Below are 144,179 nucleotides of genomic sequence, written 5' to 3'. Positions count from 1 at the left end.
AAAAATATAAATGAAACTCTTTATTAACTTGATTCATATTAATATCACGTCCTACACTCACATCAGCTATAGCACTCTTGTTATGAGAAAAAAATTCCCCATTATTATAAAAGCAAATCATGTAGCTCACAAGTGTATGAATATCTTATTATGAAGTCCATCACCGAAAAAGCACAGATACTACTGATTCAGAAGGAAAACATTTCAAATAAAGGATTTGGACTCCTCACCTTGTAAGATAAACAAATAAGGCACTGAAAGTGTTAACTCTCTATATGCAAATAAGGAAACTGACAGTTCAGTTAGTTGCCTAAGATCACACAGATGTTAAGATCCAAACAGAGATCTTTAATCCAATTGCGAGTAGCTACATGGCTTGGACCATCACATCACAAAAGCTCCAGTGTGAATGTATAATGATTCAAATCAATCAATGATCAAATATGACTATTTTCACTGAGTTCTCAAGTGTCAAAAGCACACTACAGATGAATCAAACCAAATAGAAGTTTTGACAGGAAGGAATATGGTTCATTCACTGATTCAAGAGTGATTAAGCTCCTAGACTATGTCTGACAAGTTGGCAGAAAGGAAGTTGAAGATAATTATGTGTCTTGCAAATAATTGCTCAATCCTGGCATTAGGAAAAAATATCTGGGTAAATCGTTCAATCGACATTTCCCTCTGGTCAATATTCCTCCCATATTATAGCTCAGTCTTAACTCTACCACTTAATAGCCACATAAAACTGGGTAATTTAGTTAATCCTCCTGATCACCAGTTGAAAGTGAAAATGAAGTTGCTCAGTCGTGTCTGACTCTTTGCGACTGTGGACTGTAGCCCACCAAGCTCCTCTGTCCATGGGATTCTCCAGGCAAGAATACTGGAGTGGGTTGCCATTTCCTTCTCCAGGGGATCTTCTTGACCCAGGGATCGAACCCAGGTCTCCCACATTGGAGGCAGACGCTTTAACCTCTGTACCACCAGGGAAGATCACCAGTTAGTCCTCTGTAAAAGGGAGATGATAGTAGTCCCAACCTCAAGGTGTAAAGCTTTAATGCATATAAAGTGAATATCATAGAAACTAGCCTATAGAAATGATCAATAAGAGTTGGTTATCATCACCCTCTACTACATCATCATTCATACCAAGTTAGTTTATCATCATCTTCTTTAATAACCATTATATCTGACTTGTTTTCCTTTTAAGTAAATGTTATTAACTCTAATATCTTCCCACACTCAGGCATTGTAGTTTCCTGCTCCTGTATTTGGTTAGTTTACATGTCTAAATGAACTCTGTCCTTGTATTCATTTACCCACCTCTATTACCTTTTGCTGTCTCGCCATTTGGCTTCTGATCAAGTTGATCTTTCATACTCTTGTGGTCATCAACAGTCATTTTCAAATGTATTCCAAGAATCAGAGAGTGAAGCTGTGGAGGACTTCTACAAAGTAAAAGTTGGTGAGTTCCTGCTGGAGTGTTTAAATAGCTACTGATATCTGGTGGAATGACTCAATCATTGGTAGGAGGAAGGAGCAGCTTTGCTTCATATTGGGAAGTTGGCTGACGCAAATTCTTGAGATATGTTTATTGCAGGAGGGGAAAGTGGTGAATCTGATAGTGTTTCAGGATATTTCACCAAGTAATTTATGAAAGGGAAAATTGTATTTTCCATGAGCCTTAAGAGGAGTGGATGTTTACTCATGCTTCAGATAAGAAAACTGAAATTTAAAAGAGTAAGTCCCACAAAATTTGTAGAAGAGTGTGGATTTAGACTAGATTTTTATTCCAATATCCATAAATGTTTATTTCACTATAACAGACTATCTTTACACTGGGGTCTTTCATAAGTCTCACATTTTCTTTTTTAATTTTGATGTTTTTTTTGTCAGCAATAAGCTTAGGAAATTGGCAGTTAATCACATGACTCATCTCTCTAGCCATGACAACCTTGGTAATTTTAGAACTTAGGAATACTAACAGTGGCAGTATAGAGAAATTTGCAGCAGATGGAGCTAGTTTGTGTTTTTTTTCCTTTACTATTCCCTTGGTCTATAATCTAGGGGAATGTCTTTAGCTATAAATTGGGACACTACAATGTCTACTTGATAATGTAGATAAAGCTGTTGTAGGGATTCAAATAAGATACTGAGTGAAAGTGCTAAGCTTTGTATTTCAAACACAGTAACAACTCAATAAATGATACCTATTATTATTAGCAGTAGTAACACAGTTCAGTTCAGTCGCTCAGCCCTGTCCAGCTCTTTGTGACCCCATGAATCGCAGCACACCAGACCTCCCTGTCCATCACCAACTCCTGGAGTTTTTCCAAACCCATGTCCATTGAATCAGTGATGCCATCCAACCATCTCATTCTCTGTCATCCCCTTCTCCTCCTGCCTTCAATCTTTCCCAGCATCAGGGTCTTTTCAAATGAGTCAGCTCTTCGCATCAGGTGGCCAAAGTACTGGAGTTTCAGCTTCAACACCAGTCCTTCCAGTGAACACCCAGGACTGATTTCCTTTAGGTTGGACTGGCTGGATCTCTTTGCAGTCCAAGGGACTCTCAAGAGTCTTCTCCAACACCACAGTTCAAAAGCATCAGTTCTTTGGCACTCAGCTTTCTTTATAGTCCAACTCTCACATCCATACATGACCACTGGAAAAACCATAGCCTTGACTAGATGGACCTTTGTTGGCTAAGTAATGTCTCTGCTTTTTAATATGCTGTTTAGGTTGGTCATAACTTTCCTTCCAAGGAGTAAGTGTCTTTTAATTTTATGGCTGCAATCACCGTTATTTTGGAACCCCCCAAATAAAGTCAGCCACTGTTTCCCCATCTATTTCCCATTAAGGGATGGGACTGGATGCCAGATCTTAGTGTTCTGAATGTTGAGCTTTAAGTCAACTTTTTCACTCTCCTCTTTCACTTTCATCAAGAGGCTGTTTAGTTCTTCTTCACTTTCTGCCATAAGGGTGATGTCATCTGCCTATCTGAGGTTATTGATACTTCTCCCGGCAATCTTGATTCCAGCTTGTGCTTCCTCCAGCCCAGTGTTTCTCATGATGTACTCTGCATATAAGTTAAATAAGCAGGGTGACAATATATAGCCTTGACATACTCCTTTTCCTCTTTGGAACCAGTCTGTTGTTCCATGTCCAGTTCTAACTGTTGCTTCCTGACCTGCATACAGGTTTACATTCAACACAGTTGAATTTTTCATCAAAGAATACATTTTATATGTGTTTGCCTTAAGTCACAAAGATACTATATGTGCTGCTGCTGCTGAGTCACTTCAGTCGTGTCCAACCCTGTGCAACCCCATAGACAGCAGCCCACCAGGCTCCTCTGTCCCTGGGATTCTCCAGGCAAGAATATATTCTCTAGTGAAGTTGCTCAGTCATGTCTGACTCTTTGCAACCCCATATAGCCTACCAGGCTCCTCTGTCCATGGGTTGCCATTTATTCACTGATAAAATTCCCACCTATCCCCCCTCCACCCCCAACAACTTCCTAACCAGAAAAGAAATGTCTCCTTGCAGTTATCCTTGCTTTAAAAAAAAAAAAAATCCTTATCTACGAGAGATATTTTTTGAATTATTTATGGGCAAAAATGGTGTGATAGCTAATATATGCTTTAAATGATACCAGAAAAAAATATATATATAAAGAAGGGACTATATAGGAAGTCTTCCTTGGTGGTCCAGTGGCTAAGACTCCATGCTGCTAAGGCAGGGGCCCTGAGTTCAATCCCTGGTCAGGGAACTAGATCCCACATGCTGCAACTAAGAGTTCTCATGCTGCAACTCAGACCTGGTGTAGCCAAATAAATATATATATATATTTTTTAATCAGGGACTACATAAAAGAAGATTGGAGAAAAGTAAATAAATAAAATATCTAGGAAACCATTAGGAAAACTCACAAATATGATAGTTTAATTAGGATTTCATTTCTGTCCCTAAGTTTTTTGCCCTCCCTTTTTCTGTACAGGGTACCTGGACCAAATTGAAAATAGTTTGCCTATCACTTAAAGGGCTATTCTGTGAGACAGTTCAGGAAGGAAAACTCAGCATGTAGCCAATATGTCCTCCTCCAATCAGCTTGTAACAAACCAGTGTTACTTTCCTTTTAACTAAAGACCCATTCCACCTCCCTTGATTGTGAATGCCAGGAAGCAAGATTAAATACATTACTGCATTTGCCACAGTGACTGTTCACATAAACAGAATCTCAGGAAATTATTTTAATGGTGATTAATAAATACTGAAACAACACCACAATGAAATGGAAACTATTTCATTTCTCACAGTGACAGCTATTTTGGAGGCCATCAATATCCTAGTGGAGTAATATGAGCCATTATGGGCTTCCCCCATGGCTCAGCAGTAAAGAATCTGCCTGTAATGCAGGAGACACAGGAGATATGGGTTCAATCCCTGGGCTGGGAAGATCCAGGGGATTTCCTGGAGGAGGAAATGGCAACCCACTCTGGTATTCTTTCTGGGAATATCCCATGGACAGAGGAACCCAGCAAGCTACCCTCCATAGAGTCCCAAAGATTCAGACACGACTGAGCACAAATACACTAGAAGGTGAGACATGCAGGTAACTTTGTTGAGGGAAGGGATATGACACGTGTTTCTTAGTGCATATCCTATCCTCCTAGCCTTTACGGGATGTCCTGGGAAGTAATGTATCAGAAGGATGCATGTGAGTACATAGTTAAAATACCCAAAGAAACACACAAGTCCAGAAAGAACTACAGAAGGCCTAAGATTGAGCCAGATCTCTCAGAGTTCTGATATCCACCTCCACACTTCACTTATGAGACCCAGAAAAGCATAATCATCCATTGTCCTTTGGGCCAACACTCACAGGAATCTCCCTAAGCAGTCCTGGGACTTGGTGCCAAGCTCTACAAATCCTGTACTTCCTCCAAAAGCAATTCTTTTATGTTTTAATAAATCCTCTCAACTTTTAGAGGTTGGATTGTCATCGTCAATTTCCTTTTCCACCTTCATTTTCTATAGTCTAACATGCACTGTCAGTTCAGTTCAGTTCAGTCGCTCAGTCATGTCCGACTCTTTGAGACCCCATGAACTGCAGCATGCCAGGCCTCCCTGTCCATCACCAACTCCTGGAGTTTACTCAAACTCATGTTTGCTGAGTTGGTGATGCCATCCAACCACCTCATCCTCTGTTGTCCCCTTCTCCTCCCGCCTTCAGTCTTTCCCAGCATCAGGGTCTTTTCAAATGAATCAGTTCTTCGCATCAGGTGGCCAAAGTATTGGAGTTTCAACTTCAACATCAGTCCTTCCAATGAATATTCAGGACTGGTTTCCTTTAGGATGGACTGGTTGGATCTCCTTGCAGTCCAAGGGACTCTCAAGAGTCTTCTCCAACACCACAGTTCAGAAGCATCAATGGTTCGGCACTCAGCTCTCTTTATAGGACAACTCTCACATCCACACATAACTACTGGAAAAACCATAGCTTTGACTACATGGACTTTTGTTGGCAAAGTAATGTCTCTGCTTTTAATATGCTGTCTAGGTTAGTCTTAACTTTTATTCCAAGGAGCAAACATCTTTAGCGTTATGGCTGAAGTCACCATCTGCAGTGATTTTAGAGCCCCCCAAAATACAGTGTCAGTGTTTCCCCATCTATTTCCCATGAAGTGATGGGACCAGATGCCATGATCTTAGTTTTCCAAATGTTGAGTTTTTGACTTTCCTCCTTCACTTTCATCAAGAGGCTCTTTAGTTCTTCTTCACCTTCTGCCATAAGGGTTGTGTCATCTGCATATCTGAGGTTATTGGTATTTCTCCCGGCAATCTTGATTCCAGCTTCTGCTTCATCTAGTCCAGCGTTTCTCATGATATACTCTGCATATAAGTTATATAAACAGGGTGACAATATACAGCCTTGATGTACACCCTTCCCGATTTGGAACCAGTCTATCGTTCCATGTCCAGGTCTAACAGGCACTGTGTTGATTTTCAATTCCATTGGTGTTATTCCATCTCTCCATTTAAACTATAAACTCTTGAAAAGTAAGGATTGATTGCCTTCTGTTAAGGAAATCTCATTCTTTTCTATACCAGGCATACTATGTAAATTGTGTTATATTCTACAAACAGTTAACAGTCAGCACATGAGGTTCTCAACTACCAAGACATAACCAGCATGAACTAGATTTTTAAACTACAAAGAAATTTAAGGAAAATCTATCTCAACTGTATTATTTTGAGAAAGTAGAACTAAAGCCATCCCCCCAAACCGCAACTCTATTAAGTGGTTTGCTGACTATCGTTTTTCTGTTTGATGCTACGCAAAAACTCAGTTCACTGTTCTTTCAGTTATATCAGATTATAAAAGACATAGGTGATTTCTTCTGAGTGGCATTATAAATGCAGTATGCTGCTGCTGCTAAGTCGCTTCAGTCATGTCCGACTCTGTGCGACCCCAGAGACAGCAGCCCACCAGGCTCCCCCGTCCCTGGGATTCTCCAGGCAAGAACATTGGAGTGGGTTGCCATTTACTTCTCCAATGCATGAAAGTGAAAAGTGAAAGTGTAGTTGCTCAGTTGTGTCTGATTCTTCAAGACCTCATGGACCACAGCCTACCAGGCTCCTCCATCTGTGGGATTTTCCAAGCAAGAGTACTGGAGTGAGTTACAATTGCCTTCTCCTAATATAGTATTAAACTCTCTCAAAGGGTTCAGTGAAAGAGTTTTCAGATCACCAAGACAGAGAATATCAGTTTCACACAAGACTTTAAGCATGTTGTCTGGTAGAGGATACCTGCATTCACTTTCAAACCTTTTCTTTTCATTTGTTTTTATTTTTGGGCATACCTACCCCTTGCAGGATCTCAGTGTCCCCAAACAGGTGCCTGGAGTCTTAACCACAGGACTGCCAGAGAAGTCCTTCAGACTTTTTCTTGATGTCTCTTGAAGAAGGGACACAGAGCTCACATAGAAGTGCCATCATGTGGACAGTGTGAAAAACTAGAGCAGTCACTGTCTTCCACGTGATCTAGCTCCTCAGCACGGCCATGTTGAGAGCCATGTTTTGCCTTCTGCTATTCAAGCCCATTAGAAATAAGTGGGTTTTTTTTTTTATTGTGATAAATGTTACATAATATAACATTTTTACCTGTTTAACTGTTTTTAGGTGTACAGTTTCATGGCATTAAACACATTCACATTGCTGCTTAACCTTTCACACTATCCGTCTCCATAACATTCTCATCTTCTCTAACTGAAACTGTATCCTTTAAACAATAACTCCTGTGACGGTTGATTTTATGCGTCAACGTGACTGGGTCACAGCCTGCCCAGATATTTGGTCCAACATTCTTCTGAGTGTTTCTGCATGGGTGTTTTTGGATGAGATTACCATTTCAATATAGGCTTCCCTGGTGGCTCAGATAGTAAAAAAAAAAAAAATCTGCCTGCCATGCAGGAAACCCAGGTTCGACCCCTGGCTTGGTAAGATCTGGAGAAGGGCACGGCAACCCACACCAGTATTCTTGCCTGGAAAATCCCATGGACAGAGAAGTCTGGTGGGCTACTGTCCGTGAGATAGCAATGAGTAAGACACGACTAAGCAGCTAACACTTACTATTTACCATCTCAATCAGTAGAGTAAAGCAGATTTCTCTCCATGTGAGTGGGTTTCATCCAATCAGTTGAAAGCCTAAACAGAACAAAGGACTAGCCTTCCTCCAAAAAAGGAAAAAAAAAAAAATTCTCCAAGAGATAGCCTTTGGACTTGGACAGGAACTCACCACTGACTGTCCTAAGTCTGGACCCCACCAGCTCACACTACAAATTTAGACTTGTCAGCCTCCATAATTGAATGAGTCAATTTCTTATAATAAATCTCTTTAGGTATATATACAAATTCTATTGGTTTCATTTCCCTGGAAAACCCTGACTCATACAACACCCCACTTCTTCTTCCTCCCAGTTCCTGAAACCACCATCCTATTTTTTGCCTTTATGAATCTGACTACTCTAGGAACCTCACACAAGTGGAAGTTTACGATACTTGTCCTTTTATATCTGTCTTATTTCACTTAGCATAATGTCTTTAAGATTAATCCAATGTTTTAGTACATGGGCTTTTCAGGTGACTCAGTGGTAAAGATCTCACCTGCAGAGTAGGAAATGCAAAAGATATGGGTTCAATCCCTGAGTCAGGAAGATCCCCTGGAGAAGGAAATGGCAACCCACTCCAATATTCTTGCCTGGATGATTCCATGGTCAGAGGAACCTGGCAGGTTACAGTCCATGCAGTTATAGAGTCAGCCATGACTAGAGCATGGACACAGCAGCAGTAACACTGTAGTAACTGTCAGAATTTCCTTCCTTTTTAAGGCTGAATAATATTCCACTGCATAAGTACGTCACGTCTTGTTTATCCATTGATTCACTGAGGAATTTTTGGCTTTTTCCTGTTTTGGAAAGATCCTTGGGGATAATTTCTACAATCTTTATGTGGCAGATAGGTGGACAGACTTGATAGACTGTAAGTGGTTCTCATTATTCCTGTGTAATCTCTTCCTCTTAAATGTGGGTGGAATTTGTGGCTTGGGATGAAGTAAAGGTGATGTAATGTATGTGATCATGTATATGTGGTTACATAAGGTATTGTACCTATCTCAAGAAACAAACGTGCATGAATTCTGCCTAGGGGAGCTCAGAAATGAATCCTTTCCCAGTTAAGCCTTTCAGTGAGAATGCAAGCCAGCAAGGACCTTGAGCACAGCCTCAGGAGACCCTAAGGAGAGGCTGTAACTAAACTGTGCCCACCTTTCTGAGCCACAGATATTGTGAGATAATAAATGTATATCATTTTACATTGCTGCTTACATAATTTGTAGTAACGTGTTACATGGCATATAAAACCAGTAATTCTATGATAATCTTAATCCTCCTATTTTGTTAAACTTCCTTGAGTCTAGTCCTATTGCTGACTTTCAGTGCCTCTGAAGTCACCACTCAATACTTAAACTGCATATTGGTTTGTAAAATACAGACGCTATATTTTGTCTGCAAGGAGATCCAACCAGTCCATTCTGAAGGAGATCAACCTTGGGACTTCTTTGGAAGGAATGATGCTAAAGCTGAAGCTCCAGTACTTTGGACACCTCATGCGAAGAGTTGACTCATTGGAAAAGACTCTGATGCTGGGAGGGATTCGGGGGCAGGAGGAGAAGGGGACGACCGAGGATGAGATGGCTGGATGGCATCACCGACTCGATGGACGTGAGTCTGAGTGAACTCCGGGAGTTGGTGATGGACAGGGAGGCCTGGCGTGCTGCGATTCATGGGGTCGCAGAGTCAGACACGACTGAGAGACTGAACTGAACTGAACTGAATATTTTGTCTTCCTGGTGAAGCTTCCAGTAGTTGTAAGATAGAACTGGTTTCTCCTGTTATAGTATCTATTTTTGAAGATCTGCTGTTCAGCTCTTCATAGCTCACCCTAGATGCCTCAGAGTAGTAATAGTCCTGGCCTCTGTTTCGCTGAATGCTTCCCTAGTGGTTCAGCAGTAAAGAATCCACCTGCCAATGCAGGAGATGAGGGTTCAATCTCTGTGTGGGGAAGATCCCCTGGAGGAGGAAATGGCAACCCGCTCAAGTATTCTTGCCTGAGAAATTACATGGACAGAAGAACCTGGCAGGCTACAGCCCCTGGGGTTGCAACTTAGCGACTAAACAACAACAACAGCAACACTGACCTGACCTAGGCAAGGTTCAAAGGAGAATAATCAGAGGAACCAGACATAAAAAATTCCTTAGCCCCACTTATTATAGATATTGTATTAACAATTCCCTGAAGCATAGGTGAAAAGACCTGTGTACAGTCCTCTCCATTGGTTCCACACCACGTCCTTAACAACCTGGGTACAAGCTAATGATTCACGAGCGTAATGGAACCACAAAATTGTGTAGGGTTGTAATGAGATCATTCCCTTCTGGCTCAGCCACCTGCCCTTCCAATGCAGACTGTCTTCAGTCTTCTCACTTGCATTCTCTTTCCTCTCTCATCAGTCCCTACATGGATGCTTTGACAGAGACTGAGTTCAGAGTTAAAACTGCCACAAGGCACAATCACTTCCATTTGAATAAACAAGAAGTTCTCTTTCACTAACCCAGTGGTGGGGGGAGGGGTGGGGGAGGGGAAGCGGCAGCAGTAATTCTAAAAAAAATAACAAGAAGGTCATTAACAGAATTCCATTTGTTCTAAATTGTTAGGAAGCTGGAAGGCAAAGAGATGATGGCAATCACAAGGCAGGAAAGTGCAATTGGGGTGAAAAATGTCATGTTAATGGGAAAACCTGTTCATGCAGGTGACGGCTGGCATGATTGGGAGAGAGAGGGCCAGGGTAGCAAGGGGAAATATTCAAGAACAGGAATCCCAGGAAAGCTAAAACAAGGTCATGGTGACAATACATGAAGCAGGAGGACATGTTTTACAGTCTACTGAGGATAAAAGTCATTGCTAAAACTGAGTGGAAATCAAAATAATCTTGGCTAACACAAAATATTTTTTTCATATCAAGGTTGTATATGTATCCTGGTGGAATACAGTCCATGGGGTCGCAAAGAGTCAGACATGACTGAGCAATTTTCACTACATTCATGGTATACGCATTTCATACACATTAACACATTTAATCTCTTTAAGTGTATAAAAGTTAGTCACTCAGTCATGTCTGACTTTTGCAAACCCATGGACTGTAGCCCACCAGGTTCCTCTGTCCTTGGGATTCTTCATGCAAGAATACTGGAGTAGGTAGCCATTCCCTTCCCCAGGGGATCTTCCCAACCCAGAGATTGAATCCATGTCTCCTGCATTGCAGGCAGATTCTTTACCATCTGAGCCACCATAAGTGTATGAAGTAACCTGATGCTTTCAAATTATGCTTCTGGAGAAGACTCTTGAGAATCCCTTGGACTTCAAGGAGATCAAACCCATCAATACAAAAGGAAATTAGCCCTGCATATTCACTGAAAGGACTGATGCTGGAGCTGAAGCTCCAGTACTTTGGCCACCTGATCCAAAAAGCTGACTCATTGGCAAAGATCCTGATGCTGAGAAAGATTGAGGGCAGGAAGAGAAGAGGGCAGCAGAGAATGAGATGGTTGGATGGCATCACCAAGTCAGTGGGCATGAGTTTGAGCAACTCCGAGAGATAGTAAAGGGTAGGGAAGCCTAGTGTGCTGCAGTTCATGGGGTCACAAAGAGTTAGACATGACTTAGTGACTGAACAATGAACAACAACACGATTATTATTATTATTATTACTATTATCCATTTTATATAGGATGAAACTGAGCCAACAGAGAGATGTAATGTCTTGCTCAAGATCCCACAGCTAATAAGTGACCAAGTATTTCACCCCACAGACAATGTAGCTGGAGTCTTAGCCATGATGCCCCACTGTCTCTTTGACAAGAGTAAGAGAAGAGCAAGTTTAATGATGCTACATCACTCTGAATAGAAATACTCTAATCAAAATGCCTTCATGTCTCTGATTGTATTTTCTGTATGAAACAACATCGCGGGCAGGTCTCATGGGCATTCCATTCCTAGTTCATGAATCGGAAAATTGAGGACTGAGAAATTATTTGATAATTTAGTGAAGGGCCAAGATTCTGCCACCTTTGTCCTGTAAAATGCCTCCTACCTGGCCCCTCTTCTGCTGAAATTTGGAACATACTGTTATATATATTTTTAAATAACATAGTGCTCATTTATTTCTGAAAATGAATGATTTTGGATCATCAGTATTGTACCAACTTTTTCTCTATTTGAATTCCTTGGCTAAGAAAAAGAAAATTGAGTTTATATTCTCCATTCTCATATCACATTGTTACGCTGTTTGAGGGCTTTTAGAACCAACTGCCCCCAATGGTCTTCTCTCAATAACTCAATAAAATCAGATTTTCAGAATTAGAAAGGATACAAAAGTTGTTTTTTTTTTTCTCTCTCAATTTTTATGAGATAGATCCCTGTAAACAAATGTCCAATTTTCCTATTAAATAATTTCTTTTTAAAAAAATTCTGAATATTTTGTATTAAAAGATTACTGGCTTAAGCACACATCATTTATACAGCATTCATTTGTCCCTAGAGAGGTGTATCTCTATAAATATTCTATGTCCTTTCCATGGGTACTTATTTTGGCTCTGACTTTAGATTATATGAGAGAGAGAGAGAGAGAGAGAGATCTTAAGTCTTGTTTTAGAAATGTCTGTTTGATTTTTCACTAGTTCAATGAGAATTGAGGTCAGTGTGGAGGGCAACTTCAAGGACAGCATCCAGAAATTCTAATTTCCAAACTTGCTTTTCCAAAGATGCTATAGCTTTCCAGTTCATTTGGCAACCTCTCAGCCCTACTCCAGTGTCTAGGAATAAATGACCCAGAACCAGGAGAGTTGATTATCAACATAGTGAAGGGCGGTGGTTTCCAAGAGCAAGAGAGGAGGGCTAATCACATTGAGAGCCGGTGTGAATGGAGGTTGGCAAAGTGACTTTCAACCAGCAACAGTCATCCTAGAGTGCTTGGGTGAAGGGCCAAGAATATTACTCCTTTTCTGATGGAAAAGAGATTTTATCTGGTCTCTCTTTGATCCTCCTTCAAGCCCAATATCTCACCACTGCCTAGAAAAATACCTAATTCACAGGACTTACATGTCCTTCCTGAGAGTTGTCCTTTCGGAGGCAGTGTGGAAAAAACTTCAAGGCATCTAGAAAGGACTAAAAGTAGAATGGAAGAAAAGGAGGGGCAGGGAAGGAAATGCAGAGACCTTAAACCCAGGGACAGAAGTAGAGAAAGAAGCTAGGATGAAAGGGGAGAGAAAAATTATAGAAAATAACAACTACAGAGAGTGAGAGGAGAGAAAGAGACAGAGGAGGAAAAACCAGCTTATTGCTGAGAGAAGTTCTCTCCTTTAAGTCCTCTAGGTCAAAAAGTCAGACATGGCCCGGAGCACAGAAGGGAGAAGCCGGATGCCCAGTGCTTGATCTGGAGAAGTAAGAGTCCAGCCAGATGAGACTGCAGTTCCCAGCCCTGATGGCCTCTGCCCTGGTGTATTTCATCCAGGTGAGTCGTGAAAATGCAGGAATGAGACTTTTGTTTGTTTCTCAGATAAAGCCAACTTTCAGAAAACCTAGGGGGGAAATGAATGAGGAGGAAAGACATATACTTTGGAACCAAAGGGGTGGTAGGGAAAAAGAATTAACTGGAATGTTCCCTTAGTGACCTGTGACGAATGACATTAATGAAAAGAAGGACATATATACAAGTAGGATATCGAAGGCAATTTAGAAGTGTCTGTTATGTATATTTCTCTCTTTTAGCATCTTACTAGCCCTCAAAATCTCAAGTAGATTATTGAGACTTTCCTGGTGGTCCAGGGGTTAGGACACCATGTTTCCACTGCAGGGGGCAAGGTTCAATCCCTAGTGGGGGAATTAAGGTCCAACAAGTAAGCCACTCATGTGGCCAAAAAAAGAAAAAATGTTCTCAAGTAAATTATTAAAACTAAGGACATAATTCTCCTAAATGGTATGTCCCACATCAGCCTTAATACCACTCTAGCAGTTTAGGTGCCTCCCGGTCAGAGATAAGAGAAAGAAAACTCTTTGAAAGTAATTTGGACCTTTTATTTCTCTCCATTGAGAAGCAGGAGATTCTAAGTAACTCAGTTGAGAAAGGGTCATTGGACTGAGGGATTCCAGACCATTGTCAGAGAGAAGTTTATTCAGTTATGAAATCTACTAAGAAGAAAAGCAAATGATGAAATGGGTTGGTTTCCAATTTCTGTATAGCTCCTAACAGGAAGGTTGCTGTCTATTTGCTTCCTCTATACCAGTTAATTGAGTGCCTGAAACCATATCTTTTTCTTGTATTTTCTTTTTGCTTCCTCTTCTCTTCTGTCCTTCCCTTCCAAATTTCTTTTCTCATTTCTTCTTTTTTTGCAACACGCTTGAAAAGGGATGTTTTATCTACTAACCACCTTAGGCTTTTTTATTTTTATTTTCCTTTAGTAAAGAAAGCAAAACAAAGTCCCGTGGATGGGTGGAGGAAACCCATACTTTGTCATCTTTAGTGAAACCAGGGGTTTCTCAAGTGTTTTTTGCAAAAGTCAGCTGTTAGTCCTTTTACAAGTCCTTTTGACCCGATGTCATGAGTCTGCTTGTCCCTTGCTCCCAATTCTCAATAAGTACAAATTTCCATCTCCTTAGAGAAATTTTGTGGCATTTATTGTTGATTTCCTGTAATATCAAATCATCCAAGTTACTGGAAGAGTGAAACAGTTTTTAGAACAAAAATTTACCTAGAGAGTCTTAGAAGGAGAAAGTGAACTGAAACATACCTAGAAGAGGCAGTGGAAGATTTCTTTCCTGGGAGGAGGAGGGATCTGGCAGCAATGTCAAGGAGTTAGGGCAGATCTGTCTCTGGTTCTAGTAATTCATTCAACATGAACATATGATAGAATCTGGTTTGGAATTCTGGCCAAATCTATAGGTATGTGCAGTTGTCATGTCACTTAAATTTCTATGCCTTAGACCCTTAACATTTCAAAGTAAAGTACCCACTGGCATGGTTATTGTGCTGAAATGTTATGAAATCTTAAAAATTCTTAGCAATCTGGCTGGCACAGAGCAGCTGTTCAATAAATAGTTCTTCCACTCCGTTCCCTCCTCTTTCTCTTGTATGGTGAGTTTTTGCTTTTGTTTTAATATTTGCCCTCTGAACAAGCAGAATGACATATCTAGCTTAATCTTAAGTCATGTTTTCAAAATGCTTTACTCAGATTGTAAATAGTACTGCACAGAATTAAATACAGAATCACCAACACTAAGGCACTGAGTTGCTTTTTTTTTAACTTTTAATTTTAGATTGAAGTATTGCCAGTGAGTTACTGATGTACAGAGGAAATTAAAAAAGAGCACTGGGGTTGAATTCAACTTGTAAATGAGAGAGAATTTGAAGGATCTGTCTGGGGGACAGATGAGAAAGTTTCTAAGATGAACAAATTGGTGTAAACACTGCATCTCATTCACAAAGTCAGGGATGCTCCCTCACCACCACAAAAAAAAAGAAGAACCAGATCAGAGTAGACATTTGCTCTTGCAGGTTTTCCCACTTTGAATTTAATAAAGATCAGGCATAGGAGAGATGAAAACAGTCCTAACCACGATTGACCCTATGACCTTTTCCTTGTATTTGCTTCACTCTCACCCACTAACCTGATGGCAGAGTCATAAGGGTGACACATAGGCTGCTGAGCAGAGCAAATGAGACCATTTCCCTGTCTGAGATTATTTCCCTTCCTACAGCTTCCTCGGGCAAGATGTGAGGAGAACTGTGTCAGTCCTGAACAGTAAGTATCTGACAATGCTCAGTGGAAGGAAGGCGAGACAGACAAAAACATCAGCACCCCAAACAGGGTCAAATGTCATGAGATAGCTGTGATTTCCCTAATTCTACTTAAATGGGCCTCCACCCACTAATCTCACAGACGGGTTCTCCAAAAACAAACAAGCATTCCTGTCATCCTAAACACTCAAAATAATACTGCTGACAGCACTTTTTTCCAAGGCCAATCTTCCTATCAAAACTTAATCTCAGTTTATACAGTCACGGAGATTTGTGAAAGATTTTCTTTCCCATGCTTCTCAGTGACTCACTGGGACAGACAGAATTCACTAGACTCAGACAGATAAACTTGGGTCATTGCCAGAGTAGAACCACTATTTCAGATATGCAGAACATTTCCTATTTTTTAGGGCACATTAATATTTATTGGACTTTCCTGGTGGCTCAGCAGTGAAGAATCCGCCTGCCAACACAGAAGATGCAAGAGACGTGCAAGTTCAACCCCTGAGCCAGGAAGATCCCCTGGAGAAGGAAATGGCAGCCCACTCCAGTATTCTTGCCTGGGAAATCCCACAGACAGAGGAGCCTGGTGGGCTACAGTCCATGCGGTGTCAACAGAGTCAGACAAAACTTAGAGACTAAACAACAACCACAGTGACAACAACATTTATTGCAGGTGTCACTTAGCTCTCACTTTGAGGTGGTTATCCCTCCATCTAAATCTGTTACAATTAATGGTCTCATGTAGACACAGGACACCAAGATAAAAAAGGGAAGAGATTCACTCCTCTTGGAGGTAAACTGTTTTAAGGAAGCAGGGACAATTTGAATAAAAGACTTACTTAGGGTGAAGAAAAATACATATTTAGCCATGGAAAGAGTTTCCCAACAGCCAAGTCTGTTAAACCCAGGAGGAATGGCAATGGCCTTCATTACTTGTCACATGCTCTTTGAGGTTTTACACACCTACCGCTGCAGGAGGGCTACTTTTAATAGAATCAGAATCATAACACTGTAGAAGTGGAAGGGGCTTTGAATGAATGAGAAATATGAGGACACTTAGAGACACTGTTCATTGATGAAACAAACTGCATGGTCTACAACTGTGCAGAGAGGATAGAGAAGCAGATTGCAATAGATTTCAACAGATCACTGTATCAGAAAGGATTATTAAATGCATTAATAATTATCTTCAGTAACAAATGTTTTCCTTCCGACCCTCCTCTTCCCACTTACAAACTTATCCCACTTCTTGTCCCACGCAATCCATATTTTCTTCATCCTGTAGAGAAAATTGATAATTACTATAGTTCATTCAGAGTATTTAATTAGCTTTCATCATGATGGAATTGGTTTTTACATTTTTCCCCCCCCTTTCTTATTTGGCCTCAGTGGATATGCTTATCAGTTTTGATCCTGGATGTGAAAATTTAAAGCCCTTTTTATAGTGGGCGTTTTTATGGTTTTATTGTGACCCTCCTTTTTATTTTTTTCCCCTTTGTTTCTGCTTTTTATTTTTTATCAAAATATAGTTGATATATAATATTGTGTTAGTTTCTATGGTACAGCAAAAGGGTTAAGTTTTATATATATATATTCTTTTTCATATTCTTTTCCATTATAGATTATTACAGGTCATTGAATATAGTTCCCTGTACTATATAGTAGGACTCTATTATTTATCTATATGGTCCCCCATTTGCAACTGCTTGTAAAACAAATTATAAATGTTCATGCTTATAATTGAAATATTCTTTATGTTCAAGCTATTGACTTCAAATATATACAAACCTTAACTGTCACATTCATTTTTACTCTTTGTAAGCTTACTCTGCAAATTCTTGATAATCGTCATCAAAACTGTTTACAATGATTGTGGTTACATGTTCCATTAACATTACTTTAATGATAACTAGTTTAGTCTGTCTTATAGTGATTTACATGATGGTATAAACCACTTCTGGGCTTCCCAGGTGGCACTAGTGGTAAAGAACCTGCCTGCCAAAGCAGGAGATGTAAGAGACTCAGGTTCGATCCCTGGTTCAGGAAGATCCCCTGGGGGAGGGCATGGCAACCCACTTCAGTGTTCTTGCTTGCAGAATCCCATGGACAGAGGAGCCTGGCAGGCTACAGTCCATAGGGTTGCAAAAAAGTCAGACACAACTGAAGCAATAGCATGCGCGCGTGAATAAACCACTACTAAAGGCATCCCATTTCATGATTGATTTAGCTGGTTACATTGAAGTTAACATAACCTGTAATGCTTTGATTATAAAGGTATCATACATTTTTGTAACTCATATTTCTGATTCTGAAAGTATAACAGGTATTGATTATATTTTTATTGCAAAATAAAATTATTATTCTTTCTCCATAGCTGCCTGACCACAGACTGGGTACATCTCTGGTATATATGGTAAGTTTCAGCTATGTTACCCAAAAAGACATTTAAAAGGAAGCTTTTCTCAGGGGTATTACTTTTTAAGGTTTTTTTTTTTTTTTTCATTTTTAAATATATTGACAACAGAATGGAAAAAATCTGAGATATCGAGCCGACTTACCTAACATCTCACAGAGTAAAGCCTCTTTTCCTCATCACTAACCTATGTGACAATATAGCAGGATTTCCTATTTCAATACCATCTCCTGGGCCAACATCAACAGATTGTTGTGTATTTTCTCAGGGTCAACTCTAGAAATAGCCACAGAAAGGAGACTGCTTCAGTAAAAATCTGCGCCTCCAAAACGCATTTAAATGTCTCATGAACTGTTCAAGTGAACTGACAGTCTTGCTGACAAAATAAGGAAGTGTATATATGACAGGAAAGCCTGGGAACTGAAATCTTAAAAGCATTCTAAAAAATACTCAAGCAAGAATTAAAATGCAGACGTTGAAGGCTGACTATGCAAACTGGTTTAAAAAACAAAGCAAAACAAGGAGCACAGAGCTCTCACTACTCCGTGGGGCCCTTGCAGGTTGCTGGTGGGCATCGGGGCACTGCTTCTCCTGTGCGGCCTGACTTCTGTGTGCTTCCGCTGCTGTCTGGGTCGCCAGCAAAATGGGGGAGAGGAGGGCCGGGCACCCTATGAAGTGACGGTCATCGCTTTTGACCATGACAGCACTCTCCAGAGCACGGTCACTTGTGAGTATACGGACGTGTAACACGGGAAGTGAAGCCAGGTTTAAAAGAACACCTAGTGCGAAGGTGTAAAAACATTGATCAAAGTGTTAGATTTATTTACTTACTCACGTATTATTTTTGCTTGCGCTGGGTCTTCGTTGCTGCCTACGGGCTTTCTCTAGTTGCCCCGGGGAAGGGGCTGCTTTCTGGTTTCGGTGGGAGGGCTTCGCACCGGGATGGCTTCTCTGGTTGGGGAGCACGGGCTCTAGAGCAAGTAGGATTCAGCAGTTGTGATACAGGGCTTTAGTTGCCCCGTGACATGTGAAATCTTCGGGGACCAGGAATGGAACCCTTGTTCCCTGCATTGTCAGGTTGATTCTTTTCCATTGTACCAAGAAATAAAAAGTCACTCAATTGTATCTGACTCTTTGTGATCCCATGGACTATACAGTCCATGGAATTCTCCAGGCAAGAATACTGGCGTGGGTAACCTTTCCCTTCTCCAGGGGATCTTCCCAACCCAGGGATCAAACCCAAGTCTTCCGCATTGCAGGTGGATTCTTTACCAGCTGAGCCACCAGGAAAGCCCACTGTACCAAGAGGGAATAGTATTAAAGAGTCTAAATCTTGGGGCAGCTTTAATTTCCAGATGCCTGATGGTGTGGTGACCTTGCCTCTCACGGATGCTGTACTTTTGGTCTGATGATGGAATGAAGGAAGAAATGAAATGTTAGAGATGATATTGGAAATGTCTTATAGGAAAAATTTCCAAGTTTATAAACAATTACTTTGATAAAACCATTTTAAGCACTGCACATATCCCTGTTTTGAAAACATCTTAGATTTTGTGAAAACCAAACTTCTATTTTCTCTTAACTATACTATATTTTTTATCTTTAGAAAAATTAGTCATGACATGCTTTCAATTCTTTATTCACCAGGTCTTACTCTGTTAAATATTAGGCCCAACACTTGATAGTTATAAGACACTTTCCTTTATTTCCCTCTGTTCTCTTCTTTGGATTATATTCTTTACTAATATTGGAGAGTGACCTACTGGGCAGAACAGCAGGTGGCAATATTCTGTGATATTTATTTTGAAAAAAAGAGAGCTCTATAGCATATTGTTTGCCTTTTCCTGCTTCTTTTCTCGCTGTCAGTCCACAGGGAAACATGAATAGGCAAAAACAATTACTTCTAAGGGATCTGCAACTTCAGTGGGTTGGCATAAAGGGTTTTAAACTCGTAAAGGGGAAAGAAAGGGGTTATGAGATGTGAGGACACATTTTAGATTATTTGAGAAAGCAAAGAGGGAAGTTGGTTTCTACACAAGCTTCACAGGACTTTTATAACATCTGTTGCCAAGAGTGACGATGAGTTTTGACACTTGTTTAAAATGAAGGGGGATTGGGCTTCCCTGGGGATTCAGTGGTAAAGAATCTGCCTGCCAATGCAGGAGGCACGGCTTCAGTTCCTGGTCCAGGAAGATCCTACATGCTGTGGGACGACTAATCCCGTCCTCCTCAGCTACTGAGCCTGTGCTCTGAAATAAGCGAATCCACCGCAATGAGAAACCCACGCACCAACTAGAGAGTAGCCCTTCTTCACCACAGCTGGAGAAAACCTGTGGGCAACAATAAAGACCCAGTGCAGCCAATGAGTAAATGAAGAAAAGGGACAGAGGCTAGACACCGTTTTCATAAAATAATAGAAATCAAGGGGAACTGCATGTGCTGTAAGTCTCTGGTTTCTGAAGATGCTACATGCACCTGAACTCCGGTTCTTTCCTGCCTAGCCCTGCAGTCAGTGTTTGGCCCTGCGGCTCGAAGGATCCTGGCTGTGGCTCACTCCCCCAGCTCCCTGGGCCAGCTGCCCTCCTCCCTGGACACCCTCCCAGGGTATGAGGAAGCACTTCGCATGACTCGCTTCACTGTTTCAAGGTGCGGGCAGAAGGCACCTGATCTACCATCAGTGCCAGAAGAAAAGCAGCTGCCCCCGATGGAGAAAAAGTCTCCTGGAGTACAACACTCTTCTAATTGATAGAGACCTTTTTTTTTTTTTTTTTACCATTATATTTTATTTAGCTGTAACAAATCAAATTACTAAAACTTTTGTTTATGTTAAATTTGAGATAAGCCTATAGACCCAGCAAGAGAAATGTAATTATAAACAGACATGGCCACTAGTTGTTAGTAGTAACAGTTACTATATTACACATATTTTTTTTCTTGTAATATGTTAAACATTCCTTCTTTGGTTCCTGCTTGCAACACAATTTAAAATTAGCACACTAAAATAATTTACATTTATAAGTGATTCACATTACATTTATAAGTGATTTATAGGGAAAACATTACATTTATAAGTGGTTTAAATTCTCTGTAATTTAATGTCTCATCTGCTGAAGTATAGTAGTCATAGCTTAGAAGTTCCTTTTTATTTTGAATTGTAGGATAATTGCTTTATAATGTTGTGTTGGTTTCTGCTGTACAACTACATGAATCAGCCATATATATATATATATATTTATCCCCTACTTCTTGAACATCTCTCCCACCCCCCAAAATCTGGTTTTATTAATGGAGTGGAGGTGTCCTCAGGGTTGGTAGATATTCACAGACAAATGGAAAATTTTTTCCTAACTTTCAGAAGGGTTAGGATGGCATCTAAACATCATTCTGTGGGAAAGATAGATTCTAACTCTTCATTTCCAGATGCATCTATTTTCTGCTATGGGATGCTCTTGTTGAGAACTCTTCTTTATCCAGTAGTAAAAAAATTTGCAATTAACCTGAAGTGATGCTGACTACTGCTGAATAGGAAAGCACCAGAGACACCTTGGATTCCTTCACCTATCCAGTTCCTTTCCCCAGAGGACGCTGCAAGTTTCCCTAGCAGCAAAAAGGTGTGTACACTTGTGGAGAAAGACACTCGTATAGGCACAGCCAGAGCTGTTAATGCACTGAATTCACACACCCTTCCTCTCATGAGAACATTCACTTTTATGCTAAATGACAGTGATAATTTGAGACATCATGTAATACCTCACTGGACATTCAAAATCCAAGGGTGGGATTGCAGGCATGGGCTAAGAAGGCACAGTAAAGTACTGAAGTGCAAATATCAAGGTCCTTCTTTCATTCTTCTACCCATGAACAGTATGGGAAACTGAATAGAATGCAGTAACAGTTCCATTCATTTTTTAGTTCCTCTGCCCTGCCAATACATGCATGCACATGGAGGCATGCACACATATGCACATGCATGCTTTTGTAACTCTAACAGAATAGCATTGTTTTGCCTCTTTCCTCGTTCCTGCTTTGACTGCTTGCAAGTCCTATCTCTATAGTGACAACACTTGCTTCTAGTGGTGACCTTCACTGCCACCTGGTGGAGCCATGGTAGAAATGCATTCTCCTATTGGCACCTAAAGCTTGTCTGGTGGCTCAGTGGTAAAGAATCCCCCTGCCAATCCAAGAGACGTGGGTTTGATCCCTAGGTCAGGAAGATCTCCTGGAGGAGGAAATGGCAACCCACTCCAGTGTTCTAGCTTGGCAAATGTGTACCTCTCCAATCTTTGGAGCACTAACTGCTTGGAGTCCTTTCCAGGGCACCATCCTGCTGTTGCATTGCTAACCTGTCCACATAACACACTACCTCCAAAATGTCCTGTTATTGGAAAATTTAGGAAATGAAGTAGATTTGGGGAAAAACTACTTGCCAATGACTTTAGGAAAGTTACCAAACTCTTTCAAGCACAGTTTCTCATTTATAAAATAAGGGATAATAACACCACTGATGATAGTTGTGAAAATCAAATAAACCATTTAGAAATGACAAGATTTGTAAATTATTATACACATGCATTTGTTACTCTTACTTTTGACAATTTATTTTCACTTGCCTCCTATGATGCTGCTGAGAATTATATTCTGATTTGTGCTTTTGCCAGTCAGCCTGCTGTGTTATTGCTAAGTCACCCCTCATGTAGCTTTATTTCATCAATAAATATTCTTTGGTTGAGGTAAACAGCTGGAGACATGTGATCCATCTTAATATATCCTGTATAAAGATAAGGAATATTTTAGAAAATTTGTTTCTTAGTCAATTAGCTCCATTTCAGGGAGCAATACAGACCCAGGGGTGGCTGATTAATGTACCACCTCATTAAGCCCTTTCTTGGAACGCTCACTGAGCCAGGAGGGAAAATGTTCTAAGTAAGTATAATCTGCTGGTGATCTACTTTATTCTGAGTCATTTAAGACACTGCATCTGGAAATTGTTAAATGCATGAATTGTTAATAACACCCAAGGCGGCCTTGTTTTGCACTGCCAAATGAATCTCTTCAGTGTCACATATTCCATAAAGTACTCTAGATCCTTTCAACCTTCAGGATGCTACAGCCTTAAAGAAGTTAAAATGTCCTTAGGTACAAGGAGATCTTGAAAGAAACCATACCTGTAAGGATCTTGTTCTAAAGAGATCTATCTGCCTCACTTTCCCTCCCCCCTTGCCCTGTCCTTAGCCACATGGACTCTCCCATCCCTGTCCTCCTCCCATTTTGTCACAAGCCATTAGCAGCTATTTGGCTTCACTTCTTTACTCAGTCTAAGACATCTGCTCATCAGCTCAATCACTTTCACCACTGGTCTCAATTTTGTTTCACTCCTTTTAATTATCCTCCCAGGTTTCTCTGCTGGCATAGATGGTAAAGAATCTGCCTGCAATGCAGGAGACCCTGGTTCAATTCCGGGTCAGGAAGATCACCTGGAGAAAGATCCACTTTCAGAATTCTTGCCTTTCAAACTTCAATACCCATCTTTCAAACTTTAAATGTGGGTTCGATGAAGCTAACTGATCTCTCCCCAAAGTCTACATGCCTGAGCAGTGCTGCAGTCAAAAAGATATTCTGGGGACAGGACTTGCTGATGGATTGGGTAGGGAAACTTTGTAAGGGAAAATTAAATTCTGCATCAGTGACCTAAGCCAATGTGTGGAAGGTGTACCCGTCTTTGAGGATGTGGAAGACTAGTGGAGACCTCATTTAGGGGGAAATTAAATTCAGGGATTTCTAAGATGGGGGAAAGGCAGCTGATGGTAAATATAAACCAAGTTAATCTGAGATAAGGTCTAATACAAGAAAGCAACAAGGAAGATTCAGATGTGCCAATGAGAAAAATCATTTTCCTCGTGAGTGAGGGAATCCTCAATTTGTAAAAAAAAAAAAAAAAAAATTCCATATTGGACCTTTACACTTTGCAGTGTTTATAAAATAAGCCACTGGAAATGGCCAGAGATTGTTGAATTTGCTTATCTGGGTATTCAGGGTCTGGGCAGGAGGATGTAAGTCTGGAAGTTCTCGAGTTAAAATGTATATATATATATATGTAAGTAAGTTAACCAGTTCTCCCTTCTCCTTGTTCCTCTTGCTTATTTTTCAATTGTTCACTTCCTATCATTTCTTCCTTTTACTGCACATTAGCTTAGTATGAATTATGTATTATAAAAAGAAGGGTGAGCATAAGCTGAAGAAGAAAAACATTACATTGCTAAGCCTGGTACTCAGTAAGCCCTACACTGAACTTGAAGACAGTCATGAAAGTCTTTTAGGAGAAGAATTCCATGTGCTCAATATTTAGAAAGACACTGATAAAAGTCTAAGGTCTTAGCTAAAGTGTGAAAAAGCAGGTCTTCAATCCAGACAGGAGCATACATTGTAAAAATCCTAGTTAAAAGTGATGAAAACCTGAAAAGGGATGGGGGACTGGATGTGGAATGGTGGTGATGAAATGAATGATAATCACTTCATCTCTTCAGGAGAACTCTAAGCTGTACTTAGATTGAAAACAATGAATAATAGAGTAGTTAGGAAATACGACTTTTACATTATTGTTCTCTAGGTCTTTCCTGTCATTTTAAGCAGTGAAGAATCTCTGCCACCCATTTCTCAGTCTAAATGGCATAAATATGAAGCCTGCCTATGAAGCTTCATTATCCAAACTCTATAGCTCAATTTATATATATAGATATATAGATATATATATAGCTTAATTTGGGTTTTCTAGGGTGTTTACCAGTCAAACCAGTCAATCCTAAAGGAAATCAGTCTTGAATATTCATTGGAAGGAGTGATACTGAAGCTGAAACTCCAATACTACAGCCACCTGATGCAAAGAACTGACTCACTTGAAAAGACCCTGATGCTAGGAAAGATTGAAGGCAGGAGGAGAAGAGGGTGACAGAGGATGAGATGGTTGGAAGGCATCACTGACTCGATGGACATGAGTTTGAGTAAGCTCTGGGAGTTGGTGATGGACAGGGAAGCCTGGCGTGCCGCAGTCCATGGGGTTGCAAAGATTCGGACATGACTGAGCGACTGAACTGAACTGAACTGAACTGGGGGTGATTACACTAAGTGGGGGAAAAATACCCACACTTAAAAAAATCATTTTTTATTTGCCAAAACTGAAATATGTCCAGTGGGACATGAATATCTGAAAGGAAGTGTCAGTATCTATATGAATGGAGAGAGTAGCATGGAAGCATATACACTGCTGCTGCTGCTGCTAAGTCACTTCAGTTGTGTCCGACTCTGTGTGACCCCACAGACGGCAGCCCACCAGGCTCTGCCGTCCCTGGGATTCTCCCGGCAAGAACACTGGAGTGGGTTGCCATTTCCTTCTCCAATGCATGAAACTGAAAATTGAAAGGGAAGTCACTTAGTCGTGTCTGACTCTTCGCGACCCCATGCACCCATATATAAAACAGATAGCCCATGGACATTTGCTGTATGCGTCAGGAAACCCAAACTGAGGTTCTATCACAACCTAGAGGGGTAGGAAGGGGTGGCAGGTGGGAGTAAGATTCAAGAGGGAGGAGACATATGTATCAGTTCAATTGCTCAGTCGTGTCCAACTCTTTGCGACCCCATGAATTGCAGCACGCCAGGCCTCCCTGTCCATCACCAACTCCTGGAGTTCACTCAGACTCACATCCATCGAATCCGTGATGCCATCCAGCCATCTCATCCTCTGTCGTCCCCTTCTCCTCCTGCCCCCAATCCCTCCCAGCATCAGAGTCTTTTCCAATGAGTCAACTTTTCGCATGGGGTGGCCAAAGTACTAGAATTTCAGCTTTAGCATCATTTCTTCCAAAGAACATCCAGGGCTGATCTCCTTCAGAATGGACTGGTTGGATCTCCTTGCAGTCCAACGGACTCTCAAGAGTCTTCTCCAACACCACAGTTCAAAAGCATCAATTCTTCAGTGCTCAGCTTTCTTCACAGTCCAACTCTCACATCCATACATGACCACTGGAAAAACCATAGCCTTGACTAGACAGACCTTTGTTGGCAATGTAATGTCTCTGCGTTTCAACATGCTATCTAGGTTGGTCATAACTTTTCTTCTAAGGAGTAAACGTCTTTTAATTTCATGGCTGCAGTCACCATCTGCAGTAATTTTGGAGCCCCCCAAAATAAAGTCTGACACTGTTTCCACTGTTTCCCCATCTATTTCCCATGAAGTGATGGGATCAGATGCCATGATCTTTGTTTTCTGAATGTTGAACTTTAAGCCAACTTTTTCACTCTCCTCTTTCACTTTCATCAAGAGGCTTTTGAGTTCCTCTTCACTTTCTGCCATAAGGATGGTGTCATCTGCATATCTGAGGTTATACCCATGGCTAATTCATGTTGATGCATGGCATAAACCAATGCAGTAAAGCAATTGTCCTTCAGTTAAAAATAGGAACGGAACGCTGCTCAGTCATGTCCGACTCTTTGCAACCCCATGGACTGTAGCCTACCAGGCTCCTCTGTCCATGGAATTTTCCAGGCAATAGTACTGGAGTGGATTGCCATTTCCTTCTCCAGTGGATCTTCCCGACCCAGGGATCGAACCCGGGTCTCCTGCATTGTAGACAGACGCTTTACCGTCTGAGCCACCAGGGAAGTCCAGTTGTTAAAAATAAGTACATTAAAAAAAATTAGTCAACAATTAAAAAACGAGATTCATTATATATAAAAAAATATATATCTACAGAGCAGAAGGAGAAGACTCCGCGAGCGTGAAGCTCCCAGTCTGAGAGAGATGGACCAGATGTGGACTAGTTTACAAAAGGATGATACAGGAGCTCCTTTCTGTAGGAAGATGAGTCTGAGAGAAGATTGACTGGGCTGTGATGACTGCTCTCCTCTGTGGTTTCGAGGCAAACAGAACAGCACAAGAAACCTTGTAGTGGTTTGTTTCTGGTCCAAGTCTAGGTCGGGATTTATAGTGTCCAATCTTGTTGAGTTGGCCTTATAGGTCTGGCTGGGAAGACTATAAAAGAGTCTGATTAGTTAACACATTAGGAGTTACATGTATATGAGAGCATGGAATTAAAGCAAAAATGAAATTTATGCAACAAATTTAATAGGCAGGGGAGAAAAACTGCAAGGTCTGGGAACAGCCCAGTTTTGTTTTCTTTTCATCGGCTGAACAGATTGGCTGGAAGGTAATAAAGAAGCCAGGATGGAAAGTCCGCCCTTGAACAGACTGACAGGGAAAACAATTTCAGTGATTTATGGATTGTCCAAGATACATTTGTGGAAGATAATTTACAAGCTGTGTCTGAATAATGTTGGCCAATACCCATCTGTTGGCACCTTCACTTCTGTTAAGCCAGAATTCCACTATTTCCCACCTCAGAATTGCTCAGAACTTTAGAGTTTGGAAAGGGTGTCATGAAGCAGTCGTGTCTGAGTTGAAACCTGAAGGATTATAGAATGTAAACATCAAATATGCATGATAAGTCCATTTTCTGTCTATGACCAAAGATGGGAAAGATGGGAATGCAAATCATGGAGAGTGTTAAAAATCCCAAGAGTAACAGAAAAAGAAAGGTTCTGAAAAGATAGGCTGGGATCTTTTGATGGCAATTAAGTATTACATAGTATGAGGCTTCCCCAATGATTCAGTTGTAAAGAATCCGCCTGCAATGCAGGAGATGCAGGTTCAATCCCTGGGTTGGGAAGATCCCCTGGAGGAAGAAATGGCAACCCACTCCAGTATTCTTGCGTGGGAAACCCCACAAACAGAGGAACCTAGTGGGCTATAGTCCAAGGGGTCGCAAAGAGTCAGACACAACCGAACGACTAAACAAACAACAAATTACATATTATAACTGTGTGCAAGCTTGGCCGCTTGCTGCTCAACAGCTAATAAATCGAAGGGCAAGCTTTGATAAAGAAGAAAAGTCAGCAGTCTGAGGAGATGGTGAACTTATGTCCAGAGACCAACTCTGATGATCCTGCTCAGTCATGACAATTTTTAAATGGAACAAGGAGAAACAGTCTTAGTTAATCATTAAGGCAGGAGCTCAGATTCTTCATCATCTTTCCACTGCATGCAAACCTGCTGATGTCTCTTCCTTGGAACATTGTCTTGCTCCCGTGGTCCACCTGTGGTTGGGTGGTCTCTTGCCTGTGTGATCCACTTGCGCTTGAAAGATCCACCTGCAAATTTACTAAAGAGGAAGCTAGGGAGAGAAGGTCAGTCATTTGTTAACAACTCAATTCTTCATTCTTACTCCTCCAAAAAAGCAATCGATAGATTCAGTAAGGTGTTACATATATTTAGTAAAGCAGAAATCAGGAGCTAAATTATTAATGAGCTAAGTTATTAATGTCTAATGGTCTCATCTTTATGATCAAGGTCTAAAGGAAACAGGGATCGACAAACAGAAAGGAGAGGCAAAGGAGATACCATATGAGTTTAAGCAGTTTGGTTTTTATCCTGCATTGTATGAAAAGCTATTGAAAGTTTTTGAAGAGGGGAAAAAAGATCATGTAACCTGTAAGATTACAGGTCACTAGAGGATGAATGGGAGAAGTGAGATGTAGAATACAGGGAGACCACTATGGCTATTCAGCTACCACAAAGACAACACTCCAATATCTTTCATAAGAGCTTGGTTACAGACGAAGTTATGAAATAAGGCAGACTAAATTTAATGCCTCTTCATTGTGTTTCAGTTTCCAGGCAGAACACAGACTAACTGTTTATGCTACCCTTTGGTTCTTACTGTGAAGTGTAGTTGCTCAGTTGTGTCCGACTCTTTGCGACCCCACAAACTGTAGCCTACCAGGCTTCTCTGTCCATGGGATTTTCCAGGCAATAGTACTGGAGTGGATTGCCATTTCCTTCTCCAGGGGATCTTCCCAACCCAGGGCTCGAACCCGGGTCTCCTGCATTGTAGACAGACGCTTTACCATCTGAGCCACCAGGAAAGTCAATGATATCAGTGTTCTGAGTGCATGGACCTTTCTTGGTCCCAGTTTATATATCAAACTTGCCTATACAGGATTTGTGTGGTACATCCTCCTGAACTAGACTTAGGACTTGATTTTCCTTCCAATGTTGATCTGATTACTATGGCGGGTGGAATTAGGTCCTATCTTCTCTCTCTCCCCAAAAAGGGTGTAAATTCAAACTCAGTGAACACCAAAGTAGATAAATGCAAATCCAATTCAAAGTGGACAAAAGTTCATGAGGGGTCAAATAATTAGTAAGTAACCATAACCTTCTGAATGCCTACAGGGCCCTTTTAATTTTCCAAACAATGTGCTCCTTTTGGTCAGCTTTTGAGACTAAGTTACAGAGAAGTGATATGACTGGCAGAAAACTGAGTTCCTGAGCTGGCTTTGCACTCAATTTCCTCAGACTTTAAACACCAAACCGAAAAACCTTTTGCTGTTAGTTCTTTAGTTTAATTTTTATTCCTTTTACTCCTTCAGATAGATTGCAAAGTCAAATAGCTCTACAAGGCTTGTGAAGAGAAGCACCTTTCTACCACACACATGTAAAATCCCTACATTTTAGCTGACTTTTAAAATCTACTTTACTTCAAATACTATGCATAAGTTTATATTCCTTTTTTTTTTTTTTGAAGTATAGTTGATACACAAAGTTGTGTTAGTTTCAGGTGTACAGCAAAGGTTCGTGTAGTCAAAGCAATGATCTTTCCAGTAGTCACGTACAGTTTGGGAAGTTGGACCATAAAAAATGGCTTCGGGCTGAAGAATTAATGCTTTCGAACCATAGTGTTGCAGAAGACTTTTGAGAGTCCTTTGGACAGCAAGGAGATCAAACCAGTTCATCCTAAAGGAAATTAATTCTGAATATTCATCGGAAAGACTGATTGAGCTGAAGCCCCAGTACTTTGGCCACCTGATGCGAAGAGTTGACTCAATGGAAAAGATCCTGATGCTGGGAAAGATTGAGGGCAGGAGGAGATGGGGGTGACAGAGGATAAGATGGTTGGATGGCATCATCGACTCAGTGGACATGAGTTTGAGCAAACACTGTGAGACAGTGAAGAACAGGGAAGCCTGGGGTGAACAACAAAAATGAAGTATGAAGTTAGTTGCTCAGTTGTATCTGACTCTTTGAGACCCCATGGACTGTAGCCTACCAGGTTCCTCTGTCCTTGGAATTCTCCAGGCAAGAGTACTGGAAAGGGTTGTCTAGGTTTGTCATAGCTTTTCTTCCCAGGAGCAAATGTCTTTTAATTTCGTGGCTGCAGTCACTGTCTGCAGTGATTTTGGAGACCAAGAAAATAAAACCTGTCACTGTTTCTAGTTTTTCCCCTTCTATTTGCCATGAAGTGATGGGACCAGATGCCATGATCTTGGTTTTTTGAATGTTGAGTTTTAAGCTAGCTTTTCCACTCTCCTCTTTCACCCTCATCAAGAGGCTTCTTGAGGCTTCCTCTTCGCTTTTGGCCAAGTCAAGCAGGGGTATGTAATAAGGATCAATGCAAGGAAGTCTTGAGTTCTTCTTTTTTCTGCAAAGTTTCAAAAGGATGGGCTTGCTGACAAGATTAGGGTGTGTGCAGGGTCTTAGGTAGTCCAGTCTCTTAATCTTAATGAGCCTCTCTGGTCCCTTTAATCTTGTGGTTTTGTGACTGTTCCTCATTTGAAAATCTGCCTTTTGTGCAGGAGACCTGGGTTTGATCCCTGGGTGGGGGAAGACATCCTGGAGAAAGGAAGATACAACCTGGAGAAGGGAATGGCTACCCACTTCAGTATTCTTGCCTAAAGATTTCCATGGACAGAGGAACTTGGCAGGTCACTGTCCAAAGTGTCATAAAAGAGTCTGACTTGACAGAGACTCAACAACAATAATAGAGTAACTAAGAAGTAATATATTGGAATAAACAGAAAAAGATTACTTGTTATGACACGTGTGTGCACCAGTGCCAAGTTGCTGCAGTCATGTCTGACTCCTTGTGACCCCATGGACTATAACCCACCAGGCTCCTCTGTCCATGGGATTCTCCAAGCAAGAATACTAAAGAGGGTTGCCATGCTCTCCTCCAGGGGATCTTCCTGACCCAGGGTTTGAACCCATGTCACTTACATCTTCTGCATTGGCAGGTGGGTTCTTTACTGCTAGAGCCATCTGGGAAGCCCTGTCACGACACATGTGAACTAAATTTTGCTGTATTGTATTGTTAAAGTATGTGTGCTGCTGCTAAGTCACTTCAGTCGTGTCCGACTCTATGTGACCCCATAGATGGCAGCCTACCAGGCTCCCCTGTCCCTGGGATTCTCCAGGCAAGAACACTGTCTGGTTTCCCACAAAACCACCAATTGACTTTGAAAGTTGTCGTTATTTAGTTGCTCAGTCATGTCTGACTCTTTGTGACCCATATGGATTGCAGCCTGCAAGACTTCTCTATCCCTGACATTTTCCAGGCAAGAATACTGGAGTGGGTTGCCATTTTCTTCTCCAGGAGATCCTCCCAACCCAGGGATGGAACCCAGGTCTCCTGCATTGCAGGCAGATTGTTCACTGTCGAGCTACCAGGGAAGCCCTTACAAAATTACCTTCTGTATAATATTTTAAGTGTTCTGCTACAAGTATATGTAGCAAGCTGTAAAGGGTTGACAGAGTGGCTAGTCTGTGAAAAAGTATTTACATTAAGAAAGGCCTTAAGGCATAAAAGTTAATGAAATTTCATCTCCTGAGTATCTTTGTTATGTAATCTTCTACTGTGAATAGGTATTTTAAAAATAAAAGTTAAAATCATTTTTAAACTAGCTGTGATTGTTTCCAGTAGATTTGATGGGAAAACAACACTCTTCTCCACTGATTTTAAAGTATTCCTTTGAGAGATTTGGCTATATTTGGGTCCAAGCTCAAACATCTAAAATAACCAATTTGAGAATAAGGACTAAACATTACAAAAATATAATGTGATACAAGAATTCCTGGATTTTCATACATAATAAGGATTGAAAAATGCCACGGAGAAAAATGATTAGCATTAAAAACAAAGGCTAGGGACTTCCCTGGTGGTCCAATGGTGAAGACCACCTTGCAGTACAGGGGTGCAAATTCAGTCCCTCGTTGGGGAGCTTAGATCCCACATGACTTGTGAACAAAAAACCAAAATCATAAATGGGAAGCAGTGTTGGAACAAATTGAATTAAGATTTTTTAAATGGCCCACATAAAAAAAAATCCTAGAAATAAAGAAATGCAGGGCTATGCAATTCATTTTCCTTGTTTCTTTTCATTTGTTGTTGTTTTTTTTTTAATCAGAGATCCTGAGACCTTGATGAAAGATGACAAGTGACCCAGGCCACTGTTGTCATTTTTCAGAACTTCCTGGACTGGCACAGCAGCCCCTTATTCTGTATCTTCATTCTTTTTTAATATTACACAACAACCTCTTATTCTATATCTTCACTCTTTTTTAATATTACAGTTTCTGCTGCTCTTCCCTTACAGGTCCCTGTAATCACTTGCTAGTAGTGGTTGGAAAGGCCTTATTCCTCTGTCTTAGCAGGAAAGTGGAGGGCCAAAGGGAGGTGACACTGTTACCTTCAGTCTTCCACCAGCCCTTCAGGTGGCACTCTGTATTCATGTCTGGAAAGGAGTACTCTCCTCCGGTGAATTTTTGCATCAGGGGAAAAATTGAGGACTACCGAGGTAATCGCCTGAATCGCCTGATGTTTTCTTTTCCGAAGGCAGACCTAACTTCTGAGATCTGTCATTCATTTCCATAGCTCAACCTATGCAAAGTTCTTAGTAGTAACGACTGACGTCACTTCCCTGGACCTTGATCATACCTCATGCCCTTCACCTGCTACATCTCTTCAGTTCCCTGAGTCATGCTCTGTTTATGTTGCTGCTCTAGGAGCAGATTTGCTGCAAAAACCCAAACATGACACCAACGTGGTGAACGAGAGGTCAAGGGGCGGAGGCAGCCAGCCCAGCATCCGAGGCACCAGTGTAATCAATGAACGAGCAAAGGGCGAAATACAAGCCCGGGGCACCTCTGAATGGGCCAAAGGAGTTCGAGGACCCCCATCCCACCTCTTTCCAGACTCCAGATTCCAACAGGCTGAGAAAAAGCTGGATTTTTACCATCTGTATTTGTTTCGGGGCCCAACCAAGAAATGGCGGAGAGGGTAGAAGACATCTTTAGAACATTATTTTTTGTTGTTATTTTATAAACACCTCTAATGTCACTGTCACAATAAAATAAAATGTGAAAATTTCTCGTGTTCTAATTGGACTGTATTCGGGGAAACTGTAACTAGAATGAGAAAACACTGAAATGGACTGCGCCTGCCCACCCCCATCCCGCGGTCCAAGGTTCGCGGGGGCGGGGCTTCCTGACGTCACAGGATCAGCCGGCAGTCGTGTTGTTTTTGTGCTGGCGGCTCTCGGGAAAAGCGACCGGGAATTCTTTACCTGGCCCTATCCTGTCTTGGAACCCAGGCCCCGAGACCACCCTTTCTGAAAGCTCTGCCGAGCGGCGCTGCGACGTGGGCTGGCCTCTCGGAAGCGAATCTGAGACTCATTGCGAATTGCCCAAAGGGATCATCAAAAGACGGGAGAGACGCCTTAGTCCGCGAGGGAGGCAGGCCCCGTCCGGGGATTTTAGAAATCCTGCGGTTCATCATGAAGTTCCAGTATAAGGAGGACCATCCCTTTGAGTATCGGAAAAAGGAAGGAGAAAAGATCCGGAAGAAATATCCGGACCGGGTCCCTGTGAGTGTCCTAGGGCGGATGGGGATGGGGACGGGGGAGTCGTGATGGCTGCCCAAAGGCACAGAAGGGTGGCCCCTAAAATTACTCAACCTGCACGCCTTTCACCACGGGGAGAGCCAGTGGAATGGACGTTCGGACTGCGGACCTTTTAAAACTCTTATCCCTAGAGCCGGTCCCCATCTTTTAGAGCTGACCGCAGTTTTAGAACGGATCCTACGATTGAGTGACTCAGCAGTGTTCAGTGAATGTGTTGGCTGGGGTGTACTCAAAATGTAGCTTTTTGGCGCGAGAATGATGAGGTCAGGACCACCCATATGCTGCCTTAAGATGGCATGGAAGTGTTCAGGAATGACAGATCCAGGGGATTTGCTCCCATCAATTTCCGCCCTTAGGTGGTTCTCCGTTAATCGGAAGGACTTTGGCCCTTTGTAGCCTTGGGTTTGGGAGGGGAATGTTCGCAAGCCATTGGATCTTTTATTTTATTCTGTGAGGATTAGGAAGGGAAGGGGACGCCACAAGAGAGGCCTGGCCCAGAAAACAAGGTCACGTTCTCTCTGCGCAGCAACCCGGTTGCCTCATCATTCTTGGCTCCAGGGTGTGTGGGCCGGTGTTTATTCTGAACACATTCAGGAAGGACTGAGACCTTCTTCTCGGGTTTTTGGACTCAGGTTTATGTTCTTAAACCTAGTGCAGGCGGAGAGAAGGAACAGGGAAGAAATACCAAGGTGTCTTTTTGCATCCGGGCGTTTTTCCTGTCACCCTTCCCCCCCACCTCTTGCCTGGTTTTCGCTAATGTGGGCTGCGTAGCTGGATTTGAGGGCAGAAGGCTTTTGAAGTGTGATAGAGGGAACAGCAATCCTTGAGTTTTGGAGATAGGAGGATTAGAGACCCTAAGACTGTGTTGTTTATCTTAGGGCAGGGACTTTAGGATAAATATTACAGGTAATTTACGTGTAAAGGAATTTCAGTTATCTGATGGTGAATTCCTTTCCAGTCTTCATCTAACTTTTCATGTTCTTACAGCTGCCAGAAGCGACGTGGGCCGTATAAACCTCTTGCAGTACTTTTTCTGTAAACTAAGGGAGACATGAAGGCTGTTTACATTAGAGGAATTATGTACAAAGGTGTTTTCAGCTAAAAAGGAGAACTAGCCCTATTACCTACTAAAGGTTGCTTCGCAAATTTCTTTCCTGGTCTCTGGATCTTGGATGACTGTTTTAAAAGTTTCCCACCAAGTCTTGGTGACGCCCATCCTAACCCTCTTATAATATTTTCAAGTGACAACTAACTTTGATTGATAGCTTACCACGTCCCTGGGAATATCTTCAGTGCCCTGTCTGTAGTCATTCACTTAGTCCTCACACCATTATAATCCTTTTCTACAGATGAAGGATCTGAAGAAATGGAGTAACTTCCTGAAAGTGGCTGATGTGTGCCTGAGCTGGGATTCTGATCCTGGCTGTTGGATCCTCCAGGCCATAGTGTTTCTCAAGGTCCAAGGCAGTTCATGATTTAAGAATGATTTAAGCGTGCCTTGTGCTGTCAGGTATTGGAAATAGAGAAGTCAACTGTTGCTGCCCTCAGCAGTTAAGATGGCAGTATAATGCCAGAAAAACATTCCAGTAAGCAAAATGACGACCGTTTTTTTTTCAGAACTCCAAGATTAAAGCTCTGTTCCAATAGTTCTGTATAAGCTACAAGCTCAGAATTGTACCTGTTCCAAAATCTAGTTAAAATTCTCCTATATTTCCTCGAAACAGCCCTTCCCGTTTCAGTTATTTCCATGCATTCACCCAGACTTTCAGCTAATCCCTGTATTTTTTTCTCATTGTTTGCTGTTAAATATTTTACTTATTTGATAATTTGTAAGCTCTTATGACTCACTCAGATCTCATGATTTCTTCAGTTGGATTTTAACCAGTGGCCAAACTCCTTCCAGCTGCTCAGTGTGTGGCTTTCTTTCTGATGACCAAAATATATATATATATATATATATATATATATATATATATATATATATATATATATATATATAATAAAAGGAGCTTTGCTCTTTGAATCCTGAGATTTGGTGTTAGTTCTGGGCAGAACTCTGCATCTCACTGTGCTGAAGTGTCATGTTGACAGAAAAGAGGGTTAAATGATTTCCAAAGCCCTTTCACACTGGACTGTTTTGTTATTAAAGCAGTCACGTACCCTGATTCAATTGCACTTGTCTTTGTTGCTCTCTTTTCCTGCTCCCTTCTTGTGGTTTCCATCTCGTATTAATTGGGGCTGGAGCTGCCAGGTCTCAGTTCCTGCGTAGCACAATGCTATACTCCTTCCTTCCCTTTTAATTTTATTTACCTGCTGCCTCACTGATGGATCTTCAGTGGTCTGTTCCTATGCTCTTCCCACTTTCATTTCTGATTCATATATCTGTACTCCAGGTTTAAGTTTTATTTTTTTTATTTTTTCTTCTGGTTTTATAGAAATATGATTGACATATGGCACTGTATACCTATAAAGTGTAGAGCATCATGATTTGACTTACATACCTTATAGAATGATGGTCACAATAAATTTAGTGACTATTCATCATCTCATACAGATACAGAATTAAAGAAATAGAAAAAAAAATGTGTGTGATAAGAACTCTTAGGATTTACTCTCAAAGTATAATTGACCTACACCACTGTTAATTCCTGTTACACAACATAGTTTTTTTATGTACATTTCAAGACACCATGATAAGTCTAGTTATGACAATATCACTGTGTTGGTTACTACTCTGTTCCTCATTTTGTGCCTGTGACTTAACTTAAGTGTGATAATGTCCTTCTGGTCTTCCTGGTGCAGAATTCTCTTTCTCTGCAAAAATAAGTAGGTTTTTCACTATGTTAACCTATCCCCTTAAATTTAAAAGCTTCAGATTTCTCCAAATCTTTATTTTTAGATCTTTACAGTTTACAAAGCCTTTTCACATAAAAGTTTTATGGATTTATGGATTATTTGAGTTTGTTGGATCCATTCCATGTGTCTGTAAAAGGTGTGTTTGAAGGTTACCGTGTTCCTTTTTATTGGGCTTCCCTGGTGGTTCAAATGGTAAAGGATTTGCTTGAAATGTGGGAGACCCAGGTTTGATCTCTGGGTTGGGAATATCCCCTGGAGGAGTGCATAGCAACCCACTCCAATATTCTTGCCTGGAGAATGCCATGGACAGAGGAGCCTGGTGGTCTACAGTCCATGGGGGTCACAAAGGCTCGGACACAACTGAGCGTCTAAACATACATACATATTTTACTCCTTGGAGTGCTGAAGTTAAGAGAATTTATGTGACCTGTGCCCAGTGTTTGATTATACTTTAACTTTTCTGTGCTTTCCTTATCTTCTACCTAAAATGATTATATTTTCTAGACTAAAAATCTAAAACTGATTTTTTATAATCAATTCAAAGTATTTATAATTTAAATCAAATTACATATCACTTATATAGTATATAAATACTGAATGTGTTTTTGTAATATTTAAGTACATTATTTAACGTATTGCTTGAAATTTTATTTATAAAATATTTCCTGTTTTATACATCTACATGTATAACTTACGTATCTTTTTTCCTTTTTTTAATTATTATTTTTATTGAAGGATAATTGGTTTACAGAATTTTGTTTTCTGTCAAACACAGGTATACATATATCTCCTCCCTTTTGATCTTTTTTTCCTTTTCATTACAAAAATAAATGACCCTTCTAAACTTGGAGGTATTGTAGAAATATTTAATGTAGACACTGAAAATCTCTTAAAATTCTAACAGATAATCAATATGGGTTATTATGGGTTATTGTACCGACATTCTATTAATATAAGGACTATTTTAACACTTTTTTCACTTAATAGTGCCTTGAATGCACTTTTTTTTTTACAGTCACTCTCAAAAAAACTTTGATGAAGTACAAAATTTAAACCACATTATCTGTACCTTTACAGATAAATATCATTTATGAGAAAGAATAAACCTAGTAGGTACTCAGGACCACTTGAGAAAATCCAGACAATTTTCTTGGTGCTTCAACTAAATGCCAGAAAGTATATATCCTATAACAAAGTACCTGCCTACCAATGCAGGAGCCATAAGAGGCTCTAGTTTCATCCCTGGGTCAGGAAGATCCCCTGGAGGAGGACATGCCAACCCACTCCAGTATTCTTGCCTGGAGACCTAAGGAGAGAGGAGCCTGGTGGCCTATAGTCCATAGGGTTGCAAAGAGTTGGAAACGACTGAAGCGACTTAGCATGCACACACGCACATCTTATAGGTAACTTGTAATTAAAATCAAGGTCCTCTTTGCTTTTCGTAATATCCCTTCCCTATCCTCTTGTTGTTTCAGTAATAAAATTATAACCTTCTTAAGAAAGTTTGTTTCCCCTTTGTCTGTCCTCCCAGGTGATTGTGGAGAAGGCTCCCAAGGCCAGGGTGCCTGACCTGGACAAGAGGAAGTACCTCGTGCCCTCTGACCTCACTGGTAATGCTCTGTCCCCCCCGACCCTTCCTCCCACAGCAGAGCCTTCCCAGTCCTTCCTGTGTGCATGTGATTGTGGGCTTGAGGGGAGGTAGAACTGAGGGAAGTGAGTGGGATGCCCCAGAGAGTTGGGTGATTCAGCGATGGTGATGTAATTGTTCTTTCCCATCACCGATTTCCTTAAGCTTTTCCCATTGTTGTAGGGCCTTGTTTGATTTAGAGGCAGCAGAGTGTGAGAGCTTGAAAGAAAAGAGCAGATGCGTATTATATAAGCTGCTTAAAATTCAGATTTGTTATTGTGATACCAATTTACACCATAAGGAAAACCAGACTAATTTGTTGGGAAGATCACATTATAGAGATTCTCAGCTGAATACCTTGACCTCTTCAAGTTATGGGTTTTTTGTTCATACATCTTGTAGATACTGTTTGGATTTGTAAAAGATAGGTTAATTGTTCATGTTGATTTTTAATGGAATAACTTCCCTGGTGGCTCAGAGGTTAAAGCATCTGCCTCCAATGCGGGAGACCCGGGTTCGATCCCTGGGTCAGGAAGATCCCCTGGAGAAGGAAATGGCAACCCACTCCAGTATTCTTGCCTGGAGAATCCCATAGACTGAGGAGCCTGGTGGGCTGCAGTCCACGGGGTCACAAAGAATCGGACACGACTGAGTGACTTTACTTACTTAACCACTGCATCCAGGAGACACTTGGAAAGATATTGGTAGATGTGTTTGCTCCAGAGTGGTTAGGTTTGAATATCAGCCTTCTAGAAACCATGGGCGGAGGAGCCTGTTAGGATGCAGTCCATGGGGTCGCAAAGAGTCAGACACGACTGAAGCAACTTAGCAGCAGCGGCAGAAACCTTTCAGTGTGCTCAGTGAAAAATAAAGCACTGAACGCCACTCACTGCCCCGACATTGGGATGAGGGATTGTACTAAGATTACTGGAGTCCAGCAGATCTCTTCCATCACAAGTTTGTCTTAGGCGGAAATGGACATGAAAGTATCTGGTTTTTTTTTTTTTTTTTCTCATATTATGTGGCTTTGGGATCTTAGTTCCCCCTACCAGGGATAGAACCTGGGCCCTGGCATTGAAAGCACCAGAGTCCTAACCACTGGACCCCAAATAATTCTGAGAAGTGTGTTTCAAATCAGATTTAGACCATGGGAATGTTAGCATTAGGTCTGAAATTGAGTAAAGTGGAGACGGATTGAGGAATTAAACTCCATAGCATATCAAGGAACACACAGGCTTCTTGCCATGTCACTTTTTGTTTCTGAAGCTGCAGGACAGTGTTTGGCTCTGCTCAGTTGATAATGGCAGTCTGGTGCTTTGGGAAACAGGTGCAGTAGAATTGTCTTCTGGATCTTACTACCCTCCTGCTAACCTCTCGTCTTCTTCCGCTTTGTCTTCATTTCCTAACCACCCTCCCTGCCCCCCACCGCCTCCATCCAGTTGGCCAGTTCTACTTCTTAATCCGGAAGAGAATCCACCTGAGACCTGAGGACGCCTTATTCTTCTTTGTCAACAACACCATACCTCCCACTAGTGCGACCATGGGCCAGCTGTATGAGGTAATTGTCCTGGCAACAAGGCCGTACCGTCTGGCCTTCTCTAGCCTCTGTCCCAGGTGTTATCATCCACACACTCGGGAAGTGGGGCAGGTGGTAGAGGTATCATTTATCAGGATGCTCTCACATGGCCGTGTCAGGCTCTGGGAGATCACGTGTCTCTTGTCCCTCAGCAATTGAGCGGCCCACTGGATTCAGTCCCTTTGAATTATTTTCTCAGTCTTGCCCTGCCGTAGTGTTTTAACACTGGAGTGTCCTTATTGAAACAGCAGGAAGTGCTTTCTGACCACAGATATACCAAATCAAACGAAATTTAAAGACCAGGCAGTCTTGCAGTGGATTCATTTGTCTTCACAAATCAACTCAGTTGGAGGGATAGTAACTTGAATGATTTTATTTGGTTTAATTTTTGGTAAACTGTAAAAATATGATGATAAACTATAGTAGAGGACTTGATCATGATTTATCACCTTAGACTGTAACTGCATCATTATTCTTCAAAGGGTTTCACACAATACTGCCTTATAGTTGTATCCTATTAGTGAACTTTTCTAATAATTTCTAGTTTTTATTCCACAGCATATATTCTCTGGTTTATATTCATATATATATATATCCCAATATATATAATTTTATATCCCAATATATATAATTATCCCTTCAATTCCTGGGTTGGAAAGATTTGCTGTAGAAGGGATAGGCTACCCACTCCATTATTCTGGCCTACCTAGAGAATTCCATGGACTGTATAGTCGATGGGGTCATAAAGAGTCTGACATGCTGAGTGACTTTCACTTTCAAATTTATATGGTTAATGGGTTTCCCTGGTGGCTCAGTGGTAAAGAACCTGCCTGCCAGTGCAGGAGACACGTGTTTAATCCTTGGGTCAGGAAGATCTCCTGGAGGAAGAAATGGCAACCCACCTACTTTCTTGTTGGGAAATCCCATGGACAAGGGAGCCTAGTGGGCTGTAGTCCATGGGGTCACAGAAGAGTTGGACTCGACTTAGTGACTGAGCAGCAGTTAACAGCAATCTATCATGTTGTGTCATTGCTCTTCTCGCCAGAATGAGCTTCATATCTCTGATGTGTATGATGTTCTCCATGAAGGTTTTCGTGAACTTAGAGTTCAAAGTGGAATCCCAGCCACTTCTGCTGCTTCTTTGATCCCTGTTTTTTTGGCCCTGCCCAGTGGCGTGCAGGAGCCAAGTTCCCTGACCAGGGATCAAACTGGTACCCCCTGCATTGAAAGCTCAGAGTCTTCAGCACTGGACCAGCAGGGGAGTCACGCTATCCTCTTTTGAACGGGGATGAAGGGTACCTCCTGTGCCTACCCTGCAAGGTTGTGTGAGACTCCAGACCCTAGGGATGATGAACTTGATTATGTTTCTAAACCATTCTCTCCCCTCTTTGCCTAGGACAACCATGAGGAAGACTACTTTCTGTATGTGGCCTACAGTGACGAGAGTGTCTACGGGAAGTGAGTGGCGGAAACCGGCCGATGGGAGCGACTGGACTCGGGGCAGGGGGAGGGGCAAGTGTGGGGCTTGGGGAGAGAGATTCAGAGGGAGGGCTCCCCCCGTGAAGGAGACAGAGGTGGAACACCTGGAAACACGACACCACACACACCATCACCATATTTTCACATGCTCGATTGACATTTTTTGCTGCTTTCTCAGCCCTGGGAGAAAGCACGTCAGGACAGAGCTGTTGAGTTGGCTTTGATAGGGGGAAAAAAAAAGTGGGGATACTCCAGTCTCACAACAAACACTGCTGCGAAATCTGATTTCCATGGAAGAATTGGGGGGTGGGCAAGTTGGGGCCAGAGACCGTGGACCATGGTAACTTCCTGCTCTCCTTTGCTTTGGGCAGAGATTCTGTTTTTGACATTTGCACAAGACAGGTGGGGAAAGGGGTTGAGAATGTTGCAGGGCTACTGGCTGGTAGTGGACCATTCCTGGGGACCAAGAGACCCACTGTAATTGAAGTGTTGTGGCCCCTGACCTCTCCTATCTCCCACATCCCTCCCACATCGCAGTGGTCATCTCGCAAGCATCACAGTACCCAGCCCTCCACCCTGTGGTGGCTGTAGACCTCAGACCCAGACACTTAGATGGAGCTCCCCTTCTGCTGGAGAGTAGAGGCCAGGGGTGAGGGATGTCAGGATTGCGAAGATAGTCTCCATAGCATAGAACTGGAACTGAATGAGTACTGAGCATCTCTGTCTAACCTGCTTTGCTCTTTGGTGCCCGTTTTCCCCACACCTACCTTGGACTTGAATGAGTGTCACGCATTTCAGTAATAGGCTAAAACCACTCGTCCTGACATTCCCCAGACTTCACTCCCTGAGTTAACGGAGTTACGTATAGAAGGGGCAGGTATGGGGTAAGATGGCTTGTCTGCACCTCCCGCTTATCCAGAACTCTTGCTCCCGGCTCACCATCCTCCACTTGCTCAATGCACAGAGATGCATGGTGAGGGCCAGTGGTACCCCCTCCTTGGGTCTTAATTTCCCACAGCTGCTAGTTAGAAAAATTTGAGAAGGGTGACTTTTCATACTTCTTGGGAATTCCATTTGACTCTGATTATTTTCACGTTAGGGTTATGATCTGGGTGGGAAGCAGGAATTTGCACCCAGATGGGACATTTCAATTCATCTCAAGACACTTCAGTTCATCTCCGTGAATGAAAAGGGTCCTTCCCGTGGGGGAAGTCTGAGGGTCAGCTCTGTCAAGATGCAGGCTCTTGTATAATGAAGTTTCTGCTGTCAGGCCAAGGAAATAAAATAATTGCATACCTTAAAATGAGTTAGAAATGTTGCCTTTATTTAGTAGGTATTAGAGTAGATGGCGTGTGGACTCCGAGCGGGAAACTGGGAGAAAGTGGCCTTTTGAGGGGTCGCCCAGAGTGGTCAGTCGTGTACTCCGCCCCTCACCATCCAGGAGTCACTGTCCAAAGGCCAAAGGCCAAAGGCGAAGGGAGCTGGGGGCGGGGTGCCCAGGTTGTCTGTTGGCAGAATGTGCGTGGTTTTTTCCTCCACAGATAAAGGCCTTATCACTGCTTTATGTGCTCCTCAGAGCTGAAGGTGGAAGACTGCCTACATGAGAAGATAGCGGAGTGGAGGTGGGGGGTGCTTGTTAAAATGTCTACGTCTTGTCCCGGGTTTAGCTGACTCAGAATCTCAGCGTAGGCAGCTGCATTAACTGGCTCCTTGTGACTCTGCTGCACACCGAAGCTGCAGAGGCTCTGCTCTGTTAACCTGGCTTCCCTGTAAGTCCCAAGCCAGCCTGTTCTTGCTATCACGTCCTGGTCTGTAAGAAGCCACTGTCTTCCAAAGCAGCAAGAGGCACCTCAATGGCTTTGGGGCTTGGCACAAGCTTGGTGCCCCTTCCAACCTTAGGTTAGAACCTTCAGTCAGGAACCCATATGTAGGTGGGCAGTTGGGGTACAAGTTAAGAGACAGCAAAAAACAGATGAGTGGAATTTCCTTTCTGAAAGAAATCAGGTGGTTCTGCTTTATTCCACTTTTTTCCCAACGCAATTTTTTTTTTTTCTCTAGAAAGCCTGGTGCACTTAAGAAAGTTTGTAGGACTATATTGTGAAATCAGGTTAAAAATGCGAAAGAACAACAAATGGTTAAAACGTGAATAGTGGTGACTAGGCAGACAAGTGCACTGCCATGCTCAGACTCCGGGGGGCGCTCTGCCCTGGTGGTGTGTATGGCATTCTCCAGACCTGGGTAGGGCCCAGGGCTCTGCCTTGTTGCATTCACCCTTTGAACATAGTATTGTCAGTTATTCCAAGTTGCTGTGAAAATGTTCCATATATTAACCACATAATTCTTTATGGTGACTCTGTCGGTAACCACCCAGTATAATAGGTATGGTGTCATTTGAGGTCTTGTGTGTGAGTTGGGGGTGCTCTTGCCCATGAATACAGCCTCAAGTCAGCTGTAATAACACACCAGTCATTTCCAGAAAAATAAACTAGTTGATAAACTGATTGTGTCCAGTTTTTAACTCAATACAAAACTTGTATTCAACTATTTCTAGCTGTGTTTTCTTACTCTTATTTGAGTAAGCTCCAAGCATTCATCCTCATTTTGTTTTTACTGCATGAAACCACCAATTATTTTGAGAAACTGGTCTACTTTGTCCTTGAGTGGCTGAGTCCGGCTGGTCACTCTACTGCAGCCCCAAGTAACTGTTTCCTTCCTGGCCCTGCCTCCTGTCCAGCTCCTCACTCGCCCCTTTGTTTACCTGGATATTACAGAGCTAGGCCTGCAATCTGGTCAACTCCAGCCTGTGGCATGCTCTCCCATGGGTAATCAGGGCTACAGAGCTTGTTTTTCTTGTTTTTCTTTTAACCTTCCCCATCCCCCAAACAGAAAACAGTCCTTGTTCCCAAAGCTGTAAGATGTTCTCAGCCTGTGATCTCAGTCTGTTTACCATATATTTTCTTTTTACTTTTATTCTTGTGGTTAAGGACACTTTAATAGTTTGTAAATACAGGCAAACAGATTGTTTTCATTTTAAAGTAACAGGAAGCGATCACTCCAGAAGGAGTCAAATGACATTTCCATGTGCCACCGTGCAGGCCTGCACATATTTCAACAGTGACTAAGAGACAACCCTCGTCACTCTTCGTGTATATTTTGCAGTGCGGACCATCAGTTCTGACAGTTCTGTTTTCAACACAGCAGTGTATTTAAGATCCTCAAGACTTCCATTTAGATGTGTTTAGCGCCTGAAACTTAAAAAGTGATCCTGAGCTCTTGGGTTGGAGGTATGAAACACAACTGTTTGTACTCATCTCTTGGGGCCTATGTTGCCTTACATCACTCAATCAAAGCTTGGTTTTGCATTGCTTGCCATTCAAAGAAAAAGAAAAACTGTTTTAGGTGCTCTAATTCCCTTCCCTACCTCCTTCAAGTCTTGGCTCATCTATCACTTTAGGCTACACAGAGCACCTTTTTAAAATATTTCAGCAACCTTCACCCACTTGCAGCTCTAATTCCCACGTTGATCTACTTTAGTCCTGTTTGCTGAACACAGATCCTAACATTTTCTCAAGTTCATGGTCCACTCTTAATAGATTGTAAGCTCCACAAAGGCAGAAGTTTTATTTTGTTCAGTGGTTCGTACACTCTGGTCAGAACAGTGCCTGGCTTAGAGCTGATGCTCAAAATATAGTGAAAGAGTGATAGCTTCTGATAGGCTTGAAGGTTTCAGTTCAGGGGTTAGGTCATGAAGAACCAAATTATCCATAAAAGCACAAGTTTCAAATGGGCCATTCAAGAACCGTTGGCAACACCTTGGATCTTACTAGAAAGATTTGGAGGCTGGGCGTAGGGCTCAAATCCCAGGTTTGCCACTAAACTAGCTCTGTGACATGGGTGGGCCAATTTATTTTTTATATAAATTAAGTGGTGAATTTCCTTCCTGTTAGATACATCAGAGGTTGTGACTATGAAATCCTTCGCAAATTAAATGACATTGTTGTATATTAGGAGTAAGTTTTATTTAAGACTAAAATGGCAGTGACTTAGGCTAACTAGCCAGAATAATCTAGGTTTTTGTTTTTTTTATTCACTGGTGATATTCATTAGAAGGACTGATGCAAAAGCTGAAACTCCAGTACTTTGGCCACTTGATGCAAAGAACTGACTCATTGGAAAAGACCCTAATGCTGGGATATATCAAAGGCAGGAGGAGAAGGGGACAACAGAGGATGAGATAGTTGGATGGCATCACTGACTCGATGGACATGAGTTTGAGTAAGCTCTGGGAGTTGGTGATGGACAGGGAAGCCTGGAGTGCTATAGTCCATGGGGTCACAAAGAGTCGGGCATGACTGAGTGACTGAACTGACTGAATATTGCAGGACATTTATTATAATAAATCCTGCACTTATTTGGAAAATGCAGGATATGGCATGAGTCAGGGAAAGTGTAGCACATGTTGAGCTGGGTGTCTCTAAAAACAGTTTTCAGACTTGATGGGAAATACAGCTGAGAAGGCTCTCCTTCCTTTGGTTAGTAAACTCCTTGAGGATTGATTTTCTTGATGGAAGTAGCTGATCATCATCTTTGAAGATGATCTTGCCCAGTCTCCTTTTCTTTGGGTGCAGGTAAAACCTAGATGTGGGACAGAGTAGCTAGAACATTTCAGAGGCTTATCAGGCTAGAACCAGCATGAATATGTGAAAATATTTGAAATATATAAGTATTTTTAAAATATCTAAAACATATATTTAAAATGCACAAATATTTGTATATTAAATTTTAAATACACAAGTATTTGTATATTTAAAATACATGCACAAGACATCGACTGCATTCTTGTGTAAAAATGTCCAGGTTTGGCATAGTGACTTTGCCTCCTGTTGTTCAGTCACCAAGTTGTGTTGGACACTTTGTGACCCCATGGACCGCAGCATGCCGGGCTTCCCTGGCCTTCGCTATCTCCCGGAGTTTGCTCAGACTGATGTCCATTGAGTCCGTGGTGTGCTCCAACCATCTCACTCTCTGTCGCCGCCTTCTCTTGCTCTCAGTCTTTCCTGCATCAGGGTCTTTTGCCAGTGAGTCGGCTCTTCGCATCATGAAAAAATACACAGAATGCACACAATAAAGGTCTTAATGACCAGGATAACCACGATGGTGTGGTCACTCACCTTGAGCCAGACATCCTGGATTGTGAAATCAAGTGGGCCTTAGAAGCATTACTTCTAACAAAGCTAGTGGGGGTGATGGAATTCTGGCTAAGCTGTTTAAATCCTAAAAGATGTTGCTTTTAAAGTGCTGCATTCAATATGACAGCAAATTTGGAAAACTCAGCAGTGGCCACAGGACTGGAAAAGATCAGTTTTCATTCCAATCCCAAAGAAAGGCAATTCCAAAGAATGTTCAGAGTACCTCACAATTGGGCTCATTTCACATGCTGACAAGGTAATGCTCAAAATCCTTCAAGCTAGGCTTCAACAGTATGTGAACCGAGAACTTCCAGATGCTACAGATGGATTTAGAAAAGGCAGGGGAACCAGAAATCAAATTGCCAACGGCTGTTGGATCATAGAAAAAGCAAAGGAATTCCGAAAAAGCAGTGACTTCTGTTTCGTTGACTATGCTAAAGCCTTTGACTGTGTGGATCACAACAAACTGCCTCTTGAGGCCCAGGCTATTTCTGCCCTCTATTCCACATCAGTAGGGTGTAATCCTCATGCTGAAAGTCAGACACAAGATCTACTCCTTGTTATCAGATGGAGGAAGAGACCCAGAAGAGGACAGCAGGACAGCATACTGGCCAGCTCTCTGAAGGAGAGCTCCCTGAAGGTACTAAAGACAGCACCACTGACCTCTACTGGCTAGAGTTGAGTAACACAGCCACTCCTACTTGCAAATGGAATTGGGAAAATTTAGTCTATCCTAGGTGGCCATTATCCTGGTTCAAAACTTTATTACTGATAAGAACATATAGTACAATTGATCATATACACTACCGTGTGTAAAATAGATAGCTAGTGGGAAACTGCTGTGTAGCATAGGAAGCTCAGCCTGATGCTCTGTGATGACCTAGAGGGGTGGGATGGAGGTAGGGTGGGGAGAAGGAGGCTCAAGAGTGAGTGGATATATGTATACTTACGTTTGATTCATGTACTGCAGAAACACAACATTGTAAAGCACTTATTACAATGATTAAAAAATTAAAATCGGATTTAAATGTATTACTATGGAAAAAGAACATAAAGGAAATCACTAGCATCTGACTTGCCTTCATTGGTGGCTAACTGTAGGAGATTTCTACTCACCCCTTCAAAGTTAGTCATGTGAACTTCTGAGGGGTAAATAAAAAGAAACTGAATTTTAAGCAAGACTTTACCTAAACAGATGGAATCTTGAGACTTACTAGGTAGAGTGTTGACACTTGCCAAACAGTGACAGAAACTCACAACATAGGAATGGCCACACTAAAATGCATCTGGACTTAAAAAGGAATGGAAACCAGACTACCATTTGGGATATATGAACTTTATTGGGCCCATTCTAGAAAGATTTGGGGTTTCTTTTCATATAATCATTCTAAAGATTCGGATAATATTGCTGTGTTATCATCAGCACATGACTCGCTGTAATGTAGGGAGTTTTGTTTGTTCTTGAACAGAATAACCTGTATTTTATAACCACATTCAATTAAAATTTCCAACCATCTGAGACTTCCCTGGTGATCTAGTGGTTAAGAGTCCACTTGCCAATGCAGGGGTCATGGGTTTGATCCCGGGTTGGGGAAGATTTCACATGCCTCAGAGCAGCTAATCCCTTGTGCCCCGACTACTGAGCCTGTGCTCTAGAGCCCAGGAGCTGCAGCTACTGAAGCCTTCACGCCCGAGTCCATGTTCTGTAACAAGAGAAGCCACCACAATGAGAAGCCAGTGCACCACAGCTGGAGAAACCCAGGGACAGGGATGAGAAACCCAGGGACAGGGATGAGGACCTGATGCAGCCAAAAATAGATGTAAATAAAATGAAAAACAACAACAACAACTACCAACCATCCCACTGAATGGGTTTAAGGTACGTATTTCCAGGTCCAGCTGCCTGGCATCAGTTGTACATATTTAAAAACCACTGACACCAACCAGGACCCCACTTTAGCATCGGGACATAGCAGGATCCTGGCATCTTTACGTTTTTACAAACCTCTCAAGGAATCTCTGCAGCCAGGGTTCTGAACAACTCAACTGGATGCTTTTTGTCTAACAAACTCATTGGTACCAGTTCTGAAAATGGCTTTTCTTCTGAGTTTACTTCATTTTCCTTCAGCTCAGTTTAGTTGCTCAGTTGTGTCCGACTCTTTACAATCCCATGGAGTGCAGCACGCCAGGCTTCCCTGTCCATCACCAACTCCCAGAAGTGCTCAAACTTGTATCCATTGAGTCTGTGATGCCATCCAACCATCTAATCCTCTGTTATCCCCTTCTCCTCCTGCCTTCAATATTTCCCAGCATCAGGGTCTTTTCCAATGAATCAGTTCTTTTCATCAGGTGGCCAAAGTACTGGAGCTTAAGCTTCAGCATCAGTCCTTCCGATGAATATTCAAGACTGATTTCCTTTAAGATTGACTGGTTTGATCTCCTTGCAGTCCAAGTGACTCTCAAGAGTCTTCACCAACACCACAGTTCAAGCATCATTTTCCTAATCCTAGAATAATTCTTGCCACATCTGTATTTCCCTCTCCATTAATCCTTGCAGGGTTGCAGAATCTAAGACAATACCATGAACTAAATTCCTACTACATATAAGTAGGCGTTACAAGGCTTCTTGGGGAGGGAGGTGGGAGGGGGTTTCAGGATGGGGAACACGTGTATACCTGTGTCGGATTCATGTTGATGTATGGCAAAACCAATACAATATTGTAGAGTAACCTCCAATTAAAATAAATTTATATTAAAAGAGGAAAAGAAAACAAGCCACCTGTCTTTCCACAGTGACCCTGTTGCTGTTTTGATCGGACTGAAAGACTTTGATGAGCAAGACACCCCCCAAGCCCTGACTCTTTCCTACGCAGTCACAACTAGGTTTTGGAAAAAAAAAAAAAAAAAAAAAAAAAGAAATGTTATTTCACTTAATGGCCACAAGGCGGCGGGCCAGACAATTTCATTAGCTTCAGTTGCCCGGCAGCAATGATCTTTTTCCCATTTGTTATTAATAAGAATGTATCATACTTCTACAAATGAAGAGTACAGAATCTTAGGACTAGACAGAAATATGAGATGATCCTGATCATTGATTATCTTTTTATATCTTCCAAAGTAGGGAGGTTGCTTACACATTTTATATTGTTATTCTGATCTTCTAGTGTCCCTGCCAGAATCTAAGAAAAACACCAACACTCTTATTTCAGATACATGGAAATGTCTCTGTTCAAAGAGTTAACAGTGATGGAAATCTAGGAATGCAATTACAGGCATACTTGTAATTTTATTGTGGCTTATTGTGGGTTTGGTTCTAGACGACAGCAATAAAGTGAGTCACAAGTTTCTTTTGGTTTCTGAGGGCATACAAAAGCTATGTTTGTATTATACTGCAGCCTGCTGAGTAGAATGACATTTTGTTTAAATGTGCATACTTTAATTAAAAATATTATGTTAGTAAAAAATGCTAACCATCACCTGAGCCTGCAGTGAGCTGTAATCTTTGCAATAGTAGCATCAAAGATCACTAATCAGAGGTCACTATGATAAACAGAATAATAATGTGCAAGTTTGAATACTGTGAGAATTACCACATGTGACACAGATATGAAGTGAGCAGATGGTCTTGGAAAAAGTAATGCCAGCAGACTTGGTGAAGGTTGGCCACAGATCTTCATTTTGTAAAGAATGCAACATTTGTAATACAGCTAGAGACCTGATCGCCCCATTTGTTTTGTCTGAGTTACCTAAAAAGTTGAAAAAAAGAGCGAAGCCCAAGTAAAGATTTGGGGGGGGGGGGTGGCGGGAGGCGGGGGTGCAGGGAAGCAAAATGCTGAATGCTTTGTCTTTGTTTTTCCACCTCTGAGAGTATTTGCCTCTGGAAAAGGTAAAGTTTTGTTAACAGACCATCATTACAATCCAAAAGGTAGGTATCAGTGATAAATTCCTTTAAATGTCTCTCAAAACTGACTTCCGTCTCATTGCCTCAGTGTTACCAATTAATGAAGAACTTCCTCCTGTGGTAGGTGATAGAGGAAGATGAGGCAGGAAATGAACCCTTTTGAGCATCTTCTTCCAAATGTGCTCTACTCCTAATGTTTAGGAGACTGACCTTTCACTGGGGGCTTGCCAGGTGGCACTAGTGGTGAAGAACCCTCCTGCCAATGCTGGAAGCATGAGAGACTCGGGTTTGATCCCTGTGTCAGGAAGCTCCCCTGGAGGAGCGCGGGGCAACCCACTCCAATATTCTTGCCTGGAGAATCACATGAACAGAGGAGCCCGGTGGGCTACAGTCCATGGGGTCGCAAAGACTTGGACACGACTGAGGTGACTTAGCATGCATGCATGCAAGCTTTCAAGAATAAAAGACTAGAGCTACATTTTGGTACTTCCTTAAAAAAGAAAAAAGGCAAACAGAAAAATAAAAAGAACCTCTGCAACTAGGAAAATACACTCCTGAGTTTGTTTATAATGTTCAGATCTAAAGAAATTTTATATATATATACACACACATATACAGTAGTCCTCGGCTTATCTCTGCAGGCTTAACCACTGCTTGTCAATTGCCCTCTCACTAATTAATCTTGAACCGCACGGGTCGTTTATCTCTTTTGGGAACTACACTAAGCAGTTTCCTCTTTGAGGGCTGTGTGCATGCTCGCAGGTTCTGTTGAATTGCTCCTTCCTTCACTCTGTATGTCCAGCTCATTCTTATACATAGTTTTCACTTAAATTTTATAATCTCTGATCACCACGTTAGAGATTATAGGCCCCCTTCACTATTGCTCTGAATCTCAAACCTTTTTTTGTTTCATTTGTAACACAAATTGGAACTTGTATTTGTTATTTTATTTTTGGCTTCATAGCTTTGTGTGGTCTTCCCCTAATTGCAGCGATCCGCACCTCCTCGTTGTTGTGGTTCTTGGGCTTCTCTTGTTGCAGAGCACGGACTCTAGGAGCCTGGGCTGAGTAGTTGTGATGCACCCATTTGGTTGTGCTGTGGCGTGTGGGATCTTCCTGGACCAGGGATTGAACCCATGTCCCCTGCACTGGCAGGCAGATTTTTATCTGCTGCACCACCAGGGAAGTCTGGAACTTGCATTTTTTTAATTTGCCTTTTTACTTAGATTTTAAAATTTCTCTTATTAGGAAGAGTATAATCTCCATGAGTCCAGAGACCATGGAGATCATGAGACCAACAGAGACCATGTCTGTTTTTTAATTATTCCATAATTTTGTCACTTAAATATTTAATGTGTGTGTGTATGTGTAAGTCTCTAAGTCATGTCTGACTCTTGGTGATCCCATGGACTGTAACCTGCCAGGCTCCCCTGTCCATAGAATTATCCAGGCAAGAGTACTGGAGTGGGTTGCCATGCCCTCCTCCAGGGGATCTTCCCAACCCAAGGATGGAACCTAGGTCTCCCTCATTGCAGGCAGATTAAGCCACCAGGGAAGCCCACTGTGTGTCTACTCTTTATCAGGTAGTATACCATTAGGCACTCAATAACTGTTAAATGAATAACAATATCTCTTTAGAGGGAACCCTCTCTGCTTTAAAGTTTCTATATATAAATAAAGAGAAGCAAGTAGTAAAAGTTCAAACTCTTGAACTTTTCAGAAGTTCAGAACTTGAAATAAGCACATGATCCTATTTCCATATCAGTAAGGAAGTAATGTGATATATACAACTATTAACATATATAAGAAAAAAGTGCATCACTAACCTAAAAATTTATATGTGTGGAACAAATATCACAGAACCAGAACCATGTAACCTAAATAATTGAACATACAATATTAGTTTAACAAAATATTGAATTGAAATTTGGTGAAATGAGACAAAGCCAGCCCATTTAGGGTCTAAATTAGCATGATGTTTCAACTTTAACCTATGCTTGCTGGTGACCTTCCTTTCATTAGGATTGTGTGACTCTGATCTGAAGAAGGATAACAATGTGAGTTGAAGGTGGTGTTTGCGGTCTCTGACCTGTGATTTTTCCAGTTCATCCATCTACTCAGTCAGTTTTTCAAAGCTTTTTAAAAAATTGCAATTATTTTAATTTTTTTTGTTAGAGGATAATTGCTTCACAATGCTATGTTAGTTTCTGCTGTACAATAAAGTGAATCAGCTATCAGTTCATTTCAGTTCACTTGCTCAGTCGTGTCTGACTATTTGCAAGCCCATGGACTGCAGCACTCCAGGCTTCCCTGTCCATCACCAACTCCCAGACCTTTCTCAAACTCATGTCCATCGAGTCAGTGATGCCATCCAACCAGCTCATCCTCTGTGGTCCCCTTCTCCTCCTGCCTTCAATCTTTCCCAGCATCAGGGTCTTTTCCAATGAGTCAGTTCTTCACATCAGGTGGCCAAAGTATTGGAGTTTCAGCTTCAGCATCCAGTCCTTCCAATGAATATTTAAGACTGATTTCCTTTAGGATTGACTGGTTGGATCTCCTTGCAGTTCAAGGGACTCTCAAGTGTCTTCTCCAACACCACAGTTCAAAAGGATCAATTCTTTGGCTATATGCACATACATATGCGCTCCTTCTTGGATTTCCTTTCCGCCGCACCCCTACGCCCCACTTTTCTTGGGCAGTCACTTCAGTTCAGTTCAGTTCAGTCGCTCAGTCGTGTCCGACTCTTTGCGACCCCATGAACTGCAGCACGCCAGGCCTCCCTGTCCATCACCACCTCCCGGAGTTCACTCAGACTCACATCCATTGAGTCAGTGATGCCATCCAGCCATCTCATCCTCTGTTGTCTCCTTCTCCTCCTGCCCCCAATCCCTCCCAGAATCAGAGTCTTTTCCAATGAGTCAACTCTTTGCATGAGGTGGCCAAAGTACTGGAGTTTCAGCTTTAGCATCATTAATTATTACTAAATTGTTCTAGAAGCTCAGGAATTCTGCAAGTCTTGACTGGAAAGCCTGATGTTCACCAAAGTCTTTCCTGTTGCCTTATGCTGGTTTTTGTTGTGGCTAGTTACTCAACTGATTTATTAATTGTTTAATAAGAAAGACCCCAAAGAACTAAAGATATTTCTTCAGTATCCGCAGATTAGATATTGAATCCTGGGCCAATGGCCGAGCATGGGGAAAAAGACTGGTAACAGGGCTTCCCTGATGGTCCATTGGTTAAGAATCCGTCTGACAATTCAGGGGACATGGTCTGGGATGATCCCACACGCATGGGAGCAACTAAGCCCATGGGCCCCAACTACTAAGCCTGCGCCCTAGAGCCCACGAGCCACAGCTAGTGAAGCCCGGTTACCTGAGAGCTGTGCTCAGCAACGAGAAGCCACTGCAATAAGAGGCCTGAGCACCACAAGAAGAGTAGCCCCCGCCCACCACAACTAGAGAAAGCCTGTGTGCAGCAACAAAGATCCAGTGCAGCCAAAAATAAATAAGTCAATAAAATTTTAAAAAAGAACTAATAGCCTGAAAAAGGCTTGTCTCACTTTAGAGAGATAAGCATACAGAAAGTATTTTTTTACGTAATTTACCCTAGTCATTTTGTAGCTCTCTGGTTAAATTTAGCTTTGTAAACAGGCATGCACGTATTACATGCGCATTGATTATTTAATCATTAATGGCTGTATACAGCACTTGACTGCATACTATCTACCCATCTTCATTGAACCAAAACATAAATTTGGGGGTCTGTTGTCGATTTTGGCATAAGCAGAGTAGTTTAAGGAATTTTGCCATGCTTCCATGACGTGCCTTATTTCCTAGTGTTTTTCTTTCCCTGTGTTCTGTCCGTTAAGGGGCACGGTGGTGGTGGTGGTTTAGTCCCTAGGTCGTGGTCTGACTCTATGTGAGTTCATGGACTGTAGCCTGCCAGGCTCCTCTGTCCATGGGATTCTTCAGGCAAGAATCCTAGAGCATATATTGACTTAAAAAATAGCTCACTCTCCCTTTGTTTATTTTAGGATTTTGTGATACTTTCTGATATAATAAACTTCATTTTATTATCATATTGTCATTGAGAGAGCCAATACTGTGATTTCCTTGAGATTTATTTAAAGGTAATTTTTCCCCCGAACTTGCACATTGTTCCAACCTTTTTAAATTTCTGTCTGTGTGTGAATGTGTGAAGAGAAATTTCTAACGGGAAAGATGTCAGTGCAAAGTCGTCTAAGTAGCTTGAATGAAGAAATTGCAAGGAATTTCTTTATCCACTATAGATGAATTTTATGTCTACTATGTTCTCATAAACATAAAATTACCTACAGGTAAAATTATCAAAATATATGGTCTCTCTCAGGACTTTAGTCCAGTGGAATGACTGATACACAAACATCAATTATAATGCAGAGTAGTAAATAATATAGAGGAGCGAAGTTTTCTTTTCAGTTCACAAACATTATTATTTAGTATGGCTGAGAATAAAATGCATGTAATATTTTCTTGTAACTTTGGCCTAAGTTACAAGAGATAAGATTATATCAGCAATATTGTGGCTGCTAAGGACAAATGCAGAAAAAAAAAAAAAAAAAGAATAAGGCTTCCTGTTGGTTAATTCTGAAACCTTGCATAACAAGTAATTTTTCTACTGAGGCCCAGTTTCTGATTCTGTGCCAACTTACCAGGTCCTGCTTCCTCAGACTTACACAAACTAATTCGTAGCACAAGGAATTCCCTCCTCATTTCAGGTATGTTTTACTGCTTCTGGCTCTTTTGTAATCCATCCCCCTCTAATTCTTGAAAGATGTGACCACTAGGCAGTTCTTCTCTGTGCAGTTTCTAGTTTTAAACATTTTAAATAAATTTAAACATCAAGTATAATATTTTTTCTGCTTCAATATATTGCATTTTGCTTTATTTGACTATGTTCAAGTCTTTGATGTATGTCCAGTAATCTTTGTTAAATAAAGTTTCTCTGAGAAGTTTAAACTGAAGGGATTTAGAACCCTGACAAATAAGGGACTTCATCCTGTTTAGTGTTTTGCCAGTGATGAATCTGATAGCCCGTGTTTACAACAAAATTCTTCATACTTTTGAAGTTTAGCTATTTGGATACTTAACCTATTTTGTTTATTTTTTAACAATAAAGAGAATTTATATAAAACATAGAAACAAGCTATTAAGTCCACTTATGGGGTGTCTTATTTCAGTTACAAAATAATACAAAAGATATTGTTCATAAGTACTGTTGTTAATCATAGAGTCACTTAGGAAAAGTGAAATGGTTAACTTTGTGTTCTAATCGTTAATTGTGCAATGCCTCTGAGAATCACAGCTAATAAACATATTTCAATTTCTAATAATAGCAGAACACCAGCTCTGTCTTTTACTATTCAATTTCATGAGGCAAACTGCAACTATGTTAGAAATAGGCTTGGGATTTTGGGGTGACTTCATTGCAGACCTAGAATTTTTAAATTTTAAATTCTGTACTAAAAGCAATGATTACTTTCTATATAAGAATTGGTTAAGAATAAAGAGAGCTTAACTTTTGTAGGGTTCTATTTCCTTTACTTTTGTGTTCTTGGTGACATTTGTTTCCTGTACTCAGGGCTTCAATCTGTTGAGAACATACTTCCGGGAAGTGTAATAAATGTATCTATTTATCAACTCAGATTTTATTTCATTTTATTTTGGCCATGTCACGTGGCTTGCAGGATCTTAGTTCCCTGACCAGGGACTGAACCTATGACCTCAGCAGTACAAGTAAAGAGTACTAACCACTGGACTGTTGGGGAATTCCCCACAACTCAGATTTTATATTATTGTTTTCATTTTTCTATATTATAATATGCCTTCCCAAATTATAGAAGAATATACTGATATTTGAGCACTTTATCCCTTACAGTTTTTTTCCTATATAAAGATGGATGAAGAACCCATAATTTATAGTATTACTACTCTAAACCAGGATTTTCAGCAGAGGCACACACCAAAAAATATTAAGGATAAATTGGATCCAAATGAATTGCCATTAACCAAGAAGAATCTGAAACACCAGAAACCTTGTAAAAGACAGCACAAAAATATAGCAGAAGATGTCAATGATAAAGGTAAGCTACATTAAAACAGAGTATTCAGTAAACATGTAGAGAAGGCCTAAAGTTGTATACTGACATGCTATGCACTGGGGGGTACAAAAATACAATAGTTTCTAAATTTAGTCAGAAAATGAAAATGTACAAGCAAAAATGTAAATGTTAATTTAGTGCAGATAATGCTAAAGGCTAAATGTTAAATACTGTAAATAATTTAAAAGATACCTTGGATAGTTTAGAAATCTCACTGCTAAAGTGGGAATTTATTTAGACTTTAGAGGAAGAATATGATTTGAATAGAAAAACATTGGAAAGTAATTCCCTTGAGACAACAATGGTAAATGAAGGACAATGACTAGCTGTGGCTGTTTGAGAGGATTGAGTTAGATACCTTGATTGGAAGCCAGAAGTTGTATAGTGTGAGAAATAAATATTTTCAACTGATTGATCTCTGGGCTAGAGTGTGGTATACTTTGTGCCAAAATCTTTGATGTAACTATTTACATAAGCAGAACATAAATGTATTTCTTTTAAATTTGGAGCCCAAAATAGATTGGGTAAATCATTGTCAAGTGCCACTGAGAATCCAGGTGAAGTTTGGGATCCTGATGTGAATCAGTAGCAAGCTGTCTGACTTCCTTCATCAGATATCTGTAACCGTACACAAGGCATATAAAATGGAAAATGAGCAGTTGGCATTAATGCAATCACTCAGGTGACCCATCACTAGGTCTAATTTGGGTGATTAAGGCATGGTGGTGATAACGAATGAAGAGACTGTAAGAGATGTGTGACAATAATATTGGGGAAGAAATTCAGCGGGAGGAAGGAAGTTGATATGAAAGAAAAAGGTGATACTCAAAAATTATTTTTTGTGCATATTAAATGTCCCCGAGTTGAATGACAAAAATAAGCCTGCATTTTATTGCTTCTGATCTTCCAACTGGTGAAGTATAGGTCCATCAAGGATGCTGGCAGCTGTTTATTTTTTTTCTTAAAGATTTTTTTTTTCTGATGTGGACCATTTTTAAAGTATTTATTGAATTTCTTACACTATTATTTCTGTTTTATGTTTTGGCTTTTTGGACGTGAGGTATTTGGGATCTTAACTCCCCAACCAGGGCTCAAACCCACAGCCCCTGTATTAGGAGGCAAAGTCTTAACCACTGAACCATCAGAGAAGCCCCTAGCTTTTTATTCTTTCCGTAACACCATCACTGGTTCTATACTTGCATGAAACACTACGAACCTTAATATGTGAGAGAAGAATAAACAAATGCCATTTGTTGACTTCCTAATCTAAATTGTAGCCTCTTTTAACTTTTCATGTTGGAAACCTGCTCAGTGCCTAAATGAATCGATTGGCATTCTGCAGTTTTCTTGCTCAACTTATCTTTCTTTTCTTTTTTGTGGCGGGTGGGTGGGGGTGGGAGTTGGGGAGGGGCAGGGAGAAGAATGATGGTAAGCTTTGGAGGCAGCATTAGTGAATTAGGAACTCTGGCTGTGAATTGATTGTGTTATCTTAGACAAAAAGCCTATGGAAAAAATGAGATTTTTTTAAAACTTCTATTTCAGTATTATCTAAAACTGTTTGAAAATATTTTTCAGGCCTGTTGTGAGAATCAAGAATTGACATGTATTTGGTGTGTTCTTAACTGTAAGCTACTCTTTAAGCATTGTGTTTATTCATCCGGTCATCTTGCTTCATCTAATTTTGATTCTGCTTGTGTTTTCAATCCTCTCAGGGGATGTCTTGCCTCCTCCATGGAAGCTCATTTCTAGCATTCTGGGTGTCTTGTGCCTTCTCCTAATGGCCATTGTGGTAGCTGTTGTTGCTGGAAACTGTAAGTAAATACAGAAACATCCAAATTGTCTTCCCCTCAGGAGCACTGTTTAATTTCATAGAAGATGATAAGCCAAAACAGACTGAGAATAATTTTAGCTTACCCAAATTCTTCCTTTTTTATTTTCTTGAAAATTGCTGATTTATTTTTATGAAATATAGTCTTTGAGTGTCTCATTTTTGATGTTTCAATTTAAAATAAGATCTACTCATGATATTTGACTGTTTTTGCAGCGTCTTCCAAAAAACCACCTCCCAAAATCCAGCAGAAAGGTAGGTTTTACAGCCTGATTTCTTAAACTTATTTAAAAGTATTATTGTGCTGGTCAGAGATCCAGGTTCTATCCCTGGGTCAGGAAGATCCCCCAGAGAAATGAATGGCTACCAACTCCAGCATTCTTGCCTTGAAGAATTCCATAGACAGAGGAGTCTGGCGGGCTATACAGCTCATGGGGTCACAAACAGTCGGACATGACTAAGCAACTAACACTATCACTATCCACACACACGGAGATTTCTCTGGGCAAGTTACTCTAGAATGTGTAATAGAAAATATAAGACATAATTCCAGCCATCAAATAACTTACAGTCTTGTGAATCTGAGGTTTGTGTATAATTAACGGAAATATAAGAAGACAGGGATAAGGTTTTCTGGGGTGTTTTAAAAAATTGTTGTAAGACTTCATATGTTTGTAGGGGAATAGAAATACCTTTAATGAGAACAAATTTTGGGGAAGTAGAGTTTATATTACAGGTGCAAAATAGTAACACACATTAATCTAATGGAGATGTAATGTGAAGACATTCTAACCCTGAAATGCTGTAATATCAAAGTATGGAGATAAGAACACGAATAAATTCTAGGTCACCCGTGTCATATAAAATATGAAGAGTCCAACATGTCTCAGAAGTGAGAGAAAAAGGAAAGTTTTCATTCTAATTCATAATTTTATTATGAGTAATTTTTGTGTTTATGAAATGTTACTCTCATGACAAAGGCGTACTTCTGTTTACAAGGTGTATTTGACATAATAAAGTCAGGCTTTGTGATTTTTTTCCCCCAATGCAGTCATAGAGAACCTGTGTCTTGGACCTCAGTGTCATTCTTGTCCAGAGAGTTGGGTTTGGTTCAGATGCAGATGTTACTACTTTTCCAAGGAAAAGTTAACTTGGAGAGAGAGTCAAAGTGCCTGTTCATCTCTAAATTCCAGTCTCATCAAGATAAACAAGGAGGAGCTGGTAAGTTGTAAAACAGAGCATCATAATGGGATGTGAAACATGTGAAGTCGATTGAGTGGCTTAAGCTGAGAGTTATTTACATTTACATGACCTCAGTTCAGTTCAGTTCAGTCACTCAGTCGTGTCCGACTCTTTGCGACCCCATGAATGGCAGCACGCCAGGCCTCCCTGTCCATCACCATCTCCCGGAGTTCACTCAGACTCACGTCCATCGAGTCAGTGATGCCATCCAGACATCTCACCCTCTGTCGTCCCCTTCTCCTCCTGCCCCCAATCCCTCCCAGCATCAGAGTCTTTTCCAATGAGTCAACTCTTTGCATGAGGTGGCCAAAGTACCGGAGTTTCAGCACTAGACAAATGGCTGAAGGGTATGACTAGTTTATCTTTTGTTTACATTTTCATATACAAAATGTGCCACTGGATCAGGCTCTTAGGTAAAGGGGAGAGATGTTTTGAAATAATAAGTAGAAAGACCTTCATGTACAGACAGATGCTGTTAGAGTCCTCTTATACAAGGCACCTGGAATAGTCAAACTCACAGTCAGAAAGTACATTGGTAGATGCTAGCGGCAGGGGAGTACATTGCCAGGGAGGGGTGATGGGGAGTTAATGTGTAGTGGCGACAGAGTTTTGGTTTCGGTTCAGTTCAGTTAAGTCACTGAGTCATGTCTGACTCTTTGCGACCCCATGAATTGCAGCACACCAGGCCTCCCTGTCCATCACCATCTCCTGGAGTTCACTCAAACTCACGTCCATCGAGTCGGTGATGCCATCTAGCCATCTCATCCTCTGTCGTCCCCTTCTCCTCCTGCCCCCAATCCACACAGCATCAGAGTCTTTTCCAATGAGTCAACTCTTCACTTGAGGTGGCCAAAGTATTGGAGTTTCAGCTTTAGCATCAGTCCTTCCAAAGAACACCCAGGACTGATCTCCTTCAGAATGGACTGATTGCATCTCCTTGCAGTCCAAGGGACTCTCAAGAGTCTTCTTCAACACCACAATTCAAAAGCATCAATTCTTCGGAGCTCAGCTTTCTTCACAATCCAACTCTTATATCCATACATGACCACTGGAAAAACCATAGCCTTGACTAGATGGATCTTTGTTGACAAAGTAATGTCTCTGCTTTTGAATATGCTATCTAGGTTGGTCACAACTTTCCTTCCAAGGAATAAGCGTCTTTTAACTTCATGGCTGCAATTACCATCTGAAGTGATTTTGGAGCCCTCAAAAATAAAGTCTGACACTGTTTCCACTGTTTCCCCATCTATTTCCCATGAAGTGATGGGACCAGATGCCATGATCTTCGTTTTCTGAATGTTGAGATTTAAGCCAACTTTTTCACTCTCCTCTTTCACTTTCATCAAGAGGCTTTTGAGATCCTCTTCACTTTCTGCCATAAGGGTGGTGTCATCTGCATATCTGAGGTTATTGAGATTTCTTCTGGCAATCTTGATTCCAGCTTGTGCTTCTTCCAGCCCAGCATTTCTCATGATGTACTCTACACAGAAGTTAAATAAGCCGGGTGACAATATATATCCTTGACGTACTCCTTTCCCTATTTGGAACCAGTCTGTTGTTCCATGTCCAGTTCTAACTGTTGCTTCCTGACCTGCATACAGTTTTCTCAAGAGGCAGGTCAGGTGGTCTGGTATTCCCATATCTTTCAGAATTTTCCACAGTTTCTTGTGATCCACACAGTCAAAGGCTTTGGCATAGTCAATAAAGCAGAAATACATGTTTTTTCTGGAACTCTCTTGCTTTTTCAATGATCCAGCACATGTTGGCAATTTGATCTCTGTTTCCTCTGCCTTTTGTAAAACCATCTTGAACATCTGGAAGTTCACATTTCATGTATTGCTGAAGCCTGGCTTGGAGAATTTTGAGCATTACTTTACTAGTGTGTGAGATGAGTGCAATTGTATGGTAGTTTGAGCATTCTTTGGCATTGCCTTTCTTTGGAATTGGAATGAAAACTGACCTTTTCCAGTCCCTTGGCCTCTGCTGAGTTTTCCAAATTTGCTGGCTTATTGCGTGCAGCACTTTCACAGCATCATCTTTCAGAATTTGAAACAGCTCAACTGGAATTCCATCACCTCTACTTGCTTTGTTCGTAGTGATGTTTTCTAAGCCCCACTTGACTTCACATTCCAGGATATTTGGCTCTAGGTAAATGTTCACACCATTGTGATTATCTTGGTTGTAAAGATCTTTTTTGTACAGTTCTTCTGTGTATTCTTGCCACCTCTTCTTAATATCGTCTGCTTCTGTTAGGTCCATAGCATTTCCGTTAGGTCCATACCATTTCTGTCCTTTATTGAGCCCATCTTGCATGAAATGTTCCCTTGGTATCTCTAATTTTCTTGAAGAGATCTCTGATCTTTCCCATTCTGTTGTTTTCTTCTATTTCTTTGCATTGATCTCTTTGGTTTAGGAAGGTGAAAAAGTCTGGAAACAGATGAAGGTTGAGAGTTTCATAACAATGTGAATGTACTTAGTGCCATCATGAACTGTACAGTTAAATATAGTTCAAATTGTATATTTTATATTATGCGAACATGGCAGTCGCTCAGTCGTGTCCTACTCTTTGTGACCCCTTGGACTGTAACCCAGCAGGCTTCTCTGTCCATGGGATTCTCCAGGCAAGAATACTGGAATGGGTTGCCATGCCCTTCTGCAGGGGAGCTTCCTAGCCCAGGTGAATTCTACACCCCTCAAAAAAAGATGGTTAGAAAATATGCATATTGAATGAATTTTGAAGGAGACAGTTATTACAAGAACTATCCCAATCAGAGAAAAAAGAACCTGGTATATAGCCCAACAACCAGATAGTATAGCCTTTGTGGTCCAAAAGTTAGTGGCATTGTGTGAGCAGTGCCTCACAATCTAGAACAGGATACGAGGAGATGGAAGAGCTTTCCCTCACTCTGCCAATGGACATCAGCATCGAGTTAAAGCATCCACTGTAAGAATTCTTCTGATAGAGGATGTTCTCTCCATTCTGCACCTGAAGAGACAGGAGTTAGACAGGAGTTAGGGGTAAAAGTAAACTTTAAGACATCTATAAAGTTCTTGCTTATAGACCTTGCTGCCATTCCTTTAAAAACCTTACTCCCTTATTCATCAAACCCACACTGTCTTTTTACTCATATTTATTTATTTTCCGTGTCTCCCATGAGAATTGGGAATTTGTGTTGTTTCTTGCTGTATCATTAGCTGAATCTCAAAATGGTTTTGGAATATAGCATGTGATAATGAGTTTGTGGATGGGATGAATTGAATAAAGGTAAACACAGTGTTGAATTTTTTTAAAAGGACTCTCATGCACTTGATGAAAAGATAATAACGAGAACCTTGTATTTGCATGTATTTGTTTATCACTAGCATTTCTTCTCCTTAAAGTCTTTCTTTTGGATTGGAGTCTACTATAATGAAACTGGCAGGCACTGGCTGTGGGAAAATGATTCACTTCTGCCTTCTGATATGTAAGTATCTGTCTGACATAATGCAATCTTCTTTGCCCTTGGTTTAATTGCTGCATTTGCCCAAAATAGTAGAAATAAATGGTGCCCGAGACACAATTTCAAGTACATTTAGGGAAGTGGGAAAAGAGACAGTAACTTAAATCCAATCCCATGTTCAGAATTATAGCCTCCAGAAGCAGATAACATAACTCAGTTCCTTAATAAGTCCTCTCCTGAGAATTTTTCTTACACGTCATCTCGGTTTGCTAGGGCTCTCATAACAAAGCACTGCAGATGGAGTAGCTTAAACAGCAGAAATTTATTTTCTTGAATGCAGAGGATAGAAGTCCAAGGCCAAGGTGCTGGCAGTTTGGTTTCTTCTGGGGCCTCTCTCCTTGACTGTCTACTCCGTGGGTCTACAGGTGGTCTTCCCCCTATTCCTGTTTATGTGCAAATTTCCTCTTGTAAGGACAGCAGCAATATTGGATTAGGGCCCACCCTAATGACCTCTTTTAACTGAATTAATTCTTGAAAGACCTTATCTACACTCATATTCTAGGGTGTTGGAGGGTAGGATCCCAATGTATACATTTTAATGGGACACAATTCAACTCATAACACAAACCATGGATTAAAATCTTACTTCCTCACTAACCATAGTGCTCGATAAGACCCAACTTCCAGGTCATTAATATAGCTTTAAAATCTCCCTGCATTTTTATATTCTACCCACCATCTGCCTAAACACTGTGGACACTAAAAATGTTTATTTTCTTCACCAGAAAAATGTGATGATGCCTGTTATTCATAGGCCTTTCAGTCTTTTGTTTTTAAGTTGTCTCTCTACTACTATAAGCAATGATAATCAGCCTGCTCTCCATCCTCTCAGAGGCTTACATCCTTACTTACGTTTTTATGAAATATTTAAGGTTCTGTAATCTATCAATAACTTTTAAATTTGTAAAAATCTTAGTTATCTGTGCTACTGATAGAAATTCAATTTGATTCAATTATATTATATGTACATTATGTTTTAAGTGTTTATATATGAAAAGAAAGTTTCATATTTCTCCTCTCTGGTATTTACTTGTTATAGAATTTCACGAAGACTATGCCATTTCTTCTGTTTTAGGTTTTCTCTTCCTACACCTATATTAAGACAAAACTGTCTATCTTACAAATCAGGAGAAGTTTATCTAAGTGAAAGCTGTGGAATTAAACAGACTTACATTTGTAAGAATCACCTTATTTTTTGATACATATATGTGGAATCTAGAAAAATGATCCAGATGAACCTACTTGCAAAACCTGTTATCAAACCTAGAGACACAGATGTAGAGAACAAATCTGTGGACCCCAAGATGGGTGGAAAGGGGGAGTGGGATGGATCGGGAGATTGGGATTGACCTCTATACACTGCCATATACGAAACAGATAACTAGTGAGAACCTACTATCTAGCACAGGGAACTCTACTCAGTGCTCTATGGTGACCTGTAGTTGTAAAGCAATTATACTCCAATAAGAAATGAAAAATAGAATCACCTTAGTTATTCTGTAAATTCACAGAAAAGATGAGCATTACTCTTATCTAATTCTACACCTTGATAGAATCGTCAATGATCACTTTCTTGGTCTATAGAGAAAATATGTAAATAGACACCTCTAGTAAGAATGGGATATTCTCAAAATATACTGCAATACTATTTTATAAATGTACTATAATTTTGTTGAGTGGATATACTTTGATTTAGATGACTTTTCATGAAATAACACCATGATGATACTTAAATATATATGCCAATGCACTTTAGGAGACATTGCCTTAAGTATTTTCTGAATTATGTCATGAGATAAAGTTAATGAGACAAGGTTAGATTTTGTTGGACATTAAACAGTTGTCGTTTGTAAACTTACACTATTGTCACTGATATATGTATTGCTTTTTTTGTCTATAAATTTGTCAAAATATATTGTTAAGTGATAGAACACAGAACCGGATGTAGAGATTAGTATAACTGCACAAGAAATAGAATTGTTCCATAATTTTTTCAAAATTAGTTTTCAGCTTGATTACTACCCCAAAGTCCAATTTATTTTGTAACATGGTGACTCTGAGATAGCTAATTAGACCCACAGGTGTGGTTTAAAAGGACTTTGCTTTAAAGTCTCAATTATGAAATATTCATTCCTTTAAGTTGTTCTATTGCATACTATTTTTAAAAAATCAAAAATAAATGATTAGTATTTATTTCCTTTTAATTGTATCAAAGCCTTTAGAATTATTAAAACAATAGTGATGACAAGCTGTGGTTTATCTTCTCTTAGTCTTAAAGCCTTCTATACCTTTTACACATACAGACACATTAAGCTCCTTTTATGTTTATTTAATAAGATTTGGTCTAAAATTATATGCAAAGAGCAAAAGTTATGCTTTAGCAAAGTTCTTATTTCACTAGAGCAGAAGCAACATTATAATGACAGAATTAGATATAATTGTCCCCTGATATTTACAGGAGATTGCTTCCAGGACCCTTGGTGGGTGCCAAACTGTGTAGATGTGTTAAGGTCCTTATATAAAATATTTGCATATATTTTACAATATTTGTATAGCTGCTAAGTCACTTCAGTCGTGTCCAACTCTGTGTGACCCCATAGACTGCAGCCCACTAGGCTCCTCTGTCCCTGGGATTCTCCAGGCAAGAATACTGGAGTGGGTTGCCATTTCCTTCTCCAGTGCATGAAAGTGAAAAGTGAAAGTGAAGTTGCTCAGTTGTGCCTGACTCTTAGCGACCCCATGGAATGCAGCCTACCAAGCTTCTCCGTCCATGGGATTTTCCAAGCAAGAGTACCAGAGTGGGTTGCCATTGCCTTCTCCATATAAATGTATGGCTTATGTACAAAAAATAACCTTGGTGTATTATTTACATATAACAGATGTACATATAAGTCATCTCTAGGTTATTTATACCTAATAGAATGTAAATGCTATGTAAGTTATTGTCAATACAATGTAAGTACTATGTAGATAATCGCCTGGGTGTGGCAAATTCAAGATTTGCTTTTCAGAAATTTCTAGCTTTTTAAAAATATTTTTAATTTATGATTAGTTGAATTGAAAGATGCAAAACCCATGGGTGCAGAGGTCCAACTGTGCTGTATTTGTTCTTAATCCAAGCATTTCCATTGATGAAAATAACCAATAAACAATCTCTAATAAGAGCAGAAAGGAGCTTTATTTGAGGCAAACTGAGGACTATAGTCTGGAAGGCAGATTCTCCAATAACTTCTCTGGAGAAGCAGGATTTTCAGCATTGTTTCATATATTGTTAGAACAAAGGACAAGCAAGTCAGGGATTCCTTCAAAGTGAAACTGAAGTCGCTCAGTCGTGTCCGACTCCTTGCGACCCCATGGACTGTAGCCTACCAGGCTTCTCCGTCCATGGGCTTTTCCAGGCAAGAGTACCAGAGAGGATTGCCATTTCCTTCTCCAGGGGATCTTCTCGACCCAGGGATCAAACCTGGGTCTCCGGCATTGCAGGCAGACGCTATACCCTCTGAGCCACCAGGCAAGCCCAACATTCCTTCAGGGATTCACAAAAAAAGAAAAAAAATCAGCATGTATGCAGAGGGTCAGTGTGGCTGTGGCACCTAGGAAGAGAGTCTTATCATCAAAGGAGGATCAGCATTGGCATCCCCAGAAGGGAGCATTTAATCTTTATTTTTAACATGGATATTCTTTAGTTATGATCAATGTGTCCTTTTCTTTAACAATTAAAGCAGATGTACAGTGTATGTTTGTTAGGCCACAAATAGGATGTTAGTTTCCCTGGTGGGTCAGATGGCAAAGAATCTGCCTGCAGTGTGGGAGACCTGGGTTCAATTCCTGGGTCTGGAAGATCTCCTAGACAAGGGAATGGCAACCCATTCTAGTATTCATGCTTGGATAATTCCATGGACAGAGGAGCCTGGAAGGCTGCAGTTCATGGGGTCACAAAGAGTCGGACATGTCTGAACAACTAACACCTTCACTGTAGTATAAAATTCAGGTTAACTTATGCATAAGCCACAGTGACTTCCGCATACCTCAATAAGTCAAAACTCTTTTGTCAGTTTCTTCCACTCCTCCATATTTACTTTACTATGCTTTTATTCTTTAAATATTTCCCTTCCTAGATGGTCATTCTAAGCAAAAAAATTTCCCTTCCTAGATGGTCATTTTAAGCAAAAAATTTATTTCCTAGGTGGTCATTCTAAGCAAAAAAGCAGATCAGAGCAACTTTTCAGAGTTTATTAGCTTTTTACTCTGGTATGGTTTCATGAGGATTTTTTTTAAAGTTTCCTTTTTGAGTTATGGTATTCTCTGATATATGGCAAGGAGTGAGATTGTAAGAGCAGATAGTAGTTCTATGTTTAGTTTTTTAAGGAACCTCCAGACTGCTATCCATAGTACCAATTTACCTTCCCAGCAACAGTATAGAAGGGTTTCCTTTTCTCCTCACCCTCTCCAGCACTTATTGTTTGTAAAATTTTTAGTGATGGTTATTCTGATTGGTGTGAAGTAATAGCTCATTGGTGTTTTGATTTGCATTTCTCTAATAATTAGTGCTGAGAAAGGTTGAGGGCAGGAGGAGTGGGGGCTACAGAGGATGAGATGGTTGGATGGTATCATCCACTCAATGGACATAAGTTTGAGCAAACTCCAGGAGATGGTGAAGGACAGAGAAGCCTGGCGCACTACAGTCCATGGGTTTGAAAAGAGTTGGACACAATTGAATTGAATAACAGTGGTAATTCATCATGTTGAGCATCTTTTCATGTGTTTTTTTGGCAGATCTGTTTAAATCTTTCACCCCTTTTTTTGATTGGGTTGTTTGTTCTTTTGATATTGAGCTGCATGAGCTGTTTGTATGTTTTGGAGATAAATCCCTTGTGGGTCACTTCATTGCAAATATTTTCTCCCATTCTGTGGGTTGTCTTTCATCTTCTTTATGGCTTCCTTTGCTTTGTAAAAGCTTTTAAGTTAATTAGGTCCCATTTGCTTATTTTTGTTTTTATTTTTATTATTCTAGTAGGTGGATCAAAAATATCTTTCTGTGATTTATGTCAGAGAGTGTTCTGCCTATGTTTTCAACTTGATTCCCTTAAAGTTATATAATTACTTACAACAGTGCAGCCCATGTGCTACAATACATGGTTTTATTACCTACTGTTGAAGGGCAATATCTGAAGCATTGACATGCCATGTTACAACTCATTTTGTTTAGAAGTCAGTGAATAATATAACTGAATTATTAGTATCAACAGGCAAATATCATACATAAAATATAGGCATTTCCCCCAAATATCCCTGAAGTATATATTAATATTATCCTTTGAAGAAGAACCTGAAAAGCTGTTGAACCACAGAATAAAGTTAAGCACTGCCATTCATATCATTGTTACACTGTGAAAATTTAATAACAGAACTGGTGATAGAATTTTATAGCAAGCATAGATATATTCGTCACCCAGATTGTACCATTAACATTTGAGTATATTTTCTCCATTACATATCTGTCTCCTATGTTTTTATCCACCTTGATACATCTTATTTTTTATACATTTCAAAATAATTTCCAGATATCAGCACACTTCCCTCCTGAGTACTAGAGCATGTATATTACTCACTAGAGTTCAATATTTGTTTACAATTCTCTTGTTCTTTTGAATTATAATTTGCATACAAGAAATGCACAGATTCTAGTGTTACTATTCAATAAGTTTATCATACAGTTTGCTGCAAATTGTGATCAAGATGCAGAGTATTGGTCTTCACGGGTGGTCCAGGGGTTAAGAATCCTACCAATGTAAGGGACACAGGTTCGATTGCTGGTCTGGGAAGATTCCACATGCCATAGGGCAACTAAGCCCATGTACCACAACTACTGAGCCCGCTTGCCCTAGAGCCTGTGCTCCACAACAAGAGAGGCCACCGCAATGAGAAGCCTTGCACCACAACTAGAAAGTAGCCCCTGCTCGCTACAACTAGAGAAAGTCTGCTCATAGCAACAAAGACTCAGTGCAGCCAAAAATAAACAAATAATTATTTCCTAAAAAGATGAAGATTATTACTCTTTCCCAGAAGATTCCCTCAAGTTCACTCCAATAGATCCCTATCCACTCTTTAAATAAATACTTTAATTTATTTATCTTTAAAGTCAACCACTATTCTGATATTTCTCTAGTATATTTTGTATATTCTTTTTCAGGAATTATTTCAAATTCTGTTTTGTTATGTTTTGTATAAAACATTTTTTTTCCAGTGTAATGTTTGTGTGATTCATCTATGTTATTATATGTGATGTTCAGATTTCACACAAAAATTGATATTAATTTCCACTGATTTTTTTTTTTCCCCTAAGGTGGGCAAGGTTTTATATTTGGCATCATAGAGTTCCTTTGGCAGCCTTACTTTGACAGTCCTATTTCCAGAAATGATGACTTCATTTTCACCATCTTCATGGATTTCAGTCAGGTTTTGGTGCAGTGTTATCACAGATTAGCACCAAGTATAGGACCCTGCTTCTGATTGCATAGGCTTCTACTACGTACCAGTCTTTTGACTCTTAGAGTTGACTCCATTGTTTCCTAGTAGAGGAGGCCACACAGCACTCGGCATTTCTCCCTACCTACTCCTGGTAGATTAATTACATCAGATGCTTGACCCCTTCTTGGAGTTACCCATGATGCCTCACTGCTATCAGCACTTTTCTAAGCAGTAGTGTTTCTATTTCACTTTACTCAACCAATTCCAGCAACATGACTGTACTCTGTACCAGGCCCTCAGTTTTTGAGATTATTAATATTCTGACATTTGTGATTGTTTTCATATAAAGCCACTCAAAGTGGCTAATAGTTAAGGTGTTTAATGGATCACCATGATCCATATCATTCTTGGGCATCTAGTTGCTTTTGAATTTTAGTATGGCTTCCTCAAAAATTTATGAAAGAAATGAAAGAAAGACTCTACTTTCCTTCTTCTTAGTAAGGCAATTTGATCACTGAATGAGGCTGTCCCCAGAAAGATACATGCATGTGGGTGTGTGTGTGTATTTTCAACCAAAAATAAAACATATATATAGTAGGGATTTAACATCTATATCTAGTTCTATTACTGGAAAAAAAAATGTAGTTAGAACGAACTAGGTCCAAGATGGTGAAAGATTTAACTTTCAGTAGACCTTGAGCCTCTTATATGCTCATTATAATTTATTAGCATAAGCTAAACGGCATACCCACAGGCACCATGACAATTCTGAAGCTAACCATAAAAGGAAACAAAGTGGGCACAGGACCAGTTCCTGGAAATCCCTGCCCTTTCCCCAAAATGTTGGGAAAATTCACCTATTCATTCTGTGTGCTTGGTAATTCAGCTGTGCCTGACTCTTTATGACCATTTGGACGGTAGCCCACCAGGTTCCCCTGTCCATGGGATTTTCTCAGGCAGAAAAACTGGAATGGGTTGCTATTTCCTCCTCCAGGGAGTCTTCCTGACCTACCCAGGTCTCTTGCTTTGCAGGCAGATTCTTTATCCGCTGAGCTATCAGGGAAGCCCTGAAATTACCCAGTCCATAAAAACTAATCACCACATATTTGGGGGCCTCTTGCCTTGTGAGATGGTTACTCTCTGTCTGTGGAATGTGTTTCTCTCTAAATAAATCTACTAAGAGAGAGAGAGAAAATAAGTAGTGTGACTGTATCTTGTACTTAACACAATCCCTGAACTGGTGCTATCTTTAACCCTTTTTATTGTCTGTTGATTTTCTTATTCATCTCTTAAGGTTTTGTCTCATGACAAACATGGATTTTAAAATCTTATTGCTTTAAATTCATAGCTTTCTATAATCTTCCTAAAACTTCCATTTAAATACAGAGGTTTTCTAGTTGGTTGCTAGGAATGGATTGTTTCCTTCCACGTGTTCTGTAACTCATGCCTGTTTCATTCACTTATTATTTTAGGAATTATTTTTATCATGGTTACATAGTCTAGTTTTCTGCTTTAATTAACATGAATATCTATATATCTGTTCTTATAACTTTCTTGTCCAATTACAATTATTTCCCTAAGGGGGAATAATTCAAGTTTTCAAAAAATTTTATTTTTATAGAAGTGGAAAGTATGCCAGGTATTTGGGAGCTTTTCCTGATAATGCATTTTCTTTCCCAGTAGTTTCTTTTAAAAAATATGCTACCCAATGCATTCAGTTGAAACGAAATCTCTCAAGAATAAATATATAATTTAGAATATGATTATAACATTTATATCATCATATTATGACTTGTATTAATGATTTCTCCATCCTCATGTAATTCTTTCATTAAAGACTTTTCCAGCCTCATATTATTTCACATTTTTTTTTCTGTCTCTTTTTCCTCCTGCCTTCCTCTTCCAAATAAAAGAGCAGTCATGATTTTGAAGCTAATTCTGTTACTTGTGATAAGTATGCCCAACTGATAATGCTAATGTCCATGTTCCCACACATCTAAGCTTGCAAATTAAGAGTCCTGAGATAGGAAGATTATTCTCGATTATCCAGGCGTGTCCTAAATGTAATCACAAGTGTCTTCAGGATGGAAGTAGAGTGTGCCTTGACAGGCAATCAGTGATGGGGGGGAAAGTGATGCTGCAGAAACAGAGACTGGAGTGATGTGGCCACAATTCAAGAAATGCTGGCAGCCACGAAAGCTGGGTGAGACAAGGATGAGACTTGAAGCTTGCAGATGAAACCAGTCCTGATGAAATCTTAACATTGGCCCTCATTTAGATTTCTAGCCTCCAAAACTATAAGAGAATAAATTTCTGTTGTTTTCATTTACTTACTAAGATTGTAGTGATTCGTTGCTGTAGTAATAGCAAACAAATATTGATACTATATAAGAATGTGCTCAGTCGCTCAGTCGTGTTGGACTCTTTGTGATCCCATGGACTGTAGCTTGTCAGGCTCCTCTGTCCCTGGGATTTTCCAGGCAAGAATACTGGAGTGGGTTGCCATTCCCTTCTCCAACTATATAAGAATACTGTCTCGTCAAATATAGAGCTCAACCAGACTTCCCTGAGGGTCTTGCAGGCAGCTGGGTTCAATTTCTGGTCAGGGAGCAAAGGTCCTACATGCATGGCGTTCCTGAGTCTGCTCACTCTGGAGCATGTGTGTCACAACTAGAGAGCTGGTGCACCATGATCAAAGACCCTGCATGATACAACAAAGATGACTTGTGCTTCAAATAAAACCTAATACAGCCAAATAAATACATAAATAAATATATTTAAAATATAGAGCTCAAACAGAAAGTATGGGACACAGGATATCTGATTTGAGGGGATGATCATGATTGGAAAATAAATCGGTGCAAGTTCACTGCCCAGGTGAGGACAACTATAGGTACAGGGCTCCATGAGAATTTTCCAGGAATAAAACCTGCACAAAATATAAACGAAATGAAGGAACAAGCCTCCAAAACATTTTTGGGAGGAGCCAAGAAAACAGTGCAAAGGCTTTCAGATGCAAGATGGCATGGTTTGTTTGAGGAACAGCAAGAAGGCGTTGTGACCAGAGCTGAGTGAATGAAGAGAAGAGGGATAGGAAATGAAACTACAGGACTAGTCAGGCAAGCAAGGTTGTGTCGATTAGTTTGGCTCTTATTTGAAGAAGGGAGCAGCACTGGTGAGGGTCCAGTCAGGTACACGAACCCCAGGCCAGATCATTAAATGGAGGGAATTTAATATAGGAAAATATTTCCAAAACAGGTATAGATCTGAAAAGACAAACAGGGAGAAAGAAGACAGCCCAGAGATGAGCAAAACAGAAAGTGGGGGCCATTCCTAGGGCTGGAGGAGATGAGGGAGCAGGTGGGCCTCCAAAGGCACTTAGTGGGAACCAGGACCATAGTTCCAGTTGGTGGGATGGTGTCTGGTGGAGGCTGGGAAGCAGAGGCAGTTGCTGTTTGGCAGGAGTTAAACCCATTTGGTGTAAGCATAGTGGGAGATGTAGCCATGGTGGGAAATGCAGCCTGAAGCAGCGAGAGAGATGCAAGGATACCAGGCTTCTCACCACTTCCCACCTTTCAAATGTCAAGCCACTTGCTCCCATTGGCTGAATCGGACCAGAAGCTGGTTGGTGTGAAAACTGACATACATTTTGTGGGAATCAGCACCTGAGTTAGGAGCAGAGGGGAAAGTGGAAGGGGACAAAAATGGTAGTGACTGACACAGGGTGGAAGAAAGCAGGTCTCCCAAGGACAAAGAACCACAGTGTTTTGGGAGAGATATTTCTTGTACCAAATCAGAAGTATGACTTGTTAACACAGTTATTTTGTGAAGAGATTCATTAAATCTATCTTGTCTAATCTGTATGTCAGCTTCTTTATTGTGACACATGGGTAATATCACTAAGATAAATTATCAATATGGAACCATGTATAGAAGGGTTCAGGAATGGTGTGGGGGTGTATTGAAAACATGTTTGGCAAAGAAAGAATTGAGAATACTTTATTTGATATACTGACATCAGAGATACAAGTGTCTTATCCCTTATCCACAATGCCAAAATCCATATCTCTGTAAAGTAAAACATTTTTACCTGTTTGGCTCCAGGGCCTGAACTAAGCTAATTATAGATTTCCCATTTTACATTTTGCTGAACAAGTATTATTATACTTGATTTTCAAATGACCTCACTGGGAACTAATTCATATATATATTCATATGTAATGCTTATTAATAAAAAGTATTAATCTTAAAATTCATTTCTCTTCACAGGCTTTGCATATGATATCATGGACCTTACACACTATAATTTCTATAAAGAAATGATGAGAAAGCACTGTCTATAATAGAGCAATCACTACTTGTTGTTTGATTTGTCTTCATTTTCTGACTCTGTTGGATGTTATGTGTGATTCATGTTGGCTGTGTCTCATGTCACTCTGGATTAGAATAACATTTTTAATTTAGAAATTTGACTTCTATTTGTAAAATAAGCTTTAAATTTTAGATTGTGTTCTTGCTAAAACTGACGTTTAACTACACAGTCTTGCAACTGATTTCTAAGAATAGGTTGATTCTCTTAATCTGCAAAACCATGGGTGTGTGATTCACCTTTTATCTCAGGAATAATTTTTGTCATATGATAGCTTTCTTTTCTTCCAGTGTGAGTTGGCTGTTCTGAAAACTTTCCATTGAGCTCAATCACTTTTCAGTGGTGCTGAGGAACTTGAGGTAGACAATAAAGATTTTTACTAAGGTAAATATTTTTTAAAAATTGTATTTAATAGCAACCAGAATAACTTTTGTTTGGTATTATTGAGACCCTTCCCCATGGCAATTTAGGTGTTCCTGATGTGTCTTTATTTTCCAGTATTTCCATCTACAGTATATGCTACCTCTATGCATTTTTTATATTCAAATGAATTTTTAGGTTAAAATAGATCTCATGTAAAATGTGGCTAGAGTATCCACAGGCCAGTCAATGCTTTATGATCATCATCTTTACTTATTTACTTTTTCCTTTGTTTGGGTATTTATTCTTGCACCCTCCTCTTTTAGAGGCTAAAGGCTGTCATGATTCTGAATCCAGTGTGATTTCCTGTGATCACACTTGCCTGCCTGAATGATGACAACACAAACAATGATGTTAAAGTGACAGTGATCACGCACATCCAGGGTTATGCCCCTCACTTTTGGTCTCTTTCTCTCCTCCTTAAACTTCATCTTCTATTCCTTGGCCAGGTACACTGCTTTGACTCCTAATATATTTTGCAGCTGCTGCTTGTTCTTTTAATCAACCATGCTGTTTTTTATGTTTTCCATGCCCTTCCAACTCTTCCCTGGAACTGTATGGTCACATCAAGACTAGTGTAAGTGTTAACTGTTGTTTCGAGCAGCAACAAGTCTGTGGTTGGAAATATTCTGTACTGTTCAGTGTGATGTTTCAGCCACACATATATAAACTATCAGACTGATAGAGCGTATTCAACTGATGCATAAAGGTGTGAACAAAGAAGACAGGTTGATTGATAATGACCACGTTTTTACCATTTCTGAAAATTTCGTCACTGTGCCATATCAGGGTGCAGTTTCTTTAGTTAAAATTTAATTTCCAAGCTTACTCTAAATATCACCCTCTGTCCTGTGAGCCCCAACATACGTGTTTTTTTTCCCTAATTATTATTATTAGTTGCTAGGTATATGTTAATACTTTTATATGTTTATACATTGAATTGTTCTCAGGACATATTTCTATTCATGTTAGTTTTACATTTTTCAGATGATGAGAATGAATCTTCTAGGGATTGTGAATATTATTCAAGTTTATAAATATAACACTTCACAGAATCAGACACTCGAAACAACTGACGTTTGACATCTCTTGTTCAGCAGGTTGAAGAAGGAAAGGAAGAGAATGTCCCCCCAATTTGGATCAATTAAAATTAGATTTGTCCATCTCAAGCTCCAGCGGATAGCCAACAAGGACCTACTCTATAGCACAGGGAACTCTGCTCAATGTTATGTGGAAGCCTGAAACTATCACAACATTGTTAATTGGGTATACTCCAATACCAAGTAAAAAGATTAAAAAAATTAGATTTGAATGCTAAGTAGCTTGCCACTCTGTTGTCATATCATTTAGCTTTGTGCTGCCACTTTTCTAGATACTCTATACTTTTTCTCATTAGATTATCCCACTCGGTGGATAAGTTGGAAAGATTATAATCACTTTTAAATAAATCTATTCAATTCAGTTTTCCTTTCCTACATAGTAGTCGATCCTATGGGAAATCAATCCTGACTATTCATTGGAAGGAGTGATGCTGAAGCAGAAGCTCCAACACTGGCCACAAGATGCGAAGAGCCAACTTATTAGAAAAGGTACTGGGAAAGATTGAAGGCAAGAGGAGAACAGGGCGACAGAGAATGAAATGATTGGATGGCATCACCAACTCAATGGACATGAATGTGAACAAATTCTGGGAGATGGTGAAGGACAGAGAAGCCTGACGTGCTGCATTTCACGAGTTTGTAGAGTCGGACACAACTTAGTGTTTTAACAGTAACAACAACAGCTCTCACATTGGTGTTGAACCTGTTCATAGTTGATTCTTTTCTTCCTCTTTTATAAAAATACATTTTTTCCATTTATTTTTTCATTGATGTATAGTGTATTTACAATATTATATGTTTCAGGTATATAGCATGGTGATTCACAATTTTTAAAAGTTAGATTTCATTTATAATTATTATAAAACATCAGCTATACTCCCTGGGCTGTACTATATATCCTTGTAGTCTATTTATTTTATACATAGTAATTTGTATCACTTAATCCCCTCTCCCTATCTTACTCCTCTCTTCTTCCCACTCCCCAAGATCTTAAAAGTTATTTAATTTTAGAATGCTATTCTTCTCCAGGTTCCATTTGTACATTCATGCATGCATTCATTCATTGAAGAGATAATACGAAAAAAAATCTGCAATGGTTTAGACATGGTTATGGGAGTGTCACTGAACAGAAGTAACAAGAACTGATAGAATCTGTTTTCTGAAGTCATTTTTTCTGAAGGGTTGACAGAAATAGATATTGACAAAATGGACACTATTTTGGAGTCAGAATTTCGGTAGTATGCATGTGATTTTTCCTCTCTTCTCCATACATTCTAAGCATATAGAACTATACTAATAGAAATTCAGTTTATCACAGTATAGGGTGTAGTCACTTGTCTTTTTTTTTAACCACTGAACATTTTTATTTATTTTTATTGTGATAAGAACATGACATGATATCCACCCTCTTAAAAATTTTTAAAGTATAGTGACAATGCTCTACAATAGACTTCTAGAACTTATTTGTATTGCAAAACTAAAATTTTATACTGATTGAGCAGCAGCTCCCCATTTCCTCCACTCTCAGTCCCTGGTAACCACTATTCTGTTCTCTGTTTCTATGAATCTGACTCTTTTCATTACCTCATGTAAGTGGAATCATGTGTATTTGTCCTTCTGTCTGGGTTCCTTCTCTTATCGTGTCTTCCAGGCTTATCTGTGTTGTTGCATATGCCAGTATCATATTATTTTGACTACTATAGCCTTGTAATATGTTTTGAAATCAAAGAGTGTGATACCTTCAGCTTGGTTCTTCTTGCTCAAAATTGCTTAGATTATTCAGGATCTCTTGCTGTTCTATGCATATTTTAGTATTGGGTTGATTTATTTTTTTGTTAAAAAGAAAGGCCATTTGGGTTTTGATAGAAATTGCATTGTATCTGCAGATCACTTTGAATAATATGGACATCTGTGTGTGCATGCTAAGTTGCTTCAGCAGTGTCCAACTCTTTGTGACCCTATATGGCCTAAAGCCTGCCAGGCTCCTCTGTCCATGGAGATTCTTCAGGTAAGAATACCCAAGTGGGCTGCCATTCCCTTCTCTCCAGGGTATCTTCATGACCCAGAGATTGAACCCATGTCTCTTATGTCCCCTGCATTGGCAGGTGGGTTTTTTACCATTAGCACCACCTGGAAAGCCCAATATTTGGACATTTCCACAATATTAAATCTTCCAATCCATAAACATAGATTGTCTTTTCATTCATTTGTGTCTTCCTTAATTTCTTCCATTAATGATTTGTTGTCAGTGTACAAGTTTTTCACCTCCTTGGTTAAGTTTATCACAAAGTGTCTTATTATTTTTTGATGCTATTATAAATGGGATTGTTTAATTTTTTCATAATTCACTAGCTCATTTTTAGTGTATAGAAATGCAGTTGATTTTTGTGTGTTGATTTGTATCCTGTAACTTTGCTGATTTAGTTTATTAATTTCAACAGGCCTTGTTTACACTGAGATATAATTGACATACAATATATTAGTTTGGAGTGTACACACAAAGATTCGACAAACAGTCCATGCTGAGTGAGCCTGAATGCTGGGCCTGCCTTGATTTAATATAGAGGAAGGAATATCAATGGCTTAAGGAGATAAGAACATTAAAGTGGATTTGTCATTCAAGACCCTCTCACCCACATGTGGGAGGTGATCCAGAAGATAGACCTTTCACCAATGCTGTGAAAAATAAATTTCTAAGGGGTTGCTAGGTATCCTTAAAGAGCTGTATGTTTCAGCTTAAGTCCAAGATCAGTAGACGAGAGCAGCTGTCTGTTAAAGATCACTGGTTTTCAAACAAGTTCCTAACGTGCTTTTCTCAAACAGGGTTCTCAGGCCTTTTTGAACTTGCATCTTGCCTGAGTCTCTGTGCAGATTTTTATTCCCTCACATATAGGCTGCTTTTAAATGTCCTAACTTCCCAGCTTGTTCTCAGAGCCTTTAGATGATCTGGTGTATGTCTCTTTCTCTACCTCTTGCTCCAGGTATGTATAGGTCTGTAGAGTCCTTCAGCTTTTACCTGCAGTGTCTGCCATGTTTATTACTATTATCAACATGCAACATAAACTACTCTTTCCCAAGATAATGGCCTTTTGGAAGTGAAGCATATTCTTTTTAACAAACTTAGGGTGAGTTATACTCATTTTCTCTTGAGAGAACAATGATGAGGCAGTCAACCTAAATAGAGTACTCAGTAATAAGACAATCACAGGAATTATGTCTAGGGACTGCAAAATCCTAGTGCAGAAAATTCACTGAAAGTAGAAATTAAGATAATAAGTATATTTGGAGCCTCAGCTATGAAAATGATTTGAAGAACCAGTTACCATCAGTTCCTCACAAAGATGATAAACTAGTTCTTACAGAAACACATGTTAAGGGGGAGAAATAGAGCAAAAAGTACCTTGAAAATTTATTTTAGGCCATTACTTGAAACTGAAATAAATGAGTTAGATTACACAAAGATGAAGTTCCTTAGTGTGGCTTCCTCACCCAAAACCACATGGTTCTTTTTCTAGAAAAAGAGGCTGAGAAAATTACATTATGGGCTACTAAACTATATATATTCATCTGAGATAAATGAATCTGTTAAGAACTATGAAGAAGTCAAGGGAGCTGAAGTAGTCTTTAAATAAATGACCAATTGACAGAAGTAAATAAAATTAGTCTGCAAGTGAAAGTAGTTGATAGGAAAAGGAGAATACAAGAACACTCTGACTTCGAGGCATTTGAGCTTACTTCTAGTTTTGAGATTAGAATTATTCATTCTCATACTCCAATAGTCACCCTCAATACTTTATGGGCCCCTGAATACCCAGAAAGGATAAGGCTGAAATTCTTGCTTTAACTCCTGCAACCCTCAGATTGATTGTCTTTGTCTAAGAATGATGCTGATAGGAAATCTTCTACCTCATTGATTTCGTGGAGTATTATCTATTAATTAAGAATAAGCTGTTTGGACTTTCTTGGCGGTCCAGTAGTTAAGAATCTGCCTGCCAATGAGGGGACACTGGTTTAGTCCCTGGCCTGGGAAGATTCCACATGCAGGACAACTAGGCCTGTGTGCCACAGCTAATGGGCCTCAGCTCTAGAGCCTGTACTCAGCAAGAAAGACCTAGCACAGCCAAACATGAACAAACAAGTAAAGAAATTAAGGAAAAAGAATTATCCACTAAATTATTATCATTCCACTGATTAATTCCTTCATTAGCTTCATAACTACATAATATTTTATTGTTTTAGCAGTTATTCTAAATAACTAAAAATTTCAACACACATTCTTTTTTTTTTGAAATTCAGTAGGTTTTATTTTTTTTTTCTATTTTCTATTTCTTTTTTTTTAATTTTTATTTTTACTTTATTTTACTTTATAATATTGTATTGGTTTTGCCATACATTGACATGAATCCACCACGGGTGTACATGCGTTCCCAAATATGAACCCCCGTCCCACTCAACATGCATTCTTGACCTAGTAATGCCCAAGATAAATAATGCCTTTACCTCTTCTTAGACATTTTAATAGCCTTCTTGTTGTTTTTGCTGTCACGTCCAACTCTTTTGCGATCACGTGGACTGTAGTTCCCCAGTCTCCTCTGTCCATAGGATTTCCCAAGCAATATTTCCAGGGGATCTTCCTGACCCAGAGATTTAACCTGCATGTCCTACCTTGCAGGCAGATTCTTTACTCTCTGGGCCATAGCCTTAGGTCCTTTTAACTCCATATCCCCCTTTTAATTTAAATGCAACATTAACAGTGTAGTTCAAGCTTATGCAATTTTAAACTATAGACACTAATATTATGGTTTTATATAATAACTATTCATTTAGATTTATACCTGCATTTACCTATTTCATTGCCCTTTATCCTGAATCTTAGAGGTTTCATTTGGGATTATTTTCTAACGGACCTTATAGTATATCCTTAGCATAGACCTAAGGTAATGACAATTTTTCTCTACCTATCTTAAATTATCTTTATTTCACCTATGGAATATAAGTATATCTTCATATGATTCTCATATAATTATCTTTTCTCTGGGGATAGAGTTTTGTATAACAATTGTCTTTCAATACTTCCATGCTTTCTTTTTTCTTTTTAGATATTAGCTACTAATTCCTTCTTTAAAAGTAAATTCTGGTCTTCCCTGTTTGTCCAGTGGTTAAGACTCGACTTTACAATGCAGAGGATGTGGGTTTAATCCCTGGTCAGGGAGCTAAGATCCCGTGTGCCTCGTGGGCAAAAAAAACCAAACCAAAACAGAAGCAATGTTATGACAAACTCAATAATAAGACAAAAAAAAAAAAAGCATTAAAAAGTAAATATACAAATATATAAATTCTGTATTTTACTGCCTGCCTTTCAGCTTCCATTTATCTTTGGTTTTCAGCAATTAAGCATAATATACATAACATTGTTTTTATTTTGTTCACCCGACAGGAATTCAGAATGCTTTGGCATTGTGTAGTTTGATGTCTTCTATCAGTTTTGGGATATTCACAGACATTAGCTATTCCACTGTAAGTTATGGGTAACCTGTATTTACAAAATCACATTTTGAGGTAAGGGATCATTAGGAGACACTGCCTTAACAAATGTGTTACTTTGTTTATACATTTTAAAGATTGTTTTTCCTGAAAGAGGAAAGAGTTCACTATTGATATGTATGCATGCTCAGTCACTCAATGGTGTCTGACTCTTTGCAACTCTATAGACTGTAGCCCATCAGACTCCTCTGTCCATAGGATTTTTCAGGCAAGCGTACTGGAGTGGGTTGTCTTTTCTCCTCCAGGGCATCTTCCCAACCCAGGGATCAAACCCATGTCTCCTGCGTCTCCTACATTGGTAAGCAGATTCTTTATCATTGAGCCCTGGGAAGCCCAATGATCTGTGTATATAAATTCAATTTAGAGCGTTTTGTGTGGTTGAGATGGGAGCAATGCAACTGGGAAAGATTGTCAGGAATTATTTAGAGCAGAGGCCAGCGTTGGCAGGGAGGAATGCTGAAATTATGAGGTGTGTCTCCCAAGGGCATCATATGGAAATTGTCAGCATATATGCCATCAACTTATCATCATGCTATAGACGGAAGTCTTTATTAAAGGCAATAACAGAACTTGAATGCAATAAAAAAAGAAATAATATACAGTCACATAGTAGATGAGAACTAAAAATAAAGGAAACCTATATTCTTTAAGCTTGCTGGAGTATACTAAGGTGAAAAATATCACTTTTATTAGTCTCTTTCTTCCATATTCCAGAGAATGATTAGTATAAAATATTCATAACATACTCTTTATAAAAAGAGCTAGTATAATATTTCATTCTTAAAAGTTATTTTTCTCATTTGTTTCTCCCTGAAAGATACAGCCGGGTAGGGAAAATGTAAATCTGCAGCCCTCACTATTTCTGAAGAAGCAATATTTTTACATCTTGATCTGACATGACTTATTGTCCTGAGGTCAGCATAGCATAAAGTTTCCATGTGAAATCTCTAGAGTAAACCTATCTTAGCTTAAATTATGTTTCTATTTTTTACTAGCTATACAACTTTGGAAAATTCCTCATTATTTCTGGGTCTCAATTTCTTTATTAATATGACAGCCATAAAGATAATACAGTTTTGTAGGAATTATTGGGGGAGTACATGATCTAATATGTGATGCATTGAAGTAGTATTGGGAACATTAGAAGCAATCAATAAATGTTAGGTATTTTTTAAGTGCTGATTGTGACTAAATGCTCCTTAGTGCATATGTGCTATGTGGTTTCCTCTCGTTTATTTACCAGGGTCTGAGATTTTTAATATATTAGCATTTACTTCTATGTACAAATATATTAAAAATTGAAAAATCACATAACAATTTAAGCCCATATTTTGATGTTTGGGTTTGATTAAGAGATCTCCAGTTATTACAATATGTTGAGTTTAGCACGCTTGAATGAACACAAAATGTTAAAATTGTCTCTGTAATTATCTTCTGTATAAGAAAATGTAAGGAGGGTTATTGTGCCATACATTTCCAGTTCTTCTTTATGTCTTGATAAGACTGGAGCTCAGGGCTTCAGGACAATTTCCTTGCTGCCAAGATCTTATTTTCAGCAGAAATAAGATATCAATTTTCTTCAGAGAAGGACCAATTACCTTGACAAGAAAAAATGCATCCATGAGGATAACTTTGTCACCCATGCTAACTCTGTGTATCATAATTTTTGTATTATTGTTTTTAATTATCCTCCCTAACTTCAAAAGAAGCCCATGATATTTAAGAATTTTTCTGAAAAGTAAGCCATAGTTACTAACTTTGATTTTGTATTTATTAATTGTATATATGCAAATAAATTTAAATAACTTACATTGATAGCACGATTCTCATTGTAATTCAGTACTTACCTCTGTTTTGCTATATTGTGTTGCAAAGTCCAGCCACAATTGACTTATTGTTTTGCTGTGTATTCAGAATTTCTTCTAGACAATTAACTGGAATTTGTAAAATTCACAAATGAAAATACATTTTAAGATTTATCACTTTTAAACCTTTGACAATGCAAATAAAATAGAAGTTCAGAAAAGTTTAAATATAGTTTATCCATTCATTTTTTAAATGATTAGCTGTAGAGTAAATTGGAATTATCACTTGCAAATAACTGACATTAAATTAAAAAACATTTTTCTTATGACAGACGTTTATGAGGTAATGACCGATGCTTTAATCATTGCAGATTTCCACATCTGATTGATGCTATCCTAAGCAATTAGTAAACCCAATTAGGACACAATGACCAAAGTTGCCTCTGAAGCAAATGCCTTTGACAGCACACATCCAGTCAGTCACAAAGTACTGTTTATTCTATTACTACAGTGCTTCACATATCTATTTACTTTTTCACAGCACCATAACCTTTTCCCCATTCAGGTTTTCATTATTTTTATGTGGAACTTTTATAATATTCTACAAACTCTCTATCACTATCCACTATTTTTCTCAAGATGCCTCTAAAATTAACACCCCCCATTACACAGCTTTACTAATGCTACCCTTTCAAAGATCTTCAAGCTATCAATTATTTATATTTTAAATTTCAAGCTTATTAAAATAAACAATTTCTAAAGTTGTGCCATTTTTCTTAACATCCATATTTCTATTTTCAAATATGAAACCTCTAACCCACGTCATTCCTCATGATGTATTTTGTTTTGTTTTGGACAATCTGGCCCTCTAGTTGGCTAAACTTGATTTGAAAAAAATAGAGTGACTGGAATGCTCCTAGCTTGAATTTATTTTATTCAGTCTGAATGGCTTCTAAGATAATTTGGAGACTTCACACAAATTGTAAAGGAAATCTTTGTGCATGCCTGCTTTTTAGAGATCTCATCCTAGTCCAACTTTAAGATCATGTAACTTGCTGGACATAAAGTTTCAATCAGCCAAGTGCAGGCTCATATGAGGGAGACTTTAAATTCTCTCGACCATAGTGCTGCAGTTTGAGTCTCAGATGCATTGCTGGACTCATAAGAATAGATGTACTAGAAGAGGATCAAAAAGGCAGAGTAAGAAGACATGGAATTCACCACCCCCTACACACACATCAAAAATGCAACTACCTGTGGAATAATTGTCATGGAAAATGAACTGGAAACTGGCAGAAGTACTCCTATACAATCAAGACTACAAGAATGAATTGGGTAAAACTGGAAAAAAAAAAAAAAACAAAACAGAACCTGTATCCTTGGGAGGAGACTAAGAGCAAAAGGGAGATTGTACAGGTGAACACTCACCCTGGGACATGAGAGGGTTGTGCCACAGTCCAGGGGTCCCAGCCCAGGGGTTCTACATGGAGGATGCAAGCCCCCTAGGCTTGTTGGAGAAGATTTGGGGTTAAGAGTGGCTGAAGCAGCTTAAACTCCACTCGTAAGGTAGATGGTGGCTTGCCTGCCAAGTGCTTTCAAACAAAGCAGAAAGAGGTCTGATGTAGCAGCTGCTGCCCCACTGTGCTCCTACATTCCTCACTCACTGCATGCTACAGCTTGACACTGGAGCTAGCATAGCCGGGACCTAGGCAAAGGCTTGATCTAAGGACACAGAGGCAACACAGGGTCCAGGTTGTGGTCCAGGTGGGGCAGTGGTGGTCGCTGTTGGTGCGTACTCAAACAGCACCCTTAAAGCAGCCCAGACTTCTGAAAGCAACACAGCTGCTTGATTTTCCACAACCACCACACCACACTCCACAGTCCCAGTCAAGCAAACACTCCAACCCCTGCTATTCCATGCCATAAACTAGCGCTAGATCTGGGAATGACCACAGCAAGGGAAAAGGCATGACTTTGGGCTGTGCTGAGTGAAGCCATGGATGCCTACACAGGCAGCACATCAGACATCTTTAAGTACACCAGCCTCGTTCACTTCAGCACTCCCTGCCTTTGGGGCAAAGTCCCCAGTGGGGAAAAGGAAGAACACACAAAGGAAACAGACCCAGCTGGAGCTCGACCCTCAAGACTTTTGCTCTAGCCACTTGGAAGCAGACTCTGCCCCAACATGGCGACTATGGTCACTGAGCAGAGAGGAAGTCCCATCTCACACCCTAATCAGCCTCCAGCTACCCCATTACCACCACACCTCCTACCAAGGTGATGGCGGCCAGCACACCTTGAGGAAAGATGTGACTGGCATCCTCATCAAATTCACTTCTCCCACCAAATGGGAGGGCACTCGGTCTACATGAGGATGCTCCCACACAACTCACTGCCTCAAGAACACAATAGGTAACCATTTCGCCTAAACTAGTAGAGACAGAGAAAGTTAAATAAAATGAAAAGGCAAAGGAACTATTCTCAATTGAAAGAGCAAGAGAAAACCCTTGAAAACTGAATAATGAAACAGAGGTAATCAGCCAACCAGATAGTGAATTTGAAATATTACTAATAAAAATTCTAACTGAATTAGGGAAGAGAATTGATCTTAGGTCATTTTAACAAGAAACTAGAAAGTATAAAGAAGACTCAATCAAAGATAGACAATTCAATTTCTGAGATTAAAAAGCACTCTAGAAGCCATGAATAGCAGACTAAATGACTCAGAAGAACGCCTGAGTGTTCTGAAAGTTAGAATTCCAATCAAAATAGCAGACAGAAAGACAAACAAAAAATAAATATAAACAACATGCAAGGTCTATGGGATAATATAAAGCATGCCAACTATACATAATAGGGGTTCCAGAAGGAGAAGAGAGAGAAGGGGATCAAAAATGTGTTTAAAGAGAAGGGAACCCTCCCAAATGTTGGTAGGAATATAAATTGGTACTGCCACTGTGGAGAACAGTACGGAGTTTCCTTAAAAAAACTAAAAACACAGCTTCCATATGACCCAGCAATCCCACTCCTGGGCATATATCTGGAGAGAACCATAATTTGAAAGGATGTATGCACTCCTATGGGGTTTCCCTGGTGGCTCAGACAGTAAAGAATCTGCCTGCAATGCCAGAGACCTGGATTCAATCCCTGCATCAGGAAGATTCCCCTGGAGAAGGGAATGGCCACTCACTCCAGTATAATTGCCTGGAAAATTCCATGGGCAGAGGAGACTGGTGGGCTATAACCCATGGTGCGGTAAAGAGTTGGATACAATTGAGCAATTTTCACTCATGCACCCCTATGTTCACTGAGGCACTATTTCAATAGCCAAGACATAGAAGCAACATAAATGCCCATCTACAGAGGGATGAATAAAGAAGATGTCACACATATATGTAATGGAATAATACTCTGCCATAAAAAGGAACAAAATAGTTCCATTTGCAGAAACATGGATGGAGTATCATACAGAGTAAAATCAGTTGGAAAGAGAAAAACAAATACTGTATATTAATGAGTACATGTGATATCTGGAAAAATGGTACCGATGAACTTTTGGCAAAGCAGAAACAAAGTCACAGATGCAAACAGCAAACTTATGGTTACCAAGGGGGAAGGGGGTTGGGGAGTAGAATGAAGGTGGGAGTTAGGATTGACATATATACACTACTATGTATAAAATAGATAACTAATGCGAACCTACTATTTAGCACAATGTTCTGTGGTGACCTAAATGGGAAGGAAATCTAAAAATGAGTGGATACATGTGTACACATAACTGATTTACTTTACTGTAGAGCAGAAACTGACATCACAATGTAAAGCAATTATGCCCCACTAAAAATTTTTTTAAAAAATGTATTTGGAGAAAATATGGCTGAACATTTCCTAAACTTGAAGAAGGAAGCAAATATCCAGGTACACAAAACACAGAAGATTTCAAATAACCAAACAGACCTATACTAAGACATGTCACAATTAAAATGGTGAAATTTAAAGATAGAGGATTCTAAAGGCAGGAAGAAACAAAAAGTCAGTCACGAGGGGACACCATGAGGCTATGAGCTGATTTCTCTGCATAGTTAGAGGCTGGAAGGGAATGGGGTGATATAGTCAAAGTTCTGAATGGGAAAACCCTGCAACCTAGAATACCATATTCAGCAAGATTATCACTGAGTGAAGCAGGAGAGATAAAGACATCTTGGACAAACAAAAACTAAAAGAATTCAGCAGCACTAAACTTACCCTAAAAGAATGTCAAAGGGTTTTCTGTAAATGGAAAAGAAAAAATAAAAATAAAAAAGAGTCTACAGAGAAGAGAAAATCCCAACAGAAAAGGCAAATGTATAGTAAGGACTGAATATCATGTAAGCCAGGATGTAGATTAAAAAACAAGCAAACTAAAATGCTAAATATATCTATATAATGGGTACACATATTCATACGATTTTATGACTAAGCGGTTTCTTTTTCTCTTATTTTGAATATATTTATTTTATACCAATACTATAATGTTAAATTATCTTTAGCTTTATAGACTGTTTTGGTACTTGGAAATACTAGATTGCTATCGCTCTTGTTAATATATTTCAATATGTATTTTGCTAATCATTTTTTTACTTCTATGGGACTTAAACCAGTCAATCCTAAAGGAAATCAACCCTGAATATTCATTGGAAGGACTGGATACTAAAGCTGAAGCTCTAATACTTTGGCCATCTGATGTGAAGAGCTGACTCATTGGAAAATACCTTGATGCTGGGAAAGATTGAAGGCAAAAGGAGAAGAGGGCTATAGAGGATGAGATGGATAGATAGCATCACCAACTCAATGGACATGAATTTGAGCAAATTCTGGGAGACAGTGAAGGACAGGGAAGCCTTGTGTGCTGCAGGTCACAAAGAGTTGGATATGACTTAGTGACTGAACAACAACAACATAATTTATAATTAACATACAGTCGTGAAGATACACATGAATTGGGATCATGTAAATCTTCAATAAATCTAGAATTGTATAATTATCTACACAGTATTAGTCTTCCCACCAAGGTACACTTAATATATACTGAGTTCATTAGATGTGTTTCTTTATGTCTTTTAATATTAAAAGTATTACAATCTCTTTTACATAAGCCATATGCATTTATTAGGTGTATTAATTTATTCAATAAAAAATTCACCAAGTACCTCTATTGTGACAACATAGTTTTCAAAAGCAAAGGTTAAAATGTAGAGCAAATACATATGTGGGTTCTTTCTAAAGAAGCTAACAAACTAGTGGGAGAGACAGATCTTAAGTAAATAATCACACAAATAATTACACAGGTGAGACTGTGAAAGGTACTACAAATGAATCACTATTAAGATATTGTAACAGAGAACTCTGGCTTAATTATAAATGGATAGTGTAATTGATTACTCTACTAAAGGATTAGCTACTTAGAAGAAATAGCTACATAGAAGAAAGGCTGTTTCAGGTAAAAGACAAAGCAGTCTATGCAAATGCTTTGTAGCAAGAAGGATTACAGATAAAGTTATGGTTAACATCAGTCTACACAGAGAAGTCCTGATGTATGTTGTTGTCCTAGAGTAATTATTAGCATCATTTACTTTCATTATTAAAATGATCCATGTTTTTATAATGCTACATGGTAATACTAACTCTGAGTCATTCAGGGAACTAAAAGATACCTGTGACTGGAACCCATAGAGTGAGAAAGTATGTGATACTAGCTGGGATAGAAATCATGGACCAAGTAAGGAAGGACTTCATACACCATGTTAAAGATTTTAAAATTTATATTGAATTTAGAGTATTAATAGGCTAAGTCTGGTGAGTTTATAAAATTTATATTTTGAAGAAGTTACTCTGGAAATTTAATGGAGGAGGTCAAGGGTGAATTGTAGGTAGACCTTTAGGAGGTTTATAGCCTAGACTAAGGGAGAGAGAGAAAGAGAGAGAAAGAATTGCTTAGATTAGATGGGTAATAATGCAACTGTAGAGAAATGTACTTATTCACTAAGTTGGAATAATCAGTAGCAGTTAAACAATGCAGATGATTCCTAGTCTTGTCTCACTAGACAGGTGCCAAGAGAGACAGCAATATTAAAGTATTTGGTTCTTTCCCCCTGATGCCAGTAAGGATCATGGCTGGGAAAAAAGTCTATTTAAAAATATTGTAGGTTAAGTGTTTTTCAAGATATCAAAGAAGAAATGCCAAGTGAGAGGCTTAATATGTGGACCTGAATATTGGATGTTAGCTCTAGATGGTGTATAATGAAACTCTGTTAACTTTGTTTCAAGCATTGTTATCGAAGTGTCTTTATTATGAATTTTTTTTCAGTAGATTTTCTTGGTTTATCTATATAAGAAAGCACATCATCTACATATACTTTTAGTGTGTGTGTTTGTATCTGTTCAGACATGTCCAACTCTGCAACCCCTTGGACTGTAGCCCACCAGTCTCCTCTGTCCATGGAATTTTCCAGGCAAGTATACTGGAGTGGGTTGTCATTTCCTTCTCTGATAATTTCAGTATTTAATTTCAAATATTTTGTATCTAAAAAGGTTTTCCCACATCATTGATTTCTTTGCCCCTCGCATCCAAAAGAATAACAGCAATTATAAACCTGTGTGCATGCCAAGAAGCAAGAGATAGAACTGAACATGGAACAATAGACTGGTTCAAAATTGGGAAAGGAGTATGTCAAGGTTGTATATTGTCATCCTGCTTATTTAACTTCTATGCAGAGTACATCTTGTGAAATGCAGGGCTGCAAGAATTACAGGCTGGAATCAAGACTTCTGAGAGAAATACCAGCAGCCTCAGATATGCCGATAATACCATCCTTATGGCAGAAAGCGAAGGGAGACTTGATGAAGGTGAAAGAGGAAAGTGAAAAATCTGGCTTAAAACAACATTAAAAAACTAAGATCATGGCATCTGGTTTCATCACTTCATGGCATATAGATGAGGGAAAAATGGGAACAGTGACAGATTTTACTTTCTTGGGCTCCAAGATCACTGTGGAAGATGACTACAGCCATAAAATCAAGAAAAGCTTGCTCCTTGGAAGCATATTAAAAAGCAGAGGCATTGATTTGCCTACAAAGGTCTGTCTAGTCAGAGCTATGGTTTTTCCAGTAGTCATGTATGGATGTGAGAGTGGGGCCATAAAGAAGGCCAAGTGCCAAAGAATTGATGCTTTCGACCTGTAGTACTGGAGAAGACTCTTGAGAGTCCCTTGGACTGCAAGGAGATCCAACCAGTCCATCCTAAAGGAGATCAACCCTGAATATTCAATGCAAGGACAGATGCTGAAGCTGAAACTCAGCCTGATGCAAAGAGCTGACTCATTGGAAAAGACATTGATGCTGGGAAAGATTGAAGGCAGGAGAAGGGGATGACAGAGGACGAAACGGTTTGATGGCATCACCGACTCAATGGACATGAATTTGAGCAGACTCTGGAAGATAGTGAAGGACAGGAAAGCCTGGTGTGCTTGCAGTCCACGGGGTCGCAAAGAGCAAAAGAGCATGACTGGGTGACTAAGCATAGCACAGCACATGCTTGCCTTATGAATTTGAATGGGACTCTTTGATCTTTTGCTAGCTACTAAACAGTTTATCTAGGAGTCATGTTTTGTTATTAACATCTTTTCAAGTTCATTCTTAAAAATTGCCATCTTTGTGCATCCAAATAGATATTTATTTATCTATAGAATAGAGCTATATTTATTTAATTTCTCTACATTGTCATTTATTATCATATATATCTTTGTTTGAAATTGTACACAAAGTTTTTATGTTTATTTCTGAAAATTATATAGTATACTATATTCTACTGATTTAGATCTACTTATAACTTTTGAATAAATTTATCATTCATGTGTTTTGTGCTGTTGTTTTCTCTGCTTTGTAAGCATAAATTACCTTTCTATATTTGAAGGAATTTTCATATTTCTTTTTTGCAGATAGTACCATTTATGAGTCTATTTTTTTAAAGCTAATATATTTTCTAATATTAAGACACTGAGTTCAAGCAATATATAGACTTTGTCCAATATCCTGATAATATTATTTTTTTTCATTTTTTGATGAATCTCTGCCCATTATCATTTTATTTCTTCTATTAGATTCTTTCTTTCAAATTCCTGACTTGATGTCCTTACAATCAGTTTTTAACTGCCCAAATAATAAATTCTATAAATATCTCCAAGTTTTCTTACCTCTCACATTTGCTAAGTCTAATGTCAGTAAAAATACAACAACATAAAGAACATTGCTATTATTTTTCATTTTTTTCAAAATGCACAGCTATCTACTAACATCTTTGATAAACTCACCTGGGACAAAGCTATTGTTGATAATTCAAAAACTGAATTGGTAAAATTACTTTTATGCAACTAAAACAACAAATGAGAAAAATAACTTTAGTAAATCCTTAGAATTAATTTCAAATGCTTCAGAACTCTATTCTAGTAACTTTTAACAAGTTAATGAAAAAACTGAAAAATACTCACCCTTAGCTATCATAAATGCAGCTAGTGCAAGAGCAATTAAATAAAGCAGGGCAAATGTCACTGTAGCAATGCACCATGGAGACTCTGCCCAAAGAGAAAAAAGTAGTTCACTGTGATGTTCTCCTCAGTCTTCACCAGGATTGAGGAGTTGGGATTAGAAGGAATTTTGGCTAGGAATGTTCATCCTATTAGAATTTGTATGAAATCTAAACCCAGAGGAGTGCTGCATTATTGGTATTCCCACTCTGCAAGGAAAACTTTAAAAATTATTTTGAAGATTTGGATATAGCTAGGGAAACATGAATATTTATATATAGAAATGTTGAACTAACAAGTTGCTCTAGTGAACACATTTTACGATCAAAAAGAGAACTTCAGAAATCCTATAAGGGATTTAATTCATCACTTTCTTTTAATTAAACAATTTTTTCCCCGTCTTTGTAGCAGAACTAAGAATAAAACTTCTGCATTAGCTGTTGACCTTGACAGATACTCTGTGATAGTTTTGATAAAATCTGGTTACTATGATATACCTCCCACACTGCATTTTGTTTTTAGAAATATTGTAGCATAAAAGGAGCGCTTACCTTTTGCAAAGCTAGAATATCAACCCACAAAATATCTAAAAACAGTCTTTATCCTATGGCTTTGGTACATCATTTTAAGCCATGGTTGATTATTCAGAGCAAAATGATCAGTAGTTCATTGTTCATTTCCATTTGCTCTAAACACTTGACTTTGGGTCCTTATGACCTGCTTAAAAGTGTATGAGGGACTATTTCCGTTTGAAAGATTAGTCCATATTGATTTTCATGACTTCTCATTAAAATATGAAGGCGAAAAAAGGGAGTCTAAAGTTTTACATTTTTTACCTTTTGTTTTCCAAATCCTAGTTAGTTTTCTCTTCTGAATATTTGAAGAATCACGAACTTTGAGTTCTGAGTATGTTACACTTTCATCACAAAACTCTAGAAAGTATGTTAGAAAAATGCATGCAATAAATTATTGTAATTTTGTGTATACACATGCATATATACATATATTTATAATGACATAGAATTAAATGCATGTTAGAAACACAAATTGTCCCTATTTTTAGACTTATAACAAAGTTTTAAAAATTTTCTCAGGCAGTTGCTTTGTGAATTGTGGCAAGGTTTTTTTATCCTTAGTTTCTTATATAAAATAAGAATAACAGCAGTATTTATCCATATATATATTGTGGAGATTCAGCTAATGTATATAAAGTCAATAGCATGGTGCTTGAAGCAATTAACATGCAATAAATTTTATTATTATAAAAAGTAAGTAAAAGAATATAATGGACAATAGCATCTGAAGCAATATCAGTTGCAGAAAGAATAGAAATTTAAGAATTAGTTTAAGTGCCTATAATTTAAATGTCTACATATGCTCCTTCTTACAGTTGAATTTAATGTAAATGAAACAAGTGTGAGAAACAAAATCATCGAATTCTTGCTAGATAAATTTTCTTAGCAATATGTACTCTTTCAGTACAAGAAAAGCAGAATTCACAGCCACCAAGTCAATCATATTTTTCCAAATAATATTAAATCTAACTCCATTACAAATATTTACTCATCAAACAGTGATTGTATTTTAAATTCCCTTCCATTAGAAAACCTAAAATTCATTTGCAAGAACAAAAAGTTTTTAACTCTTCTTCTAAAAGTAGCTAGCTATGGACTTAGTTATTTATAATATTATTTTCTCAGTAAATAAAGGAATTAATTAGCAATAGCAGCATTACCTGTATTTAGTTCATGCAATTCCTCTGGCAAACGCTGATGACCAGGATGGGGGCTGGACAGTGCTGGTGTCTTTGGTTCCATAGTTGAATTCAGATTGCATGGATCAGGTGACTAGCAGAGGGTCAGAATGAAACAGGATCAAGGAAACAGATCTCTTCATATGCAACATCAGACAGGATGTTTACTCTAAATTTAATATGTAAAGTACTTTTTACACTTAAGAAAATAAAAGGCAATGTAATTCAGCCCCAATAGATTAACTTTGTTATTTTTCCATGTATAATGAAGCTTTTCTTTATTTCCAAAGACAAACTTTAAAATTATATTAACTATAATGATCTTTTCTCTGCCTTGTTATTTTTCAAAAATAAGTGAACAAAGAATATGAAAACACTATTATGTAAATAAGTGATATATTGTATTCAAATAACATGTAACAAATACTCATTTTTTAAAATATCTTTTTTGTGGTTATAAATATTCATAATCATTGTTAAAATGTACCTTAGAGGGAATGAAAATGACATAAAACTCTGTTCCCGCAACACAACTTCTGTTGAAATAATTTTTCATAACTTTTCTTTGTTTTTCAAGTGACCATTGGATGTTTTGTTTAAAGAAGTAAAAAGAACAATGTAACTATCAATAAGTTAAATAATGAGATAAATTATAATGTATTCCTACCATAAAACTTTCACAGTCTTTAAGTATAAATGAGACAGTTCTACAAATATTGATATGAATGTTCTGTGATAAATGGAAAAAAGGTTCAAATTACTGCAAACTATATTATATTTGGTAGAAAAAATATCTGTTGTTACCCATGTGGTCACAGTTTAATAATATGTGTCTAACCTGGTAATTTAAGATTGAAAAATAATAATATTTAAGTGACTAACTTGGTAAGTCTTAATTTTACATATGTAGTTTTCCATTTTTGTATTGCTACTTTTAATGAACATATTTTTAATTATTGAAAAAATTAAAGTATGTACATGTGAAATTTCATTCTCAGCCCAATGTGTGCTCTGAGATATACACACCACAGTGACCACAAAGGCCCCTGTCCTCACCTTTGATCAATAGAAATGAACTTCATAGCACAAGAATGTAATTTGACAGGGAGACTATGAATGTTCTTGGGTCTTGTATTGTTCTGGAGGTGAGTAAAGATAATGATCATTTATAAACATTAATGATTTAAGTCCACGTACTTTAAATTTGAGTAAAAGTTAAAAAGAAAAAATTAATAATAATTTCAAAAATTATACAGGGAAACATAAACTGAGAAAAATAAATGCACAAGAAAAGATAGGGGGGAAATAAAACAATAGATAGGACAAACAGAAAGTGCAAAATTATGATATTGATTAAAAAGATAAAATGCCTCAAAAGTAAATGTGGATGCTCTAAATGTCCTGATTAAAAGATAAAAATTATTGTGTAAATTTAAAAAATTTAAGTGTTGTGTGTTATTTAAAGAAGTCATACCTAGTAGATAAGGATGCACGATGGTTGAAAATAAAAATAAATATGCAAACACGGAGCAAATAAAAGGCCTTGATACCTAACCAAATACACTCTGAATCAAAATATAGTATTTAAGGTGGGTTTTTAATAACAATTAAAAGTTTCAACTCAACAGTAATCATAATTTTAATATAATTTTTAAGATAACCTCAAAATGTAGCAAGGATAAATGACATGCATATTCAGAAGGGGAATAAACAACACATTCAAAGACTTTTTCCTAGTGCTGCTTTTGGAAATGTATCGTTGTTCTTGACCTTCAGTTTTTATTATAATGTGATTTTTGTGAAATATTTTTCTCTCTTTTGTTTGATTAAAGTTAATTAGACTTCATAAATCTATGGGTTGGTCTCTCATTATTACTGGGTTGAAAAAATCTTTGCTATTAATTTTACAGAAGGCACATCTGCCTCTTTCTTCACTCTTTCTAAAATGCTGCTTTGCTACATGTTTAATTTATTTTTCATAATTTCTGTCTTTTTGTCATATGTGCTGTATTTTAAACAGTGGCTTCAGAAACATTTTCCAGTTCACTAATTTTCTCCTCATCTGTGTCAATTAGAGGTAAACTTATCCAATATTCTGTTTTATTAGTAATTCTATTTAGTGTTTTTTCAAATCTCCTTGATCATTCTAAGTTTTTTGTTCTCTAAACACATTGCCCATTTTGTCTTATATTTCTTTGAACACAGTAAATACAATTAATTTACATGTCCCTGATTATTATAGTAATAATTCTGTAAATATTTTCTACTGTCATTTTTATTCCTGCTGCTTCCTTCTAAGGTCCCTTGTGTGGCTAGTTTTTAGTTTCTTTGCTTTTGACTCTGAGAGTTTCATTTTTTTCACTAATTTATTTATGAGAGCTTATTAAACTTGATATGAAAGAGTTATGCTAGAGAATCTTTGCATTTTCTTTTGCTAGGTGACATATTAATAGAAACATCATTAATTTTGAACACCTTTAAAAGAAAAATCTTGGAGGAGTGATACCACCAAAATGGAAACATAGATCTTTTCTGATTCCAGTCACCCTCAAAGAAGACAGCTAGCAACTATCCACAGATAAGACATGCTGTGAAAATCCCAGAATATGCGGGTGAGGGTCAAATTCTCCCTTGGACTACAGAGACCAAGAAGGACTATATTTGAAGGGTAAAAGGAATGGCTACATTCTGACCACAGTATGATAATATCAAAAACACAAGAAAAGATTTGACAAAATTCTTTATCAATTTATGATAAAACTCTAAACAATTAATGTATAGAAAGAACATGTGTATGTGTGCTTAGTCGTAGTTGTGTCTGACATTTGGGGACCCCATGGACTGTAGCCCATCAGGCTCCTCTGTTCATGGGATTTTGCAGGCTAGAATACTGCAGCAGGTAAGTAGCCATTCCCTTCTGCAGTATATCTTCCAGACCCAGGGGTCAAACATGGGTCTCCTGCATTGCAGGTGAATTATTTACCATCTGAGTCACCAGGGAAGCCCTACCTCAGTATAATAAAGGCTTTATATGACAAGCTCACATCATACTCAGTGGTGAAAGGCTGAAAAATTTTCTTCTAACCCGAGTAACAAAACAACGATGCTCACTCTTACTACTTCTATTCAACATGGTACTGAAAGTCCTAGTTAGGGTGATAAGGCCAGAAAAGTACATAAAAGGCATTGAGCAGATCATGCAGCTCAATACTAGAAAAATAAATGACACAATAAAAAAATGGGCCAAAGAACTAAGCAGACATTTCTCCAAAGAAGACATACTGATGGCTAACAAACACATGACAAACTGCTCAACATCTCTCATCATCAGCAAAATGCAAATCAAAACCACAATGAAGTACCATCTCACACCAGTCAGAATGGCTGCCATCAAAAAGTCTACAAACAATAGATGTTGGAGAGGGTGTGGAGAAAAGGGAACCCTCTTAACGCTGTTGGTGGGAATGGAAACTAGTACAGCCATTATGGAGAACAATGTGGGGATTTCTTAAAAAACTGGAAATAGAACTATCATATGACCCAGCAATCCCACTGTTGGGCATACACAGTGAGGAAATCAGAATTGAAAGAGACACATGTATCCCAATCTTAATTGCAGCACTATTTACAATAGCTAGGACATCGAAGCAACCAAGATGTCCATCGGCAGGTGAATGGATAAAGAAATAGTGGTACATATACACAATGGAATGGTACATATATACTCAGCTACAAAAAAGAACATATTTGAGTGAGTTCTAGTGAGATGGATGAAACTGGAGCCTATTAATCAGAGTGAAGTAAGCCAGAAAGAGAAACACCAACACAGTATATGAATACATATCTATAGAATTTAGAAAGATGGTAACAATGGCCTTATATGCAAGACAGCAAAAGAGACACAAATTTAAAGAACAGACTTTTGGACTATAGGGGAGAAGGCGAGGGTGGGACGATATGAGAGAATAGCGTTGAAACATGTATATTACCATATGTAAAATAGATGACTAGTGCAAATTCGATGCATGAAGCAGGCCACTCAAAGCTGCTGCTCTGGGACAACCCAGAGGGATGGGGTGGGGAGAGGGTGGGAGGAGGTTCAGGATGGTGGGACACATGTACACTCATGGCTGCTTCATGTTGATGTATGGCAAAACCCACCACAATATTGTAAAGTAATTAGCCTCCAATTAAAATAAATTAATTAATTTTAAAAAAGACATTAGAATTGGAAAGCAGAAGTAAAATGACATAATTTTGCAAAAAGAAAATCCTTAAGAGTCAACCAAAAACCTATTAAGCCTAATTAATGAATTTAGTAAAGCTGCAGAGTACAAAATTAGCATATAAAAATCAGTAGCATATAATAGTCCTATTTTTATTTTGAGGAATCTCCATACTGTTTTCCACAGTGGTTGCATCAATTTATTTTCCCAGCACCAATGTACAAGTGTTCCCTTTTCTCCACATCCTCTCCAACATTTACTTGTAGACTTGCTCTCGATGGCCATTCTGACAGATGTGAGGTGATATCTTTGTTGTTTTAACTTGCATTTCTCTAATAATTACTGATATTAAACATCTTTTCATGTACCTGTTAGACATCTGTATGTCTTCTTTGGAAAAGTGTCCATTCAGGTCTTCTGCTTATTTATTGACTGGATTTTTGAGGATATTGAGTTGTATAAAATAATGAAATTCTGCCATTTGCAGCAACATGGATGAATGTAGAGAATATTATGCACTAAAGTAAATCAGAGCACTGACTGTATTATATTAATTATATGTAGAATCTAAAAAACAATACAACTGAAAGTATATGCAATACAGAAACACTCACAGATATAAAAAACAAACTGTGGTTACCAAAGGGGAGAGGGAAAGGGGAGAGTCAAATTCAGTGTATGGGATTAAGAGACACAAGCTACTCTGTATAAAATAGATAAGCAGTAAGGATATATTGTATAAAATAGTGAATTGTAGCCATTATCTTGTAATAACTTTCAATGGAATATAATCTGCAAAAATACTGAATCACTATATTGTACACCTGAAATTAATATTACATTGTAAATCAAGTATAATTTAAAAATACAAAGAAGCTGCGATTCATGGGGTCACAAAGAATCGGACACTACTGAGCAACTGAACTGAACTGAAGAACTGAAGTGAGATTAGAGATCCTGATGCAAATTAGCACCAGAGAATTTGACTCCCTACATGAGATATATGCAACTCAATGCAGAAAGAAAGAAGATGAAATTTAATCAGTTGAATGGAACAGTTAATTAGGTATATGCTCTGGAAAAATAAGCAGTTAGTGGCAATGAAATCATTCACCATAAGGTGTGATTAAGTCATGGCAGACGTGATGACTAAAGAAAAAAGAAGTCCAGAGATAAGTGCCTTAATGATATTCAAGAAGAAATTCAGTGGGATGAATAAAGTTAATAGAACAGATAATGTTATCCTTATAGATTTTTTTTTATATTTAATATTCCAAAAATGGAGTTGCTTCTGATTTTGTTTCAAGATTCTTTTAAAATATAAATTTATTTATTTTAATTGGAGTTTAATTACTTTACAACATTGTATTAGTTTTGCCATACATCAACATGAATTCGACACAGGTATACACGTGTTCCCCATCCTGAAACCTCCTCCCTCCTCCCTCCCCGTCTCAAATTTATAGACCCCCTGAGACTGAGATCATGAAATTGCTGGACTGGATGAAGCACAAGCTGGAATCAAGATTGCTGGGAGAAATATCAAAAATCTCAGATATGCAGATGACACCCCCCTTACGGCAGAAAGTGAAGAAGAACTAAACAGCCTCTTGATGAAAGTGAAAGAGGAGAGTGAAAAGGTTGGCTTAAAGCTCAACATTCAGAAAACTAAGATCATGGCATCTGGTCCCATCACTTCATGGCAAATAGATGGGGAAATGGTGGAAACAGTGGCAGACTTTATTTTCTTGGACTCCAAAATCACTGCAGATGGTGACTGCAACCATGAAATTAAAAAACTCTTGCTCCCTGGAAAAAAAGTTATGACCAACTTAGCATGTTAAAAAGCAGAAACATTACTTTGCCAAAAAAGGTCCATCTAGTCAAAGCTATGGTTTATCCAGTAGTCATCTATGGATGTGAGAGTTGGACTGTGAAGAAAGCTGAGCGCTGAAAAATTGATGCTTTTGAACTGTGGTGTTGGAGAAGGCTCTTGAGAGTCCCTTGGACTTCAAGGAGATCCAACCAGTTCGTCCTAAAGGAAATCAGTCCTGAATATTCATTGGAAGGACTGATGCTGAAGCTGAAACTCCAATAATTTGGCCACCTCATGCGAGAACTGATTCATTTGAAAAGACCCTGATGTTGAGAAAGATTGAAGGCAGGAGGAGAAGGGGACGACAGAGGATGACAAGGTTGGATGGTATCACCAACTCAATGGACATGAGTTTGAGTAAGCTCCAGGAGGTGGTGAGGGACAGGGAGGCCTGGCATGCTGCAGTACATGGGGATCCAAAGAGTCAGACACAACTGAGTGACTGAACTGAACTGAACTGAACTGAACTGAGACTGAGATACATTTTTCTGTATTTTCACTATTGATTCCCATCCTTATATGGCACATTGAGAACTCTAAAATATGTTCATTGAGTTAGGTTAGGGAAGGGAGGGAAGAAGGAAAGAAAAATAAGCAGAATTCATTATATATCCTAATTAATATAATCACTGATATTTTTATTGCAGGGAAGAGTTCAGTGCCTAAATGAATCAATTGTTATTTTGACTTAGTGCAGGTTTAAAAATTAATTTTTAACTCATCTCATTATTATCTTTCAACTTTATGAAATGAAAAAACAGTAAGAAAAGACTGAAAGACAGGAAGATTTGGAAGCTGAATTTTATTTTGTGAATTAGGAATGCACTTATGCCATTAATTTATTATGTTGATATTTACCAATAATCTATATAGAAATAATATTTTCTTCACCTTTAATTATTATCTAAAATTAGATTAAAATATTTTATGGGCTGACTGTGAGAATTAAAAAGTATTTGAGGGACTTCCCTGGTAGTCCAGTGATTAAGAATCCACCTTGATAAGATCCCACATGCCACAGAGCAACTAATCCTCTGTGCCACAACTACTGAGCCTGTGGGCTATAGCAGAAGATCTCTTGTGCCAAAACTAAGACGCAACACAGCCAAATAAATATTTTAAAATTATTTGAATGTAATTTAACTGTAGAATGTTCTATAAACATTGTATTAGTTACTTGTCCTATGATTTTGCTCTATTTCTTTTGCTTTTTTTTAAAAAAATTCATACACTTTATTTTTTTAGAGTAGCTTTAAGTGATAGAAAAATTGAACAGAAAGTGCAGACAGTGCCTATATATCTTATCTAGACTTCTGAGTTCCAGAAATTATGAATAAAGCTGCTATAAACGTTTATTAGTGGGTTTTTTATGGACATAGGTTATCAAGTCATTTAGATGAGTGAATCAACGGGTGTAATCATTGTATTATACGCTAAGAGGTTGCTTCAATTGTAAAAAGCTGTTTAACTGTCCTCTAAAGTACCTTTTTGCATTCCTACCATCTATGAACCAGAGTGCCTGTATTTCCACACCCTCATCAGCACTGGATGCTGTCAGTAATTTGGATTTTAGTCATTTAATAAGCGTGTAATGATTGCTTATTATTGCTGTCATTTGGAATTTCCAACCCTGAATATTCACTGGAAGGACTGAGGCTAAAGCTGAATCTGCAGTACTTTGGCCACCTGATTTGAAGAGCTGACCCATTGGAAAAGACCCTGATGCTGGAAAAGATTGAGGGCAGGAGGATAAGGGGATGACAGAGGATGAGATGGTTGGATGGCATCACCGACTCAATGGACATGAGTTTGAGCAAGCTCCAGGAGATAGTGAAGGACAGGGAAGTCTGGCATGCTGCAGTCCATTGAGTCAAAAGAGTTGGACGTGACTGAGGGACTAAACAACAACAAAGACATCTGATGTTGAACACTTTTTATATGCATATTTGCCATCTGTATCGGAGAAGGCAATGGCAGCCCACTCCAGTACTCTTGCCTGGAAAATCCCATGGACGGAGGAGCCTGGGAGGCTGCAGTCCATGGGGTCACTAAGAGTCGGACACAACTGAGCGGCTTCGCTTTCACTTTTCACTTTCACATTGGAGAATGAAATGGCAACCCACTCCAGTGTTCTTGCCTGGAGAATCCCAGGGATGGGGGAGCCTGGTGGGCTGCTGCCTATGGGGTCGCACAGAGTCGGACACGACTGAAGCAACTTAGTAGCAGCAGCAGCAGCCATCTGTATATCTTTACTAGAGAGGTCAGTTGAGACATTTTGTTCATTTAAAAACTGGATTATGTATTTTCTTATCTTGGGTTTTAAGAGTTCTTTGTATATTTTCATGGGAAATAGATGGGGAAACAGTGGAAACAGTGTCAGACTTTATTTTTGGGGGCTCCAAAATCACTGCAGATGGTGACTGCAGCGATGAAATTAAAAGACGCTTACTCCTTGGAAAAAAAGTTATGACCAACCTAGAGAGCATATTGAAAGCCAGAGACATTACTTTGCCAACAAAGGTCTGTCTAGTCAAGGCTATGGTTTTTCCAGTGGTCATGTATGGATGTGAGTGTTGGACTGTGAAGAAAGCTGAGTGCCGAAGAATTGATGCTTTTGAACTGTGGTGTTGGAGAAGACTCCTGAGAGTCCCTTGGACTGCAAGGAGATCCAACCAATCCATTCTGACGGAGATCAGTCCTGGGTGTTCTTTGGAAGCAATGAAGCTAAAACTGAAACTCCAGTACTTTGGCCACCTCATGAGAAGAGTTGACTCATTGCAAAAGACTCTAATGCTGGGAGAGACTGGGGGCAGGAAGAAACGGGGATGACAGAGGATAAGATGGCTGGATGGCATCACCGACTCGATAGACGTGAGTCTGAGTGAACTCCGGGATTTGGTGATAGACAGGGAGGCCTGGCGTGCTGTGATTCACGGGGTCGCAAAGAGCCAGACACAACTGAGTGACTGAACTGAACTGAACTGAACTGTATATTTTGAACACAGCTCCTTTACTAAATATGTGCTTTGAAAAAGATTTCTTCCAGTCTGTACTTTATCTTTTTCATTCTCTTACATCTTTCACAGTCTAGTTTTTTTAATAAAGTCCAGCTTATTGCTGTGTGTGTGTGTATGTGTGTGTGGATTGTGCTTTTGGTGTTGTACCTAAAAATTATTGCCAAATCTGTTATACATTTAGGTCTAGGATTCATTTTGAGGCAATTTTTTGAAAAGGTTTAAAGTCTGTGTTTAGATGCATGTTTTTTCTTTTGGATGTCCAGTTGTTTTAGCTCCATTTGTTGAAAAGCCTCTTTCCCCTTTGAATGGCCTTTGTTGTTTGGTCAAAGAACAGCTGTCTCTGTTTGTAGGGGAGCCTCTCTTACGATTCTACCTGTGCTTTTAGTTCCCTCTCAGGAGAGTTCTCACCTTTTCTGTGGAGGCTTATTTCTGGGGAGCTGAGCATCCTGTGCCTTTTCCTGATGTCCATAGCCATTTGGAGTGACACAAATAGTCTTCCCCTTCAGACTATTATTTAATTCACAGAATGTGGCAACTAGATATCTTATCAAAAATGTTGTCTTTTGGATAAAGAAGATGTAGTACATATATACAATGGAATATTAGTCAAAAAAGGAAAGAAATTGGGTCATTTATAGTGATGTGGATGAACCTAGAATCTGTCATACAGAGTGAAGTAAGTCAAAAAGAGAAAAGCAAACATTGCATTTTAATGCAAAAATATGGAAAGAATTTGCCTGCAATGCAGGAGACACAGTCAATGCAAGATCAATCCCTGGGTGGGGAAGATTCTTTGGAAAAGGAAATGGAAACCCTCTCCAGTAATCTTGACTGAGAAACTCATGGACAGAGGAGTCTAATGGCTTAAAGCCCATGGGGTCTCAAAGAGTTGGACAGGAGTGAGTGACTAAGTGTGTGTGCATGGAATCTAGAAAAATGGTGCTGATGAATCTATTGACAGGGCAAGAATAGAGGCAAAAAGTAGAGAATAACCTTGTGGACATGGAGGTGGGGGGAAGGAGGGAGCTCTATGTCAGTGCTGTGATGACCAAGAGGAGTGGTGTGGGGACGGGTGGGACAGGGGCTCAAGAGGGAGGGGATGTGCTTATACATATAGCTGATTCATGTTGTACAGCAGAAACTAACAACATTATAAATAAATTATGCTCCAATTTAAAAAATGTCCCTTCTTTATTTTTTTGATTATTCACTCCCATACAACATAGTATTTTATTCTGCTACTTAGCTTAAAGTACCCTGAGTCAGGTCAATAGACTTCCCTGGTGTCTCAGATGGTAAAGTGTCTACCTACAATGTGGGAGACCTGGGTTCAATCCCTGGGTTGGGAAGATCTCCTGGAGAAGGAAACGGCAACCCACTCCAGTATTCTTGCGTGGAAAACCCCATGGATGGAAGGACCTGGTAGGCTATAGTCCATGGGGTTGCAGACAGTTGGACACAACTGAGCGACTTCACTTTCACTCTGAGTCAGGGCTTCCCAGGTGACACTAGTGGTAAAGAACCCACCTGCCAACGCAGGAGACATAACAGATATGGGCTTGATCCATGGGTCAGGAAGATCCTCTGGAGGAGGGCATGGGAACCCACTCCAGTATTATTGCCTGGGGAATCCTATGGACAGAGGAGCCTGGAGAGCTACAGTCCACAGGGCCACACAGAGTTGGAGGAGACTGAAGTGACTTAGCAGGCAAGCATGCACCCTGGGTCAGGAAGAACCCGTGGGGAAGGGAATGGCAAACCACTCCAGAATTCTTACCTGGAGAATTCCATGGACAGAGGAGCCTGGTGGATCCATGGGGTCACATAGAGTCAGATATGATTGAGCAACTAACACTTTCACACTTTCACATGATATCTATATGATATCTATTTTTGTAGCATAGTCTAAATAAACTTCTCTCACAATTCTGCAAAAAGCAAGCAATGGTTTTACATCTTGATACCTAAAATACAAAGACCTTCAATATTTATATCAACTCTACAAATATAAAGTCTTCCATGGGAAAGGTACTCCAGTATATGCTGTTGTTTAGTTGCTAGGTTGTGTCCAACTCTGTGATTCTATGGACTATAGATATCAGACTTCTCTGTCTTCCACTATCTTCTGAGTTTGCTCAACTTCGTGTCAATTGAATCAGTGATGCCATCCAACCATCATGTTGTCCCCTTCTCTTCCTGCCTTCAATCTTTCCCAGCATCATGGTCTTTTCTAATGAGTCAGTTCTTTGCATTAGGTGGCCAAAGTATTAGAGCTTCAGCTTCTTCAATAGAGCTTCCAATGAATATTAAGGAATGACTTCCTTTAGGATCGATTGGTTTGATCTTCGTGCAGTCCAAGGAACTCTCAAGAGTCTTCTCCAGCACCACAATTCAAAAGCGTCTATTCTTCAGCACTTGGCCTTCTTTGTGGTCCAACTCTCACACCTGTACATGATTACTTAGAAAAGCCATAGCTTTGACTATATAGACCTTTGTCAGCAAAGTGATGTCTCTGCTTTTTAATATGCTGTCTAGGTTTGTCATAGTTTTGTTTCTAAGAAGCAAGTTTGGAGCCCAAGAATATAAAATCTGTTACTTCTTTCACTTTTTGCCCTCTATCTGCCATGAAATGATGGGACTGGATTCCATGATCTTAGTTTTTTTAAGTTGATCTAAGTTTTTTCTTAGTTGACTTTTAAGCTAGCTTTTTCACTCTCATCAGGTGGCTCTTTCGGTTCAGTTCAGTTCAGTCGCTTGTCGTGTCTGACTCTTTGCAACCCCATGAATCGCAGCACGCCAGCCCTCCCTGTCCATCACCAGCTGCCGGAGTTCACTAAGACTTGCGTCCATCGAGTCAGTGATGCCATCCAGCCATCTCATCCTCTGTTGTCCCCTTCTCCTCCTGCCCACAATCCCTTCCAGCATCAGAGTCTTTTCCAATGAGTCAACTCTTCGCATGAGGTGGCCTCATGCCTTCGCATTAGTGTCTCTTTAGGTCCTCTTTACTTTCTGCCATTAGGTTGCTCAGTGGTAAAGAATCTGCCTGCCAATACAGGAGATGCAGGAGACATGGGTTTGATCCCTGGGTCAGGAAGATCCCCTGGAGAAGGAAATGGCAACCTATTCCAGTATTCTTGCCTAGGAAATTATATGGACAGAGGAGCCAGAAGGCTACAGTCTATGGGGTCTCAAAAGAGGCGGACAAGACTTAGTGACTAAACAACAACTAAAACAGCAACTACCCTATAAAATCTTCATTTCCCCTTCATGGATCACAGACTTATTGTTGTTAAGGGGCTTGCATCACTCACTGAAGCTCTGATTCATACCATTCAGGGCCATCCAAGATGGACGGGTTATAGTGAAGAGTTTTGGCAAAACGTGGTTCATGGGAGAAGTAAATGGCAATGCACTCCAGTATTCTTGCCTGAAAGCCCCATGGACAGTAAGAAAAGGCAAAAGAATTTATGTTTTAGAAGATATAAATATGAATAAGACATGGTCTTTCCATGAAGTATCTTATGTTCTAATTTAATAGATATTTTAGTGTAACTAATCTAACTATAAATTAATGACATAGAAGTAGATTCCTATTAAAGATGCATGTATAATTCCACAGTTTTTAAGAGACTGTAATAAATTATCCCTGCAGAAATCTGTGATTTAAGGGGAAAATATAAAGAAATGTTTTAATTTCTAATTCATAATGTAATCATAACTTGCCTTTTTAAATGCAATGTTACCAAAATGATTTTTAAAATGTATTTCTCTTTCTAGAACTGGGCTTCCCTGCTGGCTCTGTTGCTTGGGAATCTATTTAAGGCAGTAATGGAAAATTTTGTCCAGAACCTCACTGTCATTCTTATAAAAAGTATTGATTTTGGTCAGTGTTTTGCCTCTGGTTGCTTAGTACCTCCTCTGGCAGCTCTGTTTCCAGGGCCATATTTCTACCTGTGATGACTTCATCTCTGCCATCTTTATGGATTTCAATTGATTTTTTTCACTGCAGTGGCCTTTGCCCTGGTTTGGTACAGGATGAAATCTTAACATTCTGGATATCTTTACAAGTTAAACAGTCATAGAAAACCAGATCTTATGAGCAGAATTTGACAGTGAGACTTTGGAAATAGAGTAGAAAGGTGGAGGAAGGTAAGAGAATTAAAGCAATAAACTGAATATGTGAAGGAGTATGTGAATGGCCCTCAGTCAATAAGGGATTCCACAGAAACAGAACTAGAGAATAAAAACATAGTGGCAAAGGCAAGGTGTTGACATAGCTATTTTGTTGATTCTTTTGCAACTGACTTTGTACTTCTCTGGTAAACCTGAATGGGCTTATGTTAGAAAATTTAAATTTAAATTAAATGAGCTCAGGTAGAAGTTTATGGAGGCAGAGAGTGCTTTTCACTATTAATTATTCTTAAGAATTTCCAAAATTCAGATTCCCATGTTCTACTAGAGAAACTGAATCAATGTCTGGGCTGAAACTAAGGAATCTGGAGTAGAAGCAAGTATAGTAGGTGATATTGAGGTGACCGTTTTACTGATTACTCTTTAAGAAAGACTGGAATGAAGATAAAGTGGTTGTCCAAAGTTTCATACAGAATTGTTAACTTGCTCTTTTGGTCACTCTGTGATACACAGTTCTTTGGTTTACATATATTGAGAAAATGTTGTATAATCTTAGTCTAATTACATAGTTCACATTAATTGGATATTTTGGTACTCAAGACCGTATTTCTCTAACCACCTCCTTTGCTCTGTCAATGGTAATTTGAATCCAGATCACAAGAAATCTTGCCAAGCACTCTTAGCCACCACACAGGTCTTTTAGTTTTAATAGAAATGTAATTCGACTATCAAAATGTGCTTTACAAAACTATTCAATTCTATGCCTTTAGGCTCCCATTTCCGTGCCTACTGTTGCTTGTTGTGGTTTAGCCGCTAAGTTGTGCCTGCTCTTTTGCAGCACCATGTACCATAGCCTGCCCGGCTCCTTGGGATTCTCCAAGCAAGCATAGTGGAGTGGGTTGCCATACTTTTTCAGGAGATCTTCCTGACCCAGGGATCAAACGGTTATCTCCTACATTGGCAGGAAGATTCTTTATTACTGAGTCACCTGGGAAGGGCAGGCCTACTCTTACATAACTTCTTTTTTTATATAATTAATGCAAATCTAAATATTTTCTGCCCAATTTGTAATGCTAATTAAGTAACTTTGTATTCATGCGAAAACCAAAATCAAATATAAATAAAAATTAGAAAAAATAAGTAGATGAAATATTACAAAACTCACATGTCTATGTATAGCAAATACTGTAGCAAAATACCTACTCACTGTGGATTCCTGCATGTATTAAAAATCTTAATATTCAAATATTTGTAGTCCCTTTAAAATCATTTGCTTTAGTTTGGTAGATACAATAGCAAGTATCTCTAAGTATACCAATTTGTCTCCACAAGAATAACCTGTCAAATTTTCAGCTTTCCAGACCATTTGCAATCTGATGCTGGTGCACATTATATTGAATGAAAAACCATTCAAAATGGTTAATATTTAAAGTATATGATGGATCTCCATGTGTCCAACCACATCTAGGTGCCTGGTATTCCTGGGCTTTGGTATGACCTCCTCAAAAATACACAGAAGAAATGATTGACCCTACCTTTCTCACTTCCTCTTGTTCCATTCAACATGTATTTAAGAATAATTCATGAACTGGTGCTGTCTTGATTCCTTTTTATTTTCTTGTAGTTACTGTCTTGTGTATCCCATATAGGCTATTCCATGAATTTAAACCCCACCTAGTAATATTTGCAAAATAACTCCTTAGCTTTAAACTATATTCTTCCTGAAACTGCCACTTAAGTATACAGTTTCTGCCACTGACTGCCAAAAGTAAATTACTTTTTTCAATACATTCTGCACATCATGGCTGTTTAATTTACTTATAATTTCAAGAACTTTTTTAACATGGTTTAGCTTTCTGTTTCTATAATATGAATGCCTGAATGTTTTCTGAAAATGTTCTTTCACCTCACCCCATTTTATTTTTTTCAGAAGTTCAAAATTGTAAAATATTTTATTTTGCATAGACAGTATGACAGGTTTTTATATATGCGTTTAGTTGCCCATTGTTTCTCTTTACAAAATATGTTATCTTAATATACCCGATTGAGAAGAAATCTCCCGGAAGTACACATTTAGAACATGACTGTAACATTTACATAGTCAAACTAGCATTTGTTACTTCATTTCTCCCTGCTTCCTCTTCCAAAAGAAAATTTAGTCTTAATTCTAAAGCGAATGTTGCTAACTGTGATGATTCATGTCCAATGAATAACAGTACTCATGTGACAAAGCGACAATTATCCCCATGTCCAAGTTTGTAAATTTCCATTTTGATTTGCTTCTCTACCTTTAAGCTAAATCCACTGCTTCTTGGCCAATTTCATAGGTCCTTACAGCTTTTCATTTCAATATCTGCTGCAGTAGAATCTTACTTTTTCCCAGAAATTTCATTCTCCTTTCCCTAAAGCCCTTTTAGACTACCCAAGAAGCAATACAATAACATCGAGTGGTCTAGGTGTTAAATGCCCTGGCAAGTGCTGGTCACGCTGTGGTTGGAAAATTCTGTTCAGAGGAGTGTACAGTGAGTGAATATGTTAGCAACACCTTTACATATTTAGAGTGTGTTGACCAGATGTGTGACACTTAAACTAAAAATAACCACAGAAGAAAATCCAGTAATCTTTCAGGAAAAAAAAAAAAAATAGTACATGTGTCATAGCAGAATGCAGATGGTTTATTTATTTAATTACATAGCAGTTTTTTAAGCAGTCAATAGAAAGAAAAAAAAAGAACACCAGAGAGCACTTTATCAGAACTGTTTTTATGTCTTAAAATATATATTTAAAATGTTTGTTTATTTATTTCTGGCTGTGCTGGGTGTTTGTTGCTCTGTGGGCTTTTCTCTAATGGCGGCGAGCAGGGACCACTCTTTGTTGCAGCGAGCAGGCGTCTCATTGCTGTGGCTTCTCTTGTTGCGGAGCATAGGCTCTAGGGCGCTCCCACTTCAGAAGCTGTGGCTCTGGGTTCTAGAGCACAGCCTCAGCAGTTGTGGCACATGGGCTTGTTGTTTCTAGGCATGTAGGATCTTCCTGGATTAGGGATTTACCTGTGTCTCTTACTGAGCCACCAGGGAAGTCCCTTTATGTCTTAATAAACAAAGTAAATAAAATTTTTAAGCTATCTATATCCTAGATAACACTGTGTAGGGCAGCAGGATATGATCCACATTGTGTTCCATTTTTAACAGTCAGAAAACACCAAGCGTTTACAGGGACAGATTCTAGGCATTGCTGGGACTTGATCCATCAAGAAGGAAAATATTAAGTAATTTGTCTATTTTTTCCCTCTCACTTTCTGATCTCCTGGCAATATCTTTCAAGGGCTTAAACCAGCCAGAAACCAGAAGGCAAGCAAGTCTGAATGATGTAATTTTTAGACTTTAGCTTCCAGGGGCACAGAGTACAGCAAAGATGCTTGGAAATGGATGTGGAAGGAGTGTTCTGAAAAAAGATGTTAGAACCATAGCTTCTGGTGGTAGAGTACTAGAAGTTTCATGGGGAAGACTTTGTGTGCCTTGCAATACTGGTGAGGGTCTAGGCAGATAAACAAAGCCCAGGCCAGATCATTCAATAGAATGAACTTAATGCAGAGAAATAGTTACAAAGCAGTTGCAGGGTTGAAAGACAAACAGGAGAAAGACAGTCCAGAGATAAGTAAAACAGAAAGATGGGACCATTCCCAGTGCTGAAGGTGCCAAGGGAGCAGGTGGGCCCCCAGAGCCACTTGATGAAACCTGGGACCACAGCAGACACTATCTGGTGGGAAGCTGTTGCTGTTTGCAGGAGTTAAAGCCACATGACAGGTGTAGCCACTGCAGGAGATGTAGCCTGAAACAAAGAGAGAAAAGCAAAAACACCAGGCTTCTCCCCCACTTCTCACCTTTCAAATATCAAACCAGTTCCTCCCATTGACTGAACTGGAAGCTGGTTCACGTGGAAACCGTGAAATGTAGGTTGCAAGAATCAGCATCTGAGTTAGGAGCAAAGCATGAGGAAGGCTAAGGAGGATGAAAGGGATAGTGACTGACGCAGGATAAAAGAAACCAGGTCTCCCAAGAACATAGGACCAGAGTGTTTTGCAAGAGATGCTTCTCATACCCAAATGGAAGTATGACTTAACACAGAGATTTATTGAACCTGTCTTGTCTAATCTTTATGTCAGCTTCTTTACTGTAAATGTGCGTAAGATCACTTGGATAGATTATCAATACTGAACCATGTGTAGAAGGGTTCAGTAATTGGGAGGTGGGTTTGCAAACATGCCTTATAAAGAAAGAATTGGGAATAATTTATTCAGTATACTGACATGAGGGATACAAGTCTCTAATCGCTTATCTACAATATGTGCAGGATAAGTTGCTTCAGTCATGTCTGACTCTGTGTGACCCTATGGACTGTAACCCTCCAGGCTCCTCTGTCCATGGGATTCTCCAGGCAAGAATACTGGAGTGGGCTGCCATGCCCTCCTCCAGAGGATCTTCCTGACTCAGGGATCAAACCTGCGTCTCCTGCTTTGCAGGCAGATTCTTTACCACTGAGCCACCAGGGAAGCCCCCTGCAATGCTAAAAACCAAAATATTTATAAAGCAAAATATTTTTTATAAGTTTGGTGCCAAAATATGAACTAAGTATGTTTTTTGTTTGATGCATTTTTCTGAGGAAATATTGATGTGCTTGGTTAAAAAGTGAACCACCAAATTCTATTGGCACTGTTAATTTATATATGTATATGTATGTACTATATTTTAAAGTGCAAAACTGTGAATCTTAAATTACACTTCTCCCCAAGGATTTTGGATACAAAATTAGAGACTACATTTATATCTTAAACAGCATTTAATTTTCCATTCTAACTCTTTAAAGAAATGGCAAGAAAACACCATATAAAAGAACAATCTCTGATGTATTCTGCTTGATTTTCCTGTCTCTGTCTATCTCTTTCTCTCTTTGGTTTCTATTGATGTCACCTGCTTAACCATACTGGTGATATTTAATGTTAACCTGGATTAGAATAACATTTCCTTATTTTTAAAAGCACCTTACTATTATTTGTAAAATAAGTTTTCACTTCAGATTGTGTTCCTGCTAAAACTGACATTTAAGTACAGTATAGTCTTGCTAAGAATAGGTGGCTTTTAAATCATGACTGTTTGATTCACATTTTCTTCTGGAATTATTTTTGCCACATTCCTGCTTTCTTTTCCTCTCATGTGAATTGGCTGTCTTGAAGACTTTCTGTTCTCCTCACTGTTCTGTCTTACTACTAGTTCAGGAGGAAGTTCAGTTCAGTTCAGTCCCTTAGTCAGGTCTGACTCTTTGCAACCCCATGGAGTGCAGCACGCCAGGCCTCTTTGTCCATCGCCAACTCCTGGAGCTTACTCAAACTCATGACCATCGAGTTGGTGATGGCATCCAAGCATCTCATCCTCTGTCACCCCTTCTCCTCCTGCCTTCAATCCTTCCCAGAATCAGGGTCTTTTCCAATGAGTCAGTTCTTCGCATCAGGTGGCCAAAGTATTGGAGTTTCAGCTTCAGCATCCAGTCCTTCCAATGAATATTCAGGACTGATTTCCTTTAGGATGGACTGGTTGGATCTCCTTGCAGTCCAAGGGACTCTCAGGAGTCTTCTCCAACACCACAGTTCAAAAGCATCCATTCTTTGGTGCTCAGCTTTCTTTATAGTTCAACTCTCACATCCATACATAACTACTGAAGAAACTATAGCCTTGACTAGATGGACCTTTGTTGACAAAGTAATGTCTCTGCTTTTTAATATGCTGTCTAGGTTGGTCATAACTTTCCTTCCAAGGAGTGTCTTTTAATTTCATGGCTGCGATCACCATCTGCAGTGATTTTGAAGCCCCCCAAAATAAAGTCAGCCACTGTTTCCACTGTTTCCCCATCTATTTGCCATGAAGTGATGGGACCAGATGCCATGATCTTCGTTTTCTGAATGTTGAGCTTTAAGCCAACTTTTTCACTCTACTCTTTCACATTCATCAGAAGGCTCTTTAGTTCTTCATCACTTGGAGGAAGTTAGGGAGAAACAATTCCTTTTACAAAGTTGTGTGTAAACAGGACCCCCAATTATGTCTGTATGGTATTGACACCTTTGCCCATAAGCAGCTTCAGAGTTATTCTTTTGTGTCTTCACTTGTTCATTATTTCCATCTACAAAATACTTACTTTTATACACTGTATCAGAAGAAAATTCAGGTTAAAAATTTTTATGTAAAATACAAGTCTAGTATTTACATTCTAATCAATTGATGCTTTATGATTCTCATGTTTGTGTGTGTGTGTGTTTGGCTCTGACCTCCTCCTCTCTTAGTGGGTAAATGCTGTTATGATTCTGAACTCAGTGCTATTTCCTGTGGTCATGTTTGTCCGAATGATAATGACGCAGTTCAAGTGATAACGATCACCACATTCAGGCTTGTAAACCTCACTTTTGTTCTCTTCTCCTCCTTATGCTTTATAGTCTGTTCCTTGACCAGATGAACTGTTTCAATTCTCACTGTTTTTTATAGTAGCTTCTTATTTTTTTCTTAACAGACAAGCTCTACATCCACTCATCTCAGCCCTAGGACTGTATGATCATATCGTGCCTACTGTAGGTGTTAAGTGTTATGTCGAGCATCAGCAAGTCTGAGCTTGGAAATATTCTGTACTGTCCAGGACACCTCTATACACATGAAGCACACTGAGCTGATGACTGAGGTCTGACCAAGAGGGCAGGGTCATGTCAGAATCCAGACAGCATTTCTAAAAATCTACTTATAATTATGTTTCATCTTTTCAGATGAAAATGAATATTAAAGGAGTTTTGTAACCTACTCAAGTTTACAAATCTAACAAGAAACAGAATCAGACAGTTGAGGCTACTGACTTAAAAAAAAAAAAAAACACTTCAATTCTTCTAAAAAAAAAATCACATTTTAATTAGATTACTTTGATTAATTGGTTTATTTATGGCCGTCCTGGGCTTTCATTGCTGTGTGCAGGCTTTCTCTAGTTGCAGCAAGTGTGGGCTTCTCTCCAGTTGCAGTTCAGTTCACAGACTTCTCACTGTGGTGGCTTCTGATGTTTCAGGGTATGGGCTCTGGGATGGGCAGGCTTAGTAGTCGTGGCCCACAGGCTTAGTTGTCAACCCAGGGATCAAACCCTTGTCCCCTGCATTAGCAGGTGGAATCTTCACCACTGGACCACCAGAGAAGTCCAAAGCTACTGGCTTTTGACACCTCATATTTAGTACGTTGAAGAAGGGCAGAGAAAAATCATCTGATGAGTATCAGTTAGAAATTAGTTTTGAAGGCAAAACATTTGTATTATCCTCTCATTTAACTCTGTGCTGCTATTTTTCTATATTCTTTGTGTGTCTTGTTCTCATTAGATATTCTCACTGATCCAGTTTCCATGCCACTAAGACAGGTGTGTCGATTCTGACTTGTTAGTTAAGAGGCATTCAATTTTTTATAAATCTAATTATTGCCTGATTCTATGTATATATTCAGGCAACATATAAATGTAAAAACTGAAGATGAACATCTGCTGTTTCTATTCAATGAGGGAGGTGCAGAGCTAATAAAACATAGCCCAACCCTGATGTCCATAATGTTATGAATTCTGATTCTCTGTAAGATTTAATTCAACTGAAAATGATTTTTTTTTCACTAGATTGATTTAGGAAAAAAAGCAAAATCTTGGAATGAGAAGATAGTTCAAATATATCTACTAAACTGTAAATATTGAAAGTCATAAATTTTGAGTGTTAGAACAGTCTTGGTTGCTGAAGGTTGGAGTGACTGTGGCTATTCCTTAAAATAAGACAGCAGTGAAATCTGGTACATCAATTGACTCTTCCTTCCACAAACGATTTCTCTGTAGCACGCAATGCTATTTGATAGCATCTTACCCAGAGTGGAACTCCTTTCAAAATTGGAGTCAATCTCCCCTAAACCTTTAGCTGCTTTATAAACGAAGCTTATATAGTGTTCTAAATCCTTTGTTGTCATCTCAGCAATCTTCACTGTAGCTGCCATATCAAGAAAACACTTTCTTTGCTCATCCGTAAGAAGCAAGTCATCACCCACTCAAGTTTTATTCTGAGACTGCAGCCATTCATTACATCCCCATGTTCTACTTCTAATTCTAGGTCTCTTGATATTTTCACCACATCTGCCATACTTCTTCCACTGAAGTCTTGAACCAAAGTCATCCATGAATATTGGAACCAGTTTATTTTAAGTTCCTATTAATGTTGATATTTTTCTCTTTTGGCTAATCATGAATGTTCTTAATGGCATCTAAAATAGTGAATCCTTTCCAGGTTTTTAATTTGTCTTGCTCAGCTCTATCAAGAGGAGTCACTATTTATGGCAGCCATAGCCTCATGAAATATATTTCTTAAATACTGACTTGAAAGTCAAAATTATTTCTTGAATTCTGGGCTGCAGAATGGATGTTGTGTATGTTTTCAGGCATAAAAACATTAATCTCATTGTATATCTTCATCAGACTCTTGCATGACTCAGGTGACTTGACAATGAGCAGTAATATTTTGAGAAGATTCTTGTTTTTTGAGCAGTAGTCTCAAAAGTGGGCTTAAAATAAACCATGTTGTGAATAGCTGTGCTGTCATCCAGGCTGTGTTGTCCCACTTATACAGCACAGGCAGAGTAGAATCAGCATAATTCTAAAGGGCCCTAGAATTTTCAGAATGATAGATTAGCACTGGCTTCGACTTCAAGTCATCAGCTGCATTAACCCCTAACAAGAGAGTTAGCCTATCCTTTGAAACTTTGAAACCAGCATTGACTTCTCTCCGGCTATAAATGGTACCTTTTATAAGTTTGCTTCATCTACTTTGAAAATCGATTTTTTTAATGTAGTCACCTTATTAATCATCTTAGCTAGATCTTCTGAAAAACTTGTCTCGTTTCTACATCAGTACTTGTTGCTTCACTTGGCTGTGAAGTAAGGGAAAGTGAAAGTTGCTCAGTCAGTGTCCGATTCTTTGCAATCCCATGGTCTGTAGCCTGCCAGACTCTTCTGTCCATGGAGATCTCCAGGCAAGAATCCTGGAGTGGGTTGCCATTCTCTTCTCCAGGGGATCTTCCCAACCTCGGGAATGAACCAGGTCTCCCTCCTTGCAGGTGGATTTTTTACTGTCTGAGCCACTAGGGAAGCCCTGCTTCACTTGGCACTCATGCATATAGAGAGCTTCTTTCCTTAAACCTCAATTAATCCTCTCTAAGTGGAACAACAAAGCCTGGATGACAGCATATCTGTTTACAACAGGGTTTATTTTAAGCTCACTTTTGAGACTACTGCTCAAATCTCAACCTAAATTAATCTCTACTAGTTTAAAATTTTTTCTGCAACTTCCTCATCCCTCTCAGCTTTCTTGGAATTGAAGAGATTTAGAGCCTTGCTCTGGACTAGGCTTTGACTTAAGGGAATATTGTGGTTGGTCTATAACAAAACAATACAAAGCAAAAAACTAAAAATCCCACAATATCTGTGAAGTGCAATGAAGCAAAATGAAACTATAGGTGGTATTTTTGTAAATAGAACACAGGCCATTTCTGTTCCTTTTTTTTTTTTTTTTTTTTAGTTTTCAACTCTCTGAAGGAGTCTCTAACCAAGAAAAAGTCATATCAAATAAGTACATTATAGAATTTTATATATTTGATATAAATTTTTTGACTATACTAAGGGAACAGGATAAAAATTCCTTAATATAACAAACAAAGTTTTTCTCAACGAAGTCATAAGTCCTATTTTCTACTTTATGTCATGAAGCAGACTTATAGTACCTAATTCTTATTTTTACCTCTCTGATGTTGTTGATAAAATGTGCTATAATTCTCTAACCTTTCTAGTAAACAAAGATCTTAAAATATATATTCACATCATTCTACCCCTAGTGCCTGTTGAAATGCTGTAAACATGATATCCACATGTAGTGAACAGGAAATATCCTTAACTGCTACAGTCAAATTATAAAGCTTACTTCTATCTTTGCATTTACACCATTTTGGTCAAAGATTTTTTACCTTTTTTACCACATATACACCCACACCCATGCTCACATATAAACACACATACAAACAAATAGTAGATGGAGGGAACAAGGTAAAATCTCTTTTCCCCCCATGAAATCTAACTTCAGAGAAATACAAATAAATTCTAAAAAGGACCATCCATCTTGGTGCCAATATCCTCTTCAAGTGAATTTATTTTATGTATGCAATTATCATGAAATTCACATATATAGACAGATATTTCTAAAAATTGAATTGTGTTTCCTAGAAGGCAGAAGGCATGAAAATAGAGAAAACAGGAGACAAAGCATATAACTAAAAGGTTCCTGAGACTTTAAAAACTGCTCTTAGGTTGTACAAAAATTATGGTAATAGCTTGGTTTAATTGTTTGTCCAAATCTGGGTTTTACCTCCGTGAGAACAATCAGATATTTCATAGTCAAGGATGCATGTAGTGTGTATACTGTATAAGTATGCAAATATAAAATTACAATGTAGTTACTATGTAATATTAATTACTATGTAAGTATTTACATACTTGCATATGTCGCTCAGTCGTGTCCGACTCTTTGCGACCCCATGGACTGTAGCCAATCAGGCTCCTCTGTCTATGGGATTTTCCAGGCAAGAGTGCTGGAGTGGATTGCCATTTCCTTCTCCAGGGGATCTTTCTGATCCAGAAATTGAACCTGAGTCTCCCACATTGCAGGCAGATGCTTTACCGTCTGAGCCACCAGGGAAGCCCATACTTGCATATGTAGTAGTATCCAAAATATCTGTAGTTATTTATGTATCTAAAATCAAATAAAGACTCAAAATTACCAGGGTAACTGAAGCAAAATAACATATATTCTACTAGTATGCAAAGTGACTCTCCACGTTTTTATCTATTACAGATCGACAGAACATAATGAAACTCAGCTCAGCCATTGCTAGTTAGTTGACTTGGAGCTTATTTCTTTGATAATACTATGTCTTCAGCTATGAAATTTAAGAAATAATGCTAATAATAACAGGGTAAATGAAGATTACAAAGGTAAATTATGCAAAATATCTCACATGAAGCTGGCATAAACACCAAAATAGCTTACTATTTTACAGATAATTATTAAGTATGTTAACTATAATAAATTATAGACCACCAGTCAACTAAAGAATTAAAGAATAAATTATAAAATTTTAGCAATAATCCTTTATGTGAATCCTTTTTTTCCAAGATTCATTTCAGGCTAGTGGAGCTTGGTAATGTATAAATTGATCATCACTGCTGGTTGAGTGCTTTGCATAAAAGTTAAAAGTTGAGTTCTTGAAACTGACAGATTTTTATTGATGAATCATCTCATGTTTGGGTACTGATACATCTTATTATTCTTAGAGAATCCTTTTATTTCTCCTTTCTTTTTTATGCCCATTTCATCAACAGATTTTGACTGTAGAGCTTTTCAGTGTAGAAAAGCTTGGCCTAAAGGCCAAGAAAGAGGCTCAGTGCCATTTTAATGACACCTAGTAAAAAATACTCGAGCTTTCCATCTCAAAAAGTGACCAGTTTGTTTAGTGAGAACCCAAAGGCTCTCCAACAGCTCACCACAGAGGCACTGTTTCCAGATGCGTGGGGGGCAACAAGCCACAGATGCAGCCAAAAAGCGAGCTCTCTGAAGCTCTTTTGTGAAGCTTTTACACTTTGCTTAAGTCTCAGGTGATGGAATTTATCAATTAGAAGAGATGAACATCAAGACAGAGGTCCCCAATCTTTTTGGCACCAGTTACTGGTTTCATGGAAGACAATTTTTCCATGGACTGAGTTGGGAGAGATGGTTTGTGGATGATTCAAGCACATTACATTTATTGTGCACTCTATCTCTATTATTATGAAATCAGCTCTACCAGGCATTAGATCCCAGAGGCTGGGGATCCCTGCTTTAAGGGCTGATGTTAAGAAATTCTGAAACAAATTGTATATTCTCATCACTCTGGTTTTATAAACCTCTCCTAACTCCGCACAATCAGAGAGAGCCAATGTTTTATCCAAAATATATGTTAGCTATTAGATCATTATTATTTGAATGCTTTTTTTTCTCTGTCGACATCTCACTTTATAAAATAGCTATCAGGCAAAGTCAAGTGCTGAGAAAGATCTAGATATGTCCAAAATTTTCACTTTGTTTTATTTCTTTTTTGAGTCTAAGTTATACCTGAACCAGATGCAGAATTGGTTGCTGCTGTGGTTTTCTTGTTCATTTGTCCTTTTATTTCTTTTGATGGGAAGCAGTACTCTTGGTAGGGCTTCCCTGGTGGTGCAGTGGTAAAGAAGCCACCTGTCAATGCAGAAGATGCAAGGGACGTGAGTTCAATCCCTGGGTTGAAAAGATCACCTGGAGGAGGAAACAGCAACTCACTCCAGTATTCTTCACGGAAAATTCCATGGACAGAGGAGTGTGGTGGGATACACTTTGAGTCTGTGGAGTCTCAAAGAACTGAACATGGCTGAGCACCACCAGCACCCCTGGTACTTTTAACTTCATGCAAAAAGGGACATTTGCTTGTGTAATGTGTCTGATCAATATCTATGATTTTATTTGTAGCTGTCAGGTAAAATTACAAATGTAAAATGATACCAGACTTGTAAAAACAACTATGCAGTATCCAAAACCAATAATATAAAGATAGTGGGTAACATGTCAGAGATCAAATTAAAATAATATGTTGAATAAAATCTGAAAATCATGTTCTTACCAATAGCAAATATTTCTCACTTGGTTGAAGCCCCGAGGTGATCATCTCTACTTAGAGAAAGCCAGAGTAAGACCTGTTAACGAATAACCCCAATTAATTCTTACAAAACTTTCTTCAGTAGAACTGAATGACCAATAAAAGGCTAGCTACTCAACTTTAAATGATGTCAGGATCAAAAACAGATTATATGATGGTGCTTACATGAATTTACATATGTGATAAAATTATATAAAACTATATACACGTATGGGGCTTCCCAGATGGCTCGGTGGTAAAGAATCTGCCTACTGGAGATGCAGGAGATGTATGTTTGATCCCTGCATGGGAAGATCCCCTGGAGAAGGAAATGGCAACCCACTCCAGTATTCTTGCCAGAAAAATCCCGTGTACAGAGGAGCCTGGTGGGCTACAATCCATAGGGTTACAAAGAGTTGGATATGACTTAGTGACTGAGCACACACATATATTTGTGTATATATATGGATATATATACATATTCACACACATATGCATGTGAAACCTGAATAAGAGCTATCAATTGAACTAATGTTAGTATCTTGGTTCTGATGTTGTGCTCTACTTATGTAAGTTATTACAAGGGAGATCCCGGTACTGTGTATTTTTCCTGTCAATTTATGTTAATTTCAAAATAAAAAGTGAAAAAAAAAGAGAGTTAACAGAAGTCAGTATGCGTATTCTCTTTGTGTTAGCACTAAGTATCCTCACTTTCCTGTCCTCCTTATATCTCAGCTACACTACTATTAATAACTCTTTCACTAAAGCAAATTCTGCTGTATTCTTAACAAGAGGTTCATTCCACATCAGAAACAGTAAATTCAGAGACAGTGGATGTGCTCAGTGTTTACAGATCAAAGCTCAGAGAACTCATTGTGCTTCTATTATAAACATTCTTTCTTGCTGAATTTAGACTTGAAGATTTCTAAACACAATCCCCCTAAATATGTCCTTTAGTTGATTACAATAGGTACACAATAGGTACACAAAAAGATCATTCTCATCTTTTCATTGTGCTTCAAAGTAAACTTGTATATGTAGATCAGTGGAAGATTCATTCAGAAAGAGTAAACTTGAGAAAATAGCAAAACAAAGCAAAGACAAACATGAAACATTATTGATAGGCATCACTACTTTCCTAAAGTTCATTCTAGAAGTTCAGCATTTTAAAATTTCCTATAGATCATCATTGCTGGCCATTTTGTTTTGGGTAGAGTTGACTCCACTTCAGCATCCAAGTGGATACAGTATCACAAGTTGGCCCCCATGGATTTCAGTCTATCCATGTGTCTTATCTGTGGGCCACAGTAGTAATTTGCATCTAGCTTGCGAGCATGAATGCTTAGTAATTTCAGCTGTGTCTGACTCTTTGCGACCCTATGGACTGTAGCCGGCCAGGCTCCTCTGTCCATGGGATTATCCAGGCAAGAATACTGGAGTGGGTTACCATTCCCTTCTCCAGGGGATCTTCCCTACCTAGGGAGCAAATCTGTGTCTCTTAAGTCTCCTGCAATGGCACACAGTTTCTTTACCACAAACACCACTTGGGAAGCCCTCATTGACAGTTGAAGGTGGGATGAGAAGGGGATTACAGAGGATGAGATAGTCGGATGGTATGACTAACTCAATGGACATGAGTTTGAGTAAACTTCAGGAGTTGGTGATGGACAGGAAGGCCTTACATGCTACAGTCCATGGGATTGCAAAGAGTCGGACACGACTGAGTGACTGAACTGAACTGAACTGAACTGAACTGAAACATCTAGCTTGTGCTGTGCTATGTTTAATCACTCAATCGTATCTAACTCTTTGTGACCCCATGGGCTGTAGCCCACCAGGCTCCTCTGTCCATGGGGATTCCCTAGGCAAGCATACTGGAGTGGGTTGCCATGCCCTCCTCCAGGGGATCTTCCCAACCCAGGAATCAAAACCAGGTCTCCTGCATGCAAGCAGATTCTTTACCCTCTGAGCCACCAGGGAAGTCCGAGAATACTGGAGTGAGAAGCCTATCCCTTCTCCAGAGGATCTTCCTCACCCAGGAATCAAACCAGGGTCTCCTGCATTGCAGGCAGATTCTTTACCAGCATAGCTGCCAGAGAAGCCCAAGCATCTAGTTTAGTCAGTGTCAATAAGATGGAGAGGAATTCTTGGATCACTCTCATAAGGACGTGACCAAAATAAACTAGACACCAAAAATTTTATATTATTCTGGTTCTACACATTTTAAAAACTAAACTAAACTGCAGTGTTATAGGTCAAGGTGGTGGAGATATTTGGAAGGAGAAAGGGGGTAGGAATTAGAAAGCTAAATGAGCAAAAACCTTGAAGATCTTGGAAATGTTCTATTTCTTGATTGATGTGGTAGTTACAAGGGTGTTACCTCTAATAAGTAATAAACGTTATGATTTTATTACTTTTCAGTATGAATATCATCTTTTATTTTAAAAAGGTAAGAAGAGAAAATACATTGAAATCTTTTCTGTCTTATTTAGGTTTTGATATGAGGCAGTTCTGTTAACTATTTCTCACTTTATAATAACCACACTTCCACATTTCCAAGTCTATTTATCCTATAAGACTATACTCAAATTTTAATCTTATTATGATTTCTTACTTCATTTCCTTCTGACATTGTCAATTCCTCCTCTGTGAAATAGTTCTGTTCCAGAGGGGATTGGGAAGATTCAGGTGTTATCTCATCCGCACATTGTCATACTTCCCATGTATTTCAGTTAGAAAGTAGATATGAATCAATATTTTCTCAAGGCAGGTATCGCATCACTTTCTTTGATAGACATTGAGATATTCTACACAAGTAAGTTGAACACTTAATCTGATTGTTAGACATTGAATGGAATTTTAAGCAAATTATCTGGTTATTGCTTATACTCTAAAATATTCATTATAGGAACTTCCCTGGTGGTCCAGTGAGTAAGACTCCAAGTTCCAATGCAGAGTGCCTGGGTTCGATACTTGACAAGGGAACTAGATCACATATGCATCAATGAAGATGGAAGACTCCACATACTACGATCCCACAAACTATAACTAAGATCAGTTGCAGCCAAATTAATAGGTAAATATTTAAATAAATACAATGCTCATCATAAAACTGAAATAAGGTGACTTAAAAAACTGTACAAATAACATAAAAGCTAAGTTTTCAGAAAAAGTGTATAAAACTCTTAGGACAACATTGTAAAGCAATTGTTCTGCAAATAAAAATTAAAGAAAAAAGCTCTTAGTAAAATTAACAATGAATAAAACTAGATCACTATGAAACATTAAAATAAAGACATCTGTGATAATGAAATGATCATAATCATGACTAAAATGTATGCATTTAATATTTTTACCTGGTGATACGTCAAAAACAGATTAGGTTCATGTTTTGCACTTTAGGTGATTAAAGATAAAAGAGGCAATCATACAGATAAAAAAGGCAATCATAATTCTAATGTCTATACAGTCCATGGAATTCTCTAGGCCAGAATACTGGAGTGGGTAGCCTTTCCCTTCCCCAGGGGATCTTCCCAGCCCAGGGATAGAACCCAGGTCTCCCACATTGCAGGCAGATTCTTTACCAGTTGAGCCACAAGGGAAGCCCATATCTAGCTTTAATATGGGGTAAAATTTCAATCTTGTCCATTGCTGATTCAACAACTTAAGCTGAATTGTAATAATTTTAACTCTTTTCTATTGTCCCTTTAAAAATGATATAGTTATTTTCACATCTCTGAAATAACATATAGAATTATCTTAGAGTCAATAATTCTAAGAGAAAAGATCATTCTATGGGTACATTCAAAACCTGTACTGACTCTACACTGTTGGACTTAGTGCTTTATCCACAAAGTTTCATTGAATTCAGACATCTTGAGATGAAACTGCTAGGAATTTGAGAAGAAAGTGTTGCCTTAAGCACTTATGTTCTGACAGCTCGAGCTCTATGATGAATGCAGTTTGATGGTAATTCATACTCTATAAATGAATAGGCAAAAAAACAGAAGGAGGAGTCATGTGATTATTCTCTTACCATAAAAGAAAATTGTTTTGGAGCATGAGGTTGAATGCTGACTCTGACATCACATATTCAAAATGCAAGGTGCCCAAAGTTGCATAAACAAAAGTAAATATATGAATTTTTGTGTCATGGGGCTGCAGGGACCGGGATCATTTTATGTACTATAGTGATATTACAATGCTTAAAAATAAACAACATAAATAACAAAAATATTTGAGGATTTATTTTGTGTGTGGATGAATGGTCGCTTATATTTCCAGACACTTAACCGTAGGTCAAGGTCTCTGTTATTGGCTCTTAATCTGCCTATCTGCCCCCATCTGAAATTCCTACTATTAAGGTTATGCTTCTGAGGACAAAATTATGCGACTTGAAATATCAGCCTCTTATCTGAATTAGATGCATAATAAATGATTATAATAATTAACATATTAGTAAAAATAAAGAGTCCAGTATTAAAATAAACTTTCAGTGCTAGTATCAATGAAGCACCAAGTGTGTAGGCTTAGACCAGTTGAAGCACTTGTAGGGTATAGATGTATGTGTGTGTTTTATAGGACAATCATGGGAAGCCTACTGATTCTACCTTTTAGATCTTTGCCTTCCATACCTGGGTTAAAGTGGCAGAGATCAAAAGCACAGAATGAGAGATGAAAAGTTCCTATCACTCTGTACTTAAAATAATAAATGAAAATCGACACAACTTATAGACCCGGAGGGAGGCTTGATTTAAAATACAGGTCGTGCGTGCTCTAGAGAAAGACTACCAGGGTTTCAAACATAAGTAAACTTGGTTTAGTACTTTAGCTTTACTGTATCTTACTTTTCTCATTGGTAAAACAAGCATATTTATTTATCTTTATTATTAAGTCATATCCAGGGATAAAAATAAGCTAATATATCCCTCGTGATTTAATCTATATTTGACACAAAGCAAATAATAAATATTTCTCCTTATTCAAAAAGGAAAATTCAGTGTTAATTTTTTTTACACTAAGTAAATTTACCTTTGGTTTGCCCATATATTCCATTTTCCAAGTAATTTTTAAGATGACTTTGATGTTCAAACATTAGAAACATTTTTTTGCCTCTCACTTCATTTTGTGATAGTCAAAGGGTCTGCATTAGGCAAGTTCAGTGAGAATTTCCTGTATTGTGGTTCCTGAAGCATTTTAGAAGACAATGATTTTGCTGCCTCTTTTCATACTACACATCCATGTCTCATCGGCAGAAGATTTGAACACACTTTGGTACACAGGTTTTTATTTTATTTTAAAGGATTTCTTCATAACTTTCGGGTTCCTTAGCCTCCAGCTTAGCTTCTGGATCTAATCTCATTTCTCTGAATCAGCATCCATCGTGTCTTACCTTCATTGACACTGGACATCTCACATGGCAGGTATGTGCATCCCAAGTCATAACATGAAAAAAGGAAAGATATCTCATGAGCATGGCTGATTTCAGGGAACGCTTTAATAACAAGGATGCAGTTTTAGGCTTCCCACGTTTCAGCACTTTTTACTTCAATTTCACTAATCTGATTCTTCATTCTGTAACTTAGCAATGACTTTGTGAAGTTCTGTCAACAGATTTAAAGAGACGATTCTGATAAGGATAGCTCTAAATTCTGATTGCGATCTGATTTTACAAGGAAAAAATGTAAACAATATAATCCTAGCTTAGACTTAAATAGAAAATGCTAAATGTTAACAACTCAATGCTTGAAAGTGCTTTTTTAAATTTACCATTTGTGTTATGACACTCCAGAATCATCCAGATTAACATTTTGACACATTGCACTGTTATTCAAGACACCGCACTTTGGGTCCACTCATGTTAGTGCAGAATCTCCTGATGCTAGATTATTTTAGGGGAAAGGTCTTGTAAGCAAGCAATTTTTGGCATGAGAAAATGTAGTATATGTGAAAAATGGTTCCCGTAAAAATGAATGCAATGTGTCATAAGTTAACGTGTTGTGGAAATAAAGTCAAGCTCTCAAGGTATTATCCGTACGTTGATTGAGGAGCCTCCCAACACACCAGGTCCAGAGTATTCCCATGTCTTCTCTTCCTGGTACAGCCTCTACAAAGCTATCAGCAGCTTGACATTTCTTACAGCAGTGAATATGTTGAGATTAGCAGAAGGGCATGCTCACAAGGGAAGCCTGGCATCCTGCAATCCATGGGGTCTCAAAGACTCAGACACAACCAACCGACTGAACTGAACACTCCCAAGTATTGTAATAGTTCCGTGACAATGATAGAATATATTAAATGAAAGACTCTGGGTCTAGCAAAGCTTTCATTTGAATTCTGACTTGGGTACTTAATAGCTTTGAACCTTGAGAAAAATAACCTCATTAATGGACAGTACGTTTTCTGATCTACTTAATTAGAGTCATATATTCTATCTTGTGATTTTGTTGCTCTTGTTTCTGTGAAAATAAATTCATTATATCAGCCCATTAACCAGAACTTGGTGCCTGTTGATCTCTTGTTACTACAGATCTCTAAGCTTCTTTGCCAAATTTAAAAATTAAAGGTAAATACTGAGATAGAGAGGATAAAGAGGAAAATGTATGGATAATCTCACTGAAGAATAAAGTACATTATATAAAAATGTTGGTAACAAGTGGAGTTCCAAATGGAATATCTTCATTTTCCAGCATTTTTTTTTTCTGGCAAAATGATTGGATTATCAAGCCAAAGAACTTTTTGAATCCTCTCACTGGTTTCTGCTTTTAAGAATTCTCATGTTTGTTCTTTAAATCATTACCCTATCTTTCTTTCTTTATAGGTTTTCAGACCACTCCATGGAGGTTGATTTCTGGGATTTTAGGAGTAATATGCCTTTTGATGATGATAACTTTGGGAGTTTTGTTGAAAAATTGTAAGTTTTTATAGTCAAGGCTATATAAAAAAAATCAAATCTGTGATGAAGCTATCTTATAAGAAAAGTTTCATTTTGCTAACATGTAAAAGATTCTGATGCTGGAAAAGACTGAAGGCAAGAGGAGAAGCGGGTGGCAGAGGATGAGATGGTTAGATAGCATCACTGACTCAATGGACATGAATTTGAGCAGACTCCCAGAGAGAGTGGCGGACAGCGGAGCCCGGTGTGCTGTAGTCCATGGGGTTGCAAATAGTCAGACATGGACTTAGTGACTGAACAACAATATTTTGTTATTTCATAAATGTTTATCTGACAAAGTAAATTTCTTATCATTTCTTACAGCACTTATTAAACAAAGTGTTCAGCTTGGACCCTCCACAGATCTCAGTGAAGGTTGGTTTCACACTTTGGAAGATTTTTGTGTTGGTAGAGAAGGAAATAAACAGTTTCTTGGTTTTCTCACACAGAAGCTTGATGGAATATTACACAGTTATACCGATTGATGTGGTAATTGTAGGATAGTCCCATTTCATTGTTCATCTAAGAATGTATTAATACATGCATTAAATGTATTTAATAAGAATGTATTAAATACATGATATACTATTTATGTAATTAAATAATAAGAAAATTATTATATTGAAATGACATATTTTCCAATGTGAGTGATCATGTAAAAATAAACACAAAATTATAGTAAATACTGTAATTAACAAAAATAAATTGCAAATAAAAATTGCAAAAAATAAGTTGCAGTAAATATACTAGCTAATTCTAATCACCTGCTTGTGTTTGTTGATAACCTACACTTCTATATCTCTTTTACCTTCACCTCTGCTACTTCCATAATTTAGAAAGTAACATGGAGATTAATGCAATTCTAAACCCTACTTAACCAGTGAAAGTCAGCTCAAAGTCCTAGTTTTTTTTTTTTTTTTTTTGGAACTAGAAGAACTTTTATTTACTCTTCAACCCATTGTACTCTGGTTTCTCACCCTATCACCCAACAAAAGTCCTAGTTTCTAAATGTAATTTTATACTCAAATGCTCTCCAAGTTGTCTTCTGTGTTCATATAGCTCTTCACTTGCATCATTTTTCCCCCTGAGCATTTTCCCAACTTTATTGAGATACAATTGATAAAGGACATTGCATAAATTTAATGTGGGGGGCTTCCCCGATGGCTCAGCAGTAAAGAATTTCCGCTACAACCTGAGAGACAGGGGCTTCCCTGGTGGCTCAGATGGTAAAGCGTCTGCCTACAAGACAGGAGACCCGGGTTCCATCCCTAGGTTGGGAAGATCCCCTGGAGAAGGAAATGGCAACCCACTCCAGTGTTCTTGCCTGGAGAATCCCATGGATGGAAGAGCCTGGTGGGCTACAGTCCATGTGGTCGCAAAGAGTCAGACACGACTGAGCGACTTCACTTTCATTTTCAGTCCCTGGGTGGGGAAGATGTCCTGGAGAAGGAAATGGCAACCCACTCCAGTATTCTTGCGTGGGAAATCCAGTGGTCAGAGGAGCCTGGCCAGCTACACTCCATGGGGTTACTAAAGAGTCAGACACAACTTAGCAACAAGTTTTGTGTACAATGTGCTGATTTGGTACACTTATTATTACAATATTATTATCCCAAAGCATTCACTAACAGAACCATTATGTCACGCAACTATCATTGCTATTCATGGTGAGAACATTCAAGAATTACTCCTGTGGCAACTAGCAAGTAAGTAATACGATATTGTTCACCTTAGTTACAATGGTGTACAGTAGATTCCCAGAACTTATTCATTCTGGATTCATTCTGGAGAATTGTATACCTTTTTTTTTTTTTGGTATTGGCTACAAAAGGTGGCTTGTGGGATCATAGCTTCTTGATCAGGAATTGAACCAGAGTCCAGGCAGTGAAAGTTTAGAATCTTAACCACGGGATCACCAAGGAATTCCCATGAACCTTTCAACAAACCCATTTATCCCACATCCCATCCCTTGGTAATCACCATTCTACTCTAAAATTTCAGCACCATTCATTTGACAAAGGTTTGAGTGTTGTTGAAGACATTATCCCTAGTAAACTGAATGGTCCAATTTCAAGCTAATTATTCTTTTATTTTCATTTTGAAAATAAAGTATCCAGAATTATTTTTTTTTAAATCTTCTGACTGCATCATGTGTCATATGGCATCGTAGTTTCCCAACCAGCGATCAGAAACTTTGCATTGAAAGCACAAAGTCTTAAACACTACACCACCAAGGAAGTCCTCAGAATTCTTTTGTGACTCAAGAAATGTGCTAAAATGATTTCCTTCTTTACATACCTTTTTCATCTAATTTAATTTCTCTCTCTCTCTCTTTTTTTTTTTTTACCAAAAATTTGCTTTCATTTTGCTGTGATTTATGTAAATGTTGTCTTTGATCAAAAGCAATTCTCACCCTGAGGCATAAGAGCAGTCACAATTTTAGCATAGATGCAAAAGACAAATGGACAAAGAAAATGACAAAACAGAATGCCAGCATAGTCTACTTTTAATTACACAGCAGAGATCAACTTTGGGTCGCTTTCTCAAAAAAGGTTCTTACCACTGCCCCCCATCCTACCATCTGCTACACTGTATTTGAACATATTGAATTTACTTGTATACTTACCCAAATTATCACTAAATATTGTTTGTAAATGAAGGAAACATATAATGCTATCCCTATCTCTAGAATATAATTTCCATGAGGAAAAAGGATTATGTCTGAGTTGTTCAAATTAATATTCCCTGAACTGTGGTGTATGCAGTAAATTCTCAAAGAATATTTGTAGAAAAGATTAATAAATAACAAATGATTTTTTTTTGGTTGTGATTTATTTTAAAATTTTTATTTATTTATATTTTTTGGCCCCACCATGAGCGGTATGTAGGAACCATTTTTAAATTTTTTTTATTTTAATTGGAGACTAATTACTTTACAATATTATAGTTTTTTTTTTTTTTTTTTTTTTTTTGCCATACATTCACTTGAATCAGTCATGGGTGTACATGTGTTCCCCACCCTGAAGCCCCCTCCCAACTCCCTCCCCATCCCATCCTTCAGGGTCATCCCAGTGCACTGGCCCTGAGGGCCCTGTCTCATGCATTGAACCTGGACTGGCAATCTATTTTACATAGGGTAATATACATGAATAACAAATGATTTTTGAAAAAGTAAATAACACTGAAACAAAAAATTGAACCTCTAATGTCATCCAGTCATGTTTTATTATTTCTTTTAGAATCTGGCTGCTGTTATTGCCAAGAAAAATGGATTGGCTACCAATGCAACTGTTATTTCATTTCTAATGAATTAAAAACATGGAAAGACAGTAGGGATTTTTGTATTTTTCATAATTCCAGTCTACTTCAGATACAAAACAGAAATGAACTGGCAAGTATTTAATTTTGATTTTCTACATTTTCTTTGACTTAGGAAATATATTATCTAAGTAGGCTGAATGATTCAAGTCTTTAATCAGATAACAAGTGGATGATTATATTTGAACTAATATCCTATACTTTGAAATCGTCACAAAATCAACCCAAAATTTCTCAAAGGTTTACATTATAGGAGTGTTGACAGATAAAGTACAAATAAAGTTTTAAAGATAACTCAAAGTAGAAATAAAAATAACCTAATTTAGCTTAAAATAACCTATTTTTAGCTCTTTAATTGAATTTCTAATTTATTTTATAATTACATATCTTTTGTTATCACTCTTGGGTGTAATGTGAAATGTATATGTAAAATATTATAAAACAATTAGTTCTTTAGTAAAAGTTCTCTAGCTCCCTGTAGAACCTGTGCTAAGATCTATCCCTCAGTGTGCTATTGGGATCAGATTTGACTGATGATCTGCTATGAAGGAAATGTTCCATAAAAACTCTAACACCCATTATGACATTTTTCATTCCTTTAAGAAGTGAGGCTTTGTGGTATTTTTTCCTCCAGAAATGGACTTGATGAATGAGAAACAAGAGGCAAGTGACTGACTACACCTACTAAATTAGAAGTTAAAAATGATTTTAGTTTGTATTCGTTTGGTGCAAAAGTAATTGTGGTTTTGCCTTGTTGAAAATTGCTGTTGGATATTGGAAAACATTCTTAAATAAATGTGATTATGTTACATACTGTTTAATATGCATTTCTCATTTTATGTTTTTTTGCTAATGACATCGCTTGCTGTTAATTTTATATTTATTTTAGGCTATAGAAACTATGTTAGACAAAAAGCAAATTTAAGCAATTTTTAAATTCAAGTTCAAAATGGGTAATAAAGCAGTGGAGACAACTTGCAACATCAACAATGCATTTGGCCCAGGAATTGCTAACAAAAGTACAGTGCAGTGGTGGTTCAAGAAGTTTTGCAAAGGAGACAAGCACCTTGAAGATGAGGAGTGCAGTGGCCGTCTATCAGAAGTTGATCCGACCAACTGACCGGATCATCAAAGCTGATCGTCTTACAACTACAAAAGAAGTTTCCCAAGAACTCAGCATTAACCATTCTGTGATCATTTGGCATTTGAAGCAAATTAGAAATGTGCAAAAGCTCTGAAAGTGGGTGCCTCATGAACTGACAGCAAATTTTAAAAAAAATCATTATTTTGAAGTGTCTTCTTCTCTTATTCTAACAGCAAAACATTTCTCAAGTGGATTGCGATGTGTGATGAAAAGTGGATTTTATACAACTGGTGATGACCAGCTCAGTGGCTGGACCAAGAGGAAGCTCCAAAGCATTTCCAAAAGGCAAACTTGGACCAAAAAAATGTCATGATCACTGTTAGGTGGTTTGCTGCCAGTCTGATCCACTACAGCTTTCTGAATCCCAGTGAAACCATTACATTTGAGAAGTCTGCTCAGCAAATCAATAAGATGCACCAAAAACTGCAATGCCTGCAGCTGGCATAGGTCAACAGATAGGACCTAAATTCTTCTCCATGAAAATGTCTGGCTGCAGGTTGCAAAACAAACACTTCAAAAGTTGAACAAATTGGGCTACGAAGTTTTGCCTCATCTGCCATATTCACCTGATTTCTTGCCAATCAACTACCACTTCTTCAAGCATCTCCATGAGTTTTTGCAGTGAAAATGCTTCCACAACCAACAGGAAGCAGAAAATGCTTTCCAAGAGTTTGTCAAATCCCAAAGTATGGATTTTTACACTACAGGAATAAAAGAACTTATTTATCAATGGCAAAAATGTGTTGATTGTCATGGTTCCTATTTTGATTAAGAAAGATGTGTTTGAGCTTAGTTATAATGATTTAACATTTATGGTCTGAAACCACAATTACTTTTTTGTACCAACCTGATAGAATTGAAAAACTGATACTAATACTGGAAACTGACATTCTTAAAAGTACATGTTTCCTAGAGTAGATTTGAAATAGGTTAATATGTTGGTCTCTGTTTCTAAGCAGGGTTTTATGAAGTTCAGTTCCAGGTTTTACTGGATTGGACTTTCTTACAGTGAAGAACATCATGCCTGGTTGTGGGAGGACAATTCTACTCTCTCCCAAGATCTGTAAGTTTCTGGCATCAAAACTTTTTCTGTTCTTTTTTGAGTTTATCCTTGGATTTGATCGTTCCTTTCCCCATATACTAATAATTTCATCTTCATTACAGAGTTCCTTTATCTCACACTGTAAATCCAAAGAACTGCATAATATATAACCCAAGCAGAGGTGCATTGGATGAAGACTGTGAAAATACAAATAATTACATCTGTAAGCAACGGTTTGTTTAGATGTTTCTTGGGGAAGAAGTATTCTGCAATGAAGATTTAGACTTACTTAGAATGACAACATATTATTATATCTATTTCTGGGATCTGTAAAATGTTTCAAATTGTGCCTTGTCAATCATATAATTTTCATATATTTGAAAACATATGCCTAAATTTTTTTATCAATACATAATTGATATATAAATTATATTGGTTTTAGATATACAGCATAGCAATAACTAGACAGTAAGTTTAATTAACATTCATCATTATTATAGTTACAATTTTTGTAGTTACAATTTTTAAATTTTGCAATGTGTTTTAAAATTGATGAAACTTGTGTACCTACACTGAAATTATAGAGTCAATATAAATAATTTCATGAATATTTAATGTGCACAGTCAATAGTGAATTTCATAATTTATACATCTATTCTTAGAAATTCCCTCTGCTGAAATTTAAATAAAACCTAATTCCTACTGAATAAAATATATCAAAATCATAACAGTCCTTTGTATGGCATCAGTTAGGTTCAGTTCTGTCACTCAGTCATGTTCAACTCTTTGTGACCCCACGAATTGTAGCACGCCAGGCCTCCCTGTCCATCACCAACTCCCGGAGCTCACTCAAACTCACGTCCATCAAGTCAGTGATACCATCCAGCCATCTCATCCTCTGTCGTCCCCTTCTCCTCCTGCCCCCAATCCCTCCCAGCATCAGAGTCTTTTCCAATGAGTCAACTCTTCACATGAGGTGGCCAAAGTACTGGAGTTTCAGCTTAAGCATTAGTCCTTCCAATGAACACCTAGGACTGATCTACTTTAGGATGGGCTAGTTGGATCTCCTTGCAGTCCAAGGGACTCTCAAGAGTCTTCTCCAAAACCACAGTTCAAAAGCATCAATTCTTCAGTGCCCAGCTTTCTTCACAGTCCAACTCTCACATCCATACATGACCACAGGAAAAACCATAGCCTTGACTAGACAGACCTTTGTTGGCAAAGTAATATCTCTGCTTTTCAGTATACTATCTAGGTTGGTCATAACTTTCCTTCCAAAGAGTAAGCGTCTTTTAATTTCATGGCTGCAGTCACCATCTGCAGTGATTTTGGAGCCCCCCAAAATAAAATCTGACACTGTTTCCACTGCTTCCCCATCTATTTCCCATGAAGTGATGGGACCAGATGCCATGATCTTCGTTTTCTGAATGTTGAGCTTTAAGCCAACTTTTTCACTCTCCTCTTTCACTTTCATCAAGAGGCTTTTTAGGCCTCTTCACTTTCTGCCATAAGGGTGGTGTCATCTGCATATCTGAGGTTATTGATATTTCTCCCAGCAATCCTGATTCTGGCTTGTGCTTCTTCCAGCCCAGTGTTTCTCACGATGTACTCCGCATATAAGTTAAATAAGCAAGGTGACAATATATAGCCTTGACATACTCCTTTTCCTATTTGGAACCAGTCTGTTGTTCCATGTCCAGTTCTAACTGTTGCTTCCTGACCTGCATATAGGTTTCCCAAGACACAAGTCAGCTGGTCTGGTATTCCCATCTCTTTCAGAATTTTCCACAGTTTATTGTGATCCACACAGTCAAAGGCTTTGGCATAGTCAATGAAGCAGAAATAGATGTTTTTCTGGAACTCTCTGTTTTTTCGGTGATCCAGCGGATGTTGGCAATTTGATCTTTGTTTCCTCTGGCTTTTCTAAAACCAACTTGAACATCTGGAAGTTCATGGTTCACATATTGCTGAAGCCTGGCTTGGAGAATTTTGAGCATTACTTTACTAGTATGTGAGATGAGTGCAATTGTGCGGTAGTTTGAGCATTCTCTGGCATTGCCTTTCTTTGGGATTGGAATGAAAACTGACCTTTTCCAGTCCTGAGGCCACTGCTGAATTTTCCAAATTTGCTGGCATATTGAGTGTAGCACTTCCACAGCATCATCTTTCAGGATTTGAAATAGCTCAACTGGACTAGGTTGAAAATTCCCATCCTGATCTCTTTTCTTGTGGAAGCAAAAATAGCCTTAATGCTTTTTTTAAATTCTTTCTTGATATCTATGCATCTATATCTTCTAATTTAGACCTGCAGGTGCCATATAATACTTTCTTCATGTGCATCACAGAGTTCAGAGGGTTTCACATTTGTGTGTCTTCTCTTGATGCTACAGAGTTCCACATAAGAATTGCAAGTCTTTGCCCAAGTATGTAGTCTCACAGATTACTTTCATATTTTGGAAAAGGAAAGGTAATCTAAGCCCTGATCTCATAAATATACAGTCTTATTTTATTTTACTCCATAGATCTTTCTCACTTCATGCTTGTCTATCAGTTAAAAAACCCCAAAAAAGCCATTCTTACATGTGCTTTGAAGATTTTAATCTCTCATCAATCCCAAAAATCTTTTCCTAAAAGTTATGTAATAAATACTGGACAATTACACTTTTGAGGGGTACAGGGAGCAGTTCATTTTATTGAGGGGTTTTCGAATAGATCAAAGAAGGATTGAAAACATAATGAGTTCTGATGCCTGTGACCTGAATGGAATTTTCCTAACCGCAGAGATATCAAAACCCAAGTCTCCTCCTTTTTTATAACTGTTGCATATAATTGACCCAGTTTCAAACCCTGGGTAGGGAAGACCCCTTGGAAAAGGGAATGGCTACCCGCTCCAGTACTCTTGCCTGGAGAATTCCGTGGACATCAGGCTCTTGCCTGATGGACTACAGTCCATTGGGCGGGGGGGGAGCGGTCACAAAGAGTCAGACAGGACTGCGCAACTAACACTTTCACTTTTATACATCTTAAGAAATTTGTTTGACATCTCTATTTGCTTTGTGATTTTATACTTTAATTAAGTGATAATAATTGAGAACCCAAAGTTGATTTTAAAAATACTGAGTCAAGATGAGGAAAGAACCTCTTATGTTTTACTTCTCAAAATATAATAGTACTACAAGTTGAACTCTTCACATTTTTGTATGAAGGTTGACTTAGGAAAACTGTACTTGTTATATTATGAAAAATACAACACAGACTATAGCATCTTTCAAATGCTTAACATGGACTAAGCAAACATGCATTACACTTTATATACTTGAAATGCTTTGCCTTTGTTGCCCATGTGATTTTCATAACAATAATATAGTTTTAATTGAATATAAAATGAAAATTATAAAGTTACACACACACACACATACACACCATCTTTTTTATCACTTCCAGAATGCAGGGAAAAGGAAATTTTAAAAACTCAAAACTATTGTATTTGTAACAAACAGCTTATTTAGCTGTTTTCTTAGAAAAAATTCAAATCTCATCTGACTAAATATGGAACCGCTTTTATTTTAATAAATCATGTTCATTTCTTTATCTCTAGACTACTATTTGTATCCATGTCTATTTTATCTTTTTTAATGAATATTCATTAATTGCATCAAACTCTTTGTGATCCCATGACTGTAGCCCACCAGACCAGGCTAATCTGTTTATGGGATTTTCTATGCAAGACTACTGGAGTGGTAGCCATTTCTTTCTGCAGAGGATCTTCCTGGCCCAGGGGTCAAACCTGGGTCTCTTGCATTGCAGGCAGATCTGAGTGTGCATCTGAGCCATCAGGGAAGGTTAATATACTACACAAAAACATTTGAAACCACTTATATTGTTGATAAAATGTATGTGTTTCTACTCAAAATATAAAGATTAAGAAAATTATTTTTAAATTACCTAATTTTACTGTGTTTTGTTAAACTTAATTTGAGTCTTTTGCTTTGAAGCCCTGGTTCATGTGATTGCCTCCAACTTTTCTCAAAATAAAAATAATCTATGTTCTGGTCTCTTAAAATTCAGCACTTTTTGTTTTTCTTGGGTGTTTTTGTTCATCCTTCTCAATAGAGGAGTCATTCACATCTCTTTCTTCCTGTGATCATTCCACTAAACTATTTCCCTAAGTATCAAATATCATATACTGTAAAACTCACTTTTGTGATAATGTTACACATATATCTTTCGAAACCTGCATTGATATTCTTCAATTCAGTTCAGTCACTCAGTTGTGTCTCTTTGCGATCTCATGAACCGCAACACGCCAGGCCTCCCTGTCCATCACCAACTTCCGGAGTTCACTCAAACTCATGTCCATCGAGTCGGTGATGCCATCCAGCTGCCTCATCCTTGGTCATCCCCTTCTCCTCCTGCCCTCAATCTTTCCCAGCATCAGGGTCTTCTCAAATGAGTCAACTCTTTGCATCAGGTGGCCAAAGTATTGGAGTTTCACTTGTAACATTGGTCCTTCCAATGAACACCCAGGACTGATTTCCTTTAGGATGGACTGGTTGGATCTCCTTGTAGTCCAAGGGACTCTGAAGAGTCTTCTCCAACACCACAGTTCAAAAGCATCAATTCTTTGGCTCTCAGCTTTCTTTGTAGTCCAACTCTCACATCCATACATGACTACTGGAAAAACCAAAGCCTTGACTAGACGGACTGTTGTTGACAAAGTAATGTCTCTGTTTTCTCATATGCTGTCTAGGTTGGTCATAACTTTCCATCCAAGGAGTAAGTGTCTTTTTCTTTTTTTTTTTCATTACAAAACTTTTCATTTTAAAACAATTTTAGATCCACAAGCATCACAAAGAAAGCACAGAGCTTTGCCCTGTTCTCCCTGATTTTCCTGCATGTTAATATTTTATGCAATCATGCTACATTGATCAAAATGAGAAATTGATATTAGTACTATTCAATTAAGGAAAATACAGATTTAATTTCACCAGTTTACCCAATGTGTCCTTTTTTCAGATTAAATACATAGCATTTAGATATTATGCTTGATTAGTTTCCTCTGTAATAACTTTTTTTTAATTTAAATTTTATTTTTTTACTGTACAATACTGTATTGGTTTTGCCATACATTGACAAATCCACCACAGGTGTACATGAATTCCCAACTCTGAACCCCCCTCCCAATGAGGTGGATGAAACTGGAGCCGATTATACAGAGTGAAGTAAGACAGAAAGAAAAACACCAATACAGTATACTAACACATATCTATGGAATTTAGAAAGATGGTAATGATGACCTTATATGCGAGACAGCAAAAGAGATACAAATGTAAAGAACAGACTTTTGGACTCTGTGGGAGAGGGAGAGGGAGAGGGAGGGATGATTTGGGAGAATGGCATTGAAACATGTATACTATCATGTAAGAAATGAATTGCTAGGCTAGGTTAGATACAGAATACAGGATGCTTGGGGCTGGTGCACTGGGATGACCCAGAGAGATGATATGGGGAGGGTGGTGGGAGGGGAGTTCAGGGTTGGGAACTCAAAGCATCTTTTAATTTCATGGCTGCAGTCACCATCTGCAGTGATTTTGGAGCCCAGAAAATAAAGTCAGCCAGTTTTCACTGTTTCCCCATCTGTTTGCCAGGATGTGATGGGACTGGATGCCATGATCTTAGTTTTCTGAATGTTGACTTTGAGGCCAACTTTTTCACCTTCCTCTTTCACATTCATCAAGAGGCTCTTTAGTTATTCTTTACTTTCTGCCATAATGGTAGTGTCACCTGCATATCTGAGGTTATTGATATTTATCCTGGCAATCTTGATTCCAGCTTGTGCTTCTTCCAGCCCAGTGTTTCTCATGATGTACTCTGCATAGAAGTTAAATAAACAGGGTGACAATATACAGCCTTGACGTACTCCTTTTCCTGTTTGGAACCCTTCTGTTCCATGTCCCATTCTAACTGTTGCTTCCTGGCCTGCATACAGATTTCTCAAGAGTCAGGTCAGGTGGTCTGGTATTCCCATCTCTTTCAGAATTTTCCACAGTTTATTGTGATCCACACAGTCAAAGGTTTTGGCATAGTCAATAAAGCAGAAATAGATGTTTTTCTGGAACTCTCTTGCTTTTTTGATGATCCAGCAGATGTTGGCAATTTGATCTCTGGTTCCTCTGCCTTTTCTAAAACCAGCTTGAACATCTGGAAGTTCACAGTTCATGTTTTGCTGAAGCCTGGCTTGGAGAATTTTGAGCATAACTTTACTAGCATGTGAGATGAGTGCAATTGTGCAGCAGTTTGAGCATTCTTTGGCATTCCCTTTCTTTGGGATTGGAATGAAAAGTGACCTTTTCCAGTCCTGAGGCCACTGCTGAATTTTCCAAATTTGCTGGCATATTGAATGTAGCACTTTCACAGCATCATCTTTTAGGATTTGAAATAGCTCCACTGGACTTCCATCACCTCCACTAGCTTTGTTCGTAGTGATGCTTCCCAAAGCCCACTTGTCTTCACATTCCAGGATATCTGGCTCTAGGTGAGTGATCACACCGTCATGATTATCCAGGTCATGAAGATCTTTTTTGTACAGTTCTTCTGCCTATTCCTGCCACCTCTTTTTAATATCTTCTGCTTTTGTTAGATCCATACCATTTCTGTCCTTTACTGAGCCCATCTTTGAATGAAATGTTCCCTTGGTATCTCTCATTTTCTTGAAGAGATCTCTAGTCTTTCCCTTTCTATTGATATTCTTAGGTTGTATCTAATTGTATATTTCAAGCGCTGATAACACAGTTGAGAGTATATGATTTAATTTCACCATTTCATCATACAGTATGCTAATGTAAAGAAACCTTTCCATTTATTTCTTGTTAGACAATGTGACTATCACACCAAAGCCAATTTTACTCTTGAATAAAGTGATAATTAGATGAAATAAACTTAAGTCATACTATAATAGATGCAGGCTTCCCAGGTGGCTCATACAGTAATAATCTGCCTACAATGAGGGAGACCTTGGTTTGATCCCTGGGTTGGGAAGATCCGCTAGAGGAGGGCATGACATCGCACTCCAGAATTCTTGCCTGGAGAATCCCCGTGGAAGGAGGAGACTGGCTGGCTTCAATCCATGGGGTCGCAAAGAATCAGACATGACTGAGTAACTAAGCATACATGATAGATATATATCAATAAGTGCCATCTTTCAAAACATTTCAAACCTAGTTAGGAATCATTTCTTGGAGACTTAAATTTTTTGCTTTTATGTATTATTTTGCAGAAGCAAAGCATGGACATGCTTTAAAATTCCATAGTACAGAAGAACTTATTAGAAAGTCAGTAATTCTTTTCCCTCTTTGTCATTACTCTGGTCCTGCCCCAGGGGCAAACTAATTATTATTCTGTTTTTTCTACTTTTATTAGCTTTCTGTATAAAAGTAGGGAGAAATATTTTTTGCATTTCTAGCCCAGGATGAACCTTGGAATCTAGCAAAATCAAGGTTTGAAATATTTTTTAATTGACCATTAAGAGAGTCCATTCTGTTTTATTATTGTTGTTGTTTTGTTGAGGGTTTATGAGGCTTATTGGATGTTACAAGAAATAAGGGTGTTAAATAAGATGGATCCTATCTCTTTCAAAGGCAAATTATCTCCAGATAATAATAAGATGAATAGTTAGAATATGGCTTAGGAGTAGGAAATGCGCAATACCCTCCCATACAGAGAGTGAGTCATCGTCAGGAGTTTCCCCGTTTTCTATAATGATTCAAGAAATCGATGAAAAGTGCTGACTCAGGTGGCAAATGAGTATCACGACCAGTGCATCCTCTCTACTCCCAGCACACTCTTTCCCACAAGTGGTACTCAGTCTTGCCCCTCCAACCTCTTTTTCTCTTCCTCCAATCCCCACTTCATCATTAGCTTATTCTCCTTTTCCTCTGGTCAGGATAAAGTGGAGTCATGGGATTATTTTCTTATTATAAGAAAAAATAAATTTGGACCATGAGATTGAATGACTGATTGTGACATCACTTTACTGAAATGTAAGGTGCCCAGAACTGCAAAAATAAATGTACAATTTTTTTGGTCATTGGAGGCACAGGGACTGGGAGTCATATTATGTGTTTGACTGTTTCCAACTGCAGTTTTTCTGAACTCCATACCTTTTTCCTGGCTCAGATGCTCAACTAGCTCCTTCTTGTGGGAAGGTGGCTCTTCTCTTCCCTACAGTTTCTTAAGTGTCTGGTAGTTCTGGTGCTATTCTGCTTCTTTTGTCAAGTCTGCCTTAAGATCTGAGCAAGATAATTCATATTTCATAGAACTGCACTGAAGGCAACGTCTCAAGGTGTGAAATTTGAGACAAGAAAAGAAGAAAAACAGGATAATAATCCATTTCTACCTAGTTTACCCAGAAAGTTCAAGCAGTGTTTCTGTGCCCATACATATTTTAGATTCATATTCATTTTTTGTATGCTAGTATGTGTATGTATACAAACACACACACACCATCTCTTTTTAACCATCCTCTAGAGTGTAAGGAAAAGGAAACATTTTAAAAATGAAACTATTGTATTGTAAGAAACAGCTTATTTAACTGTTTTCATAGCAAGAGCTCATATCTCATGTGATTAAAGGTGGAACCTCTTATATTTTAATAAATCATGGACATTTCTCTGCCTCTAGAAGACAGTGAAATGTATTCATCTCTATTTTATCTTCTTGTAATAAAGATTATATAAACCGCTTATACTGTTGATAAAAATTTGTGTCTCTACTTAATAAAGATTAAGAAAAATTATTTTTTAAATGTCCCAATCCTATTGTGTTTTGTTAATATGAGCCTCCTGTTTTGAAGACATGGTTCACACAGTGATTGCCTCTCAATTTTTCTCAAAATAAAATTAATTTATCTTCTGGTCACTTTAATTCAGCACCTTTAAAATTTCTTTGCTGTTTTAATGTTTATCCTTCTTCAGTAAAGGAGATCTTCATTGCTTCTTTTCTTCCCTGATCAAGCCAGTAAAAACTTTCCCAAAGTATCATGTCATACACTGTAAAACTCACTTTTATAATAATGTTACATATATATCTTTAGAAACCTGGATCACTATTCTTATTTTGCTCTAAGTGTATATTTCAAGCACTGATAACACAATTGGGGAGTATATGATTTGATTTCACCATTTCACCATACAATGTGCCAATGCAAAGATTTTATTAGTTCAGAATCTTTCTTTTTTTCTTTTCCCAGGGAATTCTTCCTCTTCCTTGAAAAGAAAATAATTTGCAACTTGATGCTAGCAAATTTCTTTCCACTCAGAGAATGCACCCATTTTCCAAGAGGTGAGGTCAAAACAAATTTCTCATTTGGGACCTTTGAAATATATACCATTACTATATTCTGGAACATTGATAGGCAAGGAAGAGACTTCATAATTAAGTGGACATTCATTAATTTTCTCCAACTCTTGGTTCAGGTTTGAATGGTCTTTTAGTTACTGAAGTCAACATGGGCACTGATCAAGGGCATGAGTAAACTACAGGGAAGACAAGTTGTAGTTCCTACAGTGAAGAATCTCCTCTCCTACTTGGGGAGAGGAGATTTTGCTGAGAGACCTGCGTTTTCTGGAAGGAGAAACAAACACATAGGTGAAGCTAACATTTCAGAGGAGCTTCAGTTTGGGTTCTTTCTGCATCAGACCCCTCCCGATAGGGGTTTGAGTGAAAAGCATATTTGGAATGTGTGTGGAGAAAGGAGGGAGTGTTAATACAGGAAAAAGAATGTAGAACACAATAAAGCTCACCCTCTTAATCCAGATACTAGAGGAGGAGACTGGAGGCTAACAGTGTTGAGTGAATCTGGTGAATGGGGAAAAATATAATGTTCAAAACTGCCTCGCATTCAGGTCACAGGTCCTGGATTAGAGCAAATACTGAGACTTGTTGGTTAGGGCCATCCCGGTGAGAATCCCTCAGCACTTCTGGACTGTCAAGTGAGAGAAGCAAAACTTTCAGCAGTTCTAGGAGGGAAAATTTACACTCGCTGATTTACCATGATTTACAAATATTCCGAGGGACGTGGGAGGGGGGAAATGATAACATTTGCTTCAAGTGGGGATGAACGGTAGGGAAACTGGTACAAAAACAATTCAACTGCCCTTGTGCAAAAAAAAGGATCAATCAACCAGTGCTGACAGCACAGAGAAAATTAGAAGATTTTATATGTATATACAATCTACACATATATGCATATAAAGTCCTCTTTAATCACCTGACTTCCCTGGTGGCTCAGCAGTAAAGAATCCATCTACAGTGTAGCAGATGCTTGAGACATGAGTTCAATCCCTGGGTCAGGAAGATCCCCCGGAGGAGGAAGTGGCAATCCACTCTAGTATTCTTGTCTAGAGAATTTCAGGGCAGAGGAGTCTGGCGGGCTACAGTCCATGGAGTCACACAGGGTTAGATATGAATGAGCACCTGAGCACACATACGTATATAAAGTATACACATATATGTATACACATGTACATATGTCTACCTATCTGTATCTATCTTCTACTCTATCCATCTATCTGTCTATCTATCTGTATCTTTTGTGTGTACATGCATGAGTGCATTCAGTTATTTGTGACTTAACATTTACATTGTTGGCCTGAACCAATCTTTGGTGGATTTTTACCACCGAATTAGAGAACTAAATGCGGGAGAAAGAAGAAGAAGGAGACAAGGGGAGAAGTCGCTCTGATTCTACCATTTTTATTTTGCCTTCCATATTTGGGTTAATAAGACAAGAATGAGAAATACAGCATGAGAGCTGGAAAGTTCCAACCACTCTGCACTAAAGAAAATAAATAAAATTAACAAAACATATAGACAGAGAAAGAGAGAGGCTTAATTTGAAGTGTATCTCATGTGTGCTCTAGAGAAAGACTACCAGGGTTTCACACATGTGACCTAGCTTTACTCTGCCTTACTTTTCTCATTGGTAAAATAAGCGTATTTATCTATCTTTGTTGTTAAGTCACATTCACGGAAAAAATAAACTAATATATGCCATGTGCTTCATGTTTGACACAAGGTAAATGATAAACATTTTTCATTATTAAGAATGGAAAATTGTGTGCAAAATTGTTTTTGTACTAAGTAAATTTTCCTTTGGTTTGCCCATATATTCCATTTTCCAAGTAACTTTTTAGATGACTTTGATGTTTGAACATTAAAAAAACAACAACAACAAAACTTTCCTCTCACCTTATTTTGTGAGAGTCAAATGGTCTGCATTATGAGGTTCAGTGAGAATTTCCTGTATTGCGGTTCTAGAAGCGTTTTAGAAGATAGCGATTTTACTGCTTCTTGTTCATACTACACATCCTTGTCTCATCAGCAGAAGATACAAGCACATTTTGATTCACAGTTTTTCTTTTTAAAATTTCTTCACAACTTTTGGGTTTTTGGTAGCCTCCAGCTTAGCTTCATGGACTAACCTCACTATCCTTGAACAAGCATCCACAGTGCCTTATCTGCGTCGACATTAGACAACATCTCACATGGCAGGTATGTGCAGCCCAAGTCATAACGTGAAAAAATAAAAATAACCAAAAATATATCTCATGAGTATGGCTAATTTTGGGCAAGAAAAAATTTAAGAAAAAATGTGTACAGTTTTAGGTTTCTCATATAATAGCATTTTTTAAATTTCATTTTTCTGATTCTTCACTCTGTCACTTAGAGATGATATTGTGAAGTATTCTCAACAGATTTAAAGAGTGGGTTTTGACCAGGATAGCTCTAAATTCTGATTGAGATATAAATTTACCAGGAAAATTATCCTAGGTTTTCTTACCTACTTAATGGGAGTCATGTGCTCCACCTTGTGATGCTTATGTTGTTATTACCAAAATAAGTTTGTTATCAATATATCAGGGTTTTCCTGGTGGCTCAGACAGTAAAGAGTCTGCCTACAATGAGGGAGACCCATGTTCAATCCCTGGGTTGGGAAGATCTCCTGGAGAAGGGAATGGCACCCACTCCAGTATTCTTACCTGGATAATTCCATGGACTGAGGAAACTAGTGAGCCAAAGTCCGTGGGGTTGCAAAGAGTTGAGTCCATAAAATGGAACTTAGTGCCTGTTTGTCTCTTTTTACTACAGATCTCTAAGCTTCTTTTCAAGTTAAAAAGTAAATGGTAAATACATTGTACTGAGACAGAACTGATAAAGAAGAAAAAGTACTGATAATCTCAATGAAGAACAAAGTACATCATATTGAAATGTTGGTATTGGGTAGAGTTTTCAGTGGACTGTCTTCATTTTCAAACAGTTTACTGGCAAAATGATTGGGTTATTAAACCAAAAAACTTTTTGGATTCTCTCACTGGTTTCTGCCTTTAAGAACTCCTGTATTTGATCTTTAAATCATTATCCCATCTTTCTTTATAGCTTTTCAGACCACTGCATGGAGGTTGATATCTGGGGTCTTAGGAGTAATATGCCTTTTGCTGATGGCTGCTTTGGGAGTTCTGTTAAAAAATTGTAAGTTTTTCTAGTCAAGACTATATAAAAAGATCAAAATTGTGATGAAACTATTTTACAATAAAAGTTTGATTTTTCTAATGTGGAGCATTTTGTTATTTCATAAAACAGTGTCTGATAAACTAAATTTCTAATCATTTCTTACAGCACTTACTAAACAAAGTGTTCAGCCTGGACCTTCCACAGATCTTCA

The 144,179-nt window shown here is 38.6% G+C and overlaps 5 protein-coding genes across 6 annotated transcripts in view; 4 read left to right on the top strand and 1 right to left on the bottom strand.

Annotated features, from left to right (window-relative positions):
- The window catches only part of OLR1 (oxidized low density lipoprotein receptor 1), an 11,546-nt gene extending 10,099 nt beyond the window's left edge, over positions 1 to 1,447 (bottom strand). The window contains exon 1 of one of the 2 annotated variants that reach the window (XM_068970781.1): positions 1,333 to 1,447. In XM_068970781.1, the coding sequence (XP_068826882.1) occupies positions 1,333 to 1,402 (70 nt within the window). In that variant the 5' untranslated portion in view covers positions 1,403 to 1,447. Of the gene's footprint in view, positions 1 to 1,323 lie in introns of both variants that reach the window. The other variant, XM_068970780.1, reaches the window with a different exon arrangement.
- An 11,628-nt stretch (positions 1,448 to 13,075) lies between these two features.
- On the top strand, positions 13,076 to 20,574 carry TMEM52B (transmembrane protein 52B). Its single transcript, XM_068972130.1, has 5 exons — positions 13,076 to 13,129; positions 15,373 to 15,416; positions 17,790 to 17,828; positions 18,389 to 18,555; positions 20,330 to 20,574. Exons 1-5 carry the CDS (start codon positions 13,076 to 13,078, stop codon positions 20,572 to 20,574), a joined length of 549 nt encoding a protein of 182 aa, XP_068828231.1.
- Positions 20,575 to 33,230: 12,656 nt separating this feature from the next.
- On the top strand, positions 33,231 to 43,560 carry GABARAPL1 (GABA type A receptor associated protein like 1). Its single transcript, XM_068970424.1, has 4 exons — positions 33,231 to 33,581; positions 38,005 to 38,083; positions 39,540 to 39,658; positions 41,073 to 43,560. The coding sequence occupies exons 1-4, from the start codon at positions 33,492 to 33,494 to the stop codon at positions 41,136 to 41,138; spliced, it is 354 nt and encodes a 117-aa protein (XP_068826525.1). The 5' UTR covers positions 33,231 to 33,491; the 3' UTR covers positions 41,139 to 43,560.
- A 2,749-nt stretch (positions 43,561 to 46,309) lies between these two features.
- Positions 46,310 to 131,701, top strand: LOC138078761 (killer cell lectin-like receptor subfamily E member 1). Its single transcript, XM_068971511.1, has 11 exons — positions 46,310 to 46,358; positions 46,785 to 46,984; positions 56,179 to 56,365; positions 58,096 to 58,194; positions 58,428 to 58,466; positions 125,841 to 125,933; positions 126,279 to 126,329; positions 128,644 to 128,683; positions 129,189 to 129,345; positions 131,376 to 131,479; positions 131,581 to 131,701. Exons 1-11 carry the CDS (start codon positions 46,310 to 46,312, stop codon positions 131,699 to 131,701), a joined length of 1,140 nt encoding a protein of 379 aa, XP_068827612.1.
- Positions 131,702 to 143,001: 11,300 nt separating this feature from the next.
- The window catches only part of LOC138078760 (natural killer cells antigen CD94-like), a 6,002-nt gene continuing 4,824 nt past the window's right edge, over positions 143,002 to 144,179 (top strand). Inside the window, exons 1-3 of the mRNA XM_068971510.1 lie at positions 143,002 to 143,008; positions 143,894 to 143,986; positions 144,134 to 144,179. The exon at positions 144,134 to 144,179 is cut by the window's right edge and continues 5 nt beyond it. Coding sequence (XP_068827611.1) covers positions 143,002 to 143,008; positions 143,894 to 143,986; positions 144,134 to 144,179 — 146 coding nt within the window. The remainder of the gene's footprint in view (positions 143,009 to 143,893; positions 143,987 to 144,133) is intronic.

The sequence above is a fragment of the Capricornis sumatraensis genome, chromosome 4 (genome assembly GCF_032405125.1).
Source record: "Capricornis sumatraensis isolate serow.1 chromosome 4, serow.2, whole genome shotgun sequence".
Classification (NCBI taxonomy): Eukaryota; Metazoa; Chordata; class Mammalia; order Artiodactyla; family Bovidae; genus Capricornis; species Capricornis sumatraensis.
The sequence above is the reverse complement of the archived record's forward strand: the minus strand, read 5'-3'. Positions and strand labels throughout refer to the sequence as shown.

Coding starts and splice junctions, on each gene's coding strand:
- GABARAPL1 (XM_068970424.1), top strand. CDS start 33,492: ATGAAGTTCCAGTATAAGGAGGACCATCCCTTTGAGTATCGGAAAAAG. Junction 33,582..38,004: donor AATATCCGGACCGGGTCCCT/GTGAGTGTCCTA, acceptor CTGTCCTCCCAG/GTGATTGTGGAGAAGGCTCC. Junction 39,659..41,072: donor CCATGGGCCAGCTGTATGAG/GTAATTGTCCTG, acceptor CTCTTTGCCTAG/GACAACCATGAGGAAGACTA.
- LOC138078761 (XM_068971511.1), top strand. CDS start 46,310: ATGGTGTGGTCACTCACCTTGAGCCAGACATCCTGGATTGTGAAATCA. Junction 125,934..126,278: donor GGGAGTTTTGTTGAAAAATT/GTAAGTTTTTAT, acceptor CATTTCTTACAG/CACTTATTAAACAAAGTGTT. Junction 126,330..128,643: donor CTCCACAGATCTCAGTGAAG/GTTGGTTTCACA, acceptor CCCTATCTCTAG/AATATAATTTCCATGAGGAA.
- TMEM52B (XM_068972130.1), top strand. CDS start 13,076: ATGAGACTGCAGTTCCCAGCCCTGATGGCCTCTGCCCTGGTGTATTTC. Junction 15,417..17,789: donor AACTGTGTCAGTCCTGAACA/GTAAGTATCTGA, acceptor CTTTCTCCATAG/CTGCCTGACCACAGACTGGG. Junction 18,556..20,329: donor TCTCCAGAGCACGGTCACTT/GTGAGTATACGG, acceptor TTTCCTGCCTAG/CCCTGCAGTCAGTGTTTGGC.